This window comes from Camelus bactrianus, chromosome 3, assembly GCF_048773025.1.
Source record: "Camelus bactrianus isolate YW-2024 breed Bactrian camel chromosome 3, ASM4877302v1, whole genome shotgun sequence".
NCBI lineage: Eukaryota > Metazoa > Chordata > Mammalia > Artiodactyla > Camelidae > Camelus > Camelus bactrianus.
This window is the reverse complement of record NC_133541.1, coordinates 85,965,878-86,069,610: the sequence shown is the minus strand read 5'-3', so window position 1 is coordinate 86,069,610 and position 103,733 is coordinate 85,965,878. Positions and strand designations below refer to the sequence as shown.

The window sequence follows — 103,733 nt, the reverse complement described above, 5'->3', positions numbered from 1 at the left end:
GTCCTAATTTACCAACCTTGTCTGCCTTGGTGGCAAGAACAATTTCTTGTCCCCCAGGGTTTAGGCCCAAATATTGTCAATTTTTTCACAAGAGGGAAAGTGGTCCCCCAGCAAGAAGGCAGGAATAGATTTATGTTGGAGCTGCATGCCAGAAACTTCTAATTATTCCCCCAAATCCCTGTTGACCTGTTCCTCCTGCTGTCACGGTGAGAACACAATGTCCAGACTTCCTTGCTCTCAGCCATGAATGTGAGTGGAATGATGAACATTTCTTCTAGGCTTAATGGGTAACTCCACACTGTTTTCTCCTTGTGACTGAGCTGAAAGGACAGGACCTCCTAGGCCAATTTGCATGTCCCATGTTGAAAATGGCAGAGACTTCATCAGCCTGGGGCTCTGAATGAGGTCAGGAAGGAGGGACGCCTCACTAAACTGCTCACTTGCCCAGGGCTCTTTTTAAAGCAAGACATAAAATTCTGTCTTGTTCAAGCCCTTGTAATATTTTGGTGTATTTGTTACAGCACTTAGTCTCCCTGAATACAAGCTGTGAGTAGAAACCCCATCAGAGGCGCTTCTACTCAGAGAGGCGGTTAGCAGAGGTCTGTGTGGTGTGATGAGGGTCACAAAACATCAGGGACATGCCATGCCCTCTTAACTTCCATTCCAACATTCTGTCTGAAATTCCACCACACAGATTTCATTACTTTGGATAAAGATGTAATACCTCTAAGAAACTTCTTTTAAAATAACCATACCAAAAAAATTAAAACAAAGCCAAAAACACATACACAGAGAGAACAAAAACAAAAACAAAGCAAAAAAGAAAAAAAAAATTTAAAGAAAAAGAATTTAAAAAAGAAAATTGAAGAAAACAAAAGAAAAATTTTTTTAAGAAAAACAAATAAAATAACCATACCATCTGAGAAAGAGCACTCATTAAACCATTAGCTAAGAACCCCTTAGCCTGGATGACTTTCTCAGGTTGAAATAGCTAGTGAAAAGTCGGGGACACAGGAAGAGAAATGTGGGAGGGCAGAGTGGGAGAGATGGAGGGATATCTGGAACATGGAGCACCTGAGTTTCTTCTCCAATAGAAACTGAAGTCTGGGCCGTATGGGTGGAAGGTGGAACAGCAGGTCCTGGAGAAACCTTGATGGAGATAGGGAGGCAAGAAGTCAGAAAAAGTTCAAGGAGGGGAAAGGAAGGCATTGAAGGTTAATTTCTTGCTTGATAGTTTGGCCCAATGCTGGTCCTCAAAACAGGTACTTTTGTCCACCATTCCCCCACACTTTAAGCACATTACTTTGATGGTCCAACCTACTTTCTAGATCTGCACATGGCCCCATAGGAAAGCCCTGATGAAGGTCATCAGAGTACACTGAGATTTGTTTAAACCATATCTGCATTTTCAACATTTGGATGTTTTGACTTTGTTTCAGTTAGTACCTTATTTAGAGATTCATAGAACAATAAGCATCTACCATGTCACATTGTGAAGTTGTTTATCTTTCTGCAGCTCATGGAAAGTACAGACAGGTGAGCAGGACAAGGTCATAGAGTAACTGATGGGCAAAATCCATTGCCAGATAATTGAACTTCATTTGTCTATTATTATTTTTTAAACAAGCATGTACATATGAGTCCATTTTATGATTAAACATATTAACATAACATTAAAATGAACACTGATTAAACAGTACACTAAAAATCTGCACCCAGAATTTGTCCAGGTTGTGAAACAGCTGTGTATTTTGGGGGTGGCAAATCAAGGAGCCAGTCTTCCATGGGCTGTCTGCCCCTACTGAGTTTGATTATGGTGTCCTCTAATGCAGGCAGCAGAGGTGGCCAGCATCCTGCATGGATTTGAGGACTCTACCTGAGAGTAGGTGGTTTGGGGGTCCTCCCCTGTGCCACATACAGGCACACCATGTTTTATTGTGCTTTGCTTTACTGTGCTTCACAGATATCACAGATATTTTGTTTTTTACAAATTAAAAGTTTGTGGCAACCTTGCACCAAGCAAGTCTGTCAGCACCAATTTCTCCATCAATGTCTGCTCACTTCTGTCTGTGTCACAGTTTGGTAATTATCTTATATCTCAAACTTTTTCACCATTATATTTGTTATGGTGATCTGCAATCAGTAATCTTTGATGTTACTATTGTAATTGTTTTGGCATTTTTTGGCAATAATGAGTTTCTATTTAAATTTTTATTTATTAATTTTTTATTGAAGTATATTTGTTTTACAATCTGTTAATTTCTTACAGCATAGTAATTCATTTACACATAGATATATATTCCTTTTCATATTCTTCTTCATTATAGGCCATTAGAAGGTATTGAGTCTAGTTCCCGGTGTCGATAAAGCATTTTTAAATTAAGGAATATACATTGCTTTTTTAGACGTAATGTTATTGCACACTACAGTGTAGACTACAGTATAGCATAAACATAACTTTTATATGCACTGGGAAACCAAAAAATTCATGTGGCTTGCTTTATTGTGATACTCACTTTGTTGAGGTGATTTGGAGCCGAACCCACAATACCTCTGAGGTCTGCTTGTAGATGCTTCTTCTATTAGGTGTCTGTTGCTCCCATAACCAATTACTACAAACTTAAACATGGCACATTTATTTTCTTACAGTTCTGTAGGTCAGAAGTTCAGCCCTGGATTCACCAGATTAAAAACAAGTTGTTGACAGGGCTATATTCCTTTCTGGAGGCTCCAGAGGAAAATCTGTTTCCTTGCTCATTCAGGTTGTTGGCAGAATCCAGTTCCTGTGGTTATAGGACTGAGGTTCCCATTTCTTTGCTGGCTGCTGGGGCTGCCCTTACCTCCTAGAGGTTTCTCTCTCGTCCTTGCACATAGCTCCCTACATCTCAGAACCAGCAACGGCATGTAGAATCCTTCTTATGCTGCCATGTCTCTCTCTCACCCCCTTTTTTTTTCTTATTCCACTATTAAGGACTCATGATTATATTGGTTCCACCCAAATAATCCAAGATACCATCCTCATTACAAGGTCCATAACGCTAACCATGTCTGCAAAGTCTCTTTTACCATGAAAGGTAACGTATTTGTAAGTTGGGAGGACTAGGGTGTCAACATCTTTAGGGCCATTATTTTGCCTAATGCACTCTCAATTAAGTATTACCTGAAAAACATCGGTCTGTAGGGTGATCAGTGTGAATCAGTGATGGAACCTAACCCTCACAATGCCAAGACCAGATTTCACTTTTTTACTTGCAGTTGGTTTATATCCATGCTAGCTTAATCTCATGTTTCCAGAAGTAGAATTAAAAGGCATTATTAGAGACACTCTGGAATCTTGTGCTCCCAGCACTTCTCCCTGACCCTTTCATCTTCCTCTGGCACCAAAAACTGTAGTTGAAACTTAGGTCATTCAAATTCAACATTAGTGGGGTTTCAAGAACTAAGTTTGCCTGGGTATCAAGAACGTAAGTTTTCATCACACTTTTCCCTAGGAGTGTATCTATTGAGTATTTTTATAACAAAAATGTAAAAGAACTAAACATAAAAGTGTACCATCTTATGCTACATTAGCAGTGTTCTTCCTGGTGTAAATTTTTTTTTGAGAATAGCATTAATAGTTTTATTTTTAATATAAAGGGTAATCCTACAATGGTCACCTAAAAAGTACCCACCATCATTCAAGCCTCAGTCAAGGGCCTATGGAAATTTTTTCCTGGTGTAATTCTCTCTACAGCACCCAATTTGGCCCCGACTAGAAACTCGACTGCTTCTCACGTGTGCTGTTTCTTCCAAGTGCAGGAAAACTTCGTTTCCATCTCTGGCCACAGTGCTCACAGAGAGGGGACAGGGTGAGCAGAAACAGGCACGGCCCGTTCATGTGGGCCAGACAGAGTTGGGAGGGAAGTAATACATGATAAAGGAAGGTGGACCAGCGCCAGAGGAGGGAAAGGCCCCCTCGGGGTTGGGGAAGGAAAGGGCTGAACTTCCTGTCCTGACTGGGTATGGGATTAAAGCCCCACGAACCGGCTGAGGCGGGGGTGTAAACAAGAAATGCTGCTAATGTGAGAAGCAGAGGAGCACAGACAGACCTTCTTGCAAATGGGTTTGCTTGTCAGTAGCAGCTTCTTTTTCCATAAAGAGATTCAAGCCAATGTTCTTCAGGCTGGAGCCACATCCTCTAGGAGCCATTCTTAGAGATACTGGGACCCCGCTTGGAAATACTTCCAGGGCTGCCTGCTGAGAAGGCCACCCAGAGCGCTCCCCTGATGGAGCTCTAACGGAGGAGTCTCCCACTCCACACCCACTACGAGGACTGGCTTGTTCAATCTACAGTGTTCCCTTCCGATAGAACACACACCCTGCAACTTTAATGTGAATTTAATGTGCAAATGAGCACAAAGAAATCCTGGAATTCTTCCCATAACCTCAACTAGAGGGGAATCCAATTAAAAATTGTGCAGCACCGGTTGGCAGAGCAGAGAGGAAATCGTACTGTGGCCGATGCCTGTAATCACATTGCCTCCCAGACCAATAACTGCCCAAGTGAGCGTGAGAGCTCCAAGTACCTTCCTCCAGTATCTGCTCTTCATCATCTGGGGGCCTATCTATGGGAACTATTTCAAGGTTCAAATCCACAGCTTGAGGATGTGCCAACCATTGTTAAAGAAATAATTTTCTTTTTCAGAGTACAAGTGTCTGCAGCGATGTGAACTAATTGTGGGGGGGGGGGAGGTGGCAGAGAGCAGGTGAGCTCCTTCCATTTCATGGTTAGACTATGAGGACTTGCCTTTATGGTAGACTGGAACTCTTGGGCTGACATCATCATGACTGAGTTCGCTCCAGATCTGAGTCCATGGAACATGTGCAGGCCACCTGAGGCGGAGCTGGAGGTGTACTTGGAAGTGGCATCCCCACAGCCGGCACCTGGACGTGCCTCAAGCTGTTCCCTGTGGAAGCAACAGTTCCTACAAGAGCTCGTCTTTCTCAACCACTTCAAGAACTCAGATTTAATCTGAGTAGTTTTGTTTTGTTTTGTTTTTTCATGCTTTGAAAGCAAAGTGCCCAAACATCTCTTTAGGACCCCAAATGGCAACTTATTTCAAATTAAGGCCAATGTTTTGCTTTATTTCCCTTGCTGTTTGACTTCTGCACACTAGGAGAAAGCAGAGTGGCTTTTGAAATACCATGCAGTTCAGATTTTATTTTCACCTCAGTTTTAGATAAACCTAAACCAGCAGCCAAACTGCAAGTATGTGAAAATTTCCATTTGCCTTCATTACTAAACATTGTACAAAACTTTTGACATTTGTCAGATCACTGATGTTGGAATAATCTTACTAATGATGGTATCTAGCACACAGACAGCAATGGATAAGATAATGGGTTTGGAAGTCCGGGAGTCCTGAGTTGGCTTCCTTACTCCAATCCTTAACTCAAGTTCAATGTGACCCTGAGTTAGCTATTTTAGTCTAAGTATCACTTTCCTCATGTGTAAAATAAGAATAATATCTTCTTGAAGAATTGACGTGAGATTTATATAAACTGACATATATATAGGAAGTACTAGGCACAGTGCCTGACCCACAGCACCCTCCCTACATATTAGATGTTGTCATTTTTGTTACCAAAATAAAAGAACTAAGCCATCAACTCTGAGTCATTAAATGCTATGTCTTTTACAAGATGCTAATCTTATTTGAGGATATCTAGGAGACTTTTGTAAAAGTTCATCTCTTGCTTCCTTTGGAACAGGCAGGAAAAAAATGAACAATGCAAACAATTATCCTAACCAAACCTCTTATAATACAGAGCTGTATGACCAAATTATTAGCCTGAATAAATCTGCTTGTCGAATTTGCAGTTAACCATGCTGTGCAAAGTCATGAATGCAAGGCCTGCAGGAACCCAGTGGATCCAAAATGGCCCTGAAATTCAGCCATAAAATGAACAAAGATCTCAAGCAAAACTGCTGGGAGTCCAGGCAAAGCAGCGCTGCCCAGAGGAGCAAAACTGGGCAGAGCACCTCCCTGGCCTGGCCTCCTCCCAGGAGAGCTCTGCCTCTCTGAATGCACATTCAGAGACTCTCAAAACCAGAGCAGCTGCACAACCCACTTACTGTGCATGGGCCTTGGGTGGAGAGGCACAGAACTTCCTGGCAGGCTTTTAGACCTCAACAATAAAGCACCTATATGCCCCTAGGAGGGCAGGGAGAACTCTCACTGGACTTCTTCTGTAGGAGGTGGGAGCTAGCCTCCACTCACTTGATGAATCTTGTCACAGCAGTCTCCCAACATGGGAGGCTGGCACTGAGGCTGAAATTTCCCTGCAGCATGTCTCCCTGTTAGCTAGGGAGTATGAGTTAGGTATGGTTTTAGCACTTCAGGCCCTGGGCTCTTTTGTGTCTTTTCTCCTGTTGAACAATATTTTGGAGAAAAGAAGATTCCCAGTCACTAACTCAATTAAAAACATTTCCCTGGAGCAGAAAGAGCAGGGAGTGGCACGTTATTTCAGAAAGCACAGGGATGGGAGGGAATCCAAAGAGTTGCCTGAAGTCACCACCCAAAGTCTCTGTTCACTGAATAATTGCCCTAATTGTGAGGTTCAAAATCTTGTTCAGGAAAACAGACCAGAAGAAAAATGGCAACAGTTGGCTCTGAGATTTCCTGGAGATAAAAATGCCAGCTCTGATAAGGTGTGGCCCACGTGTAATTCTGCCTGACAACCATGTGACATTCAAGGCCCCGGACGTGACTCGGCACACGCACACAGCCACTGAGTAAAAGCAGTGACGCAGTGATCACGCCAGGCGACCAGAGCACTGAGCTTGGCGTCCCATGCCCGATGGCCTTTGGTCATTTCAGTTTTCCTTGTTTCCTCTCCTCCCCTTCTATTTCTCCTCCCCACCCTATCCTAGCTCTTTCAAAAGGATTTGATTTCTGTAACTCTTTAGTAGAGAGACAGGGCTTTACTTGGCGACTTTTGGTTTACAGGATCGTTGGTGAACAATCAGTCTGTCTGACAGGAAGGTACGCCCACAGATATTACAGGGAACCAACTGGCTCTGGGCACTTGTCCAAGCAGCTTCGTTTAAGGCATCGAGATCATAGAAACCCTTGGCTGAAAAGTTAAAGAAAAACAGAGAAAGAAAAAAAAAAGTAAAAGAACAAAAAAGAAAGAAAAGAAAATGGGAAAATGGATCAGTTTCATTCTGGAGAAACTTACTCTACTTTTGATGGAAAATATTTTCAGGAAATACCTGTTGACTGAGGCTTTTAAACAAATCATATTACTTCTGCCAAAAAAAAAAAAAAAAAAGTGCTGCTCACTCTTAAGGGTTGAGAACGGTTAGCTCAGATCCGAACCAGAGGCTTTTCAGTCCTTAGATCTTAAAAAGGGTGTTGTGATAGGTGTTCTTCACTAATTATTAACATCTTTGTTTACACACCATCATCTTGCAAATATGGCTTTTGGTCTTCTTTCAGTTGACTCTAAATATAAGCTTACAAAAAGAAAAACATGTATTTGTATTTTCCTCCTCTGTAATCCTTCAGTGGGATGTTTTTAAAGGCCAAAACTGATGGTTGAGAGTGAATTGAAGATGAATTATATCCTAGAAATTTATCATCTCTTTATGGCCACAAACTCAGAGATTCTTTAAATAATTAAAGTGAAGAATGCAAACAGAATAGTTAAATCTGATGAAAAGAAGTGTCCTTACGAAAACAACAAAGACAGCTGAGAGATGTATAATCTTCATTGGCAGGGCACAGGAAAAAAAAGCATATGGCTTTATTTTAGAGAAACAGTGTGGGATTTAGCTTTAATAAACTTTATTTAAATAGAATAGCTTTAGTACATTAAATTGACTATGCCTTAGAATTGCTCAAAATAGGCCCCCCAAAATGTAGCCAGGCGCTCAAAAATATATTAATCAGTTTTTAAAAAATCATTTTCACAGCATATATTTCTTCATTAAAGCCCAGGAAATTCTCATATGACTTCTATCTAATGGTCCACACAACCATAGCAAACCTTAGATTCTTTAACAAGCCTATTAATGTTCCTTTTATTTATTTATTTTTCTCCATAGGAAATTAAACTGCAGTACAATAGTACAACCTAGTATTTCTCCCTTGGATAAAACAAGTAACACCTTCTGTGCAGGGTATGAACGTGTATTTTGAGCACTTTGAAAACAGTTGAAAAAAGAGTGGCACTGACTTTCTGTTTACTCATATGAGTTTTAATATGGACTCAAAAATTCCAGAATGTTTATTCTCACTTGAAGATGAGTCATTACATTTCTAAAAGTTTTAGGACTTTGGATTTGGAGGAAGGGTTATTTGAATTCTATGACTACAGCAAGACCATGGGATGGAAATGGCAATGGAATTCTCTTTATCTAGAGAGGAAGGCCACCTTCAGAAATAACAATAGCGTGGAGCCAAGAGGAAAATTGCAGAGCAGTGCAATTATAGGACCTGCCTTGTCCATCTGTAGCCAACAACAAAATGGTGAATCCTCCAGGGCTTTCAAACCAGTCATTTCTCTCAACTCTTCTAGAATTGTGATAATTATGGTCAGGCAGAGAAAGTGATAAAGATCAGAAGTGAAGGAAAGAGATGTTTGACACCAAATGAGAAATGCTGGGAAGGGAATTTCAAAGAGGTAAACAATCTCTTTGTGAGCAAATGCTCTAATTTTAGTGACAGCTATTTTCATCTTGAGTTCTTCTCCTACCTGTGTGCAGAGTCCTCCTCTTGGCAGGGACTGTGAATAGTTGGGTTCTGGCAGCCTCTGGAACTCTACCATGATAATCTAGATTCACTCTGTGGGCTGTTAAAAGACTCTCTTTGGGTCACATCTCTAACAAGAGTGCTTTGGGCTAACTGACACTAAATGACCTCCAAGGCACTTTCCAGGTATGTAAATCTATGGTTACATAAAGAGAATCAATTAAACTAATGATAATTCTCTGAAAACCGAGAATGGTTTTCCTTTGAGGAGAATCAGAGAATCGACCGAGAAAAATGACAGTGGTAGAAATATGATGAGCAGGTCTGAGCTTGCATGGCAAACACGTGCTCGGGACTACTTCATTCTCATCCTAAGTGAGTAAGCTCAGTAATGAGGCCACACACAGCAGTTTATGGAGGTCCAGTTTCAAATGGCTTGTACAGTGCTTTACAAAATATTAACTGCAAAATTTTTAAAATATGGGCATTTCACATAGATGTCTAGATTTCCAGTTTATTATTAAAAGATATGCTCACAGTAAATTTAAAGCTAAATTTCCTAGTAACACCAGCTGGGACGAGGTAGCAGCTGTCTCCTTTAGAGGGAGCCAGTGCTCTCCAGTGCCTCATAGTCCCCACCTTCCCTTTTCCATAAATGGACAAATTTATTCAATTGTATAACATGACTAGTGGACCCTGTAGGCATTTCACTTTGATACCCCTGCTTTGTGAACACTGAGACACATTCATATTTGAATACATGTTTCCAGATGTCCCCAAAGGTTCTTTAAGCTTCATGTTTTTTGAGTATTGTGTTTGATAATATATGAAAGTAACTTTGGGGAATTTTGGTGTATTTCAGTGAGTCCCTCTCCTTGCACAGTTGGCAAGGATGTCATATCTTTACATCTTAGCACCTGAAGACAACACTTTGGGCAGGCATTCCAGAACTGTTTTTCCCATTTTGCTGTAGCCAAGACAGTAAATGTTGCTGATTTCAGTTGTTTGAACAAGCAAGAAAAAAATACCTCTACTCTCATAAGTTTAGGGAGATAAGTCTTTCTTCCCCAAAACTTACCAGTGATGGTCCTGAGTTCTGGTTTTTTTGGTTCCGGTCTCCTTAACTCTTTAGGCAATAAGTTGTTTTCATTATGCCATTTTTTCAGACATTGTGGCTCATGGATGGCAATTGATTTTGTTCCATATTCACGACCACAAATGTAGCAAACAATTGTTGGTGGACGCCTTATCATTGTTGGCTGCAAGTAATACAAAATATCTGTTAGATAAAATTCCAGTTTGGAAATTATACTTTAAAATTATAATACATTTAAATTTGCATGAAAAATCAATCTATTTTTTAAAAGTCTAACCATTCTGATGAATTTAACTTTTTCGGCAGTAAAGAGAACTATATTATCTGAGTGATTGAGGTGGGGGGGGTGTTGGTTTAGGAGGAGGATAGGAAATAAAAAAGAGCTAACCAGTATTCTACATAATGGTACTTTATAAAACGCATTTTCTCATTTAATATGACTGAACTTCAGTAAAGTCAGTCTGGCTATAATGTATCCACAAGGACTAGCAGGGCAGCATGTCTGTGAGAGCTTGAGCCTTCATGGCTCTGTGGGTAGGTAAATCGTGGGTCCAAGAGAACACCAATGCTTTGTTCTAGATAACAGAGAAGATGGAGATGTCACTTACAGAAAAGGGAGAAATCAGGAGAGATAGTTTGGGGAAGGAGAAAAAAATGGATTCTGTTCTGGACCTAGCTGACACATAGAAGAATTTAAACATGAAAGTCTAGCCAAAACAAGAAACAGAGGTCTGTAGTTCAGGATTAGTGGGGTTCAGAGCTATCTGCACAGAAAAAAATGTTTAAAACCATAAAAATTCCAGAAAAGGAGTATATAGAGAGTGGATGGAGAAAAATTCTTGGAAGAGTAGCTACCATAATGAGATTGGGCAAGGGAAATTGCAGCCTAAGAAGGTAAAGGTTCAAGTCTGCAGTTAAAGAAACAGGGCGTGGAGACAAAAGACTCTGTTCAGATTTCTGAAAACACTTCTGGTTCCAGAAAGTTGGTATCATCAACCCTGTCAAATGCTACTGAGAGTAATGGGTGGTTGAGGAAGGTGAGTAGATCTGGTTGCTTAATAGTTTGGAGTTAAAGATTAGGTCAAGAAGAGAAATACACTTTCAAAAAGTTTGCAGAAAGGAAATTTGAGAGATAAGTAGAGTTGAAGAAAGATTTGTTTTGTTGTTGTTGTTAAGATAGGAGTATCTTGGTGGAGGGAAAGAAATTGTAGGCCTAAGAGAAAAGGGGGGGTAAATCAACAGAAAAAGGTCTCTGAGGAGGTGGGAGCAGGTGGGATCAAGGGTGTAATTGGAAATGTTAGCCTCTGAGGAAAAGGAAGAAAAATGAAATAGATGCAGTTAGAGGAAGGTTGTTGTAGGGAGGGAAGCTCTAGTGGAGCTGACAGAAGATGAATTTACTCTTCAAAGTAAGAGGCAAAGATCTTCAGAGAGTGAAGAGATTCCAATTCTGGGAAATAGAATAATAAAAAATACTGGGATTAAGCACTTTGGGAAAGGCAGCAGTGATTCATTTAAGGAAGAATACTCACCAAATAATGGAAAAGGCCCAGGTAAGCTGAGCTGTAAGAAATTTCAATGGAATTAAATGACCTTTTCCAATATTTCTTAAGTAGCAGTGGGTGGCATGAAAGCAGAAACAAATTAAGTTGGTGGTGTGGTCTCCTTTGGGAAAAAAAAGCATGGTAAAATGTGTGCATGTTTTAGAATCAGCTTGCTTTTAACTAAGACTGTTGGAGGTTCCACTTGCAGTGGAAATAGCACAGGGCAAGATCAAAATCAAATGGAAATACATTTATGATTCCTGGATACCTGAGCAGAAATAACAGATTCTAGATGAGTAAATCCACAATTAATATAGACCAAGCAAAATGGAAAATGGAGTGACTCCTGGATGAGCCATTATATGTTATGCTATAGCTATAATGGAAAAGAATCTGAAAATATATGTCTATATATATGTATGCATATGTATAATTGAATTGCTTTGCTGTACACCTGAAACTAACATTATAAATCAACTACACTTCAATAAAAAATAAAATTTAAAATCACATTATTTGAGGTAAATATTTTTATTCTATTAGTCTATACTGACTTATACTAATAGACTACATTAATCAAAACAACTAAATAGTTTGTTATCTTTCCTTGTTACTAGCCATGTAGCAAAGTCTAGCACCTGAAAAGTGACTTTAAAAATATTGGTGGAATTAAAGACTTAAGAGAAAGGATAAAGCAGAAGTAATAATTTTCAAAATATCCAAAAGTTCCTTATTATTTTTTACATGTTTATTTACTTGAAAGATTAATTAAGTGCAGGTTTCTAAATTTTAAAACAAGAAGTTACTCTTTTTATTTTGAGAATGATGAATTTATTAAAATTCCAGATGGAAAGCAGGAGCCAAATCTAGTATTTAACCAAGCGTGTAAGCAAAATAAACAGTGTGAGTCATAAATGAAGACATTCATGTCACATTGTCATAAAGCTTCTTTTGCAAGGAAAAAAAATCAGAAAAAAATAGACACAGAGGCTAGAAGACATGCACAAAATAACTTGCAGGGATGTGGGAGAAAATTAATACCATAAAAAGGCTAAGATGTTCTATATTATATTTTCCAAAGCCTGCCCCATCCTCTATACTTGTGGTTGAACTGCAGTTGAACCTGCAACACACTCCATATTCGTAGCTTGTGAACATCTTACTCCTAAGCAGTGCTCTAGGAAAGGGCAAGCAACCCGGACACACAGCTGAAGAGAAAAACCCCGTGGGTCTGAAGAGAGATAAGAGAACCTCTTTATTGTTCATTAATTTCACAGTTGTCAGTCTGAAATTTCCAGAGAAATCTGAACAATCTCCAACTTGTGGTTCCTGCCACTGCCTTAACTGCCAAGGTTTTACACTTCTGCCTCCTCAGTGTTTTCAGATGGAAGTGGACGTGTTGGGGAGGGAGAGAATAAACAGGAAGAAGAGACCAGAGCCCTGTAGGAAAGAGCAGAAGACCCTGCTTGGCTAATGTGCTACTGTGACTTGGCATAACTGAGCAAGGCAGTGGGGGCGAAGGTGTGCCCAGGGGGCTGGTGTACACCAGGCCTGCGGGGCCAGAAGATGCCAGGAAAGTATAACCAAAGAAGGGCAAAGAGGAAGCCACTAAGTCAAGAGTTTCTGCAGAGCAAAGGATTAGATCAGCACTTTTCCTGTCAACATCTTAGGTAGTATTTTGGAGGTGAGGCATTACTTTGTTAACATCAGGGTAAAAGACTTTTTAAAAAGTTAATCTCGGAATCTACATAAGCACTAATTCAGATGTGAACTGTTTTATGGGGGCAACTAAATGCCCCTGCACAGCAAGTTTATTAGGGCTCATCCCAAGCTTGCTTTTGTTCTTTCAGTTTCCTGGGAAAGTCTATTTAGGTTGGATACAGACAGAGGCACTTGGACACTCAGGGAGAGTTTTCATATGTGTATATTTCTCTCAATTTGAATCCAACTCATTTTCATATGTTTTCAATCATTTTGCTGGCCACTATTGGAATTATTATTTTCCACGCAGCATTTTTTTTTAATGTCATTTTTCTGTCAGGAATGTTCAGTCTTTTAGGCCAGGACTGTGCAATGCAAAGGGAAGTGAACATTTAACAACTTTCCTCCTAATCAGTGGAGATGACCCGTCATCCATCCATTCATTTTTACAATTTGTAATATCACCATTGAAACAAAGGGGAGAGAATACGGACCAAGAAAAGAGGGTGGTTTGCTGGAGAGGTGTTGACAGAAGAGGAATGGATGTAGGTCCAGAAAACCTGGACTAGGACACCTATTTCAAATAGCTTCAAATAGCTTTTGATGACTTCCTTGTTAACTTGGGCTGAAATGAAACCACAGTGAGCTACACAAGTCAATTGCTAGTAGAGCTCATAGAAAGAAGTGTGAGAGGTGGCCAGAAAGAAAAAAATATTCCTAATATTAAATATTATTGCTTGAATCGTAATGAAACATCGAAAACTAAAATGGAAGTCATGACTAGCAGTTTTGCAGGAAATCAGAAACACTCTACATTTGGTCATTACTTACATTAATCCCACAATAAATACTAAGTAATAATAGTGTGAAGTTATGTCAAATTTTTTATAGGAGAGTTAGGAGAACATGATCCAACAATGTAGCTTTTGGGAGATACACTGAAATATAAATTAGTAATATATATGGAGCCATAAGTCCCTTTGAATATCTTAATGGTTGCAATCATCATCTCCCCCCCAAAAAGCACGTGTATAGAGAACTGGAGAAATGATTTGGAGTGACTGGTGGACTCCCTAAAACCCATCCATTAACCCCAGGAAGTGAGCTTTTGGGCCTTTAGTCAGAGCCAAACCTTTTATTTCAAATAGATGCTCCTTTGTGTAAGGAGCCATTTGGCACCATTTAAATGCTGCAAAAAGTACTAAGTTGAAGCCCACAAGAACTTAGGAAATACACCACCTCTGGTTTTAGAAGGATCTTAAGTCCTGCTTTGAGTAAGACAGTCGCTAATGTACCTGTTGCCCCGACCAAGGATTAATAGTTCCTTCTTTTACTCTCTAAAATGTCCCCATCTAGTCAATAAATTACACAGTCACTTCTGAAAAACATCAGTTAGTAAAATATAAGCAATCATGAAATAAAACAAAAACAGCAAAAAAAAAGTTCAGAAATACTGAAGCTATGACTATAAGACTGGCAATAAATCCATTTAAACACAGAACTAAGGTAAAATGACGACAGAAATTGTGATTAGGGAAGAGGATAGAAAAAGGAACACACTTTGACAAGTAAAAATACAAAAATTGGCAAGGGCAGGAGTGGTACAAGGATGCTAACAATACTAAGTTCTCCACCTTTCACAGCAAACAGTCAATTAGCGCAGTATCAAATCAAAACATGGTGTTAAATTTTTTCAAATTCTTTAATAACATCTTTGTTTTTTACCTTTAGTAGGTCCTTTAATATTTTAGTGAAGAAATATTTTTCTGAAGTTCAGCAATATCATCAGTTTCACTTTGCTTTCTCTTTGTCAAACTCAAGTAAAATTAAATATATCATCTCTATTAATAATAATTTGGATGTGATGATCTCACTTCTGTGAAAAAAATCTGCATGTCTATTTAGACATGTTTATTCACATAGGGAGATGTCTGGAATGATATTCACTAAGATCTAACTATTTGGGGGTCAATTGTTATGCTAATTTTTATACTTTCTTACTAGCTTAATTTTTATAATGAACTTGTGTCATTTTTATAAGAATAATAAAATAATAGAAAAGAACATCAACTCCTAAGTCAAAAGTCAAAAGATTAGGTAATAAAATCAGCCCTAAAAGGAAAAATCAAGTGGAGCCCAAATTACTTTCTGAAAATTCCTTAAAAAACTGATAAAAGATGATATTCAAGGTGTTGTGTATAATACAGTTTAGTGATGTAACCACTTAGTAATTGGAATCAGAATTAACATTAGGAATGAATACAGCCTTGCATAGCATAAAATAGAAGTATAATGCAAAATGAAAATATTTGCAATATTTAAATTGCATTATTCCAGTAATACTATTTTGTCAACGGTTTATAGCTGAATACACATTAGTTAAATGATTGCATAATGTAGCTTAATTGAAGTCCTAGAATTTAGCTCCATTACTTTAAAAAGTAGTAACAAAAACCTGGAAAAATAATTTGAGGACACAATTTAGCACAAGTCTGTTTCCACCATAAGATAATCTAAGTATAGCTCTTCCAGATATTTTCATTTTGTTCAGGCTTGTCTTCCTGGCGTGGTTGCATTTGCCAAAAAATGAATTCACAAATAACTAGAAGGGATCATAGGGTATGAGACATTTTATGCTAAAAAGTGCCAGCCAAAAAGATGATTTGGGGGGGTGGATGGAGTGAACCATCCCTTGGGTCCTTTGTTGCCCATAGTGGCTGGACTGACAAATCATCGTGTCATTTTCAACTTCCCAACTGCTTCCCTTCCCTCTGTACTTGACTATGTTTTGTGCAAACTTGGCTGGTCTGATGTAATAATCAGGTTTTTCTGTGGTTCTCTGTGGCTACAGAATAAAGTCCAAACCCTTCAGACCGATTTCATTCATGCCCAGCTTTAGCCCTGTAAAACAGGTCTGCCAGCCACACCAGCCTCAACACCCTTCCCCAAGCTAGAGGTCACAGTCCTCAACTTTGCTGCCTCTATGATTTTATACATCTGCTCCTTCCAGCAACAAGCATTTAAACTGAGTCTAGTATCTTCACCATGCTGGAGTATATGGGAAACCCCAGGGCTTAGCTTGCCTTAGTAATAGAGACAAGCATATATAAGTGCCATGATACACAGAGTGCTATAGGAGCCTGAAGTAGGAAGAAAGGCAAGAGTTTTGACTAGAAGCCAGTGAAGGGGGTGACATTTTAAATGGGTCTGCTTAATGGGATGAGCTATAGTGATGAGGGGAGAATGCCCTCAAACAAATTGCCGAAGGACATGACCAACTCGGCAACTGTTTAGTAGTACTGTAATATGTCAACAGGAAAGCTTTAAAGCCCATAGTGAAGTGACTGATTAGAGGAAGTGTGAAGGTAAGAATATAGCGCTGAACCCAGGCTCCATCCTCCTATCATTAGAAGTTAGTCATGCTTCAGTATCTGGGGAGGGATTTGAGAGACAGTACTAGAAGCAAGTTCTTCCTATGCCAAGAGAGCTGCCTTAGCCATGGTAAGACATTGTATTATTGTGGGAGTCAGGCAGACAGGGGGCAACGAATAAAAGTAATGGAAAGTGCCTTGATTGTGTTGAGACTTCAGTTTCAAGATGATGACTTAATTAGACCAAGGAATGGGCCAGATGAGGTAATTTATAATTTTCAGATACTAAAACATCTTGATTCTTCCATATTGAAGACATTCAAACTGGTTCTGTCTGCACTGAAGTCGACAGCACACTCAAGTGATAATATAAACATTAATGCAATTAGAAACATCCATGACTAGATAAACAAAGTGTAATTCCACCATTCAATGGACTATTACTCAGCAATAAAAAAGAGCTACTGCTACTTGCACCAACATGGATGAAACTCAGAATCATTATCCTAAAAGAAGCCAGATGTAAAAGACTACATTACTGCCTAATTCCATTTATATAAAATCCAAACCAAGCTGCAATGGTTAAAATTCAAATCAGGGGTTGCCTAGAGGCTGGAGGGGAAAGGAGAAATAAAGCTATAAGGAATCTTTGGGCATGGTAAAAATGTTTTGTATCTTGATTATGGTGGTGATGTAACAGGTATATAAAACTGTCAAAACTCATTGTATTACACATGTTTAATAGATGGAATTTATTGTTTGTGTATTATCCTTCAGTAAAGCTGATTAAAAACCACTCATGCCACGCATGCAGACCTAGTTTGGTTGAGTATTTTTGCATTATCATGCTCACACAATGCAGTCAGTTCAAAGTCAGCAGTACACATTGTCAGATGAAATTCCAAAGTCAAACAATGTATTTTAGGGTGACTTTTGCCAGAAACTGGAGATTATTTTCAAGTGACCTAAATTCTAAACCCTTTGTCTCTCAAGAAATTCTCCAGTTGAAAAAAGAAAAAAAAAAAACAAAACAAAAAAAAAACAAAAAAAAAAAAAATAGGAGGGAAATTTTTTTAAAAGAAAACCAGAGAAAATTAGGAAGTGTTTTATTGAGTTTCTTTTCCAGGATATTAACATTTTTGCCAGAGAAAGTACCCTAGGCAGCAATTCCAGTCACATACAATTTCATCCAGAAAAGTGTGATTCTCATGTCAGGGGCTGAGCCCCTGCAGCAGGGTTGGGTAGCTTAAAAGTGTGCTCTCTGTGCCCGTATTCATGGCATCTGGCATTTGAAACGTAAGTGACACCAGTTTCTAATCCTCCAGTAAGAGGAACTTCAGGGTCCTTTAGTAGATGAGTATGAGTGTGTGTGTGAGAATGTGTACAAAAGACAAACAAGGTTAGTCACTTTCCTCAGTTAATTTCAGGGATACGGAGAGGCTCCCTTTGTGTCAAGCTAGTCATTCCTTTACATTTTCCCTGGCTTTGCCTTTGACTGCCCTTCAGCCTACCATATCATTTTTAGACTCATTCCCCTCAGGAAGAGAGAGCTGAGCGCTCTGGTTCTAGAAGGTCACAAGTACAATTACCTGTCTCCTACCAGGGAACAGAGGAAGCCTCCTACATTTGCACATCAGAAGGCGGTAATTAGCTGGATTTATTTGCTGTTATTGAAGCAGTTGGCCTGTTCTTTTTGAAGAAGCTATTTTAGCGGGGCTGGGGCAAAGCAGCCATATCAAAATGTAAAAGACGTCTTTTTTATTACCAAATATGTGTAAATAAAATGCTTGGCTTTTTCTCCCAAGTAACATGCTTTACAGATTACTTGGAAACAAACATTGCTGAAAGTTTAATGGCCCCCCCTTTTTTCTCTTTTAGGTTGCATTATAACATCCTTGCTTCAAAACAGCCACATGCCCTGTGTTCATTTGGGAACCTTCATTAACTTAAGTCAAAGAGAAATCAAGGAACACAGAGGTGAGAGAATGTCCTGAAAAGTGAAACAGTCCTCATGGCCTGAACCACAACTTCGAGTAAATTAGAAAAAGGTGCCTCACCTTAAGACACTTTCAAACCATCTGGTTGTCATCATTAATCACAAGAAACAGAATTTAAAAATGGAGGCCATGGAAAAGAATACACATGGCAATCCTTGCCCTGTGTTAGGACGTGGCCTAGAACCGGCCCTATATGTCTTTGGGTACTTTGCTTCTCATGACTGGAAACGAGCACAGTACGGTCATTCTGTAAGTATCTGGGTTTAATCAGGGATTTTTCAACTTCACAAAAGCTAATGAAGCAATTGGATACTGAAGCTGCACCATGAGTAGAAAGAAACCAGAGACATCAGCACAAAACACAGCTGAGACTGACTGGGGAGATGAGACCGGCACTAACTGAAAATGCATTTGGAGGAGAGGGCTGTCTCTCAGGGGGTGAGTCCAGTGTAGCCTAGATGCTGTTGCTCAGAAAGAATGTTCTGATTACAGGCAATGCCCCAGGCTAGGGTTAGAGCCAGGAACTGACCCTAACAGTGGGAATGATTGTACGTAAGTTACCACCTCTATTTGGGAAATATTTTTTTTATTGTTTCTTAAGCTCTTTGGGGCAATAAATCAGGTTGACAGATCACTATACGGAGTGCTGAGTCCATTCCCTCGAAAATTAGTCAGGAAACAGGGACAGGGTGTGAAAGGGACTTGCTGAGTGGAGTAAGCATTCTTGACTTCTCTGCCCACTGATATGTTTGAACTCAGACTGATCATCTCTGAAAACTACTCTCCAGATGGGAGACCTCTCTAGTATCCTGGACTTTTTGTGGCCCTGTAAAATTCTTAGAAGTTTTGAGTCCCAGTTGTCTGACCCACAAAAATGGCCTCATTGCTCAGACGTCTCTCACAAGTGATGCAAATGGTAATTGGCAGCAAGGGTGAGTAATCCTTTGCCCAGGCACAAAGCGTGTGTGCCAGCGGTCCCTGCATACAACTACTACACAGCTATGTGGGTTCCCTCATGTGTCCCTTATGACCCAGGCTGTCCTCTTTAGAGCAGCTCACCCAGGCTACCCTGTAGAACTTCCTCCCCTCTGCTTCATATCCTGGATTTCAGATTGTATATGGATGGACCCACAACCATTTCAGCCAACAGCCAGCCATGTTTTATTTGACTGGGACAGTGTGTTTAAAAATTTCAAATGCGAATACCTTTAGGCGGGACTTACTCTTCATGATACCACAAGCCGTACCACTCCCTATTGCCCTATATGCAGCTGCCCAAATACTGAAAGCATGTGAGCCTGTGACACAGAACAACCTAATTTCGCCACTCCCTCTCCCCACTTACCTCCCCAATAAAAGGTACTTGCCTTATATCTCATTTCTAAGAAATGAATTAAACCTATGATTAATTTGCATACATGTAGCAATTGTTAGAAATGGTTCCCTAACTATGGAGGGGATCTTTGCATTTTAGCTGGGATTCCTTATGGAGTCAGTGCTTAAGAGTAGAAGGACTGAATCTCTGGCTCTGGAATTTTAAAAATCTTGTCAGATCGTCAGGGAAGTATTTTAGAAAAAAGTATGCAGTGATACATCAACGGTTATCACACTGAAAAGTCCCTGCTCTCTTTGAATATAGGCACTTAGGCAATTTTAGCAGAACTGGATAGGAGGCTTGAAACTCCTCCTGAGACCAAAGAAGCCCCTCCACTAAGGGATGAGACTGGTTTCCAAGAACACGTGCCCACAGTAACTGTGCATAATTCTCAAGTCATTGACTTGCTAGAGGATTTCTGCCTCCCCCACTTCTAGCTGGATCCCAGGCTGTCAAAAACAGGACCCATCCTGCCAGGTCTGACCCCAGTCATTGTTAAGTGACTGTGCAGCTGTTTGAATGGGTATCACTCCATCGACAGTGTTCCTCTTTCTGCACAAGGTTAAACATAAAGAATTTGGGCCTTAGCTGCTGTTTTAGATTTTCCACACTCTTGATCCCTTCTTTTAGGCCAAATAATTGAGATGTCTGTGGTCAGTGCACAAGGCATATCGTAAAATGCAGTAAGGTCGAATGGGGAAATAAGAGGGAAAGTTTTCCTCCCTCGTGCTTGAGGAAAAAAGTGTAAAATCTCTTGTAGAAATCCTTGTTGTATATTCCAACATTGAAAATGTCTGACCAAGCAGCAGCTAACAATTACCAGGCACTTTCTAAGTGCCAGGCCCTTTACTAAGCACTTAACAAGCTTTATCTCCGTATTTCTCATAATAATCCTCTTTACAAACCAGGAAACTGAGGCACAGCGCTGTTAGTAAGCTGCGGAGCTGGTTTTCACCCAGACAGTGGGTCTTCACACTGCCTATCACTGCATCCCACTGTGAAAGGAGCAGGGAGGAGCTGACACTGGAAGGTTTGTCAAACACAATCTGATCCCAGGTCCTCTGCAGGAATTCTCATGTTTAAACCTCTCACTGTGGGGAACTGAGGCTGGGGGAAGTTAAAGTAATTTGCTCAGAGATAGGTAATTTCATTATGCATCTGTTATCTGATTCCAGGTCTGTTTGATTCCAGCTACTTCTAGAAACATGAGGGGTAAGGTCATCAGTGGTCAGCAGTGTATCCTGCTTTGCCTATGTATCTACAGGGTCAGCTGTTGCATGGGATTTGAGAGAAACCAGCAAAATTCCTACTTCTCTCTCAATTATCTCAAAAGTTCATTCCTTTGGATTAAACATGGTTTTCTCCCCCAGATCCTCTTTCAAGTGCAAATAGTCCTATAAGAGATTTTTCTACGAAGAATTTTATCAGATTTTCCCAAACCTCCTCCCACAGTATCAAGAGAAGGGGGTTGGTAGGGCAGGGAGGGTGCAGGAGGTGCTGAAAGGGAAGGGAAATCCAGGTCACCCAAAGCCATTGCTAAAGTCAGAATTTCGCCTGTGGCCATTTAAAACACATTTTCAACAAACTTGACTGAGACCGAAAGTGTATAATTAAGTTTCCATTCCCCCAGGCAGGTCCTACACTTGCAGACAAAGTATTAACAGCATTTTAATATATAGGAGTAACTGCGTTCGCAGAGTTATTCTAGAAACCACTGGTATTTCACATTTACTTCTGGTGTTTTTTAACAATTCTACCCAAATGGCACATCTGGAAGGATAGTTGTTTGAAATGAAATTGTTTTTGGAAGTCACTGGATGCCACGTAAAGGAATTTTCCAATTCAGCCTGTCTATTGGCCAACTGCTAGAGAGTCTGCAACTTGTGATTTGGAGTTTTGTTGTGCTCCTTTTAACAATAAGAACGATCTGGCCATTCATTTGGAAATGCTGTTAACATTAAAGTATTTTCATGTATCTGATTTTTTAAAGTAACTTATTGGTATTTTGAATACATGCTTGACATTTTATTTACTTGCTTGTCCTGAGATACAAGGCTGAAAAATATAAGTTAAAGAATGAATTCCAATTTAGAGCTTCAGTTTAGGAAAGGAATACAGTTTCTTAGCTGAAGTTTTTTTTCTTTTTTCTTTTCACATTTGAGATAAAAAGTTTTGTTGTTGTTGTTGTTTTTTTCTTCTGTTTTTCCTGATCCCTTGGAAGGATACTGGTTGGAAAGTGAGGTGTGTGAGGTATTGATTCAATCTCTTGACAAATTCTTGTAAGAATGACTTTCCTTCGAAGAGAATGGATGGAGGGTGACCCTGGTGTCTGGTTCCTGTGCTCCTCAGTTTGGCACCAGGCCTGACCCTCATAGTCAGATGGCTTCTGGGTCACAGGGTAAAATGAAGTAAGACAGGAAAAACCCACAAATTGAGGCATGCACTCAGTTTTTCCAGCTTCTATAGTTAGAAAGCATTGGCACAATCTGGCCTGGAGCTTGGAAGCTGGGTTATTTCCATTGTATATGCCAAAGGGCCCCCAGCTCAGGGGGAAGGCCCAGGAAAGACATTTTCCAATCAAAAGAAAAAAGATACCATCTTGGATAGGACAGAAAGGATTCTAACCTTAAGAAACAGTTGTTTTGATTTTTTTTTTTTTTTTTTGGCTTGTCTTTTCCTTTTCTTATCAGAGTTTTTGGTCCCAGTCTCTCCTGATCTTCACTACCCTTTGCCTCTGATTTCCTGAAACTTTAGGTTGGGACCAGTGATATCTTTATGTTTTTACTTTCTCTGCTTAAACAAAGTTAGCCTGGATGTGAGAGCTGCTTGGGGACTTTAAATGACAGGACACTGGCAACAGAGCTGGGGCTTGGAGCAGGATTACTGGAAATTTATTGAGTTCCTGAATTTATTAGATCCTTCAATTTGTAGGACAGCTCTCTTCCTATAAGACAGTCTCACAGAGGTAAATATTTGATAGAGACAATGGATGTAAGAAGGGAATGAATTACATAATATAAAGAGAAAGCAAGAGAAGAGACCTAAGTCAAATTCTCTCAATGCTCCGCCTATCCATAAAGCTGGACTTGTCCTCACAACTAGCAGTGAGATTCTGTTCACCAGACATTCACCTCCATTTCAGTGGGAACTCTTTCAAGGTTGTATTGCACTGCCTTCCGTGGAGTTCTAAGAATTTGGGGAGAGATTTTAGTTGTTGACTTTGGAATTTGGATTTCTAAGAACTATGTATATCCATTTGGTCTTTACATAAAGAGTTCCCAGGCACCTATCACTAGAAAATGTGGAAGGAGGGAGATGGGGGGACACAGAGAAGCAGGCTTAAGAAGATGCATGAAATCATTTAAGCTAGATAAATTATTTGAGAGTACAGCACTTTGTAGATCTCTTCATTTTAGGCTTGAATAATTCTTGAACTTATAACATGTGATCCTCTCCTCTCACAGAGGTTACAATCAGCACTTTTCTTTTTAGAGAGACAGGAAGCCACATGTTGGAGCACCAATGTGAGGACAACCTATTTTTGCTTTTGTCTTTAGGCTCTGGGAGAGGTAGCTCTATTACGGTCTCTCTCACCATGGATACGTGATATACAATCATAATTTGAGGCTGATTTTAAAAAAAATGTTAGACTGTAATTTGTACAGATGAGTATTATTCTTCAAATGTTTATATGAGGAAGCCAAATATCAATTTAATTGGTGATGCTGTTGCTCCAAAATGTGTAACTCTCCCCCTCCCCAACACACACATATTACACACACTACACATATGCACACAGATTCCTTTGGGTTTTAGGGCCAACAGTACAGAAGAAAAAGGTCCTGTTACCTTACAGTTGGGCTCTCTACACCTGAGAGCTGTGGGATCCTAGATTGCTGCCCTGATACACAGGCATGGTTGGCACCAAGGAAAGATGAAGAAATGGCGCCTGGAGTTGGACATGAATGGCCCAGCTGGCAGCATCATCAGTGGGTGGTTTGTGAAGTCGAGGCTGGTTTTTGTGACATCAGCACAGCTGAGTAGGTGAACTAGGGCCACTGAAGGTCTCTATAAGGGTAAGAACCCCCAGAAGGATTGCACTGAACATTTCATCTACCACCTCCAAAGATTTCTTAAGTCATTCTTGTGTTTGGGAATCATAGAGGCAAATGGTTCTAGGAGCCCTAGTCTTGATTTCAGAAACTCAGTTTAACTAAAGGCGTGAAGAAACAAAGGACTAAGTAGACTCTTAAAATTTACTTTTTCTCTCTCTCTTTATACCACTCTCTTTCTCATCTGATATATCTGATCAGCTCATCTGGTATTTCCCTGAGAAAATACATAAGCTAACAGATGTAGCTCCTTCATCTTCTCACTAGCATCCTATAAACTTGCCTTCATCTGCATTCAACCTCCTCCTGAAATGGAGACAGGCTCCCTCCTATCAAACCCCTCCCTCTGCACAGGCAGGATCCCACCCCTGGTGCCCGGTTTTCCTCCAGGTTTTCCACATGCTCTTATCACCTCTCCTGCTTTTTAAACCTTCACCTCTCAACTGGATCACTATCTGAAATATTCAAACATAGTCTGGAAGCTCCCATCTTTTAAGGGAACCTCTCTTAACCTAAAATCTCTAGTTTTAGCCTACCCATTATTTCTCCCCTAGTCTCCAAAGCCAAACTTCTCAAAACACATCCTGCCTTTATCACTTATACACTCTGCAGACCCCACCACGACTCTGAATGTGTTTTCTCCAAGTTTATCAAACTAAATCCACATTGCCGAATCAAATAGATATTTTTTGGCCTTTCTCCTACTCAACCTCTGGACATTGCATCCTGTTTTCCACACTTATTCTTCACATTTCCTCCTCTGGCAGCTTCCAGGGCACCATACTCTCTAGTCATTTCTCCAATGATTTCAGTCACTTGTTCTCCAGTTCCTAATCCTCTAACCCCAAATACTGTAATGGCTTAGGACATCAGACCTGGCTCTATTTTTCGAGCCCTATACGTATTCTGATGACTTTAAATACATATTAATAATGCACAAGTGTATATCCCAGCCCAGTTCCTCTTTTGAGGTCCAGACTTACATATTCAGCCTGACTCATCTACTTAGATATCTCACAAGCATTTTGAATTTGGTAAGTCCAGCATAGAACAACTGGTCTTAATCCCCAAAAGTCTACCCTTTTCTCAAGTCTTTCCCATCTTAGAAAGTGGCATAACAGTGCAGTTGCTCAAGCTAAAAATCTGGGGGTCATCCTTGACCTTCCTTTCCTGACCCCAAGTTCTGCCCATTATACCTTATCTCCATCTCTGCAACCAGCACTGCAGGCCAGGCTTCCATCCACTTTCACCTGGATTCCTGCAACAGCCAAATAACCGAGGCAGCTGGAGGAAACTGTGCTGTTTCTACAGCTTCATCTTGTATGTCTGTCCCCTCCTTCATTAGATTTTGGCTACATGTGGGCTTTTTAGTTCCATTTTAAGATCTTTCTTGCCTCAAGGCCTTCCCACATGCTACCTTTGACTAAAATGTCTCCTCCTCCTGCTGTTCCCATCCCTACACATTCTGACTCTTGACTAATGCTTTCATGTCTTTCATGTCTCAGCTGAAATGTTGCCTCCTCCCAGAGGTTTTCTCTTACCAAGAATCTAAATGTCCACCTTCCACCATTAGACACTATCGAATCACAATTTGAAATTTTATATTTATTTATTTCATATCACTTCCCCCATAAGACTAAAAACTCCAGATCAAGAACTGTGTCTATCTTTATTATGACTCTATATTTAGTACTCAGTCTGATGCCCAACAATAAATATTTGTTGACTGAACAAACTTCTGTCCTCTTTGTCCTGCTTAATTAACACTTATAACTCTGGCAGGGGAGCCGCACCCTTTCTGTATCACACACGTGCCTCTCTCTTTAGCGACATAAAAAGGTATGGGTCTTTTGAATTGAACAGATGCGGCTCTGACAGCCCCTGTCAAACCTCCTGCGTGACTTTGGGCAAGTTGCTTAACCTCAGTTTCTCTATATGGAAAGTAGGGGAAAATGTCTGTCTTATTGTAATATTATAAAGAATATAATGAGATCGTGTATATAAAGTACTGATCATAATGGTACTCAATGCAAGTTAGTTCCCTTTCTTTCATGCCTCCTAATAAACTCCAAATACTTCTTATCCAATACATACACAACATTTGACCATGTGAGAACATCCATCCTGCCCTTCTGAGTCTCTCTGATTGTGATCTTTCCCTGAGAGGTTTGCCTTTAGAGAATGAGATACTTAGCCATGAAACGGCATTTGTAACAAATCAAATAGATAACTGTAGCCCTAAGTAACTGGAGTTTGTATTATAAAGGGACCTTCTCAAATATATTTGGACATAACACGAAGAGAAAGGCAATAATATTTTTGCTAGAGTAGGAGACATTACATTAAAATAAAACACCAGATGGCAGCACCAGATGCTAGAGATGTGCCTGATAGGATTTGAGCTCAAACCTGAGTATCTAGGATGTCAAAGGTAGCTTAAAACTGCATTCAGAGAGACAATCCTTTTAAAAAAATGATAGATTCCTTAAAGAAAAGAAAGCCTATTTTGTAATACAGGATTTTTAGAAACAATGTTTCACGTTACAAGCAAAATACTAAGAAAATAACCCCAAGTGTTATCTAATAAAATAAGTAGACAGAGGCTTCATTTTGGGTTGTAGTTATATTTCATTAGCTCTGTCAATCTGTGTTCCAATTAGGCAGAGAGGTCTTAAGTCAAAGAATGAAATACTAAAATTTCTGAAGAGATGATAACCGAAAAACTCCCCAACTTGGGAAAGGAAACAGTCACTCAAGTCCAGGAAGTGCAGAGAGTACCACACAGGATCAACTCAAAGAGGAACACACCGAGGCACGTAGTTTTCAAATTGACAAAAATCAAGGATAAGGAGAAAATATTAAAATTGGCAATAGAAAAGCAACAAATAACATACAAGGAAACTCCCATAAAGTTATCAGCTGATTTTTCAGCAGAAATTCTACAGGCCAGAAGGGAGTGGCAAGATACATTTAAAGTGATGAAAGGGGAAAACTTACAACCAAGAATACTGCATTCAGCAAGGCTCTCGTTCAGATTTGATGGAGAAATCAACAGCTTCACAGATAAACAGAAGCTAAAAGAATTCAGCACCACCAAACCAGCTTTATAACAAATGTTAAAGGAACTTCTTTAGCCATGAAACCATAAGAAAAGAGAATAAAAAGAAGAGGAAAAAAAAAAAAAGACCTACAAAAGATTGCTTTGGCAGTTTGGGGTCTTTTATGGTTCCATATAAATTTTGGAATTGTCTGTTCTAGTTCTGTGAAAAATGTCGTGAGTATTTTAACAGGGGTTGCATTGGATCTGTAGATTGCTTTGGGTAGTATGGCCATTTTGATAATGTTGATTCTGCCAATCCAAGAGCACAAGATATCTTTCCATTTCTTTGTATCATCTTCAATTTCCTTCCTCAATGTTTTACAGTTTTCAGAGTATAGGTAACCTCCTTGGTTAAGTTTATTTCTAGGTATTTGGTTGTTTTTGTTGCAATGGAAATGTTTATGTCAGTTATAAAATTCTGGTTTTTGAAGAGAAAAAAAAAAAAGTGAATGAAGGGCCGCAAATGGCAAAATACCCTTCTTTCTTATGGGTGAGTTGTATTCCATTATATATATATGCTGTATCTTCTTTATCCATCCATCTATTGATGTGCACTTAGGATGCTTCCATATATTGGCAATTATAAATAATGTTGCTGTTAATAGCAGAGTGTATGTATCTTTTTGAATTGATTCTTATCTTGTGGTTGGCTTTATTCCTTTGATAACTATGTAAGTTTAAAAATCTAAAGCTCTAAACCTCCTTAGAAACAGTGAATAGTACATATATGTAAATTTAAAAGATATGTGCAGTATATTGTATATACGTACTTACATGCAATACATTGTATATGTGCAGTCAAATTGTAACAGTTCTACCTAATAAAAATGAAAAATGAAAAAAATGAAATACCATCAGCTTCTAGAAAAGAGCAATTTTCCCCAAATATTAAATGCAAATATTAAAATATATTCACTCATATTGAAATAAAGAGGTAATAATGACCTCTGTTCTACTCCTCAGCATCATTTAGGACACTACTTACTAAAATAGACATGAGAGGGTCTCATTAAATAAATACAATTTAAACATTCAAAATGATAATCTGTGTTTTTGTGTATTATACATCAAAATTTCACCTGGAATTAACACCACTTCTAAAATCTTGCTAAAATGCATATTGCTTACTCAGGCTTTCCCTCTTTTAGAGGAAAAAGGGGCATGCGATGCTGCTTTGACACCGTATGATGGGAGAGCAACAGCCCAGGTAGTTACATCTTTTAGATCAAAGTCCACATTGAGGGTTTTATTCCCCTCACGTCCTGCTTGGTATCCTTCACAACTTCACTGTGGGATCAGAGAGAGTGAATTCAGCCCTACATTTTGGATGGGCAGCAACGGGACAATTTAAGCCCATTCAGCTGTCAGACGGCAAAGCAGAGCTTGCGCAGAATGCCCGCCAACGTCTTAGAGAAGGATCCTCTCAGCGGCGTTTGTTTGTTTAGATTTGATTGAAGGGTAAGAGGAGCATTTGTGTCATCAGAGAGCTGAGCCAGTCTATGCAGGAGGAACATTCTGAGCGGAGGGTATTTCACTCTGCCAGTGAAACAGTCATTGTTGCCCGACTGCAGTGAATTGCTTCCAAGCTCTGTGATCATGGTTCTGAAGTTATTTTTCTCACCTGAATCACTACAAGCTTGAGCCCCCTGAGAACACTGGGCAGAATCACTGATTCTAATCTGAAGTCAGATCAAGGATTCTAGAGGGAAATTGTTCTAACTGATATGAGAAGAAAGGAAGCAAATGTCTGAATTAAAAAAAAAGAATACATGTGTGTCATCGTCAGCCAAAAAGCCAGCTGACACAGGCAGATGAAATTCTGAAACCTAATAATGCACAGGGCAGTAATCTTTATGGAAATGAATGATTCAGTGCACTATCTAAATCTTTAAATGACACAGAGAAAGAAAAACAGCAATAGACAGGATCGAATTGTAAGCAAAAGAGAAAACTACACCACCCAGGAGAGGCTTTCTGCCAAAAGCACAACGCAGTGGCAAATGTCTTTTCTAAGGAAGGAATAACGTCCATTGCTTCAAGAGATCTTATGCCTCTTGGAAGCCTAGGAGTTTTCTCCATTTTAATGAACCCAAGCTTGCTCTCAGTCTGGCAGCTGAAGGGACCCTATGTTGGATAACCTTTCTATGCCCTCTACTGAAGCCTGTGTGTTCCCCAAACGGGCCAGCACACATCTGACAGCAGTGGGTGCCAGTTTCTCACTGACACGCGCCTTTCAGGTCAGGAGCGGGGTTGGCTGTGCTGTGACATAGCCCTGTCCTTTAGATGCCCCTGTTCTGACAGACTCCCTCTACTCTGATCCAAATGCACAAGCCACCAACAGCCATCACTGGCTTCTCCTCCTGACATTCTCCCCTCCAGACGCCTGGGTGAGTCAGGAGGTGTCCCCTTGTGACGCTGGAGGCCCAGGCCAGCCTCTTTCAGCAGTCGTGACTGAGAACATGCTATGCTCAGCCTGCTGGCTCCACTCTTGGGAGCGTAAAGTATGTGTTACAACAACAAGCACGAGAATCCTGACCACACTCTTCCCTATCTCAAGATCTGTAATGAGAACATTTGAAGTAAATGCACACCATCAGGAAACAGGGCTGTAAGTCAGATTGCTAACAGAGTTTCAGATTTGTGGCTCTGAGACATGGATTCTTTTGCTCTCTGAATCCAGACCCCACACATTTTGGAAGTAAAGCAACAGCCAGAAGATGAGAAAAACAGGTCATGTTTATGAGACCAGCCTGAAGCCCATGACACACTTACGAGTTTGGGTTTTCACTCGGCAAAGAAACTAGCTGTTCTTTCTTCAAGTTCATCGGAAAATATGCCCATTAGTCTGACTCTTTGGCTTTAGGGTTATTGTCTTGGAATCTTCCAAACCAGTAAGAGAAAGATCATTTCATTTTAAACATGGAAGTTAGGAAAAAGTACCCGACATTTGCTAAAGTAATGCAATAAAAAAGTAAGGAAGAAAAATTAGATTAAAAATAAAGGATGCCTCCCCATCCCCCAATCCCTCTGGTTTAATTTTTTTACAGTAGCTTGGGTAACCTTAGTTTCCTGAAAACAGTTCTTTTAAAGAATCCCTGCAAGTTGAGGCATTTCAAGTAGCAGGCCATAGAGTAAAACAAAAAAAGACTTTGGCCACCTCCTATTTCTTATGATTTGACATTCTGTAAGGTGTGACACAGGACAGCACAATCACTCCCCTGGCTTCATGGCAGGACAAAGCACATGGATCACACCCTGTTTTGCAGGTAACTACTGTCATAAGTATCCTTTCCCAATCCTGGTTAATGATGAAACTTCAGATAAAGGTCCAACACCACTTCACCATTCAGGCCGGGGACCCCTGGGGTCATGCTTATTTATAATTGCCAAAGTCAGGGGTCAGGGCCTGGTGTAAGACTCAGAACTGGGGTACAGAGCAGCAGAGGGAAGTGAGTACTTCCCAGATCCCTGAACACAATTAGTTGGCTTTGGGTCTGTGCTGGGGTTAATTCCCCACGTTACAATCACGTAAGTGTTGAAAGAAAACATGCTGCATTTTAGAGTGGGTTTATTTCTGCAAGTGCTCCAGTGTTTAATTACTGCTAAAGTCATTTGGGGTTTTTGACACAGATTCTATTTTAGTAAGATAAACTCTGCATAACCCAGCATTGCCAGAAATGAATTCCTAAGGTAGATGACTAAAATAAACCAGTAATAAATATTGGCTGTTGGAATGGGAATTATATCTCTGTAATGTAGACACAGCATTACTGACTCATTTTCAAATAACAGTCTCTCCCAAGGATTACTGGTCTGAGAGATCAGGGAAGAAAGAAATCCATCTCTCTTTTAGGCAGCAGAATGGAAGAAGACTAAGAACCCACCAGGCAAGGATGTTTTTATATCTGCTTTGCCAGTGCAGCCCCCAGAGTCCGACAGGGGGTCAACTTGGACAGGCTGCACTGAGGCAGAAATATGATATTAAAAGAAACTATCCTAGGGATTGAGGCAGCTGATTCTGGGGACAGTTTTCTCTTATTCCCCTGGAGGGAGAATGTACCCCCAGGTCCACCCAGTGCATCTCATGTGGCATGAAATTACCTTATCAGTCATAGTAGGTGCCGCCATGTTCCTTTGCTGCTTGAAGCTATTGGACTCTTTCAGGCCACCTTTACTCCCTAAGGTCGAATTCTGAACTTTTGGCCCACTAGGTTGAGCTTTACACCTTCTCTGGTGTACCAGAAGGCGGTCAGGGGCAAAGGTCCGGCTACAGTTTGGGCAGGGCATGAGCTGAGCTTGACTTCGCCCCTCTTGGTTGGACTGTCCAGTTGGAAGGGGCTGAGGCTTCTGTGGGAGTGACTGGCGGAGCTCCCTGGGAAGCCGGTCATTTTCTGTTTTCCACTTTTCCAGGCATTTGGGCTCATGGATAGGAAGGGACAGGGTGCCAAATTCCCTACCACAAATGTAGCAGATGAGAGTTCTTGGTTGGGTTGGGACACCACCAGAAGCTTTCTTGAGACCAGCAAGGTCATCAGAACAGTTGGGATTTGGTGCTCTGGGCATCTCCCCCTTCAGCTTGCAGATTCTCTGATGAACAAGAAGACGACCTGGCAAGAATGTGCGGCCACAGGATTCACAGGGCAACAGCTGAGCCTGAGAACTCTGGAACGCTGCCTCATTCGCTGCCTGAAGATTGTAGGACCCGCTGCTGCTGAGAGGCGGAGGTTTGGAAGGTTCTGGCCTCCTCAGGTGCTTGGGCAACTTGCTGTTTTCAATACGCCACTTCTCCAAGCACTGGGGCTCATGAATGCCAAGTGACTGGGACCCAAATTCCCGGCCACAGACATAGCACACCCGGAACCCAGGCCTGCGGGATGGGATCACAGGGGGGCTGGGCTGGCTTTCCGACATAATCCTCCTACTGGACCGTTTTGAGAGTATCACAGTTCCAGGTCTATTTTTCTGAGGGTTTGTCTTTATTTTTGCACCAGGATTGACATGCTCTGTTTCTGGCAAAAGGCTAGAATGAGAGTCACTAGATAGAATGGCTTCGTTTATAAGAAAGGTAGGCTCTTTGGAATGGTGGAAAGACTGTTGCAGTGTGTTGGAAACCCTTTTCTCCTTTCCTCTTTCCATTAACAAAGAAGTCTTCAGTGCTTACTGTGATTTTAGGCCAGGCTCATTCTGGGCTTCTGCTTAGAGTGAAGGTTAGTCAGGTTGGCTGTCCTGGGGTTCCACATCGTAGCCAGTACCTTAGGCCCAAAGACTATGACTCAGAGCTTCATTGCAGGGCAGCAGTCTGGAATGCTGGAAAGTCCCCATGAAACCTCAGATGCCTCCAAGATCTGCAGGGGCAACATAAATCAAGAAGTTATTACTTTACACACACACACACACACACACACACACACACACACAAATCTTAGATTTTAAGTTGATAAAAAGCAGAAAATTTTTTTTTTTTTGACCTAGTATCCCCTTTGGCTAGCATAGTAACTGGCACATAGGATTTGTTCAGTAAATGTTGAAATAAGTATGAAGAAAATTTCCATTATGAATGGCACTGTTACCGTATTGAAAGCAGTGTTCTTCCCAGAGGAAGACAGAGAGTTACAGCACATCGTAGACACATGTGGCACAAACCAAGAGGCATGGTGGTGAGATCATGGAACAAAGAACCAAGGCCTGTGAAAATGAGATTAATGAAAGTGCAGATCATGTAAAAAGACCTTCTTCCACTACCTTAGGGATTCTTTTTAGTGCCATGGATCCCTTTATTGGTTCTTTGAAGCCTATGGACATTGTCCCAGAATAATAATTTTAAAAGCAAAAAATAAAGTACTTACTATTACAAGTGAAACTCATTTTTTTGAAATAATTTATCAAATATTTTTGGTTGTGATTTATATTTTGCTTGAGCTATAGGACTATGCCAGACTTCTTGTGTCCATGGGCCTAAGGCTAAGAACCCTGCAGAAGAAGTAATGCAACAGTGAATATGAGGATTATCAGGGAAACCCTCAGAGGGAGGCAAACTTCTTATAACATAAACTTCTTATAACATAATCCACTCTTCATTATGGGACTGGAGTATTGACTAATTATGGCTGTAACTGTCAAGCCAAGAATGCAACCCAGGGCTGTACTCTTCCTGGTGGTGTATCTTCACACCTTCCCTGGGATGAGGATGCTCAGACTTCACTTGATGCTCTTTTTATAGCTATTGTGTTCATGATCTTGTTTTATATAGATATATATCTCTATATACATATTATCTATCTATCTACCTGCCTAGCTATTTAATTTCCAAATATCTTTTATAAAAACATGGCTAACTAACAGTTCTCCTAAACCAGAAGAAGGACCTGATAAGATCTTACTATGGGCAGAAGCCAAAGGAGTTTTTACCTTGGGGAAAGGCATGAGTCAGTTTTATCCAGAGTCTACAACCTAGCTACAAGAAAGATTATTTTCAAAAGTCTTAGAACCTTCTTCATTTCCTGAAGGATGACCTCACTCTGGATTAGAGGCTCTTTAGCATTGGCTCCCAGTCACAGAGGGAGCAGTACCTGATCTGAGGCTGGACCCCGCAGACCACAGCAGGCACTTGAGTTCAGGCAGAGCCAGGACAGCCATGCTGGTAATATCAAAACACTGGGCATCGTGTTTATAAGGGACAAAAAGAGCTGTGAGATCTGTGCCTAGTTCCTGTATTTTGGTGCCAAGAAAGGTCTGCATCTTTGCAATTAAGACTATCAAATCAGGTCTGGCACAGAAAAGGAAGTTATTCTTCATTTTGACAGATCCTAAGACAGTGATATTAACACATGTGACAAAAGAATGTGTTGGCCACAAACAGAATGACCAACACAGAAAATGAAGCTTGAAGAAACAAAATTTTCACTTCAGCAGCACCATCCAAAAGAGAAAGCGGTTCTAGAGGACACAAGGAATCCAGTAAAATTATTTCATTAGATTTTAATCAGCACATGGCTAAAATAATCCCCCAACCACTCTGCTTTGTTGGTTCTGGATTTCTTGTTCACCAAGGACCTCCTGTTTTTATTTCCCATTTTCCTTGATACCAGGAAGTTGTAGACAGCAAATTATTTAAGACAAAATGGAAAAAAATCAATGCAATCAGATAAACTTACTTCCCCTAAACTTGATTGAAATCTGTCCCCCTCCACACACACTGCTCCCAGCAGATTAGAATACCCATGACTTGCCCCAACAACTCCTCCATCTCCCTTATGATAAGGTAAGAGAATTAATATTTATTGAATGCCAACTGTGCATTGGATATTGTACTAATTTTTATATACATAATTTTAGTTAATTCTCAAATGATTATGAGGCAGGCATTATTATTTCAATTTTATAAATGAAGAAACTGTGACTCAGAAAAGACAAGCAACTTGCCCAAGACAGTTTCTAAATTACAGAACTGGGAATCAATTCCAGTTCTCTTTGGCACCAATACTCTTTCCATTATTCATTCTGCCTAAAATTCCACCGGCAGAGCTTCTTCTCTGAAGTTTTTATCCCTGTTTTAATGTACAATTCATATGCCCCATGGGAAGAGAACTAAGCTCTTGCCAGCTTTTATGCTCCCCCTTTAGAAGAAGGAAGAGGTTGAGAGGGAGGAGGGGAATAGGGCACAGAACAGGAGAAACCGCTGAGATGGAAAAAAGCAGGTAAGAAATTGGGGCTGCGTTTTCTCTTAAGCGACAGGGATCATTTTATTTTGCTCTGAGTGGTTTACTAGATGAAGTTTTTCTCTGTTATGATGTGCAGCATATATCCTTTTCCTGATCTCACCAACATCCTTAAGAAAAATCTACACGACTAGCCAGGGATGGGGACGGGGGAGTGGAACTGGGGTGCTCCAGGAGGTGCAGGGTGAAAGTGAAGGCTGCCCAAAGAAGTCAGATGGTGTTCAGTTTGCAGCCCCTTCACCACTTTGATTAGGGGTGGATTTTTATGCACACAGGTGCTTGTGAACTGCAAATATTTCCCCTGAAGCAAACATGACAAAGCATCATAAAATTCCCATTGAATCTTCATCCTTTTTTCCCCCACCATCCTCTTTCCTCCAATGTCCTCCTGAAAATTGTCTTAAATTTTTGTCTTTGTGATTAAAGGTATCAATGTATGGAAGATGAGGGAGCCAGAAGCCAGCGAAATTTGGGGGAACTGAGGTGTCTACTGGAGAAATTTGTGATGTTTCTGCCAGTTATTCAGCTATGGCAATGTGACAAGGCACATGGTCAGCTGCTCTGTCCTATAAGTTAGTTCTAAAGGTGAGAGTGCTGGAAAATACTAAATACATACACTTAAATCACTTAAGAATTTGGCCTGTCACCCAGACACGCCATAAAGCAATGTTACTAGTTTGTAAAGAGAACCACTTTGCAAAGCCAACCAGTTTTACCCCATCCATCCGTGGAGAAATGCTCACTCCAGTTGACTTGAATTTTTCATTTTGACCATATTTGCACATAGGCCATTTAAAGAATATCTTGGAAGGCAACACGTTTTATCAATATGATGCCATTTTCCCATGCCCTTTGGGGTTCATGGGAAGTGAGAGACAAACACAAAGATGAATATAATAACCATGGAAATCCAAAATCCACCTTAGCATTAAGAGGTGTTTCTCTAAAAGACAGGGGAAAGAGCACAACCAAAAGTGTGATTAAATCTATTAAAAAGTAAATTAGTGCTTTGAAATAAAATAAATATAAGTGATCCACGATCCCTTCTCTGTTAGTACAGAATGCAAATTCTTTAAAGTGGACAAATGAATAAACAAGAAGGATGGAGTTGAGGCTTATGCTGGTTCTGAGTAAAATTATAAAATAGAAGACTATAGAAGAATATATTTTATATATTATAAAATATAAAATATTTGTCTTCAATATCCTCTATCTATCCCATTCAGCAGCCTCCCCTGCCTAGTACCCACATATACACCAATGAAATCTTGCTTTCAAAAAGAAGCTGATAGTCTCTTTTCTACCAAGGCTTATGAATGATGAGGTAATATCCCTCCCAGAGTCTGGCAGAGACAGCTAGTTCCCTACCAACAGTTATTCTGCTCAACTCCCTCAAGTTAACAGAGCCCCACTTTCTAGCTGGCAACATGATTTCCCAGCCAAAAGTCTACTGGCTCTTCATAGCTAGTGGAAGTATTGTGTGGGACTTGTAAAAACTCTTCTTGAAAAGTAAGGGACACAGCCTGCTCCTCTTTCCTTCCTTCATACCAATGCCTGATGGCTGGAGCTCTAGCACCCATCTTGGGCCAGATTACATTCATGTAAACCTTGACATGACAGAGTAGAAATGTGGATGTACCTAGGTCCCTGATAATGTTAGAGTCATCATAGAAGCTCTGGAGTGCCTTCCTTGGGCCTTATTTACATAAGATAAATAAATGTCTATTTGTATTTTAGCCACTTTTTAAGAGTTTTCTACTCACATGAAAACCTAATACTAATTGAGTTACAATTGCATTTTAATAGTTGTCATTGGCTTGGAACAAAATGAATTCTAATTGTGACATTTCAAGTTTCAGAATAATTTTTTGAAAAGGAAAAAATTTTGAGAGGGTATATGGGGGCAAAATTGACTTATTAAATATATACTTTTCCCTAAAAATCAGGAAAAAAAACTTGAAACTGTAAATACTCAACTAATGGCTCTTAAAAAACTGATTCACAACACTTATTTTTCCAGAATCTTTTAAAAAAAAATGTAATGACATTTGACTTCTGGAGAATAGAAACCTACTTTCTCCATGAGCTTTTCAAAGAGCTAGGAGGCATCATTGTCATGCCAGTTATTAACATATTGTCTCTGTATTCCATACTCTCTTCTCTATATCCAACTTTGTGATGCTGGCACTGGGACTCTGCACACCCCACTTCCACTTTGCCTGCCTGCTCTGCATTATGATCTATCAATACTGGGACTGGGGGAAGAATGTGAGGTTAGAGGAGAAAGAAGATTTGCTTCTTTTTGTAGGGTTCCCTGTCTGCTTTTGGATCCTGTATTACCCCAGAAATACTTCTTCATCCTGGCAGAAGCAGTTTTTTCCTGTAGCAGCAACTAAAACCAGTTTACAATTTTTCCAAAATTTGCAAATCAGACTCACTTCCCCTTCTCCACCAGACAGCACCATCAGCCACTCTGTGCCTCCTATTTGGAAATTAAATTTTTAGCTCTATAGGGTGCTCCTTCTAAGTGTCCCAGTTTTAATAGTTCAGATCTTTTCCCTTTGATCCCTCACCCCAAGGGATGGTAGCTGCCACCTCTCTTATACAGTAGCATTCCCTTTTTACTCTAATTACCTAGGTAAAAACTTCATTCCTGGTTAACAATCTTTATATTAAATTCTCTCTGTTTAAATAACCAGCATGGTTTCTGTCTCCTGACTTGTATCACCACTATCAGAATAAGTAATAAAAATCTGTTCTATTCAAATTGCATGTTACCTTATTATTGGAATAAACATAAGCTCAAATGAATTATTTCATAGCATCTTGGAAAATTATTTGATGCCAACCCTCAAATCATTCAGACCACTAAAATTATATTTTTATAATGTTTACACCATCACTAGCCTTCAAGAGCTAGAAAATGTTGCTCTTCCAACTGTGACTTAACTGAATCAAGTCATAAGCAGAAATCTGTTATTTTAAGCATATTCATATTTTCCTTAATTTTATATGACACTCTTCCACTACTGACAATGCAGCCATAAGGTCACCACTGTCACAGAAGGAGTCAGAGTAAAGTGAGCCCATTCTTAGATCAAAGATGACTAGGAAGTGTTGAGGGAAGCTGGTCCAGATCACCCTGCCCAGTTCTCTGCACTCCCTCTGGGTAGCACCTGGGCCAGTGGCATTTGCAGTCTTCAGGAATTCTGATGTAGGTGGGCAAAAGAGCAACTGGGAACTGGAGGTGGTATGGTTTGGGAAAGACAAGAGCAGTATCTGAAAGTTAAAAAAAATGCAAACACATTCAGAAAAGCCATTTAGGCTGAGGCGTGGCTTTGAGGGACTATGGCTGTCCATGTTGGTATTCCAAGGATGATTTTGAATAGCTAATAAAAAATTTTCCTTTCCTTATCTTTTCTTCACTGTGAAGAATTTTAAACCAAGATATAAGTTCTTTTACTTTTATTCCATCTAAATGTCAGGTGTAGACATAACAGTCTATGGTGTTAGGAAAGCTATGAAAACAAAAAATGGGAGAAATGCACTCTTTTTACCTCTAAGTAGAACCTTCTGCAAGGTCATTTTATGTTGTTAAGGCTCATAATATCACCCTATGAAAGCTATTGTTAGATTGAGCCTGTAATTTTCACTCTATATTGAGTATCCAAATCACAGAGTACTCAAGAGTCATAAATGCCACACAGGTATGACCATGTAATTGTAATATTGACATCTGGAGTGTTGGAGAACTGGTTATGGAAACCATCAGTATATCCACATTAGAGGACTATAGTGTATAGAAATTCAAAAGATAGACAAAAAAGGCGGGGGTGTCAGGCCACTGAATAACAAACAAATCTACATACCATATTATCTGACATTTGGGACAGTTCTATTTCAGTAAGATAATTCTATTCCTATAGCTCTTTCTCAAGAATTTAAAGGAGCGGTTCATAAGCTAGATCTGGCCCATAGATATATTCTTTTTGGCTGCATAGAGTTAAAAATGTTTGAAGTAGTTGGCCTTATTTTAAAATTGGGAGATGTCACACAAAATTGGGATTTTTGTACAAAACAGAAATAGACTCATAGACATAGAATACAAACTTGTGGTTGCCAAGGGGGCGGAAGGTGGGAAGGGATAGACTGGGATTTCAAAATTGTAGAATAGATAAACAAGATTATACTGTATAGCACAGGGAAATATATACAAGATCTTATGGTAGCTCACGGAGAAAAAAAGGTGACAATGAATATGTATATGTTCATGTATGACTGAAAAATTGTGCTCTACACTGAAATTTGATACAACATTGTAAAATGAGTATAAATCAATAAAAAATGTTGTTAAAAAATTGGGATTTTTGGTTTCTTTTGAAAAGGTGTAAGATCAGACCACAGAGCTCACATTCCAATGTGGCAACATCGAACATAAGCTGGGGTTCTGAGTAAGGGCTGAGCTTATAGCTCGGGTAGCCAATCTTCACTCTTGCAAAGTTTCTCATCAGCCCCTTGTTTCATTAAATCACAGTTCATGCTTGATTTTCAACAGCATTGAGTTTGTGACCTTTTGTGATTCTTGCTTTAAAATGTACCTTTCCTCCATTTTTCTCCTCAGTTAAATATTTGAAAATCACTCTAAGGAGCACTGGCCCTCAAAAAACTGAGGATCCAGTTCAATTATCTGCTTTTCTATAGCAGATAATTACTAAAAACATGGCATATTTATCAGTAAAAATTCAGAAGGGAAACATCCTAAAAACAGTTGAGTGAGGATGAAATACTTGGTTCTAGGAGGGAGGGAAAAAGCCAAGGCAAAAGAAAGAATCGGTAGCCTGAGAAGGAATTTTCATACATTATTAAAGGGTCACAGGAAATGATGCAACTAGGAAATGATGCAAATAATTTCAGAAAAGAAAGAAAAACAAGCAATCAGTGTTTAGATCAGTCACAGGAGAGATGGTAGAAGGGGAAGAAAGAAAGAAAAGAAAGAAAGAAAGAAAGAGAGAAAGAGAGAAAGAGAGAAAGAGAGAAAGAAAGAAAGAAAGAAAGAAAGAAAGAAAGGAAGGAAGGAAGGAAGGAAGGAAGGAAGGAAGGAAGGAAGGAAGGAAGGAAGGAAAAAGAAAAACATAAACAGGCAAGAAATGTGTTTTGGAGACCATCTGCACTTTTTGGAAGGATTCCCATAATTACTTAGTTATCCATTGATATAATAAGAACTACTCTTCTGCTTTAGTCAGCAGCCCTTGATTTACCATTAATTGACTCCCCAGATGAAGAATGTTGAATGTCTTAAGTTATTAGCCTAAAGAAAGAAGCAGTCAATAAAAAGGACCATAAATAAGCTATTAATAATATAGACTATTGTTGCATTTCCAAGATTTGGCCTGGAAGTACTACCTAAGAGAATTATGTCTCCTTGGAGGGATTACAGAATTTGGTGGACTTTTTCTTTCTGCCAAGCTGACCATTTTGTCAAGTACCATATGTAAGTTAGTTTGAACTGAAAATGTGTAAGAATAGCACAGTAATTCCTTCTCAACAAAGAATGAGATATCCAATACCCATAAGTGTCTACATTTGATGTATTATGATAAAAAAAAAAGTGGGGAAAAACTACAGATACCCTTGTTTTGGTGTTAAATTTTAAAAAGAATTACAAATAGATTCATTGTTTATCAGTTCCCATCATGTGATATGCTTGCACAGAGTTCCCACTGTCTTCACACTCTTGATTTACTGTCTTGGAGGGCTAACAGTGCAATATCTTTGGCACAGACTTTCAAGCCACAGAATATTAGTGTCAGAATTGTAGTCACTTGACTAGTGCCTCCAGGTGGAAACAAACACAATAAAGAATACAGCTGCCCTTGAAGGGAGCTTGCTGGCCAACATAGATTGGCATAGGACAGATGGGCCTCACTGTATCCTGGAGGAACCTTTTAAACCACATCATCCACTTACCCTACAAAAACCTCAAAGTTGTGCCTGAGCTCTACCCACTTCCAGGAGGTCAGTGCCTCCCGAAGCCTGGCTAACACTGAAATTGATCATCATTACCATTCATTACAAACATCAACACCCTTTGTTAATAATGCTTTCTCAATCCAAAGCTGTTTCTGAAGGAAGTCCCTGGGAAGAAAGTCAAAAACAGGACCGAGCCCATAAGGCAGGCTGGTTTTCTGTTGGATGTGTGAATGAATACGCCTCTATTTTCTGATACATTTAGCACATCTTCTCTGGTGTTAGACCCTGGAGATTCAGTAGTTTATGTACGCCCACCAGGTGAAGGCTGTTTCTGAGCATCAGCTTTTTGTTGTTCTTCTCCCCACATCTCTCATCCTCCTACGTAAGTAAGTCATTAGAAAGCTATTGTCATTCATTCAACAGCTCTGAATTTTGTGAACAAGGAACTCTTTCACAGGCCAGATGTTGATGGTTCAGAATCCTCCACTACAACCTCTCATTGCTCAGGAAATCTTACATAGGTTATCATCTCCCGCTGGAGAAAACCACTAAAAGGAGTCTCCCAGTGTCTAGGAGAAACTTGTTCTCAAGTCTCCACAGCACAGGTCAAACATGAAATGTGGTGACAGCTCTTTACTTGCTAACGTTCTTAGCTTGTAGTTTAAATTTTTTGTGGCTTAAAGTTTACTGAAAGCCTCCTTCCACCTCATGTCCAATATGTATCAAATAGCAAGGAAGTCAGTGAGTATTAACTGCTTTGTTCTCGTTCCCTTTAGAAAACAAAAAGATCTGTGTGTATTTTACCGATGATCATCCTAAGTCATACCTAGGATCAGAAAGATTGGAATATTTGATTTGAAGAATTCAATTTAAAATCAACTCTGTGAATCTGTTTTTTCCTCTTTCTTGTATTTTCCACAGGCTCTTTTCCCATCACCTGTGCTCTCTTTCTCTTTGTTTCATTGTTTCCATGATCTGTCTCCACTTTAAGTCTAAAAGGACAAGCCAAACACATCAAGGACAAGGTGCCATCTGCAAGTGAGTGGAGAATGTGGCATCCTGTGGTTCACTCCTCAGCTAATTTCCTCAGGAGGGATAAAGACAATGCCAATCAGCTCACTATTAGAAAAACGTGGCTTATATTTTAACTTCATTATATTCTGGAGAAACCAGGGTGAGAAGTCATGGGCCCAGTCTAATTACACAAGGTCTCAAAAATGGAGACCCTTTCCCCAATCTTGTGAAAGATATGGGACAATGGAAGAAAAAAGGGACTCAAGTAGCCATTGCTGACTTTAAAGGTGGAGGAAGGGTGCTGTGTGCAAGGATTGTGGGTGGTTTCCAGAAGCTGGGAAGGGCAAGAAAACAAGCACAGGGTCTCCAGAAAGGAACACAGTCAGTTACTACCTTGATTTTACCCCAAGATACCCATGTTGGGCTTCTGACTCACAGAACAGTAAGATAATGAATTTGGGTTCTGGTAAGCTGCTAATTTTATGGTATTTTACTACAGTGGTAATAAAAGACTAAAACATCCCCAAAGAAAGAGATCAGTGTTATGAATGCAGCCTTCTGCAAAAATGTTCCTCAGCTAGTTTTGACCCCACTGTGCCCTAGAATCTTAATAGTCAGCTCATGGTCACCCAGCTCTAGTGTGCACTGGAAACACCACCAGGGGGACCCTATCCCAGGGGCCTTGCTGAGATGCCCCAGTCAGCCGTCTACACTGAGAATTGTAGTACAATTCACCCTATAGTAACAAAAACATAAATATTCACATAACATTACAGAGTGGGTTCCAGAATCTCTCTCTAGCTCTTGTGAGAACCCTCACCCAGTGTGAATGAAAAAATAATCCTTCAGATTTTGCATTCTCTTCAGTGTGGTCTACATGCCTTTCCTGTCCACACATCAAGCTTGCTGTCTCCTGTCCTGTGTGATTCTATCCTTTGTTATGGCATCTACATATTTACAACTGGTAGAATCCTTACTATTTTCCTCAGAAATTTGACTTTAATACACTCTGCTCCTGGCTACTGACTACATTTCTTGTCAAAGTGCCACATGTATAACTTTTTCCTTCTCTCCTTCAACTCTGTTCTCAGGACCACAGTCAGCCTTCTCTAACAACTTAAGGTGGATGTTTAAACCCTTCCTGGGTGGAAAGGGTCACTTTCAATGTAGAGTCTGAGCTGAAAATACATTTCCTTTTGTGGAGTCATTTCCTATTTAGAATTGTAGGGAATCGGAATACGCTACTTTGCCCTAAGGTTTACTTTGAGCAAATGAGAAGCAGATACAAGAACAGCTCTTTGCCCCCTGCCCCTTTGCCTAAAAGCAGGACATAAATTTGTAAAGGTGTCACCTTTTCCTGTACCAGGAAGGGCAGAACTCTTCACACCAGGCGACAACTCTAGACTCTAATCAGCCCAGAGATGGGTACCAAGAGGAACCATAACAACATTACTAAATAGCATTTCTCTTCTACTAGTTTCCTCCATATATTTACCTTCCCACAGATTGCTGCCTCTAACAGCCTAAATTCCTTTCTCTTTGTCTTGTCATATCTCCACAAATTTATTGTTCTTTGTTAAGATGCTATATAAACCTCTAGTTATGCCCACCCTTTGAGTTACGCATCATTGAGTGCTTCCACGTGTATGCACAATGCACTTGTTAATAAACTCAACTTTTCTCTTGTCCATCAGTTTTTTGTCAGTTTATTTTGTAAACCCAGCCACTGAACCAAATAGAGTAGAGAAATGTTTCCTCTCCTCCAGAGCCCCACCATAAAAAGTAACATACTGCAACACGACACTTTCTGCTTAACTCCATTAAATGGCATCAACAAATAGCCCATGGTCATACTATTTAGCTGTCTCATACCCAGTAAGTGTGCACTACATAAGCATGAGCAAAACAAAAATGAAATTTGGAATACATGGTACAAATACCATGAGAACGTTGGAGATGCTGCCTGCAGTGCCCAGAAAGGAGAGGTAGATTTCATTTAAATACAGGGGTGAGACTGAGTATTTTGTCCATAATTAAGGCATATATGAAACTTCTCCAAAGGCAGAAGAAGGTCACACAGGGAAGATTATTGCATTAATACAGTAATCCCCCCAAAATGGGACATTCCTTGCTGAAAAGCCTTATTACTAATCTCAAGAATTTTAATTTCACTATAGGAAATGGGGAACTTCTACAGATTTTCTTATGACATTAATAATACACAATTGAAAAAAAGATTGAGTGAGGAAATCTGGAGAACATCTAAATTTAACATTTAAAGACTAAGCAAAGTAAGTTCTTCGGTTTCCTAAAAGGATCCACTGCAGAGTTTACTCCAAAAGCAAACATTTAGTAGGAAAAGAGATCCCTCTGATTTACAAAATATAATTAACACCTAACTTCTTGAGACTATGTGTACTACACAAAGCCAGACTTGCATGTGCGTTCCAGTTCTGAAATTATGTTTAATGTTGGTTCAGACAGTTGCCTCCATGTCCCATCTTATGTTACTAGTAGCTGACATACGTCTAAACATTTTTGCTAAAAATCTTGACAAATACTTCTGGACAAGACAGTGAACTTCTGCTGTAGAATTTTGCTGCATTTAGACAAGAGCTTAAGGAATGAAAGAATTTATTTCCAGCAGCGTCCTCCCTTTGGATGCTAAACCAATCTCCATTCCCCTTTCTGTGTGTCATGGGCTCAGTTCATTCAGATCTTAATCAAGATTACATTATCACAACTGGGAAATAAAGCCCAAATTCAAGCAAGCTCTGAAATACATTGGTACAGCTTAATTTGCTAAGTAAAAGAAGAAAAAGTGGCTTATAGCCAAGAATCCAGCAACACTTTGTTAGTCCCCACTTTAAAGTATTTTTGCATGTCCCTCCTATAAACTCAGGTCTAGTTCAAACACTAGCTTCAAAATGCCTATCAGCTATGGAATCTTGGGATATATAACCTCTGTGTGCCTCAGTTTCAACTTACGTTTGGTAGGATGATAATACCTTGCAGGCTATCGTGAAGGTTGAAATGTTTAGTATACTTTCTGGTAGGTGGTATGATATCATAATTGTTATTATATGATTTTAGTATGTCTTCCTCCCCATATTTGTATACATAATCCAGCAGGCTGAAAAATATAATTAGAAGACTAACTATAGATTTCTAAAATTATTCTTCGTTTTTCTAAAATATTCTGAGGAATTCCAAAATTTTCATTCTGCGACTAATTCACACCACATTTTAGTCACAGTTTATTAAAAACAATTCCAATCTGCAGTCCTGAAAAGGAAGAAAATACTGAAAAGCTATAAGAAATATAAGTACATTTTCTAAAATTATCAAATCAAACCAGTATGAAATATTTTAATCATGCTTCTTGTCATACTGCTATTCTCTGTTAAGGAAACTTGCCCCACTCTCTGGAGAGGTGGTGCTAGGTGGTCAAGTTCTCTAGCATAGTACTCAACTCTCAATCCCCAATCTAAGCTGATTGGATCGGAGCTGGGCACTGGACAAAGGCTGCCCATCATAGGCTCACCGGTGGTCTAGGACATGGCCTGACATGAACAGATGAACTGGTTGAATCACAATTCCTTTCTTGGGAAGGATAAGAGTAATGGTTGCTAAAGCAGAGAAGACACTGGGAAAGAGCTGTGAAGTTGAGCAGCGGCATGAAACACCATGGCCCATAAATAATGCATGAGAAGAAGACAGAAGAGGAGATGAAGTGACAGTGGGTGAAACAGGGGAGAGCAGGGAAACAGGCTGATGTTGGGAGACTCAGGTGAGAGTCCCTAAGGGGTTGCCACTGCTGCCTGTGCAGAAGACAAATGATGTTCTTTAGTCTTTCTATCTCGCACTACGTCTAGAGAATAACTGTGATCCTGGAACTTTGTGATAATCCTACTAGAGAACAGAAGAAGCCTTTGTCACAATGCTCCAAATAAGAAATGAGAAATCATATGTTACTGCTGTCAGTGATGGCAAGTACAAAAGAGGTAGCAGGTCACCTCACAGGCAGTGACCAGGCCAGTCTTGCAGAACTTGACTGCAGATGGGCCTCTTTCTTCATCTCACTTAAGAAGGAAAGCAGGGTGGGGTCTCTAGCTCTGCTCAGACTTTTGGAAAAAAATTCAAGAAAGAGACCTGATGCGTATAGGGCTGAAAAGCCAATGGGGATAATACCTGATTATTAACACTCTACTCAGAAGATATGAAAAGAACTTGGTTAAGGAGCTCCTTTGACTTTCCCCTAGAATTCTGAAGCTTTTATGAAAAACAACCTACTAGTTATGTTGGCCTGGAGAACAGAGTCCACTCAACTCTTTGGCTAGGGATTCCCCTGGAACAGATAGTTCTTGTGCTTCCTGAGGCCCGGTTGTTAGATTCCCCTATTTCCACACATGTATCCTCACAATAAATGCCCCATTGTCTCAGGACACCTGAGGCCACTAAGAAGGCCTGTCTGGAACTGGATTTATGTAATAATTCATTCAGCCCAGAATGCTGCCTCTGGCAGTGGAGTCCAGAACAGATACTTTGTGACATAATTTTTGAGTTCCCAATACAACGACCACCTTTTTCATTAGAGATATTTCCAAATAACCCAACCCTTCCATCTATGAGTTAACAGGCTAATTAATTATTACAATATGTTTACTTCACATGTGTAACTGTTAGGATTGTGTGTCACTGCAAATAAAAAGAATCCTAATCCAGTCACTTAAAGAAACAAGAGCATATATTTTTATCAAAGTATGGAGTCTTTTTTGAAAAAAGCAATCAGATTCTCAATAATATCAATGTTTCAGTGATGGTCTTGGCCTTTCCCAAGGATGCAACTACTGTATTATTACTTATTATTACTATGGCATTATTTGAATTATGTGCTTCTACTGTTGCATACAGAACAGATGGACCAATCCTAGGGTCCCCAGTCCTAGGGTCTAGTAGAACTGTTTTCCCTGTGGGTTTTCTGTGAAGGTCTGTCGTTAGCCCAATCCTCAGGTGAACTTTTCAAACAATTCTGCCAGCCTAAGGACACCAACAATACTCACCATGAGCATCCTCTTCCTTTCCTTCTCCTCCTTCAACTTTCCTGTCCTTTCAGGCCCACAAGTCCCATCTACAAGGCTACTCCACTAAAAGACATAAATGGCACATAACTCCTAAGGTGACTAAAAAGGCTTTTCCTTCATCTCTATCTTGAGAATTATTTAATTTTCCTGGATTTCAGAGTAGGAAGGTGCAGATGAATGCACTTAGTAAGTCCCCATTAACTTTCCATGGGCTTTAAAAATTTCTCAAGGTTTTACTTTATCTGTTCAGTGTTCTTTTCTTACAGTTGTGTTCTTAAGCTTCCATTTTAGTGCCGTAAACTAGTTTTCACTTTTTTGTTATAGTTTTTCTAGTTTTCTAATTTTTCAAATACCAGGATCTTCTAATACCACAATTATATGTCAAAAATACATTAGGCTGAAGTATCTCAAAATGCATAGATTTTAAATCTGTCTTATAGATATTATGTGGAAGAATGACACAATTTCAGGCTACAAATCTTGATCCTTTTTGGTTAATTGTAAAATTCCAGTTACAAAATTAACATTGAAATAAATTCAGTCATGCTAAAGATTACTAAATTGTTGGTGAATTATGACAGAACCTATTTTATTTAGTGAAGCAATGAATAGTGTCTATTTCAGTAATTACAGCAAGAACAGTATTCTTGGGTTACTTATCAATAAGCTTTTTCTGGGAGTCTCTGTTGAAAAGTTTATTTGGAAACTTCTTGTCACCTGTAAATATCCCAATAAGTAAAATAATCAAATTCTAGTTGACGTGGTATTTGACATAGGAAATAGGCTAACTGAAGAGGAAAATGTGGTTTTAATTTTTGTTGATTGAAATGCCATGTGTTTCATATATAAGATGGTTCACTTGGAACTGAACAGAGAGAGCAATCCAAGATTTATCTTATTTTAATGTTGCACAATCATTTGGTATTTTTGAGAGGAAGTGCCATGAACTGATCCAAATAATGTAAAAACTAATTTCTTACTTCACATTTCTGATTTTAAAATGAGCCTTAACATAAATCACTTTTTCACAAACCAAATACAGGTATTTCCATTTTTTCCAAGGAATATATATACTTGCTTGGCAAGAGGCTGGAATCTTACTCCAGATGCCTTCTAGGTCAAAGAGAATATACCGATAATCATTGTCAGAATCTTCACTTGACAATGAATCAATGCCAGGATGCCAGCCCATCTAGCACTTATTAGGTAATGATATGCTGGATTGTAACTAAGTCATATGGTATTAATAAGGACAACTGTTGACTGAAAATTGAATTCTGAGTCTTTCTCCAATTGTGTATTTATTCTATTTTCAACCCTCACTAGATTTCATTTTGTTCTTTGTTCATTTCACAGTGATTGTACTAAAATAAATTTGACCACATCTTTTGACTTGGGAGATGGTGACACTGGTGGGGAGGGCAGGTGAGATGAACATGAGGATGTTTTCCTTTGCCCCAGCTCTCCAGCTAGGTTCTAGACCTTGTTGTGGGCTTATACAGGGGGAGCTGAGAGCTGGAGAGGAGAGCAAGAGGAAAGGTAAAAGGGACTAGTAGACACTCTAAACAATTTTAAGCATTTTTATTCCTATATGATTGCCTATTAATGATTTGGCAGAAAAATAAGCATCTTCTTGTACACCAGTCATCATATTACATTTTCTTTCTGCTCACTTGCTCCTCTCCTGTACTTTTTGCTTTTTGCATCTTAATGCCTCTCCTTTCCTGTACTCTTTCACTCCTATCTCCATTTTTCCACTGATACTGGATAATATTTTATGATATGCTATATTAATTCACAGAGAAAAAATTTTGTATATACCATTGATGTAGCTGGTTATTCCTTTTGGATATTTTGCCTACGTCTACTGCCAAGTAGGTGAATGAATGTGCCTTGCCATCTACATGCTGTTTCAGGCATAGTATGTGAATAACCACTCCTACCCTTTAATCCATCTTTTTTCAGAGCAGTCATATTCAACTACTTCAATTATAAAACAAATCCTAAACCTCCTTGACTAAATGTTTCATGATTATTGCACTACTCTCAAAATAAAATCCAAACTCTTGACCATGAAGGTCTCTGGAACTAGGTGCCTCCCTGCATTTCTGCTCCGGTCTCCCTTTACTCTCTCCTGTCTGCACTGTGCTTCATCCATGTTCACCTCTTGGTTCTGCAAATAAACCAAACCCATTCTCACTCTGGGGCAGGCCAGGAGAGAGACTGGAAAGGCTTTGCACATGCACTTGCCACTGCCTAGAATCTTCCCCCAGCTCTTTGCATAGCTTTCTCATTTCATTTCTCAGATCTCTGTTTAAATATCAACTCAAAGAGACCCTTCCTGACTACTCTTTCTCAAGTAATTTATCTCTTTCTAAAACACAAACACACATGCACAGACATCATACAGACATACATGCACATACACATGCACACATGTACCATGTGAACGAAAAATACTGCAAACCATATCAGTAAACAAAGAATGCTGAAGCTGTCAAGTCATCAGCCACTGCCACCACCCCTCAGTGAAGACAAGCCTGCAGCCTGGCCTGGTAGCCACTCACAAAGGTGCACCCTGAGGGGACTCAGAATAAGAAAGGAGAGGATACCGGCCTAGATAGCTAACACAGAAAAGCACTAAATTCTTTAACTTGACCTGTCTAGTTTTCTTTAGTTAACAAGTAATCTTTTAACGTTCCAACTACCTGGTCTTTGTTGTAAAATTCCTAAATATCTTATCTCCTCCCCTACCTCTTCGGAGCAGTCCCTCAGAGCGATATGAGAGGCTGTTATCCTAGGCTAGAGTCCTCAGGATTGTCCACTGAACAAAACATAACTCTCATAGCTGTGCATTTATTTCAGTCAACAACCACTGCCACACCACCAGTATAGTTATGTTACACAGTTATGACACTGCTGTTTATTTTCTGCACAGCACTTAAACAGCATATGTTTTTGTCTCGTTTGTTTGCTTACATATGTAGTATCTGTCTCCTCCACTTGGATGTAACCTGTAAGACATGAGGGGTTTGTCTGCTCCCTACACAGCTGTATCCTCAGCACCTAGTCCAGTGCCAGGTACGCTGTGGGCACAGACAAAATATGTTGACTGTTGAATGAGCTGAGTAAGATTAGCTTGATGTTATACTAAATTTTTAAACAAAAATCAAGCTCATTATTTAAATAGAGGAATAAAAATAGAAAAGGACTTTGGGGAAGAAAGGGTTAAATGCTAATTTTGTGGTATTGTCTCAAATCTTAGGGATATCTGAACATCTCACCCTTTTTAATCCTCCTAACAATACTAACTCAAGGGATTAGTATTCTAGGTTTAGAAGTGTAACTACAGACAGTCCTTCATGTCTGTGGGTTGCACATCTGAGGAATTAATCAACAGCGAATTGAAAATATTAAAAAAAGAAAGTCTGGAAAGTTTCAGAAAGAAAACCTTGAATTTGCCACACACCAGAAACTATTTACGTATCATTTACCTTTTATTTACAACTATTTATATAGTATTTACTTTGTATTAGGTATTACAAGTAACCTAGAGATTATTTAAAGTATATGGGAGGATGTGCATAGGTCATATGAAAATATTATGCCATTTTATATAAGGGACATAAGGATCTATGGATTTTGGTATCCACAAGGATCCTAGAACCAACCACCCAAGGATACTGAGGAAGGATTGTCCACATACCAAATCCAAGAGACATGAGAATCCAGCCAAGGACTATGTACCAGACCAAGCCCTGTACCTCAAGGTAAAGACTGTTCATCAGTTAATGAGCCACCACTATCTCTGGCAGGGAGCTGCCCCTGAGAACAGAGCTAGACAAGCCCAACAGAGGTGGTCTTATGACTAGGTAAACACGTGCACCGACTGCTGTACGACTAGGTAGAAAACTGAAGTAGAAACAGAGCTGGGCTTTCCTGAACTGGGTTTATTCATACTTTGTCTTTATTTAACACATGCGTTTTGAGTGCAGATGACTTTCAAAGTTTAATTCTCCTTCAAAGTCATATCTCTTCTGAAAAGAGTCCCAAATACTGGGTATTCAGAGGAAGAACAGTTTTGAGGCCACAGGCCTTTAAATGACAACGTATAATTTGGAAGATACTTCATCAGAATACCTTGAAGATTAGAACAAGGGTTGCTAGACTCTGGCTCACTGGTTAAACCTGGCCAGCTGTCCACCTCCTTTGGTAAATAGGTTTTATTGGAACAGAGCCAGGCTTATTTATGTATTTATCTTAGACAGTTTCTGCCTTACAACTGAAGAGCATATGGCCTACAAAGCTTAAATTATTTAATATTTGATCATTTATAGGAAAAGCTTCCTAACCCCTTAATCAGAGCATACAAATGAGACTCTATTTTAACAGTGAAACATCCAACTATTAATCAATGTGAATTTATAAAATAGCACTTAGTGCAACCAACAGCCTACCAAGTTCTGCTTGCATAGAACACCATCAGGCTCCTCTTAGAGTCTTCTCTGAAATAAACAGATTTGCCTGCACTGCACTTGGGATATTCTATTTGCAGTTTGTCTTCACTTCTAAGCTATTAACAACTTGTCTCTTTTACATGTCCTCTTCTTGTTCCCCCAACATGGCATATGCCTATTGCTGTACTTGTATGCTGTAATATCTAAAAAAAATACTTCTCTACGTTCTTAAGACTTCACAAGGAATCGCCACTGCTGTCTCAAAAAGGGTGTTCTGGAATTGTTCACATTCTTCACCACTTACAACTTATTTCTAGAAGTGCGTATACTCCTGAAAATGTTTCATTCACCAGCGAGTTTTGGGAAATCATTTAAAATAATAAAATAAGAATATAGTAATATTCATTTAAATTATATAAACCCAGAGAAGAAACAGCCATATTAAAGTCCAGTTTGCGAACAAACTGGACTTAGAAATAATATGTAAGATTCAATTTCTAAAATAAGCTGGAAAATACAGCTGACAGAAATGCTAGTTTACATTCTCAGGCTCAAAAGAAATGGATATTTTATGACAGTGATAGCAAACTTGAAAAGCCTGAGGAAATGCTTTTCCTTAGTAAACATTTGAGCACTGATAATTTTCTGTCAGTTCATAGGAATGCATAAAAACATTTAATTTGATGCTTATTTTACCAGGCATAGTGGTTTTTTTCTCTGTTATTGTAAGAAGTACATTGTTAAATAGGCAGGGTAGAGATTACAAAGAAAACTTTTCCTTCCCTCTTTCTTCGTCTAGAACAGTGTCTGAAAAACAATAGACACTCAATAAATTACTGAATGAATAAATGAATGAATAAGCCAAACTCTGTATAAATGGGTTTGAAAAATGCATCCTTTTTACTGGGATTATCATTCTTGAATAAATTTATAACTGTATATTTTTGGCTTTTGCTTATTACAGAATCACTTAAAATCAGATTAGTGATTTTAAGGAAAAGATGTAGACAACATACAAGAAAGAATAGCCAACCTGGTTCAAACTCTTGTGAGTGGTTCCACTGGAAAGCAGTCATGGAAGGACTCCACTTGCATATCTCTTTTGAATACTTGCTTCATTACATACAAGCCAAGATGAGCTGACTTATTAAAAATTAATGATGCCAAAAGGATAGGTAAATAGACTAATGTGACAGAATAGAATCCAGAAATATATGGACAATTCACATATGTGGTGAATTCATTTTTGACAAAGATGTCAAGATAATTCAATGGAGAGAGGAAAATCTTAAACAAACAATGGTGGAACAACTGGATTCATGTAATAGAAAAATTAATATCAACCTCTACTTTCACCAAACACAAAAATTAACCTAAGGTAGGTCATAGAACTAAATATAAAAATTAAAACTATAACATTTCTAGAAGAAAGTATAGGAAAATACTTTATGACCTCAATATTCGTAAAGATGTCTTAGATAAAACACAAAAGCCCTAAATATAAAAGAAAAAGAATTTAAAACTTTACTTCATATAAATCAGAAACTTCTGCTCTTTAAAAAATACCATTAAGGAAATGAAAAGGCAAGCCACAGATTGGGAAGAAATGTTTGCAATACATATTTGATACATATATGGCAAGTAACCCAGTATGGGTTGCCTAATATGGACAGAAGCTTTGAATAGATTATTCACAATAGAAAATGTATAAAATATCCATAAGCTCATGAGCTAATAGTAAATATCATTAGTTGTTATTTATCAGGAAAACGCAAATTAAAACCACAGAGATACAACTATACACTCACTAAAATGGCTAAAATTAAAAAGAATACCAATACCAAGTGTTAGGATATGAAAAAACTTAAACTTCCATATGTGCCTGTTGGGAGTGTGAAATATTACAACCACTCTGGAGAACCATTTGGCCGTTTCTTATAAACTTAAATCTATACCTACCTGATGACATGGACATTCTATCTACAAACAATTATCCACGAGAAATGAAAATATATGTCCACAAAGAGAATATATACAAATGTTCACCAAAGCTTTTACTCTTAACAGTGAAAAACTGAAAACTACATAAATACACATCAACAGGTAAATGGATAAACAAATTATGGCACATTCATACAATAAAACATTACTCCACAATAAAAATGAAAAAATTACTGATATATACAATGACATGGATCCCTTTAAAAAATATTATACCAAATAAAAGAAGTCAGATTCAAAGAAGAATATACTGACTTATTTCATTTATATGAAATTCTAGAACAGACAAAGCTAATCTGTAGGTGGCAGAAAGTAGATCAGTGATTACAAGGTGGGTAGGTGAGTGGAGAATGAACTACAAAGGCTAATAGACATGCTCTTCTATTGTATCATTGGTGGCAAAATGGATGTAATCATTTGTCAAAACTTGTCTAGCTATGTATCTAAAATGGGTGCATTTTACTGTATGTGAAGAATATATCAATAAAGATGATATAAAAAGGAGGAAACATTTTAAATGGGAAAAAAATATGAATAAATACTTAACAAAAAAGAGATACACATCTCCAACAAGTTTGTGTAAAAATGCTTAACTTCATTAATCATCAAGAAAATGTAAATTATAACCACAGTTACATATCATTTCATACCCCTTATAAAGTTAAACACACATCTACCCTATCATCCATCAATTTTAGTTCTAGGTTTAAATCCAAGATAAATGAAAACATATGTCCACCAAAAGACTTGTGCAATAATGTTTATAGCAGCTTTAGTTATAGGAGACCCAAACTGGAAACAAACCGAATATCAATCGATAGGAAAATAGATAAACAGATGTGGAATAATTCTATAATGCAATACTACTCACCTACAAAAGGAACTCAACCACTTTTATACACAGCAACAGGAAGACTCTCACAAATATTCTGCTAAGCCAAAGAAGTCAGATACAAGAATATGATTGTACACATATACAATTCATGAACGGCCAAATTATTCTCTAGTATTAGAAATCAGAACAGTGGTTGCTATGGAGGGAAGATTGACTGGAAAGAATGTGAGGAAACTTTCTGGGTAACAGAAATGTCCTATGTCTTGATTAAGGGGATGTTTTACATGGTTGTATACATATATCCAGATCACTGATTTTTAGGAACTTGAATTTAAGAACTTAAGATCAGTTACATTTCACTCCATGTAAATTTTATCTCAATTAGTTAAAAAAACCTAACGAGTCAGTTGAGTAACTATAGCATTTATCATCAGTTTTCTTTCACGGATAATCCAGTTTATAAACATATAATCCTGAATTAATGTTAAGAACATATTCATCAACTTTTCTTTGCAGAAAAATTTTCATTCTCTTTTAGCCATTAAAACATTTAATCTACAGTTCACACTATTGCCAATATCATCCAGTGAAATAAAATATTTGCTAATTTGTTTAGTATTATCTTTTTTTTTTTAACTTGAGGACTGATTACTGTTCTTTGAATTCCTTGTCTATAGCAAGGATATATTTACTACACTCTAGTGAGAAGGAAGTGGAGGAGATCAAGATTATCATTGCCAGAGGAAAGGTCAGAATTGAAACTTGATTAGCTACCAGACCACAGAGAAAGAATACACCTTCTGGGAGCCTCACCTTGTAACATTTGTTCTTTATCTTTCTATTTTGGCTTCTGTCATGGCCTGTTGAACCCCTCAGTGGGAAAGCTGGTGGAAACAGGAGTAGAATAGCTGGGAGCTCCACGATTCATATCTCCTCTTGTGGGAGTTGATGTAGTTGTGAGGCTGGCCGCCAGGAACAGGAACCCCAGCCTTTGTCGCTGGGATGTATCCTGGCAACCTGTCAACAAAAGGGACAAGACTGAGTTCTATAGTAACAGACTGAAAAAATCCAAAACAAGGGGTGAAGAAATTCAGAAACAGAGAGCAAAATAAGTATGGGCTTCAGCTTTCTTTGAAGTTGACTCTGGGAATTTTACCAATGGACTAAGCATCACACAAAGGGAGGCAGATAAATTTAAGTCACAAGGCTCTTCTAGGCCAGGGGAGGGGTGGGGTGAAAACACAACTTGTTTTCCTAAGGAAGAAAAAAAAATTGCTGATTGTCCTATTGATCTTTTCTAGGGTCTTTAAAAAGTATCAACTATATAGGAGAGCTTGGCCTCTTCTAAAAGAGGGAGATGGATATTCTCATTGTCACGGCACTCAAAGAGTGGATTACGCTTTGGTCTAAAATGTGACGAAATCCAAGATGTAGAAGCTAATTAGTTTATTTTCTAAAGTGCCCAAAGATATAGGAAACCTTTTTTAAAACCAAGGCCAACATTTAAAAGTGTATCTGAAATAAAGACTTTTAAAACCCTATATTTAAAAATACTTTGAGATATTAAGCTAATCGTCATACAATCCTATAAAAATTGTTTTAATTTTGTAGTATTAAACCTCATGAGGTAAAGCAGTATATTAAGACAGGAAAAAAGTCCATAATATATTTCTAAACAAAAAAAAGAAGCTACAAAGCAGAATTAACAGGATGATCTCATTAAACTCTGTGTGTGCACACACGTGTGCCTGTGCCTAGAGAACATGCATCTGCTTAGAGAACGTATACCAATAAGATAACAGCAGTTATCACTGGATGATGAAATTAAGAAACATTTTATTAAATGTCCCTTAGGGTTAGGAATTAGGGGGAACAAACTCTAACCTCCCAGATTCCAAAATCCTGTCCTTCATGCCCAGATAATTGAACTGGGAAATATAGGTAATTCACAGGACTGTTATTTCTGCTGAAATGACTTCAGACTATACAGTTTAAAGACCCCACTGGATAATGAAGTTCCAAATTCTAACATTCCATAATGTTCTAAGGTGAGCAGTTACATCCTCTACAGAGATTTAAGGATATCTCAGTTATACTATCACATAAAATAGTTCTAATTTGGATGATTTTCTCCTGAAACTTTTCATCAGATGCCATATATAGATGATAAAGCATGACTTAAGAGCTGCTTTAAGAGTGGTTAATATCAAGATGGGGCAAGAAAACTTAGTTTTACATTTGGTTTCTTACTAACTTGTGAGTTCCTAGTTAATATATTTCTTACTTTATACAAACTGCATGCATTCTCAGCCCCATTGTGAGCTAAACAAGATACTTCTCTAAAGAAATTGCCCAATAAATAAACACTGTCCCAAATGCACACACAGTATTCAGTCCAGTGGCCAGCTACTTGGGCCAGATGGCAGAAGAACAGATAGGAAGTGCTGGCCTAGGACAGGACAACCCCGGGAAAACACCAGGAGAGCAGATATTTCCATGCTAAAATAGGGCAAGGAGTTCTTTATCTGGACTGGAGTGACCAGTCTGGGCTGGGCTCTCACGAGGCCCGAGAGTAACAATTTCTCCAGCAGCAGGCACATGTGTTATCTGGGGAGCTAACGGTGCATTCACAGCCCTCTCTTCCCTGGTGGGGTTGCTGAGTTGCCAGCTGGGTTTTCACATTCATCAGAGATGCTTTGGAAACTGGCTGGAGAGGAGGATTTGTTTTCTCCCAAATTCTGGACCCATTTGAAATTCTTGGGTTTGTAGTTTCAGCTTTAATTGAACTTCGTGGTATTCAAATTTATTTCATCTTTGCAAAACAGGCCTTCCTAGGTATCTCTCTCTAACTTTTAGAGAACAAAAACTTTTAAGCAGCTTACATTTAAAAAAATCAAGCTCAAAAGTCATCTTGGACATTGTAGAGCTTTACAACACAAACTTTTGATGATTTAAGTGTAAATGAAGCAGAAACATATGGATTCCATTTCCCATAAATCACATACAATCCTTAAAAAATCAAGGGAGAATGTGCTCGGCACGACGTATTCCATTTGGTTGAACCCAAAACATCTGAAGAAATACTTGGAGGCTGATGAAGCCAAAATATTTACCCATCCCTATTTATAACATTGTTGGGGGAAAAAAGCCCTTGATTCATGGCGACAGTTAAACCACTCACATGTGCTAGGTGGGCAACCAGCACAAGTTTACAGATCACTGTATTCCTTCTTCTGTTCCCAGTCAGGATATTCAACGCAACCTCAGATCAAAGTCACTGAAGCCCTTACCTAAATGGAGCTGGTCAGGTCTGGAATTGCTTAAGTTCTTCTCACCTAAAACACCTGCGAGTTATTTCAAGCTATTTGATACCCAATCAGGTTTGTGTCACTGTGGGATGATACCAGCCTCTACCAATAAGCCAGATCTGACCCCTTGTGGCAATAGCCCCGCCACAAGGAATTCTGGCTTATTTTTCCCTCATAAAACCACAGCTGTTGTGCCTGCACCAGCTCCTACCTTTTTTCATTAAAGGAATAAATCATGGTGATTTTATGGAGCAGGAGAAATGCTGCTCCTTGCTGGTATTTCTTCTGATGGTCCTGATGTCTCTTAATGGATGCAAAGTCCAAATCTTACTCTGAAAGATACTGATAGTCTTTTTGAGTTTATTTAAACTGGGCAGGGGCTACATTCTGTGTGGAAGAATTTTTTATTTGTTTGTTTTTAACAGCAGCAGCAGGAACTCAAACAGGATGTTTGTGGAGTTCGGTAAAATAGGTCCACTGGGCATCTGGGCATCTCGCCCTCTTCTATGCAGTTATTGTTTACTTCCCCTTGCCTTACCCCTAACTCAGAAACAGCCACTAGACATCAGCTATCTCAAATCCTTTAATAACCCTGCAACAGGAAGCATCAGCAGCCTTGTTTTACAGGTGTGGAAGCTGGGACTCCGGGGCTTTACTCGACTTGATCCTAATTGCAAGGCTAAGCCAAAGCAAATCTGGGACTGAAATGTAGGTATGTCTTTCTCTTGTCCAGTGACTCTCCTTCCCTTGCTTGTTGCAAGACCTCTCTACTAGATTACCACACAGAACAGTCTGACCTCAAGGAGAGAGTTGTTTTTCAAGATATGCCTTTTGTCACAACACAGTTGTTAAATAAACTGAGTATTATATACTGCATTGCATTAGAAAATGTCTAAATTTAAAACACTGCAAAATGTATCCTATGGTGGATTAGAATGAAAGGGGGTAGGATACACTTCAAATAGAGACCTCTAAAACTTAAAAAGAAAAAAAAGTATTGCATTTAATGTGTTAAAGTCCTACCCAATAGAACTCATATCCCCACCTCCCCCAGGACTCTCTGTCCCGGGGCAGTTTCTCAACTTTTGTTTTTTATTACTGCTCCCACTCCAAGTCTTTTTAGATATTTTTTCTAATTTCCCCCCACATCCCCATCATGAAATTTTAATACCACAGATATGCCTTATATCTGTTTACGTATTGTGGCCCTTTGGTGGCCTACAAACCAATGTGTTATCTAAGATTACATCATCCCAAACCAATTTTTACTGCCCCCAGGGAGGAGGGCATGCCCGAGGGACTTAAGTCCAAAGAGCTGACAATGTTGGCCTCAGACAGTCTCATGGTCAAGCCAATGCACAGAAAAAGTGACCAAGAGGCCACAGAAACCATGGAAACTCTTCTAAATTGCCAAAATAAAAAATTACAGTAAGTTATCCCTTAGCTGTATTCAAGAGAAAAATGGACTTACTTGAAAAGGGGCAATAAATGCATTATATTTTCTATGCATTTGAGTGGTTTTATCATAGAAATAGAACTCTTGGAGCTCAAGTGAACTGTAAAATAGCATCTAGCCCAGCCAACTGTCTTCAGGCAAGAATATGTGATTGGTCTGTTTTAAACTGATGAGGCATCTAAGCTGAGGACATTAAATTATTTGTTTATGTGCCACAGACTTAGACTCTAATGAAAAAAGTTGTCAGAGGACTCCCTTGCTTTATTTTTGGCACAGTGAAAATATTGCTAGGGCAAGAGAAAGATTTCTTTCGATCTCACTTCCTACAGGCAAAGGATGTTTCTTCAGTATATCCACTGATAATAAAATACTTTGGATATACTGTGCTATAAAACCTCCTGTTTCAAGGCCCTGAGATTCTAGATTTTAAATATTTGCTGTGAGTCTGGGCAACTCATCATAGTTCTGGCTTTCCAAGCTGTCCTGACACAGCTCTCCACCCTGCTCTTCCACCTTTTTTCCAACACCCACTAAACCAGAACCAAACACAGTACTTGTAATAGTAGATGCTTAGTAAATGTTTGCCCTCTAAGTTGAGCACACATCTTCTTTGTAAGAGATAATAGTGACCAGCTTGGTTGAAGATGAGTAAAAGTTACAAGATGTTAAATCCAGATTAATACTCAAAAGTTTTCTATTTAATATAATGTAAACATTTTGAAATAACTTTTGCCTTTCTTTTCAGAGAATTGGCAGAAGTCCAAATCCTTAGGGCATGTAAACAATAAATGTTTAATAAATACTTAATCACTAGTTTATTACCCATAGATTCCTAAAGCTGGTTTAAATTAGAGTGTTCATGGCTGATAACAGTCTAATATTTCACCTTTTCAAGTGTGTTTTACAAGGGGCATTTCAACTTCTTAATTGAAAACAGTAAATTATACGGGAATTCCCTCTTATTCTAATTCTTTCCACAAGTTTCAGGGGGAAGGATGATTCTTCTCTGGTATGTTGCTTCCTTGGTTCGTCCCTCCTCTCTAGCACCTCTGATTTCTTCTATTCTACTGGCTTCAATCTTCAGACAATCTCAGATGTTCTCTGTCTCAAAAAAAAAAAAATCTGTATTTGCTGTGTGCACCCCCCCTGCCTTCTTGAGAAAGAGGAGTCTAAGCCACTGACTCCATTCTCCCCATATCTTCCTTCATTTTAATCACTCTCTCCAGCCTATCATTTGGTTCCTATCCCCTTCTCTCACTGAAGCATCCTCTTAGAATATCACAAGTGCCATCCTGATCAACTCAGCCAAGAGTATTTCTCAGTTTCCATCACCCACAATGACTGTGATGCACTTAACGGTGTCACCATCTCACCTATAAGAAATTCTCTCCTCTCTTAACCACTCCATTGATTTTTTTTTTAAGTACAGATTCCTCAGACAGACTTCAAGACCTGATGAATCTAAGTATAATCCATCCAAACAGAGTCCAAAAAACTAAACCACGGCCTGCAGCTCCTGATGTGGATGCTGCTGGTCACCAGGCTGAGTGAGTGGGCAGAGATGGCAGCCGGTTGATAGAGAGCACTGAATCCCAGAAGGAAAGAAGAGACAGGTTACTTTAGTTGTTTGTCAAACCTTGAGGCAGGCAGCTTGCTCCCAAGTTCTCCCGTGGCTGCAAGAGGATGGAGTCTTCTGTCTCTCCTCCCTCCCTGATCTCTTGCAGATCTTTGCTGAGATAGAAACTTGGTTACAGTAATAACATGTGAAAGCTTTACCAAAGAGTTGGTTAAGATCATCAAGATCAAGTTTGTTTGCCTTGTAGAAGCTCTCTCTGAATTCTCTGAAGCCTTAAGTTAACTCCTGTGGCAACCATGTCCCCACTGCCCTAGCAAGCTGCCCAATAAAGCTGGATTGAAGACTCATGGTAAGGAACACCAGAAAAAGACAATATTGTCCAGAAACCCAGCCTAGTCTGACTCTGTATGAACCAAAAGGAAACTTGATAGGAAGCTCATCCTCTGAATCAGTAGTTTTCAACTGGTGGCAATATCCCCCTCCGCCTGCACTGACATTACATTTGGCAATGTCTAGAGTTAATTTTGGTTGCCACATATGGATTTGGGGAGTGCTACTGGCATCTGGTGGGTACAGGCCAGGGATCCTGCTAAACATACTACAACACACAACACAGCCCCTCACAGCAAAGAATTATTTGGTTCAAAATGTCAGTAGTGCCAGTGTTGAGGCTTGTGCTCTGGACTCTCCATGTGTTCAAATGAGAATGCTTTCTTTCCAGAATAGCCTGTGTTAACAGGTTTTTCCAGACTCATGGTGCATAACTAAGAGATTACATTACAAATGAAGCAGCAGGCACAGAGATTTTAAGCAGCTTAGTCATATTTCTACAGCCAAGTGAGGACACCTTTGAAATGTGAACGCAGGCCCTGCCTGACGGACTTCGAAGCCTAGACTCTTTTCCACTTCATCTGCCCCAAGCTAGAAGGCAGACATTCAGTCCTACATGACTAAGGGTGAAATCACTTCTGCGATGCAAAAGCCAACTAGAGAAAGTGCAGAGACAGAGAACTGAGCCGAATCTTCCCCAGTGAAAGCTATAATGGAATTAGAGTGGGCAAGAACGAAGTTAGATGTCTGAGCTGTGGGCAAGTGAGAACTCTAACATATGGGGCCAGAGCCCAGTTACAGGAAGCTACTTAGACAAGGTCAGCTGGGCTGGACAAAGGCAGTCACACCAGTTTGTTCCTAGATAAAGCAAAGATGGGCAGAGGCTCTGCTGAAGTGATGATCCCAGGTAGGCGAATGTGGTCTTAATTCATTCTGCCCTTGAATGTGCCGTTTCTTATGTCCTTTGGGCCTTTAGCCATCTTGCTCTGTTGTTCTCCACAGGCTGCAACCAATAAGAAGAAGTAACTTCTCCCTTCCCCATTACTTCCCAAATGTTCCTTCTCAGAGCAGATGCTCAATATACAACCATTGAATTTTGAACTTTATGGTTAATAAGATACTACTTTTGATTCATATTATTAGTAATAGTATATTCTTTCTCTAACAGCAGATTCAGATGAAAATTTTTATTTTCTATAATTGTGGAGTCCCTAATTTAACAAATATTAGCTATTTCTGTAGGCTAAACTCTACCCTACTTTAGTTATTTTTTGTTTTGGGGGGATGGGAAGATAATTAGGTTTATTTATTTATTTTTTTAATGGAGGTACTGGGGATTGAAACCAGCACCTCATGCATGCTAAGCACGCACACTTTACAACTGAGCTATACCCTCCTCCAACCATTTCATTTTACAAAAGAGGCTTCTAAGGTCCAGAGAGAGAAAATAATCCATTGAGTTTAATGCAGAGCTAAAAATATATATATATGTTCTTTCTCACTCTATCTTTTGATATTATTATTCATTTTCTTGAATGGGGTGTGTGTGTGTGTGTGTGCAGTAGAAAATTGAAAAATTAAAAAATGATATACATGAAAAAATAAATTCTTTTCCCACCCCTGACTCACCAGATTCCCCCTTCAGGACCTCCTGCAGCAGCACATCTGTTACCAGTTTCTTGCGCGTTCTTCCAGTCTGTGCATTTGCAGAAGTATACCTATGTGTGCATATCACCTCCTGACCTGCAGCCTGATGCCTTGCCCATTCCTCTCTGTGGCCACCGCAGCTACTATTGCTCAAGACAAGCCATGACAAAACAGATGACACATTTGTCCTGTTGAAGGAAAACTTGGTGACTCAGACCCAAACTGTTCCATACACCTTTCATCCTCATTACCAGGTAACTTTGCCAAGGTCAAGTGGTGACATTCTGATTTACTACTAAGCTGACTGAATACAACTCATATTTGACGAGAATCTGAAATTCAAATACCAAAAAGAAACAAAATACTTCCTTAAGGCATCCAGTTTCGTAATCGAACTTGCTGTTTTGCTTTGTTGAAAATATTATTTTCCTTTTAGTTCAACGAACAGTCTATTTGAAAGAAGAAAAATAAGACTTCCCCCAAACTCCCAATTAATCACCAAATCTTTAAATTTAAGATCCAGTTTTTACCATATTCTGAAATCTCCATTTAGCAGTTCAGAGAGCAAGGGCCAAGGAGCCTCATCATTTTCACTGGCCAGATTAGGCTGAGCCAAATTCAGGTTCCAGGTATGAAATGCAAATTTGGCTGACTGTGGATTTGCCATTTACTAGAACCTGTATTCGAATAAATCAGGGATACATTTCTCTTGGCTCTTATAGACAGTCTTTTAAATAATGACTTCAACCCTCCTAAGGTTTTTGTCCAGGTCGCCTGAAAGTGAACAATTTTCACAAGTTTGTTTTGGCATCCATGGCATAAATTTTTATTGAAAGTCACAGTTGTTTTAGTGGGCACCACAGTCTCCCAGGAGATCTCTGTAGGGGCCTCCCAGCCAATTTGATGAGAACTATGTGCACCTAAAACATGCCAAGTGTTGTAAGGGGTGACCTACCCTCTAACTCTTCGCTTGTCTGTACAAGACCACTGACTCATTTGTAATTTTGATTTAAGGACGTGCTCTTGCATGTGTCTGCAGCATTTCTGAAGCCAAACTACCATCTCTATATTGAAGATTCCTCTGCTTTTTTTCCTGTAAAAATTTCTGTTTCTCTGGAGTTACACTCAATTTATTCTGCTATATCAAACAGGTAAAGCAACAGCAAGATGGGTTCATTGGGAATATACTTTTTCCATGGAATTAAACAAAATAAACATTTGGTTGGGAAGAGATAGGAATGTAGCTCAAAACCCATTTTCAAAATGTCCTTTAAATAACGAATGGGAAAGATCACTGATTTAGAGGCTTCAAACAAGTATGCAGAGGTATTTTGAGACAAAAAAGGACATCTCTTATTTCTGTACTACTATGCATAAATCATCACATAATCACCAGGAAGTCAAACCAAAATTGGCTTAAATCAGAGTTTACAAGGTCCTTGTCTCATGATTGAGAGGTCCCCCACATTTTTATTTTATTACTTTTTCTATATGCCATTTTATCCTTGTGTTTTATTACTGTGTTTGATTGGAAAACTTGTTAGAATTTTACTTTATAAAACACTTAAGAAGGCTTAACTTATTAATGGTTTAACTTTGAAACAGCATAATTCTCATTTTAAAAATTAAACTAAAATCCTCTAAGCCAGTTATTTCATACTTACAAGGCTTTCTTAGTAAATTTTTAGTAAGGACAGAAAATTAATGCATAACAAAGAAAAAGATGTACATAAAAATAAATTTTATTGCTGCTCTCAGTGAAAAAATGTTTCACACCAACCAGAAGTGAAAAGAAACCTGCTATTTTACAATTTTCACCTTCGCTTCAATTATACTAACTTTAATATTTTTCCTTTGAATTCCCCAGGGTCAGACAACAGTCTTAAACCTCAAGATTATAAAAATAAGAAACCTTTCCAAAATCACAAGGGTAAAGTCTCAACCTGCTGTTAAAAATACTACTGCTGAGGGCAGTGTTTCCTTCTCTGGGCAGGTTTCAAAGGTTCCATGAACTCAGAGAGCTACAGTGGGTAACACTGAACTGCATGGAGCATGGCATTCTGCACCACTCTGTCGCTGGAGAAATACTATGGCAGATCCTGGGAGTTGTCCCACCAACAGTCATTCCCTGCCTCATTTTCCCTTCCCTGCTTCCCACTACAGAGGCTAAAAAAGGAAGATTACTTTCCCATTATCCCTTCCATCCGGGGATAGCTATGTCACCAAGTTCTGGCTAAGACATAAGAAGCAGTTTACAAAGGCAGTGATTCTCAGACTTTACTGTGTATAAGAATCACCTGAGGGATCTTGTTAAAATGTGCAGTCTGAATCAGTAACCAGGATGGAGCCTGAGACGCTGCATTTTGAGTTCCCAGGTGTGGTCTGAGGACCACAATTTGAGTAACAAGGTAACTTGTAACAGAGGGCTTCTGGTAAGGATTTTCCTCCTTTATTTGGATAGAGATGTGCAAGGAGAAAGCTGCTTCCTGTCCTTTCCTCTAACTTGCTTTTGAATAGGACTGAAGAAGGAGGTGGGTGTGGGGCTGTGTTAGCCATCTTGTATCCAAGAGGGACGGAAGCCAACAGGCTGAGCATAGTGAAGGAGAAGAATGGAAAGTGTCCATGTATTTGACAATGTCATTATGCCACTGAAGGTAAATAATCTTGGGCCCTCCTACCTCTAGACTCCGTATTTTAATGGTATAACAAATATCATGAGGGTTTTAAGTCACCAGTTGTCATATTTTCTGTTGTGAGCAAAGAAACAGTTCTTATCTATTACATGAACTAAGCTGATCTATTCAGAACCGGGCTTATAATCTATCAGCCCAGAGGCAAATCCTGTCTCTTACAGCCTATGGCCCACGGAGAGTCACTGGGCCTGGAGAATGGTAATTCTATGGTTTCAAGATATCTAGTAGAGAACATTCACTCATGTGCTGCTGGAAAAGAATTTATTCTTAAGATTGTAGCAATTTGCTTTTAAACCCCTGGCATAGAAGTAGGGTAATAGGAGAATGGAGAGAGGCAAAAGATATCTAAGTGTTTCTTCTACTGCCTTACTCTTTTTAGTGAAACTATTCTGAAGAATAAGAGAATTAAGCTGTTTCCCACAGTAGAGCTCATAAAGTGAAGTTAGTTGTGGAAATCCACTGGCATTTATAGGTATCTTCTGATGTTCAGTACTGAGGACATGGGTTGCAGAATTACCATAAGTTTACTAACAAGTAATATTTTGGAAAAATCTCACAACTGTTCTTCTTGTATTGAACAAACACTGGTGGGTGTAACTTTGTCAACAATACATTTTGAATTTCTTTGCTTTACCTTAAGTACTTTTACCTCCAAAAGAACTCCAGTCTTTCCAGTTCTGCTCAAATTTTTGGTAGCTTTATGTTTACTGTCTCAATTTTCTCATTGTAGTAGTTAGGTTATAATCTTATCTGTAATACAAAACAAAATAACAGTAGCTTAAATTAGAGAGAAATGTATTTATGTCTTATTTAACAGTCTGAGTGATAACAGTATAAGACAGATACAGTGTCATGGTGTCAAGGACTCACATGTGTTGCTTCACCATCATGTGACTTCCATCTCATGGTATGAGGTGGTTGCTCAAGTTCCCACCATTATATCTCTATTCCAACCCGTTAAAAGGGGGAAAGGAAAAATGGAAGGGATGTCCCTTCCATTAAGAGCCATGTAGGCTTTAAGGACCATGTAACCAAGTGAAACTCAAGGTTTTGTTTGTTTGTTTTGTTTTTTAACTCAAGATGTGAAGTGTGAAGAATGCAGTTGAGGGACAAGCAGTCTCTGCCACACTCAACTGACATTAATGAGTGGGGTTGTAGCTGTCCTTGTGCTTTGTTAAAAGAGCGACTACTTTGCTCATTGCCATTGCCATAGTTATTTGGAACAAAAGAGAAGGTCACAGATGGCACACTGCAGCCAGAAGATTTGGCTGCAGAGCACAGCAAGAGTTCCCTGGGAACTTTCAGGACTATCTGGGAGAATTTGAGAGTTACTAGTTTTTCCACAAAGCAGGGGCTGTGTAGCTAGAAAAATACTGATTTGTAATTGTCCATTTTCCTTCTTGCTGTGATTATGAGAATTCATTCTTCATTTAATAGTTCCCACAATTCCACATTTCCCAATGGCTATTATATGGATATGGTTCAAAGCAAGCCTGATTGATACCATCTTCCAGGGGCTACTGCTTCCATCTGAAAGAGACACACATCACTTTTATTCCCATTCCATTGAGCAAAAAGCAAGTCACAGCTTTAAAGGAGGGCAGGTAATGAAAATAACTACCACATGCCCAAAAGGAGGAGAATATTTATAATAGTCAAATAACTACCATAGTATTTAAACAGTGAATTACAAATGTCGTGTGGTAAGACTGGAAATATTAGCTATGATGATTGCTATAGCCAAATCAAAATTAAATTACTCCCCCTAATTTTGGCACCAACAACTGCATTAGTTACTACACTCCTCACCTAGTGCAACTCTTCATGACTCCCTTAAATACGGGTTGTGCCTACTAATGCATGACCTAATAGCCAAAGAGTATAAAGGAAACCATGATTCTGTTGGTCTGCATTACATTGAAAAATTGGCCATGAAACGAAAAAGGTCTCACTTTTGATGCAGAAAAGAAGTTATATTTCAAAAGTATTTTCCACTTTCCTCTAGAATGCTACAGTGGACAGGGCTTAGACTAGGAAAATTTGTGAATAAGGTATGATTTGGAGCTATTTCACAATTGTTTGGGGGTAATACCTTCTTTCCACTCCTACTCCTGTTTTCCAAGTCTTCCACAAGTCTAAGATACACACCTAAGTTTTCATTTTCTAAGGAGAAACTCTCAGTAGGAACTGTTTCTATTGAAAAGTTCATAAAATTTAACACTACTGTAACCCATTCCTTAAGGACATGTGACCCTTTCCACTAATAAATGCACAAATTAGCAAGGGCTTTCAATACCTGAAGCCAAAGCAGAGAGAAACAGTAGGGATTTCAAAGTTCAGGAAAAGAATGGTAGGAGATCTTTTTGAATAGAGCTTCCCTTGGGGGTTTCCATCAAATCATTCCACTGATTTTGAAATGATAGTCTGATGATGATGAATGTTAAAATGTGAAAGAAACATTCTAATATTCCTACACATGCTTCCCTCTGCAAACATAGTACTTCCTTTTAGTTTTTTGTCCACCACATATGTTCCTCTGTTTTGTGGGCTTTCACACGCCATTAGTAGTGCCTGAAACGCACTTATTCTTCCCTAGCCCACCCAGTTTTTGCTGACTAGTTCTTTATTCTTTAAGCTTTATTTAAATGTTACCTCTTCTAGGAAGCCCTAGAGGGCTCTGGAATTAAGGGATTGAGCCCCATCTACATGTTTTCCTAGGACATCTATTTTCCCATCCAAAGCACTGTCTCTTCTGTAGACTGGTCTGCTCCACTCATAACAAGGAAAGCTTTATCAGGACAGGGGTGGTGTCTCCCTTGGTCACTGATGCTTTCCTAATACGTCAGGAATAGTATTTGACATAGTGCTTAAAAAGGATATTTTGAGTAAATTAATTAATATATTTAACATTGTAGAAAAGTATCTCTTCCTAATATACTAATTATATATTATTGCACAATTGTACCCTTCCTTAATGTTTGAGTTTCAAAATTTAACTATTGTGGTAAATTAATAATAAACATATATAGACAGATACACTCTATTAGATTTAGATCTAGGCAAATTAATAATCTATAAGTAGATAAATAATCCCCCAATAGGTTAAATAAAATATGTAAAAAGCTATGATGAGTACAAAGATGCTCTTAAGAGTCTTGTTTATCAAACTTAAATATCAGATATATTTCAAATGGTCACCAATATGGAATTATGTAAATAAATTATAATGTGACCTCTGAATAGAATAATGTAGCCAATGAAATGCTAACTACAAAAAAAAGAGGGTTGAGGAGACTATGTCATAACATGGAAACGCCTTATAATAAAATGGTAAACGATTACAAAGTAAGATACTAAATTATATGGCCATCATTATTATAACTATGTGAAAATAAATAAATTAGTGATTACATTAGAGTGGTGGATTATATTTTCCTTTAGTTCATATTTTAATTCACATGATTGTTACTTTTTATGATTATGTTACTTTTATAACTAAAGTATGTAATAAAGATATTTGTGACTTTAAAACCTAATCAATATATATTATGGGTGACAAAATATGAATTTGACTAACCATTATGATTCAAAATTTGAAGGATGAGATGCTAATAATGGAAACAATAGTATTGACGGATTAAGAGCTGAGATTTTACTTAGTATGACTAACAGGAAATAAATTACTAGTCAGATAACAAATGTTCTTTTGGCAGAACTCCCTTTGCCCAACAGAATGAAGGCAGCTGCCTTGTTACCAAGCAGGGAGGAAGGCACACCTAGAAGGTGGCCATGCTAATCATAATAGAAAATGCTCGTGTATAATTCTTATCTCTGTAAATAGAAATGCTGAATTTTTATGTGAAACACCTGAATGACTGGGTGCCAAACGCAGAAGAAATGTAAAGGTAGAATGAGCAAACAGCTAAGCAAGGTAGTGTTTCAGAAAAGAAGTATCATGTTAGGCCTTGTCTCAAAAGTCAGTGGTCTTCTTGTGAAGAGAAGTTTTCACAGAATCTATTAAATGCACACTCAATCACAAAACAAAACCCATCTGTTTAAGATCAACAATTGCAATAAACATGTTAAAGGAAGGAATGTGGAAGGCAAACATATATTATAAAACAAAATCTACCCTCTTGGGATAAGTAATATTTCCTTTAAAAGAACTGCAGTGCTCCAGAACGTATTCTTTATACCAAAAGAAATAACAATTAGATGCAGAAACCACGTTAGCAGAGGCATATTCAGTTCTTTGAGAGGGAAGATTAAGCTGAAAATCATGCACATAATCCCATTGTGCAGCATGCCAAATTTCCTTAGATGCAACTGACAAAAGAAAAAATGTGTATAACTGGAGTGTATCCTAAAATTTAGAAACACAAATTGCATATCTTAAACTCATGACTTAGATGTATTAAATTGTTTGGCTAATCTAAGAAGTTATTTGTCAGGAACTTCAACACAGTATCATGATTTACTAATTTATATTTGGACACCAACACTAAATGAATGTATAAGCATATTTAAAAGGATGTATTTGAGGGAGCAAGGCTGGGGCAATAGAATACTGAAGGCTAAACTGAGGGTTGTTTTTTCCCCTTTTCAGTATTTTTGTGGCAAAGTTTCATGCACAGGGACACATGCCATATTAGGTATGCAGCAAGTGGAAAGAAAAAAAATCTTTTATTTTCCTGGTTTTTTTTTTTTTAAACTAGTCCTGTTTTTAAATATCTCTCTTGAGAAACACACTTTAATAAGTGTCCAGTTCAGAACAAGTGGCCTCTTGGTCAATGTTGAATGGTTGGGAGCTGTGCCATCCAAGGTAATAACCACTAGCCACACATAGTTATTGAATGTAAAAGTAAATTAAAATTAAATGTGACATTTAATTCAAGTGCTCAGTAGGCACATGTGGCTAGCATACTGTATACTGTAGATTACAGAACATTTCCATCACCACTACTGGATAGCACTGGTCTGGGGGAAGTTTGAGAGGAACTACTCTATAGGAATCTTGGATTTAGAGGACCAGTGAAACGCTAAGCAAGATCTGAAGGGTGGGGGTGGGGTGAGAGCTGCAGTGTTGCGAGGAAGCGAGGTCCTTATTAGAAAAGAGGGCCTGTTGGTTATAGAAATTTCTGGAGTATTTTTAAAACACAGATACCTAATATTCAGTGTGAAGTGCTCCACCTCATCCCATCCATACCTTTTATCCCATATCTTCTGGAAACTCTCCTCTACACACAGCCAGTGGTATTTAAGGAGGAATGGGTCAGTGTCCTAGACTGTAGGTGAAATGAAGAGTTGAAATCAGAAATTCAATAGAAGTAGGAACTTAAGATGAAAGATAGCCAGGAAAAAAAAGACACCCTCCCTCCCCACCCCGTTATTGCAAAATAGCCCCAAGTAAGAACCCCTAGAAAGGGGCTTGCGTCAACTTTTTATTTAAACTAATCAAAGGACAGGTGATCCCAAATGACCCTGGAATTACTTCAATTTGCCAGATGACACAAGTTATACATGTGTGAAAAAAACTGTAAATTACCATTTCTTTGTCTTTATTTTCAGAGAGACAATAAACATTTTCTTAGGCATTAAGGATAAAATAAAGAACACAAATGCATTCTATTTATCCAGTTCAGAAAAGGCTTTAAGTTAAAAAGAAATAGAATTTTTTTTTTGAGATGGGAATTCCTTGCTTGCTGATGAAAAATCGATTTTGCCAACTTCCTCTTAAATTTGTGTTATCTCTGTCTGCTCTTTGCTACCAGTTTCAGAAACTAAGAATAGAAAGGGCCTTCCTGCAGCACCTACTTTTTGAGGTAAATATTCCAATTCAGAAATAAATTAAAACTTATGTCATGAGGTTTCTGTTGTCAATACCAGAATGTCCGCTGGCTTTTTGGGTGGGTGCAAGAGTGACTGACTGTTCTTTTGTTTTTTAAAAACCAATAACATCCACCATATTAAACAGGAATTTGATGTTTATTTGTGGATTTTTAAAAAAGCCTTTTAGTCAGCCCTGCAAATAATGCAGACTTCCAAAATTAAAGAAATACCAAAATAACTGTGGCATTTCCTCAGTTGAGCAGAATGGTTCCTTTAGAGCAGATCTGCTGCATAAACACTGAACATTTTCTTTCCCTCCAGTAACATCTGTGAACAAGTTTACCACTTGGGAAAATGAAGGACTAATAACTACATCCAGACATGGGTGGGTACAGGTGCTTCAACACATAGTTCCACAAACACATCTCAGTTCCGACAAATGGGCTATTTCTGACTAACCTCTTCAGACTTCAGTCACACTGTGTGTTCGGCCTGGGAGAAGGGCGACCTGCTGGCAGGGCTGTCAGCAGCATCATCTAAAGGCACTGACTTTTTACTGGAACAGTGCATTCCCTGAACATATTGACTCTCTGAACAGAGAACACCAGCCCAACAATTTATTAAAAGCAATTGTGTGTTTCCTAGCTCTAGCCAAACATTTGGTGCATGTTATACAACACTCCAAGACCAAACTTCAGTCCTACATCTTTGAAGAAAAGCTTCTCCAAGTAGCCCCGATTTTGAAGAACCTCTGATTTCCCATGGCAACCATCGTTTGGACTGTTCATTGGACACTTACCCAAGTACTGCCTTGTGAGAAGTACCTCTTTTGTTTGTAATAAAGTTATATACAATTTTTATTCTATTTAATTTCTCTCATTTAAAACTTTTCCTCCTTCCCTCTTGCTACACTTCATACTCTTTAATGGCAAAGACAACTTTTTATACTTATTTGTTTGCCAAATAATTCTGGGTATGATAGACTACCTAACAGGCCTTAATACATTTTTGTTGATTTGAAAACAGTATTTTTAAATTGCAATTTAGAAATATACACAAACTCCTATCCCCTTATAAAATTGTTTTGGGTGGCAAGATGACATTTGTTTCATACCTGGTAGTATGAGAGGAAAAGAAATTAATTTTTTTGTAGGAGGGGATCTTTCCTCTTATCCCTGAGGATGGGCAGCTTGAGGCATTTAAGTAAGCCTGTCAATAGGCAGGTTTTGGTATCATACTGATGCATCAAACATGTATATACACATGAAATCAATACTATAATCAAAACAGTCAACATGATCATCTCTTCTGAAAGTTTCCTTGTGCTCCTTTGTGTCCTTCCCTCCTGCCCTCCATTTAACATGAACCTACTATCCCCAGACAACCACTGCCAACCTTCCAACACTATAGATTACTCTATATTTTCTGGAATTTTATACAAATGGAATCATAGTGAATAGTCTTTTGTTTAGCCTCTTTCAATCAACATAATGATTTTCGAGATTCATACATGTTGGTGTATTCATAAATAGCTCAGTCCTTTTTATTGCTGAGTAGTATTCCATTGTATGGATATGCCAAATTTGGTTAATCTATTCACGTTTGATAGACATTTGGGTTGTTTCCAGCTTTACAATTAAAGCTTCTATGAGTATTTGTCTATTAAGTCTTTGTATGGACATATCCTTTCATTTCTGTTGAGTAAATGCCTAGGAGTGTAAAGACTAGATCATGATAGGTGTCTATTTAACTTTTTGAGACCACCAAATTGCTTTCCAAAGCAGTTGTATGATTTTGTATTGCCAACAGCCGTATGTGAGTGTCAAAGATCCTCCACATCCTTGCCAACACATGATATAATTAAACTTTAATTCTAGCCACTCTAATAGGTGTATAGTGGTATCTTGTATTTGTGGTTTTGCTTGCATTTCCTAAGAACTAATGATTTTTAATGTCTGTTCAGGTGCTTATTTGCTATTCATAGGTCTTTTTGGTGAAGAGTCTGTTAAAATATTTTTCCCAATTAAAATTTTTGATAATTTACCCACTCTTCAATTTTGAGAGTTCCTTATGTAATCTGCATACAAGCCCTTTATCAGACATACAGTTTTCAAATAGATTTCCCAGTCTGTGGCTTAATTCTCAGAATTTAAAAATTTTGATGGAGTCTAATTTATCACATTTTTGGTATTTTATTTATGATCTTTGCCTAAATCAAGGTCAAAAAAGTTTTCTCCTGTTTTTTTCTGGAAGTTTTATAGTTTTAGATGTTATAATTGAGTTCATTTTGTATATGGAATGAGCTATCGGTTGAAATTTATTTGTTTGCATATGAATGGCCATTTGTTCCAGTACCATCTGTAGAAAAGAACATCCTTTCTTCACCCAATTACCTTTGAATTTTATTGAAAATCATCTGACCATATACTTGTGGGTCTGTTTCTGGACTCCGTACTCTGTCCAGTGATAAATCTGTCTACCTTTAAAGGAATACCATATTGCCTTGCTTTCTGTAGATTTATAAATCTTCAAATCAGGTAGTGTTTAGTCTTCTGATTTGTCCTTTTTTTAAATTGTTGTGGCTATTTTAAGTCTTTTTTCATTTCCATATGAACTTTAGAATCAGATTGTCAATTTCTACAAAACCGCCTGCTGGGATTTTTTTTTTTTTTTCCAGATTGAGCTGGATCTATAGATCAGTTGGGGAGAATTAACATCTTATCAATATTTTAATACCTTCTGACCAATGAACAAGCTATGTCTCTCTATTAATTTAGGTTTTCTTTAATTTCACTCAACACTGGTACATATTTCCAATGAATGGGACTTAAATATCTGTTATCAGATTTATCCCTAAGTACTTCATATTATCTAAGGATAATGGAGATAATAATTGTTTTTTACTTTTAACTGATGATTGTTGCTAACATAGAAAAAGAATTGATTTTTGTATACAGTATACTGATTCAGTATTCTATAGCCTTGTTAAACTCACTTGTTAGCTCTCTGAACTTTTTTGTGCATTCCAATAGATTTTCTACAAAGACAATCAGGTTGTCTTTGAATACAGTTTTGTTTCTTCCTTTCAATACTGGATGCCTTTGTTTTTCTTGCCTTACTGAACTGGCTAGATCCTCTAGTATAATAGTGAACAGATGTGGTGAGAGTAGACATCCTTCTCTTGCTGCTGATCTTGGGGGAAACATTCAGTATTTCATTATTAAGCTATTAGCTGTAGGTTTTTTTTGTTTTTTTTTTTCATAGATTCTCTTTCTCAGGTTGAGTAAGTTTCCTTCTATACCTGGTCTGCTGAAGTTTGGGGGGCTTTTTTGTTTGTTTTTAATCAAGAATTGGTGTTGAATTTTGCAAATGATTTTTCTGTGTCTATTGAGTTGATTTGTAGTTATATATTTTTTGTTGTTTTACTGTTTCTCTGCCTTCTTTAGAAATATTTTATGCTTCCAATTTAATGTTTTTTGCTTAATATTTATTACTTTTTGTTTTGCTATTTTAGTGGTGTCGGATTTACAGCACGTATCTTTTACTTACCACAGTCTACTGACAAGTGATATACCACTTTGTGCACAGTTTAATAATCTTATACTAATAATATACTTCATTTTTCTCTCAGGGGTTTTATACTATTATTTTCATACATTTTTTCTTACCCACATTATTTTTTAAATAGCCATTATCTTTTAAAAAGATTTAAATAATAAGAAAAATACATGAATACATATGTTTATGTATAATTGAAAAATTGTGCTCTACACTGGAATTTGACACAACATTGTAAAATGATTATAAATCAATAAAAAAATACATTAAAAAAATCTAACCACCCTTTGACCAACTAACAAAAAAAAAAAAAGAAAAAAGAAAAAAATGTACAAATTTGCCCATATATATTTGCAATTTTCTGGTGCTCTTCATTTGTGTATATTCATATTCCTACTACTGTTATTTTCTTTCTTGCTTAGAGACTCCCTTTAAAATTGTATATAATGTAGGTCTATCGGTGATGAAGTTTTTCAGCTTTTTTTATGTCTTAGGAAGCATTCTGCCCTCAGTTTTTGAGAACTACTTTGACTGGGTATAGAATTCTAAATTGACAGTTTTTTTTTTTCTTTCAGTACTTGAAAGACATTTCACTGTATTCTCACTTGTATTATTTCATTAAAAATCTGATATCATTTTTATCTTTGTTCCTTGGTAGGAAAGGTTTCTTTTTTTCTCTGACTCTTAAAGGTTTTTTTTGTGGTTTGGTTTGAATTTCTTGGACCTGTACATTTATAGTTCTCACCAAATTTGAAAATTTTCAGGCATTATTTCTTCAATTTTTTTTTTTGTCTTTCCTCCTTCAGGCACTCCAATTATGTGCATATTAAGATGCTTGAAGATTGCTCACAGCTCTTCTTTGCTCACTCTATATATTTTTTAAGTTGTTTTTCTCTCTGTGTTTCATTTTGGATTGTTTCTATTGCTATGCCTTAAAGTTCATTAATCTTTTCCTCCACAGTATCTAATCTGCACTCCTTCTAGCTCCATTTTAGAGAAACTGCAAGGCATTATTAAGCATACTAAGAGTGGGTATCATGTTTCTTAAGCTTTAGAGCATCTTATAGATGAAATCTTTTTCTTGCTGGTGTTGACCACCTCTCAGAGCATAAATTCTGTGGCATTAGAGGATAACGATATATTCTAGTCTGACTGGGACACTCCTGGCTAATGCCCATTGTTTTGAGCTAATTAATGATGTACTCCCTTTTACTCTTAAAAATAGTTTTGAAAATAAAGTATATAGTCACCCAAGCTATTGTTCTAAGAAAATCCCAGTTCATTTACTTTCTTTTATTATCAGTCCTCTCAATGCACAGCCCTCCAAAGAAAAAGGCAAAATGAATGCAACTCATCAAAGACTAGTGAGAAAGAGACTGTCCTCCTCCAAAACTCTAAGGATACATTAGCTTCCTTTTATATCCAGATGCCAGTTTGAGCAGGAAAAAAGGAGTAAAAATCTTGAAAGTAAAAATTAACACTCGTAATAAATTAGAATTTTAAGAGAATAACTTAAATATAATTGGCAAGTGCAATTATTTTTCTGCCATCAGCAAAAACAGGGGTTCCAAGGCAGGACGAGATCAGTTTTAGAAAATAAAGAAACCACATTTTGTTGCAGATTTGAATCTTGGTGTATATTTTTCAACTCCTCCTCTCATTGCATGACACATTCCTAAGTGTCAGCAGTCATCCCTAACACAGAATTCTCTAGGGAGAGCCTAGTACCTCAGGGTGATGCAGATGCCTCCAAACTCCCAGAGTCAGAGCTGGAACACCAGGGTTGCTCCCCTCTCTGAGCAATTGATGCTGCTGCCTTGTGCACAAGAATCTCCTGGAACAAGTAAACACACATAGTGATGCTTTGTTGAATCATTTCACCTTCTTCTCACACTTTCTCTCACATAGGGGAAGGCAAGAGAATTAGATCCTTATTCTAACTCTTCTTCAAATGTGAAAAGTATACATGAAAGGGAGACACAAGGAAAAGTTTGTATGTCTTTCATTCCATTCCCTTAGTCTTATAAATAGCTCTATATAGAATATGAAAATAACAGAATTCATACTTAAGATTTTAAATTTTAATTGGTTCAAATAGTCACATATGGCAGAAATCCTGATGCAATCTGGGTCAATAGTTGGTCATTAATCAAAAAATCAGTTCCTGTGCTTATTTATGAAAAATTATACACATCTTCAACTTTTTATTTCAACCTAAAAATACACATTTATTCACCACTGTGCAAAAGAATGCACATTTATTCACAATCTTTTTATGTACAGCCAATAGATTAAATGATTAAACATATGCTGTTTTTTTTTAAATAAACCACTTCATCATGCATTATCTATATCTCTAATTTTTTATTTCTTTAAGGTGGATTGAGATTTTGAAGTTACTTGTAAAGCAATGTGAGTATAAAATCCTTCTAGAGTAAAATGAATCTCCCCTCCCCAGTTTTCTACACTAATTGTCTACATTTAATTCAACAGCAATTTTTAGTGACATCTCTATCAAATCTTTTAACTTAATTTTCATAGAAACACAACTACTTTCCCCCTTTTCACTCATATTTCATTAAATTTATATAATAATTTATATATTTGAAATTACAAGTACAACTGACACAAACAGGTTTAGGAACAACCACAACTGACTGTTACATGGGTAAACATACCTCCACTGGTAGGAGCTCGGCTGACTGGAGAAAAGCCTGATGACTGTCTACATTCAGCAAACTGTGGGCACTGATCAGTGTGCTTTATGGAGAGGAATGGAAAACACTGGTTAGCATGGCAAGTTGGTGAAATAGTCATAAGTTAATAGAGCTTCGCTTCTATTCATAGCAAATTCATAGTATATTACAGGAACTTTTTTTTTTTTTTTTACAGTGCCCACCAGCAACATCCTTTATCACCAAAGTCAACCTGGTTTTCATTTATTTGCTTTGTAGTGTTCAGCACAGGCACTCTTTATATAATCCTATTGTTATTTTTTATTGTCTTTATATCTATTTCTCACCTAGTCTTCTAGCTTTGAAATACTGCATCAGTTCTGTTTCTTTTATGTACATAGGTAACTCTTAGCCGTGTTTTCTATTTATCTCCATCCTGCTTTTCTGGGACTATTCCTTATGTTCCTGCCACTATTTGTTCCACTTTTTATCTATTCCCTGAATCAGTTCTATTACCATCTTCTAAACTTAAGCAGTTTTTCATCATGTTTAACAATCAGTAAAGCAGGGGCACCTATCAGTTAGAGTGAGAGCCACCTAATGGTAGAGCTGGGTCCTCCAGGTTCTCTGCTGGGCTATATTTTAACCTTTTAGTTGCTGGATCATGGGGAGATCCAGGTGGCCTATGCAGGCAGAATACAGTCAAGAGGCTTAGAACAGCTGCTATTTACCTACAAGTGTTTTAATATTTTAGCAAATAAGGCTAAATCTGTGTTTGCTGACTGAATATAAGCCAACAAACTACAGAATTTTCTCTCAATTCTAAGGCATTTTCATTGTGTGTATATGCAAACTTGCAAATACATATGCACACTAACATTAACTCTCAAAAGTGCTTTCCATTGCCAAGTTATAGTATCAGGAGTTGTGAAAAAAATCAATATGGCTATTTTAACAGAGATAAATAATTACTTTTAGACTTCCTATCATATAAATCAAGTATTAACAATTCTACCCCCAAACTGGTAGTAACTGGAAAATATTCTTACTTCTGATGGAAAACTTAATTTAGACTTGAAATGGTCTTTTTAATTTCCATTAGTAGCCTGAATCTAGTTTAATCATCAATACATTCTAAATTCAGTGATAAAAATTAAGAGCAAAGCAAAAAAAAAAAAAACATTTAAGAGAGCCTTAAAATATCTCTCTGCTTAAGCACAGATTAGAGCTGACCATACTAAAGAAATAAAAGTACTTTTTAGTGTGAAATACCACTTCTGGTCATGTTTCACTTTAACTAGAAATATTAAGTTCAGGATAATCATCAATCATTTCTGGAAATTTTTATTCTCTTCATTTAAAACTGTGTTAGTTCTCAAGTATTTCTAGATAAACTGACATTCTCTCATGATCTGTTTCAAAAGAATCTAGTAGAGGAGTGGAGGGGTAGGGGCTATAAATGAAATGAGACAGGCCATGTTTGGTAACTGTTGAAACTGTTTGGTGGGTAACTGTAGGCTCATTATACTATTCTATCTTTATATATGTTTGAAATTTTCCATAATAAAAAGCATGTTTTCTCTTCCGTTTTCTGCTTTTAACTTCAGGTATAATTATACTTACGCTTCTAATTCATTTTTTTAATGGGAAAAAAAAAAGATCACTGGGAAAGTATGTATCCAACTAAAACAAAATCAGTCTTAAAGTAATGAGCCCTTTCCCACAACCATTCCAGCCATCATTCGTCATTTACTCCTGGGAGTTATTTTTTTATGGCATTTGAAGACATTATCTTGGGCTCATCATCACAGAGTCAACAAAATTTAGAGTATTCCTATCTATTAATTCATTTAAAATATTAATTGAACACTTTCTATGTACCAGGAGCAGTGTGGTAGGTTATCTGTGGTGGCTGAATACATATATTCCTTCCTTTCAAAATTTTGGTGAGGAACACAGACAGTTATCAAATCTGTGCTGGATTTTAGCTATTTTCTTCTTTAGTGGAATGAGGTGTACAGCATGCCTCATTAAAATATTGCTGAAGTTTTGCTTTCTGAAAAGAGAGATACTTTCTCTTCATAAGAGATTAATAGGAGTAACACATTTTTATATCCCAAATATTTAAAAAAATTTTTATATTGAAGTATAGTTCATTTACAGTATTATATTAGTTTCAGGTGTACAACATAGTGATACAATATTTTTATAGATTATAGTCCACTTAAAGTTATTATAAAACAATGGTTATATTTCCCTTTGCTATATATTATATCCTTGTTGCTTATTTATTTTGTACATAGTGGTTTGTATCTTTTAATCCTCTACCCTATCTTGCCCCTCTCCCTTCCCTCTCACCACTGGTACCCACTAGTTTGTTATCTATATCTGTAAGTAGGCTTCTGTTTTGTTATATTAATTTTTTTCAGATTCTACATATAAGTGATATACAGTATTTGTCTTTCTCTGTCTGACTTATTTCACTAAGCATAATACTCTCTAGGTCCACTCCCATTTCTGCAAATGGCAGACTTTCATTTTTTTTTATGGCTGAATAATATTCAATTATATATATGTACCACCTCCTTATCCATTCATCTGTTGATGGACACTAAAGTTGCTTTCATATCTTGGCAACTGTAAATAATGCTGCTATAAACACTGGGGTACATGCATCTTTTCAAATTAGTGTTTTCATTTTCTTGGAATTGAAATTCCAAGGAGAGGAATTGCTAGATTATATGGTAGTTCTATTTTTACTTTCTTGAGGAATCTCCATATTGTTTTCCATAGTAGCTGTACCAGATTACATTCCCACCAGCAATGTATGAGGGTTCCCTTTTCTCCACATCCTTGCCAACATTTGCTATTTGTAGACTTTTTGATGATAGCCATCATGACAGGAATGAAGTGGTATCTCACTGTGGTTTTGATTTGCATTTCTGATGATTAGTGATTTGAGTATCTTTTCATGTGCCTGTTGGTCATCTTATATTTTCTTTGGAAATACGTCTGTTCAGGTCTTCTGCCCATTTTTTTAATTGGTTTTTTTTTAATATTGAGTTGTATGAGTTGCTTATATATTCTGCATACTAACTCCTTATCAGTCATAACATTGGCAAATATTTTCTCCCATTCAGTAGGGTATGTTTTCATTTTGTTTTTGATTTCCTTTGCTGTGCAAAGCTTTTAAGTTTTATTAGGTCTATTTCTTTTTGCTTTTGTTTCTTTTGCCTCAGGAGACTGATTCAAAAAAATATTACTATGATTTGTGTCACAGAGTATTCTATGTTCTCTTCTAGGAGTTTTAAGGTTTCAGGTACTACATTTAGGTCTTTAATTCACTTTAAGTTTATTTTTGTATGTGTTGTGAGAAAATGTTCTAATCTTGTTCTTTTACATGTAGCTGTCCAGTTTTCCCAGCACCACTCAATGAAAGACTGTCTTTTCTCCGTTGTATATTCTTGCTTCCTTTGCTGTAGATTAATTCACTGTAAGTTTGCAGGTTTATTTCTGGGCTCTCTGTTCTGTTCTATCAATCTGTGTATCTGTTTTTTGCCAGCAACATAGTCTAAATATTTTTAAATTTATTGATTTCTATAAATAGCTTATCACAGTGGGAAAGATGAATAAGATAAATGAATTAAGTTTTGGAATTGACCTCATTTCTAACACATTAAGAAGGTAAAAATATTAATTATAGAATGCTACAGTGAAAAAAATATTTTCAACAGGATGGGAGGCTACTGTCAGGTCTGGGATTTGATTTTGTTCTACTTACAGATAAGCCTGTTACTGGTACTGGGTGCTGGCTGAAGACGCAGACTCCTGGATCAGAAACACAGAACTCTATTACTCATGGCACAGCAAGCAGTATGAGTATCAGCATATTCACATCAGTTCTCCAGTCCCCAAGTCCCACCAACATGACCCAATATGCTCAGATGGATTTAATACATACAGTGGGTTTGCATCACAGCTAAAGAACACTGAACTTGGTGGAATCTACTGCTTTTAAAAAAAACAGTAAGCAAGCCCATTCTTTGTCTGGGGAAACACAGTTACCTCTTCTCGCAGAAGAGATTGAAAGTCTGTCTTAGACTAGAAACTAGGTTAGGTGGCATCTGCAGTCACTCCCAACTCTGATATGCTAAGCTCTCTGATTGAAAACTGTTTTTCTGTTGAAGTTATCAGGCAGAAAATTTCCTAATTCAATCACAGGTTTTGAACAGGTATAGTGATACAATTTTTCAGTAGTAAATTTCATATAATTTCCCATTCTGAGACCCCTCCATTCTACCTGATGCAAAAATTTAAAGTAAAATTCAGTGACTTCATTGCTATTTAGGTTTAAACACTCAATCACATTGGGCTGCTCCCTTTCCCTGGGGCTTACATAAATGCTGCTACTATATGAATGAGCGTCGGAGAGGAGGAGAATGTTTCTTTTCTCATCTGTTCCACACCTCACTCCTGTCATGTACAAACAGGTCAGATGCAGGATTCCCTTGGATTGATGGTGAATTCATAAGAAAAAGAGAAGTGCAGGCCAGGTAACAAATAAAAGTTACCCTACCGTACAAGGCTAATCAAATATTGCTTGATGATCAAGGTACTAGGGTGAGGGAGGGAAATGAGACTCCGACTCTTGTAAAGTTAAGAGTCACTTCTCTTCAGATTTCTTTCCTCATATAGGAAGCCCAGCTTGGAGTACATGTATGGCTGTACATATCATGTTTCATACCAAAGCAGATGTAGAAAATGAATAAGCTCCTGAACATTACTCACAGTGACCAGGAGAGGGCACTGAGCACAAATGAATGAAATCATTCTGCCAACACCAGGTTTTAAAGATTCCTTTTTGACTCTACCATCTGTATTTTACAAATCAATTTATTCTATGTGTCCACTGCAAACTCTTTTTGATCTAAGGATAACTGTGGTTACACATTCCTTTTGACAGTCCCAAGCTACATAATATCCCAGGTGACTGAGCTACTCATTTCCCACCCAGGACATAGGAACAAGTTCATATGAATACAAAATCATTTCAGAGGGAGTAATTTATTTTTGTAGACAGTTTTTCAAAATGAACACTTCAGAGGAATTAAAATGCACTTAAGCAATCTTGCAGAAGAGGGAAAACACTTTTACTAAAACTTTCTTGTAAGGGAAAGATTTCTGATATGTTCTTTTCCCTCTATTTCTTACAAATAAATGTGGTTTGGTTCAGAATGTGATCTCAAATAATTCACATCTGAATACTAAAACAAGGGAAAAAATATTATTCCATCACACACACACACACACAAAATGGGACACTGTATCTCAGGGGAAAAAAACCAAACTTGGATTCTATGCATTTCCTTTTAGGCCTAGTATAGACATAAACAACAATAAATTGGCCAACCATGTTCTTCAGGCATATAATTTTCTTTCTTCCCAAAGCAGCCACTCCCTGGGAAAATACAAATAACTTCTAATTTCAAAGCCCTTCAACACAAAAAGAAAGTAGGCCACCTTGACCAGAGCACAAAAGAATCTTTTTCAAGAGGACTTGAATGAGTTCCTCATTATCCAAGGAAAAAGTACATACCAAAATTTTTACTACTTTGTTTTGTTTCATTTTCAAATACTTTTTATAGACATGGGAAAAAATATTGATGAATCAGTTTTTTCCAAAACAAAACCATTATGTCCTTTAATTTTAGCCTGAAAGTGGCTCCTCATCACAAGTATTTTAGAAATAATAACACTGTGGCAGATAGTAGCTGGGAGACTTGCTCAGGGACACACAATGTTTCCAAATTTAGGGGAGTAATATTTCCACCCAAAAAGCATTGATTTTTATACTATAAAGTCACCTACAAGTTCTAAACTGTTTCTGTCCTACTAGATATAAAAAAGGTCTACAGTCCAAAGAAATAGTGGTTTAATTTACATTTAGTAACTGTAACAAGCTTTAGCTTGGGAACCTAATTCTCTTAGATTCAAAGGAAGAACATTTTGTTCTTGGTTGACAATTTACTTTCCATATTATTAATAAAAGTGAACGAAATCATTTTTGAATGACTGCTATGTGCCATTATCCTCTCAACTATCTTCTAAGATAGTTTTTATTACCCCATTTTACAAAATAAAAGGCTGAGGGAGCTCAGAGATGTAAGGTAACTATCCCTACATACGAAGCAGAGACAGAATTGGCATTGTGTCTGACTCCTACCCTGTACTGCCTCCAACGTGCCTCACTTCTCCTTAATCACATAAATTATTTTACCAAATTGAAACACAAATATCACTTTCTGTTAATAGCAACAGTCACTACTTTCCTTATTTTCTATTTTTCACTTTTGGGCAGAAAGGTGGTGTTATAAAGTGAGTTGATTTTTTATTGCAGCTGGTAAGAATCCAGAAAGTATTATGAATTCTTACTATAAAAAGTACACCTGGATTATTAGGCTGAGTACCCAATACTATATACATTTTCTAAGAGATCTTGTTATTAATCAATATTAAGGCAATTTGTCTACTTATTTATTTCATTTTAATCCCAGAAAAATCTTGTTGTTAGACACAACACTTAACGATCTAATAATAATCAAGTTCTTAAAATAATAATATATAGTTACCTGTGAAAAGATACAGATTTCAGAAGGTTTAAGTAAGTTCTCTTAGAAATCTGTTCATGTGCTTACACTCAGAGGCCTACACTATTTTTTTGGTTACTTTCATGAACTTAACCAAGTTCAAACTAGGTGCTATACCATGCTTTAGAAAATCTAGGGCTTATTTTTAAAAGATTAGGTACATAAAATCTCAGAAGTGTGTACAACCTTCTTGAATAGTTGCCATCTTCCTGAGAGCCATCAGTATCAAAACAACAGGCAAGGTTTTCCATGTGGTCACTGGCTGCCTGAGCCATTCCTTGGCAGGAGTGCTCAAGACCAGATAAGCCTCAGGGAAAATACCCAGCAGACTGACAGACGACAGATTTCTGGGAGCTCCAAGCCATCTCACACTAATCCCTGCCTCTGGTTCCGTCCCTCTCCCATGGGTTGTAGCAGCTAGACTCCAGCCTGATCCATGTTTGAAAGAGTCTGTGTCAGGGGCTGCAGTGTGGGTCCGAGTGCTTGCATGTCTCAGCAGATGTAGGAGCCAGCCTTCCCTGTATGTCTCTCTACCTCCTTGTGGACCTGGATGTAGCCCACAGGCTGTTTAATTGCTGGGAATAGTGGGATCTTGCATTCTCTCTGACCACCCAGTCCATTTGTTCTTTTAAATGAGCTATTTCAGTGGCTTAAGGGAGGGAATTCGCCACATTATGTCCTGCTGTACCTCTGCCCCACCCCAGCTCTATCGTCTACACTGGGGTTGCCCCTGGGGTGGGAAGGAGAGAGAGCTGGCTACAAGGACAAATTTCCAAGTCACCTGAGTGGCAGGGCTCTCTCTGTCTTCTCATCCTCCTTCCATCCTGGCCTGCTCACTTATGAGGCTTCTGACCTCTGAAGTCCCAACCACCCTGCCAGTCTTCATCCTTTCTGTCAGTCAGCATGGTAGAGCTGTCCAACCTCTGCTTCTGCACTTACTGCCTGTGTGACATTGGCAATGACTTCACCTCTCTGAGTCATTTATGCAATATACAAATGACATGTGACACTGTGCAAGTTTAAGGTGTACAGCATATGAAATCAACATGTTGTACACCTTAAACTTGCACAATGTTACATGTCAATTATTTCTCAATGAAAATAATAACTAAATAAATAATAAAATAAAATAAAACAACGTCTAACTCTGAGGAAGCAGTTTGAAAGGCACTGATAAATTGCTGGACTGTGAGGGGTACAAGGTAGATAGAACTGTTAAGATGTTATCTTTGAGAATCTTCTCAAGAAAGCAACATTACATAGTTGTTGAAATGGGAACTTTTGTTATCTAGAAAAGAAAGGAAAGTGGGATCCCACTCTCACTTTTTACACCAAAAAGACTTCCATATTTTAAAACACAGCTCTAGAAACGATCAAAGAACTGAAAATAAGATTCTGCCTAGAATAATAGTACTGTAAACAAATGAGGATACTATTGGTAACACAGAAGAAAATATAGCTTATTTCATTAATCTATAATTAACTACCATAAATCAAATTGAAAGGACTAACAACTCAGGAGATTAAGGTTATAAACACTTAACACGACTGGAAATACAAATTACTTTTAGACTTATGACATTCAAAATCATTCATAATAAAAGAAATTCAAATTAAACCTATAAGAAAAATTACCATTTCTATTTATCAGATTGATTAAGATCAAAATGCTTGAGTACACCCTGAGTTGAGTAGGATACTACAGGAAAATAGGTGCTTTCATATACTGCTGACAGGAGTGAAAACCTTCCTCTTGGCAGGAGGAAATCATCCTTTTGGAAGGCAATTTGACAGTGACTAACAAATTAAAAACACACAGACCCTTTTATTCAAAAACCCTCTTTTCAGTACTATATCCTGCATATATATTCAAATATGAGCAAAAAGCTATCTATACAAGGATATTCATTGCAGCATTTTTTAAATAAAAGCAAAATATTAGAAAGAACTTTAAGATGAGTAAGTAAGGATCGTTACACAAATAAAGCTCTATATAGACAATAAGTACTGTGTAGATATTAGCAAAACCAGTAAGGCCACACTGCTTGTACTAATATGCAATGGTCACCATGATAGGTACATGGATATATATTTTTTAAAGCATAAAACAATCTTATGATACTATCTTTTTGTGTTTTTAGGATAAATATTTGTGTATACTTGTATACCTGTGTACATATATACATAAAGTATACACAAGAAATTGCTAACAGTTACCCCAGGTAAATTGGTATCTAAGAGGCAGAGGTGAAAGGGAAATTTATTTTTCACTATAGATTCCTTAACTGCACCTTTTAAATTTTACAGCATGTATATGATTTACTTACTTTGTTTTCTTTGAGAGTAGGGGCTTTGTGGTCAAACAGCTCTGTATGAAGTCCCATTTCTACCACTTCACACAGATTACTTAATCTCTCATCTTTACAATGAGGATAATACCCTAAGTAGAAAGTGTTTGCCACTTTTAAAAGAGCAAATTTTAAACAACAGCAATGATTTGCTTGTGGTAGATTTTCAGGGTTTATGAAGGTATAAGGGATACATGGGGCAATGGCTTCCTAGATGACATGGCAGTTGTTTTGGTATCCAGAATTCCCTTCCCTTCTTCTGGCAAGCATATTCAGATATTCCTTTGGAAAACTACTATCTGACCTCTTCTCAAACCATTTGTTTTGTGTGGACTTGATGCTTGATTACTGAGGGTTGACATGGAACTTAGTCCTGGCCAATGAGAGCTTTGTAACCCTAGTCTTAGTAAGGTAGAAGCAAGTTTGGCAAGACTGTGGTCAGCATACCATGAACAGTGCTATTCCCAATTGCACCTCTTCCTGTCCAGACCCATATATACACTAGTCACTGGTTGAGAACAGATTTCATCTTCTATGTGGACCCCAATTTACAAGGAGTTCACTTCCAGCTAGCATCACAAGTACTGTCTTCAATAAGCCATATCACTCTTCTATCAGGCCAGCTTTTTCTGTACAATGAGGCTCTTGTGAGAATCAGCATATTCCTTTAGTTCTTTTAAGTAAAATTTTGCAGTGTTTTGAAGAGCAACGTATTTTCCTTTCATGTATGGCTTTGTAATTAGGTTTCTGTGATATCAGATTCTACTTATAGGTCTGGAAGAAATGCTTTAAGTGGTATGGAACATTAGTATCCCCAGGTAAGGTGACAACTTCAACAAAGGTCGCCGCAGGTTTTTAAAGCAAGGAAAGATTAGAACACAGGACAAAGGGGCAATATTTGCTGTCACTTGAAAGTCAGTGGGCTTAGTTTTGAGGTAAGCAGAATTTTCCAAATCCTTCCAAGGATCATCTCACCAAATCCCAGCATCTTACTTTTTCCCAAGAGATGCATTTTCCTGTAAGAAACCTGGCAAATCTTTGAATTCAACCCATGTTGTAATTTAACAAGCCATAGCGTCAGACTCTGATTTCTGGCAACCAACAGCCACAAGAAAGAGGATTCTTTTAAAGCTAAAAATTCCCTGGTTCTCTAACCACATGGAGTGGATAATTTAAAGCCTTGAATTCTTTATTTCTCTTTTTAATCTCTCCACTGCAGTCTGCAGCAGCCAGTTTATCCCTATCCATATGTCTTCATACTGTGCCAGCTTATCACTCAGTTATCAAAGCCATGTTCTCTAGGCACTTCAGTGCAGGTGAATACAGGTAACGATTTATGTAACTATTTCACCATTAGCCACCATAGATTACTATTATTCCATCATTTGATGGTAGGTCAATCCTCACTTCCTTCAAACCCAAGTAGGTTAAGTACATAACCCACTGTCTCAAACACTATTATCAATCAAGATTTGGTCACAGACAACAGAAAATACTCTAGTTCAAGCAGGAAGTAATTTAACTCAAGAATTAGGTCCTTTTAAAAATCATCGAGAGAGATGGAGAATTGGAGTCCAGAAATAATTTCAGAATGATTCTGGCCCACTAAGGGAGCTGCTACCTTGACCACATTGAGGGAAGCTGGAAATCTGGAAGCTGTCCCTGGAAACGTTGCTCTCAGAACAGTTAGCATAGCTGCAATTCAGGGGTATGTGTAGCTGTTAGCTCTAGAGCCATCCTGCCCCTCCTAGGCTCAGTACTAGACCTTAGCCCTGTAAAGCTGCTGAAGAGATGTGGGGGACTCCTCGGCAGCAGGGAATCCTAATTCCTGCACAGTTCATGCTTACCAGCAAAATCAGCAGAAACCGAACAAGTGGAACCTCTGCTTTAACCTAAGTTTCCAATTTTGTGCATCCCATCTGACTGTAGAACCTAATCCTTTACCCTTAACTTCAGCAGACCTTGAGAGGTGTAGATTTTAGCTTTTCCACCCCTGCAGTTCAGGAAGTCACACAAGGGGGGCCACATTCCCCATAAAATCCCAAAGCAAATTTCTAACAAGTTTGAAACAGGTGACCTCACCTTACTCTTGGATTTGTAATAAATGTGGTTCTTGGATGCTTCATATTTACAAAATGTTAATGAGCTACATCCCGAGTCTAAAATCAGCTGAAGCACAATGTTTCCCCAGCTAACTTCCAGTGAGTTGGGACTCTACTGCTTTTTGAACTTCCCTCTCTGTGTGGTCAAGGACTGAATTCTAAGCAAAGCAAATTAACTTCTAGGGATTTGTGAACTGAAAGGTTCTATAAATAACCTTTTGAACAACGTTTAAATTCATTTAAAGAAGTTTTGGGGTGAAATTTCCTGTGTCTCAGCAGAAGGGGTAGGTTAATTTTTCAGATACTATAGGTATAACAGAGGAATATTACCTCCTTGACTAGCTTTTTAACCTGTCTCTTAGAAAATATAGTGATCTTTTTATTCACATTAAGTGACAAAGAAGGCAAATTATGCCCTGAAAACGTACAGTGATTTTCTGAAATAATGAATTTTTAAGTGACTTACATGCAAGGGAAAAACAGAATGGGTGAGAGCCGTGAGGCGCACGAGTCCTGTACAGCAGCAGGCCCACTGCAGACGGAGCCACATGTGTGCCAGTTATCAGGGGAGATACGCACAACCGCATCTCATGGTTTAGCATTTTTAACACAGGAACAAATCAAAGAGGAGAAAAACTTTATACTTTTTAATTGTTTGTGTTAATGGTTTGAGTTTTAAAAGTAAGTATTAACTATGTACAAATATGGTCAGTGAACTGAAATAAAAAGGTAGAGGAAACTAAAGATATGTTAATCACCTTTAGGATCTAATAAATGTGCAGCAGTGAAAAGCTATTCAAAATTTAAAATTGTTCCTTAATTGTTCTCTGCACATCCATAACAAATACTTCACAGATAAAAGTTTTTGAATTAACTTTTGCACTTTAGGGTGTACCATTTGCAATTTATTTGCTTACATTTATATTCTAAATTTCTATAAATTCGTTTCACACCTTGCCAACTGGAATAGAACAACAAGGAAATTCAGTTTCAACTCACATTCCGTGAGAGAAGAACGTCAAAGTCTGGATCTGGACATCGTGGCTGGGAACCATGCTTTCTGTGTTGCTTGGCTGAACAGTGAAGTAGCGTCCTCTGGTCCCTGGTTTGCTCCAGCTCCTCAAACTTTGTGGTTGTTTCCAGTCTACATGTATTCTTAAGTAACTGAACTCCCTCTTCTTAACATGACCTAAGTGTGGTCTTTGTACTTATATATCCCAAAGAGTTTAATTTAGTAAACAGCTTACTATGGTATAAAAAACAAAAAAGGCAAAAAGAGTAGAAAAAAGAAGCAATCTGTTAGGAGAAAAGGGGAGCCAGTAGCACAGGTTAATGAAATTCAGTGTTCGATTTGAAGAAAACATACACCATGTGTTTCTTGGATCTGCTGAGCAAATCCATCGATAAATCTTTTCTTCCAGCATATGGGCTTGAACTAACCCACCAAATTTCCAACAGACTAATGTCTCCACCCAGCTACTCATTCCAAAGTTATAGTTATTGAGTCAAATGCCTTGGCCATTCTAAGAAAATTCCACAAGTAACAATTACTGTACTTGGCAGGAAGCCTTGTAATACCCAGCTAGAACTTTATTTTTTTGTTGATTTAAAAATACATTTTTAAAATATTTTTCAGATTTATTGCTATTTAGGAAAGTGTATTATCAAAATATAAAGTGAAGAAAGAGCTAAAAGAAGTAACTCAGGCTAATAAATACATATATTCCAAATCAATATACTATTGAATTGTAACTTAAACATAATTCAGTCCCTGTCCCCAAATGGCCTTTTCTCAAATAGTAAATAAAAGCATTTGGAATCTTTGCTAAGTCTCTTGGTGGGGGAAAATGCCTAAAAATGGATGGTGTGTTCTTAATACAAGCCACATGATTTAACTTTTTTTTTTTTTTTGGAGCGTTTTCTTGCTTCTCATCCTTTTAGAATTTTCAACTCAGTCCTTGAACATGGTCCTCCCACTGCCACCCTTTCTCTCTCATCTTCCTTTCAGAGGAGAGACCCTCCTACCAGTCCCTCAACAGCAGCTCTGTCTGGCTGCCTACAGAGACTTTCCCTGCTGCATGCAGCCCTCTGTCAAGTTTATTCTCACCCTGTGCTTTGATTGCTTTTCTCATAAGAATTTTCCCATCACTCAAATTCTGCAGAGAAAACGAGATCCAACCATTATGACTTTTTTTTTCTCTTTTGAAGAAAACAAAGGGGTGAAGGAGGCTCTGGATACTTGCAAAGTAATTCTACTTTTCTGTTACCCTTTCCCCTATCAGATCTTTTTGCACTACGACCAAGAGGAGAATGCCATATGCGTTTGTAGGACTCACCACCACCACTTATCACACTCCAACATGCTTTTGTCCTTCTTCACTCAAGTCAGACAGGCTTCCCATCAGGCACTGGAAAGTGTGTCATACCAGTATCTGCCTAAGCTTATCCTAGAAAATCAGAAAGGAAATGAATCAGCATTAGGATTTTTAATGTCCATCTACTCACCCACCTGGGATCCTTGTTTTCATAACATGAGGATAAAGGTAATTTTACAGAATTCTATTATAGGCAGTTGACTGCTAAATGACCTGCACCGACATAACTGAAGCTGAGTAACAGAGTTTTGGGGAATCAGAAGTGGCCTAGAAAAACTTCCCTCCTATCCTGGGTACTATAAAGTGTAGGGAGCTAGCCAGCTGAAAAATCATACTGTGGGAGTTAAATAAAGAGGGACACTCCCCCGACTTGGCTCTCCCCTGGCAAGACAGAGGCTCATAAGGGCAGAAACCTCACTTTAGAGTATCCCACTTCAAGAGGCTGAGTCAGCCTTGCCTCATCCCTTCCTCCTCAAGTCTTCTGCAGATCTGGGGTTTAGGTTCATTCATCTGTAATTCTCCTGAATTGCATCTGCATCAATCAAGTGGACCACCTCAGCCACAAAAATTTGAGGGGGTTCTGGGGCACCACAATAAAGTTAAAGCCTATTTAAGGTTTTCTCAAGTCTAAGACTAATCATTCTTCATGATCAATCATTTCCTCATGAACCTGATCCAAGGAAATGATCAAGCCTGCATTGATTCGGAGCCTGTATCACACTCTATTGTCCCCTAGAGGATGACTCATTTCAGTGGTTGTCTGTAGGAATGCAAAAGCAGAGTTTTTACCCACTCACAGTTATGAAATTGACATATGAATTCCAGAAACTCTCTCTCCTGCTGTACACTCATTCTGGAGCAGCGAGAAAGTCCACTATGGAAAGGAAAATACTATGTGGTTTTGAGCCCATTAGACCTATAGACAGTATTTCTGTCTCCAGGGAGGTCTACTAAAGCAGTTTTAAGTCATTTTGCTAACCACACCTAAAATTCCATTTCTTGGGTTCCTGGACAGACACCTCCCATGAATTTCTCAAATTCCTAGTAGCAAGTAGCCTGTATAGTAAATCCAGAAACTGATTTCAAGTCTCCCAGCGGAAGCCATATGTTTTGAAGATGTGAGGTTTTTGGAAGATGATTAGAGACATTAAACTAATAAGGACATGTCTACTATAATGATTTTTTTTTTTAGGAATTATTACAAAAATTGAGAAAAATTCCAGGAAATTGAGGGTCTTTTGAGAATGGATTATAAATCAAGCTCACAGATACCCACAATACAATGCTGCATAGATCTAGTTCCACTTTTAGAGCATTCAGTTCCCAAAACTGAAATTTTGCTTCAGTACACCTCCACGACATTTCACTGCCTTTTAGTACGAGTCTAAAAACCACTGGCACTTGTTCTTAGACCACTTCCTCCTTTGTATCTATTCTGTTAATAGTCTGGCAGGCATGGAGTAAGCGTTTAGTTCTAGCCATCATTATACACTAGTCTTAAAATCACAAAAAGTAGTCCTGAACATGTAACTCAAGTAGAACTTGGGCTCCATATTAGCCCAGCAGGATGTTAATTCAAAACAATGGTCAATCATCCTAATAGTAAATAAGCAATTAGAAACTTTACTCAGTCTCTGAGGAAAATGCCGTAAGAGAGAGCACATACACAGCCAGTTTTCTTTGAAAAATCTTTTCAGACATTGCATTTAGTCTCAATCTCTAGCCAATGTGAAATAAACATTGAATATTTATGATAGAGCTCCATTCTGTTACAAAGTGCAATGGCATAGCTACTCAGAAGTTGGAGTACCATCATGAAAGACTTATCTTTTTGTTAAAGATGATTAAATATAATGTAGTATATTTAGCAGTAGCTTATGTAGTGGTCCCTTAGTATCACACACAAAAAATGTATTATTTACTTCCAGAAATAATCAGCTTGGTAATATTCATTTATTCATAAGGAAATGAGTAAATTGTGTCAATTTTTCTCACTAATCACTTATTTATATAGCTGACTATTAGTACAGAGTTACAGCATAGTAAAAATGTATTGAGAAACAAAACAGCAACTTCTGTTTCTTTATTCTTTGTTCCTACAGTTAGTTGTAGAGGATATTTTTCTTTTGTAAACGCAACCCTTTAATAGAGACACATAGAGAAAAGCCTATTTAATTGTGTACACAAGTGTCAATACAAGCAAGTCTGCTGTAGTAGTTTGTGAATTTCCTCTGTGGTTTGCTTGAAAGATCACTAAAGGATCATTTAGGACTTCTCATATGAAAATATCACTATTTGGATTGCAGCTGGAGCTGCTCTTAGCTGGTGCCTTGTTATTTCCAGGAACAAGTCACTGAATTTTTAAGAGCATTTTTTCAGTAATCATGCAAGCATTCTGCCCACCTAAACCTTGCAATTTTGTGTTAGATCACCTGAAAGTATTTCTTCTCTTCATCTTATTCACAATTCACCATGCAGTCATTGTTCAGAAGCCCAAACACCATTCTCAACAAAGTGCAGCTCATGAAATAACCAGAGGCCTACGAAAATGCGAACCACCACTTCGTTAAATGAATTAGTCAATTTACAAATGAAAATATAAATGCGATAACTCTAAAACTATTTAGTTTACGATAAAAGTGCTTTGTTTACAATTAAGTTACCCTTACCCTTTTAAAATTAAAAAACAAGTAGATTTTAATACATGTAAATGTGAGGGCCCTACTAAAGCCAGTTTGGTGTAGTCAAGCATTTGGAAAGATTCCCCATTCACCTTTGCCAAGACCTTGTCATTTTAGTGAGATTAAGGTTCCAGTTGCTTCAGCCCAAGACCTCTCTGGAGCAGATGCTCTGCTATTCTGGTTAAATTAAACCCATTTCTCTCCCAAGTGAGTAAATACTTAAGTACCCATGCTGAGACAGCTGAAGTGACTTTTCATTTGGCACATTGATTCTGGGAGTGTAATACCTATTTGTTGAAACTATGCTAAGTTAGGACAAAGTATTTTTTTTTTATTACTACTTATTAACATGTATTGAGAACAGATATTGTACTTGGTCCACACACAATATATAAAGGAAGGCCTCATTCCTACAGATGGAAATAAAAAGCTTGGATGACTAAATTATTGATGAAATATATGTCTTTTAAAAAGTTCAGTTGGGAAGACATTGAACACATAATTACAGGTGAGGTCAGTTTTACGAAGAAATGCAGTATACTATGCATGTGCAAAAAAGGAGTTGATCTAGTGTTGGGGTTAAAGGAAAGTCTCCAGAAAGAAATGACATTTGAACTGAGACTTGAAGAATGAGATGAAGTTGGCTAGCTGAAGAGTAGAGGAAACAGTGATTCACACAAAAAAGACTTATGGGAGAGGGTATGAATGACAGTTTGGTCTGGAAACAGCAATGAATAGTAGCAGTGCATAGGGGCTGTGGGAAGAGGGGGTGGTGGTGGCACTGAACCTGCAGAAGCTGGCAAGAGCAGAATCCCTTAGGCAATAGCAGGGATTTCCTACTTTACCCTAAGGACAGTGAGATTCTCCTAAATTGTTTTGATGACAGGAATGGCATGGTCATATGTGTTTGTAAAAACAATCACCCTGGCTGCAGTATGGAATAAGTGAGTGGTGGGAATGGTGAAATGTGGAGAAACTGATTAGGGGGCTGTTGCCTAAGAAAGAGCTAATTTCTGACTTTGTCAGGAGTGTTTGAAACTGAGATGGGGAGAAGTAGAAACGTAAAGGAGCTCCAATGGATCATATTTCAAAAAGGATTGGATGTTGGGGCAAAGGACAGAGGGATCTGAGGGATGACTCCCAGGTTTCTGGACCAGTCAGCTGGGGTTATGGTTACTAAAATAAAGAACAATAAAAAAAATTTTTGCTGCAGATTAATAATCAGTTTTGGACATGTTATATTGTATATTAAAAGTATTAGAATATATATATATATATTATTATATACATATATATGTGTATATATATAAATGTATTATTAACATTAATTTAAAAATCATTTCCTTTTTATCCATGATTAAACGAACAACTTTCATATGTACAAACACTGCTCCTGACTCCTCTTACGCAACTCTTACTGATTCTGTAATGGCTTAAATTTATTTAATAAGTAAATAATACTTTATACTTTCTTTTTGATTTTGATTTTTTAATGAATCACCATAATTAGTTGAGAAGTATTAATATTTTATATTAAATAGCAAGCGACTATTTTTGGTAGTATTTGGTTATTCCCAATATTGCGAGTATGTGAAATAAATTATTCATGTTCTTCTCAATAGATTTCTTTTTTTTATGGTCAAAATTATTCTCCCCAATAAATTGATTCATAGACAGAAAAACTAGGTTCCACATATGTTTTTGAGACAAGCTACAGTTAGTGTATCTGCATGAGTGAGCCAGGTGAAAACAGAATAACCACTCAGCTGACTCAAAGGACTGTGAAATAATAGTACATACGCTATTTTAAGGCGTGAGGTTTTGAGGTGATTTGTGATACAGCAGCAGTTCACTGATACAGTACTATTGTTTATTTACCTACTTTCAAAAATTGTTCATATACTAATCGTTCCTTGTGATGATATAGAATCATTCCTTTTTCTTCTCTTATTTACATCCACCTGGTTTCTTCTGCAGTCTCTTTTTAGTCTCCTCCTTAAATCTTTTTTTTTTTAACATTTTTTTATTGAGTTATAGTCATTTTACAATGTTGTGTCAAATTCCAGTGTAGAGCACAATTTTTTCAGTTAAATCTTAATTTAAAAAAGTTTTTAAGAGGATATAGTCAATTTTTAAAATCAATCATGTTTCTTTGAACAACAGATGACAAGAAAACTAAGTTTAAATATTTCCATTTACAATAATCTGAAAACACACTAGATACTTATGAATTAACTTAACAAAAGGGATGCAAAGTTTCTACATTAAACATTATAAAACACTGCTGAAATTAGAGACTAGGTAGAGTGTATATATACTATGTTTATGGATTGGAAGATTCATATTGTTAAAGTGTAATTTCTCCCCAGATTGATCTATAGATTCAATGCTATGTCAATCAGAATCAGTTTTTTAGGTGGAAATTGTCCAGGTGTTTCTAAAATGTATATGGAAGTATAAAGAACAGTCAAAATATTTTTGGGGGACTTTCACTACCTGATCAAGACTTACTATAAATCTATAATAATCAAGACAGTGTGGTAATGGCATGAGAATAAGAAAACAGATGAGTGAAAAAAACATAGGAAGCCCAGAAATAGATCTGCAGATATAGGCAAACTGATTTTTGACAAAGGTGCCAAGGGGCGTCTTGGAGAAATAGTCTTTTCAACAAATTGTGCTGAATCAACAGGATATCCATGTGAAACAAACCTCAACTTCTACCTCATACTTTACCCAAAAGTATTCTTAGATGGACCATAGACCTGAACATAGAGCTAAAATTATAAAGCTTATAGAAGAAAATATGGAAGTAAATCTTGTCAATTTGGGCTAGAAAGATTTCTTAGGATGCAAAAAGAAAAAAAATTGATCAAATAGATTTTATAAAAATTAAAAACTCCTGTTCTTCAAAAAACATTAAGAAAATGAAAAGGTAAGCCCATGGACAGAGAAAATACTTGTAATACATATGTCTCACAGAAGTCTTGTTTCCAGAATGTATTAAAAAAATCCTCTTATACCTTAATAATAATAATATAAGAAAAAATGGGCAAAAAATTGAATACATATTTCATAAATGAGTAGCACACAAAAAAAACAGCACATAAAAGATACGTTCAAAATCATTAGTCATTAAGGAAATGCAAATTAAAATAACAATGAAATACCACTTCATCCCAATGAGTAAAATGGAAAAAGATTGATATATCAAGGGTTGGCAAGAATGTGGAACAATGGGATCTCTGTATGTGCTGGGGATCCCCATATGTGAATGTAAAATAATACAACTACTTATAAAAAGATTTGACAATTTCTTACAAAATTAAACACGTACCTTACTCTAAAGATGCAGCAATTCTACCCCTAAGTATTTCTCAAAAAACAAAACAAAACAAAATACATCCATAGAATAACTCATAGATGAATACCCATAGCAGCCTTATCATAATAGCTCCCGTCTGGAACACAAACAAACAAATAAACAAACTATGTCATGTCCATAGCATGAAACACTACTCATTATGAAAAACAAATGAACTGTTGATTGAGCAACAACAAGGATGACTCTTACAGACATGCTGAGAAAAGAACAGACACAAAAGGTTATCTGCTGAGTCAAAACTACCATGAGGTATCACCTCACACCAGTCAGAATGGCCATCATTCGAAAGTCCACAAACGATAAATGCAGGAGAGGCTGTGGAGAAAAGGAAACCCTCCTACACTGTTTGTGAGAATGTAGTTTGGTGCAGCCACTGTGGAAAACAGTATGGAGATTCCTCAAAAGACTAAAAATAGACTTAACATATGATCCAGCGCTCCCACTCCTGGGCATATATATCCAGAGGGAATCTGAATTCAAAAAGATACCTGCACCCCAATGTTCATAGTAGCACTATTTACAATAGCCAAGACATGGAAACAACCTAAATGTCCATTGAAAGATGACTGGATAAAGAAGTTGTCGTATATTTATACAATGGAACGCTACTCTGCTACAAAAAAGAATAAAATAATGCCATTTGCAGCAACATGGATGGCCCTGGAGACTGTCATTCTAAGTGAAGTAAGCCAGAAAGAGAAAGAAAAATACCATATGATATCACTCATATGGGGAATCTAAAAAAATAAATAAATAAATAAGACAAACGAACTTATTTACAAAACAGAAGCAAATTCTCAGACATAGAATACAAACTTATGGTTACCGAGGGGAAGAAGGTGGGAAGGGATAAATTGGGATTTTGAGATTTGCAGATACTGACTGGTATATATAAAATAGATAAACAAGTTCATACTGTTTAGCACTGGGACCTATATTCAATATCTTGTAGCTTATGGTGAAAAAGAATATGAAAACAAATATATGTACGTTCATGTATGAGTGAAGCATTGTGCTGTACACTAGAAATTGACACACATTGTAAACTGACTTATACTTCAATAAAAAAAGAAAAAAAGAGGATATTTGCTGTATAATTCCTACTTATATGAAGTCCTAGAGCATATAAAACTAATCTATGTGAAAAAAATCGGAACTGTGGTTTCCTGGGGCAGAGGTGGAGTGGGCTCATGGGGACTTCATGGAATGATGGAAATAGTCTATATCTTGATTGTGGTGCTGATTACAAAGGCATATAGATTTTTTAAACTTCATCAAACTATGTACTTGATGTTGTGCATCTTATTTTGCATAAATTATATCTCAATAAAGTTGATTTACTTTTTAAAGAATCTTCCTGCCTCAAAGTAACAAAATAGGTACTTTTTAAAAATTAAATAAAGATTGTCCCTTTTTCCGTGTTTAGGGAAAACACCCGCATGATTGTTTACTTATAATATACAATTGTAATATGTAGTCTTTGTTTACTTTTAAATTCTAACGTCCAAGTACCAAACAGTAACAACAGTTATCATCTGCTTAGTGCCTAACATAAGCTAGATTCTCTGCCATATACTTACAAACATTTCATCCTCACAACAATCCTGCGAGCTAGGTCTGATTATCTTTATTTTTGGCTGAGAAACCTGAGTCTTTGAATAGTTTAATTTGTCCAAGAACTCTGTTAATAGTGGAGGTAACAGTTATCCAAGGACTGTCTGTCTCCATCACCCAGTCAACTTGTACGTCAACACTCATCCCAAAGCCATTTACCCATAGGCACTAGCTAGATGGTCATTGCTAGTCTACTCATTTAATTGTCCTGGCCACAATCTCCTTGTTATGTAAACTTCAGTGAGTTACTAAGACTAATTTTCCAATAATTAAAACAAAGAAAGAAAATGAAAGAGACTAATACTTTCTTTCTTTCCACTTCGCATGGCAAGAGTTAATATGGTGTTTGTAACAGGGTAAACCTGGGGTTCAAAATCTAGCTCTGCCAATTTTTAACTGAGCACGTTGCTTAATCTATCTAAGTTTCCAGTTTTATATCCATAAAATGGAAGTATTAAAAACCATCTCACAGGGTTGCTGTGAGGATAAGATGAGGTAATGCATTTAAGCACTTTGCACTGTGCCAGGAACATAGCAAATGACAAGAAATAGAAATGCTTGTTATTAATGAGAGGACAGGTATTGTCCTTTAAAGGGGGTGATTGAGTTGCTTATTTTTATTACTGCTTATTTCCTTATTATATTCTTCCTCTACTGAGGATCCATTTAACAAGCTTGAAAAGGCACCATGTATTCAGCTCAATTATTTGGGCATGAGGGATTCCTCAGTCACAGATCATTGTGACACTGTATACATTCATTTAAGATTTTCACTTAATATGCATTTAACATTTTCATTTAATCAATTCATTTAAATTTTCAAATATGTCAGTGCATTATAGGCTCTTGCACTAATTATTTGCGAAAACTTATACAGACGGTTGAGAATAAAATATAAAACATATGTCACTGGCAGAAAAGCCTGTCTTGTTCCCATAAGTATATCAGAATAGTGGTCAAACTGTTTAGTTCCATTATGTAATGGTACCTATAGGAGACAGAGTTCTCACAGACTTTATGAGGTTCAAATTTTCTTTTTTTACCTGACAGCTTCTGGAAAGGATGACTGTGATCCATGAAATAGTTGAAATGTAGGAAAAGAAAGTAAACCTATAATGAAAATATGAAAATGAATATATGTACATACATATATGTATGAACTAACCTATTATGCTGTACACCAGAAATTGACACAACACTATAAACTGACTATACTGCAATTTAAAAAAAAAAAGAAAGAAAAGAAAATATGTAGAAGCCAAAGAATCTCATGTTTACAACAATGTACTAACTATATAACTAACTGGGCCTGCTTTAAAAGGCTCTCATAGCTCTAAGAGCCATTGTATAAAAGTCTTTGATTCTTTGCATAAGGGGTTACCTAATCAAGAAGTAAGACGGTAAAATGAGCAGTATTCTAGTGATAGCAGAAAGAAAAAGAATAATTTTTCTCAAGCTGATCTCAAGCAATGATTAGGAAACAGGTTTTCACATTTAGAGCCCCATCAAAAACTTTCTTCACTCTGCCTCTACTCCAAGTATCAGTGAGGCTGATGCCAGGAAGAGCCGAGAAGCAGCAAATAAGGAAGGATGTGGACCAAGGAGCACACCTTATTGTATCAATTAAAAACAGGAATAACCCTGGTACACTTCACGGCATGAAGAACAGTTGGCTTTTTGTCACTGGACCATCAGGCCCGATCAAATCACTTGGACTTCACTTGTAGGCAGTTTTGCCAATTGGCTGACCATTGATTTTTGTTTCAATACAACCAAATTACTTTGAACTCTGATTCACTGAATTTCACCCATTCTCCTATCATAACTTCACCTCTTCTCATTTTCTTATTTTGTTATAGTGACTAACATTATTTACTTAATCACATAAAATGAATATGCATTAAAGACTCTAAAAAGAAATACTTTTCCATTCCCTAGGGTTAAGCACTTTTCCATTCCCTTGGTGGCCCAAGGGGATGGGTAACCAAATAAGATATATTTAAAATTCATTATTTCTGGAATTCTTCTACCCAGTCTGTTTACACATTTTTTTTTTTCCATTTCAGTCTTGACACAGAGACAAGTGTGTACCAACTGTCTACTTTTTATATTTGGGTGAGTACCTGGAAGTGGTATGTGGCAGAAGACAAGAAGTAGAGAACACAAAACATTGTTAACTTCAAAACTAACTTACTCCTCTCCTCCATTTTACCCCAAGTAAAAAGACTTCTGGTTCACTCTGTTCCCCTTTCTAAATTACTTTAAAACAAACAAAAACATGCTCAGTATCTCCATTCACCTCTCAATTCATCTACCTTGTGACAGATATCATACCTACCTCTTATTTCAATTATTTCTCACACATTTCCAACTTCCCACTTTGTTTGTTAATTGTATTGTCTGCAACGTCTTCAAACTACATGGCACCAAAGCACATATGAGCATTTTTAGTCTTTACCAATAAACAACGTTTGTATGAGCCTCCTCAGCCCCAAAGTAAAGAATCTGTTCTCAACCCAGAGTCCTTTGACTATGGCCTTAGTGTTTGTGCTTTGATCATTCAGTGGCACTGCTGTTTGGCTTGGGCTTTCTGCACAACTCTACTTTTCCATTTGTATGAATTATCTCACAAATATAAATATAGCTTACAAATATCAGAACACAGCCTTATGACTACTTTTACTTCCTGATCAATGGGCCAGACACTGCAGTTTAAATTCTTGATACTGAGAGCCTAGAATCTTAAAAAAAAAAAAAAAAGCATCATTCCACCTCTTGTCCTCTTATGCTGTATCGCTATATAATGCAGAAATGTCCACAAAAAGAGTTCTAGGTCAAAGTAGAATCAGCTCTGGAGCCTACTAAAGCTAAAAGCAAAAGTATCTTGATGTAGCTATGGTTATTATTATTATTAATGATTATTTCAGTGTTGAGTAGAAGGAACTGTAGTTTCTCCAATTTTGTGAACAGAAAGCATAATGTGTGCCTAGACTGTCTCCTGTAGAGCTGGCAAACACTTCCCATTGTCCCCAATGTGCTAGCCACATGTTTGTTTTCAGCTGGCTGAGTCTTAAGAGTTTGGAGAAAGTGGAAGAGAGAGAAAACCAACTCGATTTCATGAAGAAGTACTACAAAGGGTAATGTGTTTTTGTCCTCCTAAAGCAGTATGTGTGTGTTTAAAAGAAAATAAGTGGTGCACACATTACTATTCTAGTTAGTTATTTTGTTCTCATAAGACCGTTTTAAGTCTGTTAGAGCAAATATGAAAAAAATGTACTTTATTCAGCTATAAATTGATAGTGAATCAACTGACATTCATTGAGTGCTCAGGTATGCAAATCACCATTATGATTTACTATACTTCAGAGTATAACTGTTCAAGAAATATTTGTGAAGCAAATAAATGTATATCAAATTTCTGACGGGAAATATGTAAAAAGAGAAAATGGTAGTCTGTAGACTCACACAGAATACATCCAAAGTTTTAAAGTCCGAGTAAAGGAGTTATTCAATTAAATATTAATAATCACGAGGAAATATTATAGTGAAAGTAATGAAAGTAACTGGAATTTTTTGGATATTCACAAAAATAAGAGATTTTAAAACTAGGAAAAAATACTTTACAAAGGATATGGGTTAATCCTTGAATCCTACACATAACTAAGAGCCAGGAAAAGTAAGTCAGCTGTCCAAAGATACATAGCTTTTTAATGCAAATACCAGGATTGGAAACAAGAGTATTTTATCTAAGATCCACGGAAAAACTTTCTACCCCACGACTAGGGGCCACTCTGGTCTGCCACTCTGACAGTCTGAACCCCATAGCAGAGGTCTTCCCTCAGCAATGTGTGGTCAAGCCCTAGCAGTTGTGGGCTTCTTTTTTGTGGGGAATGAGCTGTTTACGGTGAATACAGAGCATTTTTCAGTTGAGAGAAAATTATACTGTCTCCCTTCCTGCTTCTCCTATAATTTGGCCTGTCCATCCAAATTATATACACCTGCTTCTTCTTTTTACTCCATCTTCGTTTCATGGGTTTGGGGAATTGAGTAGTGAAGTTCTGTAGCAAGTCTATAAAATGGTAGCTAGAGATGTCTGACCTTTGTACAGATGGATGGCACTGTTGACCGGTCATTCATGGGGTCTGCACTTGAATTTTTATCTTCATCGTTTTAGTACTAGATTTGGCAATCCACTGGCAAGCTTCCATCCAACACACCTTTGTGACCAAGGATGCTGTGTGGTTATGGGCAGAGCAAATCTAACTTGATGCACTAACAGCCATACCCATCACCCTGGATTCAGGATCATGAGATCTGATGAGCTGAGAGAACTAGCCAAGCCCCTTCAGTATCAGTCAGGGTTCTTGAGAGGCAAACAATAGAAATGGACTCTGACCACAATGAGCCACAAAGGAATGCAGGGAAAAATCAATGGAAAAGCTAAAGAACCAGGTCTTGGAAGGTACTGGCCTAAGACAGCTTAAGGGGAATTGATGCAGGAAAATGGATGTGGGGCATGAGGGCTGTGTCCCAGGTCTCGGTTGAGCCCCTGGGACGTGCCCCGCCAAGTGTGGGTCCTTGGCTTTGCACAGTAAAGAATTCAAGAGCAAGCCACTGTTGAGTGAAGGTAGATTTATTCAGAGAGATACATTGAAAGGCAAAGGAAAGGCCACGAGGTGTGGGGGTTGGGTGCTTAGATTAAAAGTAGGTACACACTCCATAGACCGAATGTGGGCCGTCTCCGAAGAGGGAGAGAAAAAGGCCCCGCGAGGCTCCGTGTTGCTGGTTTTTATGGGCTTGGTGGTTTCATATACTATGTAAGTGGAAGGACCAGTTTAAGCAGCCTGGGGAAGGGGCTGGGATTCCCAGGAAGTTGGCCATTTTCCACTCGTTGACCTTTTGTGGCTAGCCTTGGGACTGCCATGGTGCCTGTTGGTGTGTTATTCACCATGTTAATATATTACAGTGGGCGTATAATGAAGCTCAAGATCTACTAGAAGTTAAATCTCTCACCATCCTGAGCCTCAAGGCCTACTAGGGGTTGAATCTTTCACCATTTTGATGTTAATTTGCTGTGGCATTCTTTGAATGGCTGTGCCCTGCCCCCTTCCTGTCTCAGAATCTGCATAGCAAGAACTCATAGAAACTTTCTTTAGTAGTGGAAAGAGTGGGTTCCAACATTTCTGACCCTTGTGTATTTCTACTAAAGATCTGAATTCTAGGGGTATGATTCCATTAGTTGTGCTTGAATCTCAGGACCACTGCTTGAAGTAGGGGAAGTTTCCAAAAGGGAAACACAGCTGTTATTAACAGAAAAAAAAAAAGTGAAATGGGTGCTGAGTAGTCAAATTAGCAGACATTCACCACACCACAAAACGTGGGGATTAAACATGGAGAGACAG

General features: G+C 37.9%; 1 protein-coding gene across 4 annotated transcripts; it reads right to left on the bottom strand.

Moving 5' to 3' along the window:
• Nucleotides 1-2,208: 2,208 nt before the first annotated feature.
• On the bottom strand, nucleotides 2,209-92,594 carry ZNF475 (zinc finger protein 475). Of its 4 annotated transcripts, XM_074360546.1 has the most exons (14): nucleotides 90,613-92,594; nucleotides 89,276-89,522; nucleotides 80,961-81,007; nucleotides 77,183-77,264; nucleotides 76,233-76,338; nucleotides 70,324-70,402; nucleotides 65,752-65,867; nucleotides 62,407-62,612; nucleotides 54,921-55,124; nucleotides 31,130-32,373; nucleotides 27,803-27,846; nucleotides 11,361-11,493; nucleotides 9,814-9,994; nucleotides 2,209-7,116 (listed from the first exon to the last, which is right to left on the bottom strand). In XM_074360546.1, the coding sequence occupies exons 10-14, from the start codon at nucleotides 32,162-32,164 to the stop codon at nucleotides 6,965-6,967; spliced, it is 1,545 nt and encodes a 514-aa protein (XP_074216647.1). In that variant the 5' UTR covers nucleotides 32,165-32,373; nucleotides 54,921-55,124; nucleotides 62,407-62,612; nucleotides 65,752-65,867; nucleotides 70,324-70,402; nucleotides 76,233-76,338; nucleotides 77,183-77,264; nucleotides 80,961-81,007; nucleotides 89,276-89,522; nucleotides 90,613-92,594; the 3' UTR covers nucleotides 2,209-6,964. The 4 variants fall into 4 exon arrangements, with proteins under 4 accessions (XP_074216647.1, XP_074216648.1, XP_010969836.1 ...); XM_074360547.1 differs by lacking the exons at nucleotides 11,361-11,493; nucleotides 27,803-27,846 and having other exon boundaries at nucleotides 90,613-92,583; XM_074360548.1 differs by lacking the exons at nucleotides 2,209-7,116; nucleotides 11,361-11,493 and having other exon boundaries at nucleotides 9,852-9,994; nucleotides 90,613-92,591.
• Nucleotides 92,595-103,733: the final 11,139 nt, after the last annotated feature.

Bases quoted from the DNA above. Each gene is read 5' to 3' on its own strand.
- ZNF475 (XM_074360546.1), bottom strand. From the start codon at position 32,164: ATGGAAAGAGGAAAGGAGAAAAGGGTTTCCAACACACTGCAACAGTCT. The intron at 27,847-31,129 runs GTAATTTCATGC...CATTTTTATTAG, and splicing joins CACCTACTATGACTGATAAG to GTAGAACTGTTACAATTTGA. The intron at 11,494-27,802 runs GTAAGTACGTAT...TTTTTCCCAAAG, and splicing joins ACATATACAATGTATTGCAT to GAGACCACACCACCAACTTA.